This window comes from Myiozetetes cayanensis, unplaced genomic scaffold (genome assembly GCF_022539395.1).
Source record: "Myiozetetes cayanensis isolate MyiCay16 unplaced genomic scaffold, myiCay2020 scf18, whole genome shotgun sequence".
NCBI lineage: Eukaryota > Metazoa > Chordata > Aves > Passeriformes > Tyrannidae > Myiozetetes > Myiozetetes cayanensis.
The window spans coordinates 6,617,342-6,745,973 of NW_026087389.1; the positions used below are offsets into that span (position 1 = coordinate 6,617,342).

Genomic DNA, 128,632 nt, shown 5'->3' on the forward strand with positions numbered 1-128,632 from the left:
CTGAAAACCTTGAGTTGGAGGTTTGGTTCTGCAGGAGCCAGGCTGGGGGGTCAGTGTTGGTGTTTAGCATTGTCCTTCCAGTGTGCAGGGAACGGAATGCAGCAATAGAAGGGGAGAGTGGGAAGGCGTGGAGAGGAGCTTGGAGGAGAGGCAATTAATCTTGAGCCTGTGCCACAACCTCGAGCACAGCAGGCTCCTTATCTGGAAGGAAAAGGTGAGAACATGAACACGGCGGGCTGGAGATATCTGGCACAGCCTTGTTGTAGATGTCCTGATACCTGACACAACCAGGTCTTGGGGAGAATAAAGGGGATGACCCTCTCCAATAGCTGCACAGAGCAGGGAAGTGATGACAGGTAGTAGATATCTGTTCGCTGAAAGTTCGTTGGAAATCCTTTCCTCTCAGAATCCAAAAGCTTGGACTGTTTTATGGCCCAGATCTATTAGTCTAGGTTTCCAAATGAAAGCTTCCAAGAAAAACAAAGGCTTGTCCTGAGGTGTTATTTGAAAGCCCTGATTTTGACTTGTGGGGGCGGGAATATACTTGGAAAAAGTTTTGGGTGGTGATTATTGTTCAGGAGGCTGCACTTTTTTTTTGCCCCACCTTTTTTTTTTTGTTTTGTTCTCTTTTGAGCTTCTTAGTTGCTTTTTCCTTCAGTGCAAGGCGATCACTTCTTCAGTCACTGGTGTCATGCTCTTTGGTGACATCTAGAATTTAAGATTGAGAGGGCAAAAAGAATTGTAGGATTTCATGTAATTGTAATATCTGGAAGGAAATGAAAACCCATTCAGAGGATTTGTGTTCACCACCCCAGCAGCTGGTAACCCTGGGAGCCAGCACAGCTTTCAATGTGCCCACTATCCTGTTCTCTCTGGGACAAGTTCCCAGCAGCTGGCTTCACTGAGCATGCAGATTCACTGCTTCTGCCTGTGCTACCTGAACGCAGATGTTTCTGTCACACAGCAGTTGTCTGATGTGGTGTGGGTACAGCAGCACTGCCAAAACAGCTGGATCAGCTTAAGAGTGCTGATGGGACAAGGTAACACTGGGCCTTGTCCCAGATGAGATCACCACAACCATCAGGCTCCATACAAGGAAGCTCTTGATGGCAGTATAATTGTTTTGGCTAAGAACAGTTGTTTGGTTTTGAAGGTATGGGACTTCTAAGCAGGTCTTCTCTTTGTTCTCTGGGTCAGGCTTGTGGTTACAGCTGTGGACATCACATCTGTTCTCATTAGTTACTCAAGCTCCATCACCTCTCTGCTCTGACCTCCAGATTTACCCCTGGGTCAAGCACATGGTGCAATTCAAGTTAATTGGCTTCCAGGGTGCTTTTCCTAGATAGGAATATTGAGACCAGCTTCCTACTCAGTTTTGCTATTTCCTTCTCAAATCCCATTTCACTGCCATCACTGGCATCAGTGGGAAATCCTCCTCCAGGTGTTTGTCAAAACTAGAGCCAAGCCTTCAGCTCTCAAAGCAGCATCCATCTTTTTGGGGGAAGGCAAAGGGATGTTTTCAAGAACATCATATCAGCATCATCTCCAGCACAGAACAGTTCACTCTTACATTGATGGGTTGGTTTCTTTGTGCTCAGAAATGCATGTCGGAGGAGCATTAGCTGGTTTTCCAACAGTATTGATCCTCTAGGGTACTTAAACGTGTGAGCTATGTGGGTACCAATATATAATGAATGAGATAATTGCAGAAGCTTTACCAGAACATAGGTACTGAAGTAATCTTGGTCTGCAAGTGTCGTCTCCTGTGATCATTTTGGTTTGCAGGTTCATCAGGCAGAGCTGTACTGTGGTTGATGGGGAACACAATAAGAGCATTTTATCACCCTTGAAAAGAACTTTTTCCCATTCGTTTTCTTTATTTCTTTGTATTTTTACTCAATCAAAAGCTAGGTCTAAGATGAATGTGTCCTAGGTGTGCAAAAATCTGTGGAGGTGGGAAAATAATTACAAAAAATCTCCACAGTTGCTCTAAAGATTTCTAATTTCAGAAATCCTCCAAGTGTATGTTTTCACTCCTGCTTTGAATAATCCATACATGTCACCCAATTTTGGTTCAATTTTGCTCTCTCTTTGTTAGTAAAAAATAGGGTAAGATCAACAGACCATGTTTTCACTCAGCAGTTTGGTGTATCTCTAGTTTTAAACAACTTTCCAATTATGAGTGAATAATTTCTCATCGTGTTTTTTCTAATCTCATGGGGTCTCTGAATTAGATTGTACCCTCATGCAGCTAAGAATTTAAAAACACTTTACTAAGATCTAAATAGGTGCTTAAAACTAAGGGTGTAAGCAAGTTCTTCTCTCAGATGTAAATGACTGTAAATTCATGCTGCTGTTATTTTCTGAAGGGTCGTGTGTGAGTCACTTTGTTTGAGCACCACAGTGGCCCTGAGGTCTGTGAAATCTCTAGTGCATGTAAAGTCAACCTTGGATAAGTGGTTGTGGCATCTGGACTTTGGTTTTTTTCAAAAATGTATTTTGTAAATGTAAATATTGCCTCTCATTAGTATGCTCCAAGATTTGCTTAGAAACGTTGTTCGTGTGAATTTCCTAGCGGAAAGATTTGCAAACAAATTATACTTGGAGAGCAGCAAAACTGAAGCAAACTCATTTGCACGGTAGAAAAAAAGGCACACAAGGTACTACAGACAGCAGCCATTCAGTTTTCACTGACAGCATTTAAGTTTCAACACACTGGTGATTAAAAAAAGTATTACAGAGCACAATAAGAGCTGGGCTAGAGTCTGTCCTTGTCTCCATAGAGAGAGCAACTATGAAGACTCCCTTGCTGTCATAATTTATTTTTCTGTTTACTACTCATGATACTTTCAGTGGTTACACTACTATCAGGTAGAGTAACAACTGATTAAAGCTATTTCTGAACTACTTCTATTTAGCTGTAGCTAATAGGCATAAATATTTATTCTGTAGTTATCAGTAAAATATATTTTTCTCTAAGTACCAATAACAAACCAATCCCCTAATTACAATATAAAACAGCTGGTGGCATTCACAGAATCATTTCCCTTTGACAGATAACTCAGAGAGCAGAGAACAGAGCTATTTTCATTTGGACCCTTTCAAAGAAACAGGGAAATAGGAAGGGAGTTTTAAAATTGTATTCTTCTTGCACAGTAACTCCCACATTGTTTTCTGTCCAAGATTATAAACAATGTTTATTTAAGAGGCTTTAGATATATTCATATTTCAAATACTGTGGGGAATGATTAAAGATATTGAACATTAATCTTGTGGTGGTACATCAGAGGCACTTCCAGCTTGTGCCCCACAAGCCAAACCCTGTGCAAGCACTGGAGTTTGTAACCTTTCTGCCGCTCCTGGATCATTCGGTAAAATTTTCATCAAATGCCCAGCTCCTCTTGATGTCTGCCTACGTGGTGCCTGTCAAGAGCTGGAAAGATAGATTGGCATTGGATAACTACTGTTTGGATCCAAAGGGCTTTTAATAGCTGTGTAACGATCCCTAGAAACTGCTCAGGGATTCTTTAACGGTAGTTAATGAATGTGCCTTGGTGACGAGAACTAAATAAAGTCAGAGAGGGCTGAACTCTTCCAAATGGTTCGTAAATCCTAAACACGAAATTGATTCTACTCTTAACTTCATCCAGCAGTTTATGAATTGATATGCGAATGAGGGTGATAGGAAGATATGGCTTATGGTCAGCTGTTGTCTCATGCTTTTGAGAACAAGCAGACTCAAATTTAAAGCATCTGTTGCAAAACTAAATGAATTCTAGTTGAAATTTATTTCTAGAAAAGTTGCCCACTGGGACATTCCTGCAGTAAGTTGAATATTTATTTCTGCTGTGAGACATAATTGCATCTGCTGTGTGTTTTTGATTTCTGAATGTTTGCGGGCCAAATCTCAGTTGCTCTCAGTGGGTATAGCTGTTCTCCCTTCTTTTGTTATGGAAATTTTGCTTGAGATCTCAAACTGTGGGAAAGATTTTTTTTTTTTCTTTCTTTGGTGAGGAACAAACTTTGGATGGGTTCATCTTTTGGTGGCTTTTGGTTTTCTTCCTCATGGAGACAGGTCAAGCTGCAAGTAGAATACATGCAGAAGTGATGTTCTCATATGTCTGGTAAAAAGCCTAATTTAAATATTTTCCTTAATAGAAAAGGAAATTGGACTGTTCTAGTAAAAGTTATTCTTTTGTTTTGCTCAAGCTTCTGTCTCCTATGGGCACAATAACATTTCATTAACAACCTAAACATTTTTCATTCAAAATGGTGCCACTGTTTCTTGCTGGGAGTGTGAGAGCTTCATCCTCTGAACCTTCCCTGTGGGCCACGTTCCCTGGCTGAACTGACAATCCATTATGGGGAGGAACATAAACTCTTCCTCTGGCTGGTTTCAAATGACAGAGATTTGGGGTCTGGGAGGTCTTTTGAGGGTATTGTTGGAGTTTTTGTGTTGCTGGGTTTTCATGGGGGTTTTTTGGTTTTGTTTTTTTAAGGAAGAAAATATTTTGGGTTTTACATTTCTAGCTTTGATGTAATTTTTATCAAAGTTCACAGAAGGCTCTTTTGCTCAGTAATCATTTTGCCCTTGAGAAAAGGGTTATGTATAGGGCTACTTCCATGATCTCCCAAAACACCTCCACCAAGCTTCTCCAGTGTCATTTATTGCATGTTGGAGAAGGTTTTTATGGACACAGGGGCATGCAGGAAGAGTAGGTACATATCCCTTTACACACCTCATTGCTGGTGCCCCATGCTCTGTGGATCTCAGTGTGAGTGGTGAGGTACCTTTATAATGTTATCATTTCTATGCAGAGGGTTTTGTTGTTTTCAGGATTTTCAGCTGTTGTTTCTTAGCTCTTTGTCTAGCTACTTCATGCATGAAATAATTCATGTGGTTTGGACATCTATTCAGGAGGAGGCTTTAAGTTCAACTTCTAAACTGTTTAGTTTGTGTATGAGAAATTTTTTCCCACTAGCTTTACTTTGGGCTATTAGCCATAGCTGTATCTGAGCCAGGCTTTTTCATGAAGGATCAAGAATTTACTGAGTACATATGTTCATTTTCTTTCCCTTGAGACTACCTTTCTCCTGCAATCCAGCCTGGAAAAGAAACTTACCACTGAAATGGCCTTGACACTATGCACAACACTTCCTATCCTCCCTGTACTCATCCTCTTGGGTTTTTCAGGAAACCAGCACCAGTGGGGCAGAGTACAAAACTGCAAGTAAGATGCAGCTTTACAGTTATACAACTCATGGATAAAAATCACAACTTAAATTAATAAATATAAATGTTGGACATGTGCCAGAAGGCAGAATAGAACTGGTTAACAACTTAGTTGATATGCAGAAATCTTTCCTGCTTCATTAGCATTGATACTGTGTGCTAGTCCAAGCTTTAGAAACTCGGAAACAAATTTCTGTTCGTGGAGGGTCAAAACTGGAAAACTCAACCAAGACCTCTGCCAGCTGCCTGCTTATTCCAGGCCCTTAATAGCCAGTAGATCTAACCAGGCTGCAGAGCTGGATGTCTCTTACTTGCCAGGATTTATCTATCACCAGATTTTATTATGGGTTATAGTTGTCATTTTTTCAGAATAGATGGGAACCACAGTTGAACAAATGTTGGAAAGGGTGGGAGAGGCTGAGAGGTGATTCAGCTCACAGGGTGGTTACAGGGATGCATTTGGGGGAGCTACATACAAGATTTTCCTTGGTAAATCCACAGTCAGGGGTGCTCTCAGTTGCAGGGATGAGTCCTAAAACCTGTGCTGTGGAGTTGGAGAAGTTGGTTTCTACTGGATGACGTTGTACAGCAAATGTTTTGTGGAACTGCTTACCTTGTTTCCCAAGCCCAATTTCTTCTAACATTTCCCTTTCAGTTTTTCATGAATACTTGTCCTGACACAGGATGCTGGATTTGCTGTTGGGTTTGACTTGATATAGTGATTTATCAGCATAAGATGTTTGTCCTGCTTCTTGAGAAGGTGAAAGTGCCAGCCAAGTGAGAATAAGATGAAACCTGATGCATTTTTAATGAGGTGTTTCTTGGACACTGATGTCTGTATGCAGGGTGCTCAAATCTCTTGCTCTGAGCTGTGGACCCACATCATGCTGATTTTTTTTATTATTATTATTTTTTGTTTTTAAACCAGACAAACTGAGCATGCTTTGACTTTCCAGAGAAGAACACAGGGTTCCAAGGAAGAACAAAATGGTCCTCAGCCCACTGATTTTTCTAACTTCATCCTCCAAAATCCTGTCCTTTGCCACTAGAATTTCCCAGGAAATGTAGCCTTACAACAGACCCAGTTAGAGTCTGTGAATTATTTACACCATTTAAGATCGCCCAGCTTGAACGGGTGGAAAGCTCCAGCTGCTTAGGGCTTTTAAGAAGTCTTGAACTTGACAACCAAAAATCATGTAAGCAGCTTACTCATAACACCTGAAGCTCTGGGTTGTTGTTTAGTCACTGGAATTTGGGACTTCCCTGTTTCTGTTCAGGCTGTGCATGGCTACAGCAGAGGGACACAAACTCTATACTCCTGCATAGCCCTTCTTGGTGTACCTTCTGGATCCTCACACTGTGGTGTTTGCAGAGCTCTCGAGTGCAGCTGATTCTCATCTGCCTTCTCTCTTTCCTAAGCAAAAACTGCACAGGTTTCTGTGCCGGTTTTAATAGGGTACTATGTTAGTGTTAGCAAAAAGGAAGTTGATGAAAAATAGGGATGTGAAGCCAAAGTTTTCATAGGTTTAGGTTTTACCATAGTTGGCTAGACATCTTGGACTGAAAGCTTGGTAGAAATGAATTTTACCTTTAAAAGAAACAGTATCACTTTTCCTATAGCTGTTGACTGTGTACTCTGTGCCCTGGATCTCCAGGGGCTTCTGTGTTTTGATTCCCATTTGTGTTGTGATTGGCCAAGGACTGAGATCTACAGGTCAGAATCACCGTAGTAATTCTACCTTCTCCTCTGACTGATTGCCAGGCAGGATGCAGATGTTTTCAGGTTTCCCTACTTGTTGATGTCAGGACATCAGTTTGTAGTTTATTGCTTGTGGCAAATTCTCCAAGCGTGTTCCAAGTTACTGGTTTAATTTTTTAGGAATCTCAGTGTAGTATCACTGGAGTTTGAAATCAGTAACCTTCCTTTTTTTTGTTCTGGGGGGCAGAGGAGTAAAATCCTATCTATAGATTAAGAAACAAACAAAATCACCCAAAACTGCTTCGATTGCAAATGCTACATAAATATTCTGTATAAGAATGTGACAGGCAAAGCAGAATAAGTCACTGTAATTTGGAGAGTTCGTATTTGGTATTCAGCTTGCAGGAAGAATAAGAAATTCGATGGTTTTGTCCACTATTTTGTTGAGGACTGTCACTAAAAATGATAAAAATGACAAGATGACAAGACCACATGTGCACTTAAGGGAGGAAAAAGAAAAGTGCAGGATAATTCAATCCGTAGATTTAATTTTCATGCTCTCACGGTCTCTAAGGACTTGCATGACTGACAACTCTAATAGCAAAAATCTGGATCCGAGGGTCTTCCTTCACTGACCCAGTAAACCTTTGCCAAGTCATGATGGCTGCCTGATGCACAGCCTGAGTGTCAGCTGAAGAAAGAGAAACACCTGGGATCCAAGAGCTGAAAAGGACATTTAAAAAGGAAATACAAGATGAAGTGGAAGAAGGTCACAGGCAAAGAGCAATGACTGGGGTAGCTAAAGCTAGTAAGTAGTATGGAGAAACAGACATTGTTAGAAGTGACTGTTCCTGCCTCATGGATCATACAGGTTTCCAGCCTGGGTTTTCACAGAATCACAGACTATTTTGAGTTGGAGAGGACTCACAAGAGTCCAACTCTTAAGTGAATGGGCCCATACAGGGATCAAACCCACAACCTGGGTGTTATTAGCACCATGCTCTAACCAACTGAGCTAATCTCAGGGGTTTGTCACTGTTGATACCATGCTGTTGTGATATTACTAGTTCAAGACTGGATCTCCTCTAAATGTCAATCACGTACTGATGCTCTGGGCAACGGGCAGTTCTCTAACTCTGAAAGGAGTACCAGCCTCACCTGGGTGTAAGTGCCAGGTGAAGGATGCACCAGGGAGCAGTGGGCTGCAAGGAGAAAGGCTCTGTTGCCAACTGGGAATGCCACAGAGCTCATCTGAAGTTTTGAGCTCCTATTTAATGTGATTTCCAGCAAATCTTTTAATGGAGTTCATGATTATGGCTGACTAGCATTCTTACGTCGCTTTTATCTGGACCTTTCTCGTCTCACCCCATAAAAAGTGTTTTTTATGAAGATGTGGAGTAGCCTACTGCACAAGTGACACATCACCTCCTGAAATCTAATAGAGCTGTCATCCTCGTGTTGCCGTTGTATCTGTTAAAGCGATCAGCTGAACATCTGTCCCTCCGTATTTTATACATTACAAACCACTCTGCCAACTCCCTCCGCCCAGCCAGGTTCCCGGAAATGCTGCATTTTAAATGCTTTTAGAGTGGGAGGAAAGAGGGAGTGTTTTTTTCATTTTTCAGTCAGCTGCATCTGATAAAACAACAATTTGTAGCGCTGGGTAACCCCAAACATGTAAAAGCTGGTTTGCAAGCCATGCTGCAGTATTATAAAAAGGGCTGGAGCTCTTCAAACTCATTCGATTGGAATCACGTTGGGCCCAAATTTGGCAAGAAAACTGCCTAATTTCAGTGCTGAAATCTGTAACAAACTGGAAGTAATTCTCCATTAGCATGGAGTTCATATAAATCAAGGCTTCTGCTTCCAAAACTGAATTACCCACAACAGCACAAGCTATTGTTGCTTTTAGGAGCAGACATCCAAACACAGGCATGTCCAGTTCCAGGTGTTCAATGCTGTAATGGAGACCAGGTTTTTTTCAGACATTTGGATAAGTTAAACAGCATGTTAAGCCTTCCTGAAAAAATTTAGTCCTCTCTTGAAAAGGATTTTAACTCTTTTTGTTTGTTTGTTTCTTTGTTTTGTTTGTTTGGTTTTTTAAAAAGAAGAAGAAATCTGATCTGTTTTTTTCTGATTCTGCATATTTTTGGGAAGTCCATTTTCTGATAGGATCCTTGTATTTGGCTTGATGATGGCCACAGGAAAGAGTTGCAAAGAGCTCAGAAGGCTGGAGAAATCAGTGATGTAACAGGGAGCAGGAAGGGGAGCAGACTGTAGGGCATGGCCAGAAGAGCTTCCCTGGCAAGTCCCTCTTTCCCTCTTCACACTTGGGTGACACAACTTCATCACATTCCCCTCAAACAGAATTTCATCTTTTTTTAAAATGAAGAGCTGAGTAGATTGCTATTAAAATCAATCAGATTTCATAGAATTAGCTGTAAGCTGGCAAACACAAAATAAGTAACTGCTTTTTTTACCCTTGTTTTAATGGTTTTTTTGCCTAAACGTTAGCAGGTGTTCTGGGCTGCCCTGTCAGAGTTTCTATATGGTTCAGAAACTCAATCAGCTACCAAATACTGAAATGAAGTAATTAATTACTGCTGGAGTACTTCTCTCTCTTTGGTGTTATTGCATTTTTCTCATTTTTGGGCTGTACCTGCCTGTGAGGCAGTTTCCAGGTTAGTGTCCCTGACTTTCTGTTTACAAACTGGTGTGAAAAGTGAACATTCTTTCCTATTCCTAATTCTAAATATTACTAGTGCAAATATACTGTAAGTTTAGTACACTGTGATTGGGATCAACATGGCATATGGTGTATTTGAAAGTTCATCTTGAGGGAAAGTTCATCTTGAAAGTTCATCTGGAGGCAGCTAGTTTGTTAGCTGTGATGGCTCTTGATATCTTGAGAAGCTCACCCTGTTACACCTGCCAGGAAAAGATCGTCTCCTGGAAAAGCTAAGGCAGCGTATCTCAATAAATACCTGGATACAGCATAAGGTACACTTGCTGGCTGTGTACCTGTAATCAAAATGGGATAAGACTAAATTGTGTGTGTCTGCAACCTGATTATGTGCTACTGATAAACTCATAATCAAAGAAGTAAAACCCTTTTGAAGATCAAAGGAACTGTTGTTCATGTGTACAATGTATCTGATTACGAGCAATGGTCTATAGTGTCTTGCAGCAGCAAATACAATCAGTGAAGAAACAGGAGTGGTTGGGATGGATTGATGGATGGAAAGATGGGGCTGTAGCACTCCCTTCTCTGGCCTTGGGTACTCTGACCCACTGTTAGGAGTAAAATACATGTTGTTGCAGCCAGCATACCTCCAGTTCTTCTTCCAAACTGAGTTCTCAGACAACTGGAGAGACCTAGGAGGAGCAGTGAAACTGTCAGACATGTTTTGTTATGTGAAGCTATCCTGACTTCTAGAGAGAAAAGAAAGCTGTTCTTTCTCCCCCTGCTTCTCGTTTTCCATTGTAGACATGGCCAAGAACCAGGAAAAACCATACCATCACAGCTATGATATGTCTCATACTTACATTTTCCAGTGTTATTCATGTTGCATGGTTTAGGCTTTGTTCTAGTCCTAACATACTTTCTAGTGTAGTAATACTAAGCATCAAGAGTTCTCACTGCTCACTCCTCCTCAGAGGACATACTGTCAGCATTCCCCCCACCAGGACATAACCCTGTCTGTCTCCTGAGGTTTGGGAGAAAGGGAAGTTTTTTATAAACTAAGGGCACACAGTTCAGGAAATCCGTGAGACAAAAGTAGCTGTGTGCCAAGATCAGCGCTGATGGGGTGTGGAGGAGTTTGATTAATATGCTGAAATGTAAGCTGTGTCTGCCAGAGACTGGTACTAAAATACCAAAAAAAAGAGTTTAACAAGATAGATGTTTGAGAAATGCTATAGATGGCCTCATGTTGTCTGGGGCATAGGGAGGAGAATACTTCTGTACAGGCAAGATAGTATGTTGCTGGTAGATTTTGAAAAGCATGAGAAAAAGGATAATTTGAATATCTGGCGACAGGGATTTCCACCAGAGCCACCTCAATGGCGACCAGAGAGCAGGTTTTTCAATCTGAAGCAGGTCAGATGGATTAACATGGGCCATAACTATTCCTTCCCTCCCACATGCTCCATTCTAGGCGAAATCATCTGTGCCTGTCAACACCTGCAGGATTCATGGTGTAAAGGGTCTGTACAGTGATTCCAGTCTCATCCAGGGTATAAAGTGATCATGCTCTCTTCCTCTCACCTCCTTCTTCTTCCATATATTCCAGCAATGGATTTCCCAGAGCACTTCTGTCCTTGTAATAAGACATGCTGTCACTCATTTGCCTGCCAGAAAAAAGTGTGTAACACCTGAAAATCTGAAGGGGAAGAAAATAATTATTTCATTATAAGTCATTTCTAAACTAACAATTTTTAGAACAAGTGAGTCAAAAGTATATGTTGAGGAGGAGGGAGGTTCAGTAGGGCACTGTATGTTGCAAGTTTTGGCTGCTCTAAGACTTTTTTGTTGTTCATGAGAAATACTTCATAGAATCATAGCACAGCTCAGGTTGGAAGGGATCTTGAAAGACCATCTGTTCCAACCTTGTCATGAAGAAAAGATGTAATTATAAGAATGTCCTGGTCTTGCTATTTCCTGGGCACGTTGGACTGTGCCTTGCTTTTGCTGAGGTCAGATGGCGTCGTTCTGATAAGGCAGAGTGGGAAATAGGGCTAGCAGACCACTTCTCCCCTGTTAGTTTTCACATGCTCCATGTAACCAAAAACTGAGGCGTAATCTGTTGGCACGAGATAAACTGAACTGAGGATATGCAGAGAACTTTTTTTAAATACTTGACATTTCAGTCTCAACCACGGTTTATATCTGAAGTAATTTGAAGGTTTATTTTGATTAGAATCTGAATAGTCATTTTTGATTAGCAGTCTGCACAGATCAGAAATGATATTGCAAATCTGAAGCCATGCTGATTGCCAAAGGTAACACACGATCTTTGCTTACTCAGGTTTTCAGTGCTGAACTTATTTGAAGTTGAGCTGAACCATGGAATATTTGTTTGCTTTGCAACTGTTGTCTACCCATCTGCTTTAGGTTTTGCTTGATTTCAAGAAGGGTTGGATTGTTTTGGCTTTTTGTTTTTTATTAAAGACGTTGGGTGCATTAATCCTCTGAAAAATCAAAACGCCCTCAAGATTAATTACAGATATGGGTCAGCTATTCGTTGCATTCTACCCATATGAAACAGGTGTTTGGGTTGGCAAGTCACCCAGAGACAAAGGAAAGACTTAGTAGATGAGAAGCAGCCCTGTGACTTTTTTTTTTTTTTTTAGTTTATGGTGAAACTGAGCTTTACACATTCTCCAGGAGTCAATTACTTCAAATGTCGTGTTCTGCAAACAATTCTTACTGGAATGGTTTCATAGAATCATGGAACAATTGAGGCTGGAAAGAAAATTTTCAGGTCATTTAGACCAATCCCTGCACAAAGCGCGACCATCTGCCTTTGTTTTCATAACAGCCACCCATGAGGTAGCTGGAGAGAGCAATTAGGTGTACCTATCCTCCTTTTCAGGCTGAAAAAATGCCATTCTCAGTCTGTCCTGTCCTCCAGCCCTTATCTGCTTTGGTCAGACCATATCCGTGTCCTTCTTGACTGTGAGGGACTTCAGAGGCACGTTCCTATGGGAATACAGAGTAATCTCTGCCCCTGAACTGCTGGCCAAGTTCTCACCAGTTCAGAGCAGTAGGTGTTTGACCTTTGGTGTACTACTGGCTCACACTCAGTTCTTGTCCACCTCATCCCCAAATGCTCTGCAAAGTTTTTTTCTGTTTAGAGAATCTGCAGCACATGTGGGGATTACTCATTCAGGTGCAGGAGTTTGCGTTGGGCTTTGTGGAATTGCATGAGGTTTCTGTCAGTTGACTTCACCTTCGAGTCAAGATGTAGCTGAATAGAGCCCTCTCCTCTGGCATATCAGCCATTCCTACTAACTTAGTCCCTTGTGTGAGGCTGCTGAAGGTGCAGTCCATCCCACTGGACAGGTTAATGTGGCCAAACACTGACAGCCCCGGTACCAAACTGAGAGGAGCCCCACTGTCAGGTCACTCCCCAATACTCTCTAAGCGTGGCAGCCCAGCTGTTTGTTCCATGCATCTCCACATGTCCCCTGAAAGGTTGGCTTGGGTTACAGGACAGTGCAGGCAAATTCTGGGGGATAAAATGGAAAGGTAGTAAATTCACAACTAGGGCAGGCACCTTTCGCTAATGGCTTTCAATGAGAGGTGGTGAGCTCAGTGTTTTCCCTGGGGGAATTCTCCAGTAGCATATTTCAGTGTTTCTGAGACTTGGAACCCAGGTTTGTTTTCCTAAGATCTGTTTGGCAAATGAATAATGCTTCCAGCAGCCAACAGTGCTGCAAATTTGATCCAGCAGGGAGCCCTCTCATTAGGTGGAAGGGATTCAGACTGCAGAGGTTAAACCCAAGCACTGGAGTCCCAGTCCAGAACCACAGGCCACTCTTAAGAAGCGCTTGTTAGCCATATGCTGACAGATGACTGTCTTTTCCTCAACAACTAAACTCTTGTTTAGCTTTATTTCAAATGTTTACTTCTCTGCTGGGATTTCAATAAAAGCCCCTTTTCTTGCAGCAGCAGCAAGTCATCCAGGACAAGAATAGGGTCTGTAAAACTGTCCTTATTCTGTTCTTGTAAAGCTCTTTGAGAGAGAGCACACTACCCATCCTGTGTTTTGCTTTTGGAAGGAAGTTAAACATACATTATTTAAGTTATTTGTGTTGTTGTTAGATCAGGGGGACAAAGGGGGCTGACTGGTAGCAAGCACAAAATAGTTGAAATATATGCCCCTATGATTCTTTTTCTGAAAAACTAAACAAAACAAACTCCCAAAACAGGAAAGGAGGTGGGGGAAAATGTGAGGATCAGTTGGTGTGTTTTGAGTTGCTTTGGTTTATGGGTTGTCTTTTTCCTTTTAAACTCCTGTTAGACTACTGCATCTCAGGCTACCTCTTGTCCCCAGAAATAAGGCCACTTATTCCATTTCTCTGACAGAACGGTTGCCTTTGAAAATTAAGTTCTGTAAATAGATGACTAGTTTTTTGTTCCCCTGAGGAGGAGTGCTCCTGCACAATAGTGTGCAATCACTCCTGTTTCCTGGTGGCTTTTCCCTCTGTTACTGCACAGTCACCATCTCTCTATCACTGAGCAAGTGCTACAGCAACTCTGGACAGGAGCAGAAATCTGTATTTTAAATTTCTATTTACCTTTTCTGTTTCAAGATTTAAATGGTTCTGAGTAGTGAAAAAAGCAAGGCTCAAGACTAGAGCAGGAGCAGCTCTTGAGCCCGTGAGTGCTGCAGATGCAGCCTCCGGTACCTTTGGGTGCACTCCGTGTTCTGCAACTTCCACAACTTCCACAGCTCCCACAGCATCCAGCCCAAGTGCACTGCTGAATTCATCCCTTCTCCCTGACTTCTGAAGAGCAGGGAGCCACCGAGGCAAAACCTGCAGGTCCTTCTCCCCCACTGGTGTTGACTAAATCATGTGAGAGGGATTAAGGAGACCAGTGAAGCATTTTAACCCTGCTCTCACCGCAAGAGCAGTGGGGACCTGGCATGTTTGCTTAACAACCGGGCATGTGTATCAAAGAGTCTGCTACATGAGAGGGGGAGCGAGGCGGAGTTTAACAAACAGCACTTAATCCAGTTAGCTCTTGATGCTGATGATGGGGCCACAACATGGAACTAAGGAGTGTTTGCTCCAGGATTTCCTTTACACGATGTGTTCCCTCTGGACGGCGAGCACTAAGGACCTTTTGGTGTTTTAGGAAGGCAGCAGTGCTGCGGCAGATTTGTGTGGTGCTCCCACAGCCGTTCCCACTCCTCCCTGGAGCTTTCTGAAACCCCTCTGCCTTTTGATAGTGGCCCAGCTCCCCAGTTCAGTGCCTCCTCTTTGTGCGGGCACCATGGAGTCCAGGCTGGAGGGAGATAATACTTCCTGAAGTGCTCATTTATCCCAGCGGGAGAGAGGCAGCTCGCAGCATCCACACGGGTTATTAAGCTGCACTGGAAAGAAAGAGCAAACTGCAGAGTTGTATTAGTTTATGTATTATCAGCATTTGTAAGGTACCTGTTGCCTTAGTAACGAGGAACAATGTATATAGCTTTGACCAGGCAAAATTTGACCTGGTCAGGGAAATATAAAATTCATGGCCTGCCCTCCAGAGCCACTCCTCCAGTGCTTGGGGAGGGGGCTTAGGAGACAGAAGAAACTGAGCTGGTTGTTATGATCATACAATCCCGGTTTCTGTTCATTCACTGCTCCCGGGAACCCTGCAGAGCTGCTAACAAGCTGTGTGTATATTGAGAGCACGTAGGGATATGCTGGAGGCAGGGGGGACAGAGGGGTGAGCGAGCTCACGTAATCCAAAACCTGCTCAGAGCCTTTCAGTGCTGTGGGCTTGGGGGTTATCCTGAGCTGTCCTTTAGGTGTCCCTCCTGCCCTCTTCTCCAAAGGACTGTCTGGGGAGCACACCGGTGGTGCTTCACCTGACCCTATTCACCTTGGGAACTAGGCTGTTTGGGCATGAGAGGAGCGACAGGCTCTGCTGTCTGCGTGGCAATTGCATGCACTGCCCTGTTCTCACTTCTGAGGGCTTAGTGTTTTATCATTAAATGGGAATCATAGCACTGCCCTACCTGAGAAGCTACCACAGGTCTCACAGTAGCAATTGCTTTTTTAATGTGGGGCTGAATGAGTGAATGAATAGGGTGCTGCTGCTGTTGGTATCATGGGAAGGTCCAAGGGCCGTCGTGCTGGGAGCATTGGTTACCCCATGTGTGGAGCAGGGAGCCTGGCCAAATGTATGGTCCTCTGGACTTTCAGATGCTTGACTTGATACTTTCCTTATGGAAAAATAGTCTGCTCTATGTAAATAGTATAACAAGATAAACATTGCTCTCAGCATGACAACCAAGAAAAGTACTGCGAGGTCACCTTACAGGCCGAGATGGGTTCAGAAGACAATGCTGACTTTGTGTCAAAGTCAGAGGAGAGTCACTGCTCAGGTCCTGGCAATTGTAGGAGATAAAGCAGCACTTTCTATCACTCTTGGGTCAGCTAGTATGGGCTTGTTCCTTGTATTTATTCTATATGCTGGCTAATGACAATACAGTTATTGTTCTTACACCTGTTTGCAAAGGGAAATGAACTGATGACAGAATTTTAGAGCCTCTCCATGAGGCAAATGGGTCAGGTTTCTTTATTTTTGCCATTTAGTGCAGTACATCTGGTCTCACAAATCTGAGCTGAAACCAAAGATATATATAGGCAATTCAGACCCTTGTTTTATCATCTTCTAAAAGACAATAAATTAAATCATTACGATCTCCACCAGAGTGAAGAATGAGGTGAGATTCTGTTGTAAACCAGGCTGCCAGCTAAGGAGAATCCAATTATTTGTGGCACTGCAGGGTTTTACTGCAGGATCACATCACAAATGGTAGCCAGCAGTACAAAACTTACTCCACTTCGGCTTGACACTTGTCACAATTGCTATACAAACAGTAAAAACTCATCATCTACTGCTGTTCAGTGCTCCTGTCACTCTCTTTTCATTGCATCAGAAGAGATTTATCTTCACTCTCTATCAGCCACCACGACTGCTGGCACTGTTACTTTGACTATAATTTTAATTGTCTGTAGATGCTGCACTGATCTTTCTGACACTGAAAGATTTAACAGTGGAGTTAAGCTCCAGAATCGATGTTAACAAGCCTTTATTTGGGACTTTTTTATTAAATAAACTCTCATAGCTCCTAGGAGTGATTTACAAAATTGACCTTCACTGACTGTGGAAAAAAGAGAAAATCAGGGAATATGTTTCTTCAGAAAGTAATGGGATCCCTCCTTACTGGGAACCACCACGGCACCTAAGTCATGGCCACAACTTTACCTGCCCCAAAGCATCATTGCTCTAATTTTTGAGTAGATGATTTAGTGCCCTGTGAAGAACAGAATAAAACCCAGCTTCTTGTTCAATACACATTAAGATGTGGCAGCAGAGATGAAAGTAGCTGATTACTTACAGTGCAGAGCCTCTTCCCACGTCTAGCTAAACTGACAGTGTGGTTTTAAATGTTCCAAGTAATAGGAGTCTAAACCAAATGTTGTAAAAGATATGGTCTGGAACAGCCAGGCTTTGATGAAGACATGGCTGGCTAACCTAACCGGGATTCCTTGGCTTAACAACCCTCCAACAATGTGCAATGAGTTGTGTGGCTTTGAGTTCAATATGAAGGTTTCTGCTTTAAAAAGTAAAGGCAAAAAGAAGTAATTGCATTGGCATTCTGTTCCAGCAGTCAGCCTGCCATTGGGACTGTGCTCCCCAGTGGAAATGCCATAGAGACAATCTGTCTGCTCCTACCCATCACATCTCTTTCCATGCCAGTGGCTGACAGGGCACTTCATCCATACACAAAATCCAGGCTGCTGGCTGCGGTGGTATTTGCAAAGGTGAAATCATGCAGCTGTTACAAAAGCTTGCTCGCTCCCGATCAGAAAAGTCGATGAGCATTTTACAGATGATGGGTTCGGGCAGCAGTTCTGAAGTGACTCTGCTCTGCTTCCTTTTGCCCTCTGATTTGACTGCTGGAGAGGCAGTGTGTGCTTCATAGTAAATGGTGTAATAAAGGGTTATTAAGTGATACGAGTGTGTTAAGAAGTGCTATCCACAAATCAGTATAAAATATTCCAGGCTATTATAAGACCCTATTACAAGAAAATGGAAGGATTTTGCATCAGTTGATTAACCAGTTATGAAACTGTGCCACTTATTAAGCTTTCATATGACATATGAAACGTACAGTTGTAAATGAAAGGTGACTAGGCCATTTGTTGCAAAACAAATGGATTGATATGATAAAAAAGGGGCTGTGCTTTTGTGTGAGGATACTGCCAAGAGGAATAGGAAGAGCAGTCCCAAAAATGAGAATGCCACGATGTGCTTTTACTTCAAAACACAGTCCTGAATCTCCCCTGTTAGAAAAATCTATCGCTGGGACTTGAGTGAAGTATTATCTAACCATCTGAGACACAGCCCTATAATTCATGGGTCATTGACACAGTAGAGAAGATCAGTTCTGGCTATTGTAGCAGCAGAGGGACTCTTAATCCATGGATTATTAACGTGGAAAATTGAAGGGGCTGTTACAGGCTTGTGGTTTATTAGACTATTGTGGATTTAGGGAGCTTTAATTTGAAGATTATGGACACAATGGAGTGCAACAGATCCCTTGACAATGTCAGTGGCAAGGCTTTTGTACAGGAGAAAGCTTCTGCCTGAATTCTGGCCTTCCCCATCCCACAGGATACTGCTTAGAAAAACACTTATGGGGCTGTAATCACCTTTGAAACTCATTTGATCAAAGCAACTGAGAAACCCACTTCTCTGAAGATAACGTTCCCTGAGTTTCCAGTCTGGAAATTATTTCGTCCTTGCCAGCACTTGTTTTGCATCCCCTGTTGCTGTTTTGTCTTGCAAAAATTTGATACTGCATCATGTGTGACATCATTAGGTCCATGGGATATTTTGCAGTACCAGTGAGCTGAATGTACATTACATGTTAGAGAAAGATCAGGGAGTGAAACCTTGGACCTCCACTAGCAATAGCTTTAAGAAACACCCTCCTGCTGCTGATCACCACCTCAGAGGCACTGAGTGAGCTTATCTCTGCTTCCCATCCGCCCTGAAAGACTAATAGAGATGTGATGACGTTGTGGGTATGGAGAGCCACAGTGAGGCTTGAGTGCAATCATAGTTCCAAGGACAACCAGCCTGCTCTGAAAGCTCACAGGGAGAGTTTCTCCCCTGCCCAAGCATCTTGCATGTTGCATTGTCTCCTTTTATCCTCTTCCGTCCCAGAAACAGGGAAGGGAAAAGGAAATCATTACAGGAAACGTTGCAGGAAGGGTTGCAGTTAAAGAGTGGTGAGGGAGACTCTGATCTGGCATTGGGGTAAACTCTGTAACTGGAAATGATTTGTCTCTGTAGGGCACGAGCCTCCATTACTGGCAGGGTCTGAGGGCAGGTAAAACACCTGCTGAGAAGGTCTCAGCAGTAACATGCTCCACTGCAGAGCACAGGCATGAATGAGACAGTCTTCCCGCTTGACTCTCTGATTTATGTTTGCAATAAAAGAGGAGGAGCTGGGAACAGGCGAGCAGAGAGTGGCTGGTTGGATCAAGGGCCTTGGCACATCTTCTGTGCACATGCTCAGCTTGGTGTGCCTGTGCTTGCACAGGTCAGAGTTGTGTCCCTGCCATCAACGTGTCCCTGCAGCTGTGGGTGGACTGACACGAGCAGGGAGGAAAGCCAAAACGCCATCTGTCCCAGGCATTGTTTGGTTTGCTGTGCTCTTGTCCAGAATAAGCATGATTTGGTCATGGAGCTTCTTGCTGCTGGAAGCTGAGGAAGCCAAAGCATGAATGGGATCAAAAGGAACTATGCAAACCCATGGCCAGCGGCTCATGAATGGCTTTTGAATGATATCTCAGACACAACATTGAGACCAAGATTTTCAGAAACAGCAACAGTGAGAAAGCAGTAAGAACAGCCACGCTTGTCCTCTTGTCAAGGCTATTTCCCAAAGGTGGGTCCTGCCTACTCTTTCTGTTCCGTTTCATTTTTAGGGCCAGGCAAAACCTTTCAAACTTTCCCAACAGGGAAAGGAAGAAGACAACTATACAAAATAAACTACAGTGCATGTGGATTGGGGAATGGGAAGATAAAAGGAGGTGGGGAGCTCTCCCAGGCCAAGGCAGGTGAACTGAAGGCTCTGGTTTCCTTGCCCAGTGTCAGTGGAATAGAGTCACAGGCAGGCAGTATGTGATGGAGTTCACAGCATGACTAGGCATAAGTAAGCAAAACTCTGTTTCTCCTATTTGTCTCTGCATTGCAAAAGGGGGTGCTAGAGAAGAAAGCATGTGCAGGACTACAGAAATCAAAAATTTCTAGGATCAGCCTTGGGCACTGGGACTGTCTCCATCTTCTGATATTCCAGTGTGTACCAAAACCTTGCTATATACAAAAAACCCCAGCAGTCACACAGGGCCTTGATTAATTTGTAAAATTGCTTGAAATATGTCACTAGCTTGAGTGATTATTTTAATTGAAAAATATATATTTACTTGAAGTAAACTCCTGTTTCTCAACTATGCTTATGTTACACAGATAGTTTGGTTTATATTTAAATAGAAAATGTTTAATATTCGGCCTGGGAATACTTATTTAGCACAAATAACTATTTCTTCGATATTAATTTCCACTTCAAGTATTTACATTTTCTTAGTTTCTCTCCCTTGCCCTCTTCCATTCCTTTCCCCATCAAAATTTACTTATATCTCCCAGGGAATATATGTGGTTTAGAGTAATGCAAAACAAATGATGGATTGAGTGTATTTGCAATGCCCTTTGAAAACTGTCCCAGTGTCCAAATACTGCTCAGTTTTATTCCTCTAAGTGTTCTGTGCTTACTGCTGCAACATGTCAACTACACAGCCAGGAAGTTGTACAAGATATACAAGATTCAAGCCAACAGGATAAAATCCAACTGATCTTTTAGCCAGCTTTTGAAATGAATAAAATTTTGTGACCCAGAACTCCAGAAATTAATATTATCTGAGTGGCCAAACACAGATGGTCCACATGAAGTTTTCCGTATAACTTCTAATTTGACACATGAAACATTTTCTATAATTTTAAAATATACTGTGATTCTGAGCCCTATGCTATTTAAGAAAGCACATATGGTTGTAAAGGAACAAAGACCTGTAAAGTGCTTGGTTAAGGAACATAGCTGGGTGTAAGCAGCTTTCTGAATCTATGTAGCCAGAGATGCCCAATTTTTGGCAAGCACTGTTCGTGCAACTCCATGAAATGGGATGCACCCTTTAATGGGGATGTGCTGGACACCTGCAAGGAGTTCTGAAAACTTTGGTTGCTCTGACACTCTGAAATTTAAAGTAATGGGAACCTTTCTTTTGATTTCAGCAGATATCTCCCACAAGAACACAAGAAAATGTTCATCTCAATATTAGCAGGAGTTTTTAGGTTATGAAATAGTCGAAGGTCAGAGCTTCATTTTCTCTTGGGCATGGTGCTGAATGAACAATAGCTGAATAACTTTATTTTGATTTGCAGTCACTGATTACGCTTCCCTCAAGATATTCTCACTATCACTTATTCTTCCAGTCTCTGCCCAATAAAGTGGCTGGAGTTTGGTAAACAGCTGGAGTGAAAGGGATGTGGGAGGTAAAAACACTGTAAAACTGAGGTAGGTGAGAGGTTCTTCTGGTGAAAATATGAAGGAAGGAAAGACACTGTGTTCCTGGAGCTCCAGGCATCACCCTCCCTATGAGATGATTGGGAAACAATGCATATTTTGGTTATTTGGTTGCTAACATTCAGAGCAGAGTTATATCCTAATTTTAAAAGTTTTACCAGCAGATGAAGCTTTCCTACCAAACTCTACAAAACAGAGTGCTCCTGACTGACATTCACTTCAGAGAGAATACCTGGGGCCAGTATGAAAGACTCCCCACTGTGTGTGGTGAATAGGGGCTCCCATTACCATTGTCATGTAAAACACTGAAACTTGTCTCCATGGGTGCAGGGGAATAACACTGCCTGGACAAGGTCACCAAATTACTCCTGCTCAGGATACTGCTCTCCTCTGTCTTATGGCTTTCCTGTACAGCAAGGTCAGATGGGAGCCATCAGGAGACAGCTGACACTGACCCAGAGCAAGCCTGGCCATTTCTTCTCCTCAGCTTTGCCAAAGTGACCATCTTTGCTGTGAAAAGCCAAGGTGGGTATTTCTTTCTTCACTTGATCAAAGCAGTCCAATTACATCCTTTTGGAGCTTTATGTATTAGCATCACATAACATCTCTTTTCATTTAACTACTCCAGCTATTCATTAGCTATCCAAATGGAACCTGGCAGTGCTCTCTGTATTCAAGTTTTTTTGGATCAGTAGTAATATTTGTTGTCGGTCCAGGAAACATCAGCTTTCATCTGAACTCTCCCTCGCACAGAGCTTTTCTTTTCAAATCAAAATTTTTGTTTGAATATTTAAACATTTATTTATTTAAGTAGCAAACCCTTGCATCCTCTACTCTTGTCAAATTTCACGAGACTGCATTTCTCTGGCTTTGCTTGTTGTCTTATGGCCCAGCAGATAATATACTAATGGCCTGTACAAAAACCCAGCAGGATGTATCCTAGCAAGAAAATGGACTATATCTGGATTTCTCAGTGGTCCTTCATTTGGAAATGTTACTCACAAAGATGTTATGGCTCCAATGGAACAGATACAGCTGCTTCTTTGCAGGTAATACATCCACAAGGAAAGATCTTCCATGTTCCCTTGTCTTGTATCAAAAGTTACTGGCGTTTCCTATAGGAACACTAAGCTCTGTGTTTATTAGTCCAATAAATGGCTGTCATTTAGTGCTCCAACCAATCCTGCTAGTAATTACAATCAGCAGGGTTCCCATGCTGTGCATCAGTGATGGTTCGTGAACTTGCTTCAGTAACTTCCCATGAGTCATCAGTCGAGTGGACGCAGCTGAAGTAGACAAGTCAAAGTACAATTACTTAGTTTTGTTGGGGGATTTTTAATCCCAGTTTCCTAAAGAGATTTCCACCATCGTGCTGTAAGTCAGACTCTACACCTGAATACATTGTTAAGTTTCATCCAAATTTGACAGACAGCTAGATCTGTCAGCAACAGCAAGATAAGCAGCTGAGGAGAGATTAAGTTCATGCTCCCCAAATCAGGAACAAAAGTTGTTCTGTAATCTCAAGTAAACCCCTAAATCCCACAAGCTACTCATAGGAAAAGTATTCCTGCTATAGATGTTCTGATTTGATTTTGTGTGTTACTACCCAGAGACTGGCCCAACCCTGAGCCAGGGAGCCAAAGGAAACAAGGCTTTGCAGCTTCTGTTGCTCACAGATTGGCTTCTTGTTAAACTCTTTCCTAACTTCACCGTTAGAGATGCGTGTCGGCTTTTGGGCTTTTGTTTTAAGTACACAAAGGTGGTTTTTCCATTAAGTGTTGTGTAACTGTGCAGGGAGGTGCATTTCCAGTACTTACTTTAGTAATAATTCCTGAGTGTGATCAGGAAACGGAACCTGAGGGCAGGGGGCACAGAAAGCTTTATTGCATTAGGGAGGGTGGCAGCCTGAGAACATCCCTGTGTGGGACCATGGCTTTGTATAAGATCAAACCCCAAATGTGCCAGATTCATGTGACATGGTGCAATGACTCCATGATCCCAGAACTCTGCCTGGGACATTGACATTTGGACCATAATGGTGAGTTTCTCACAGATCTCAGGCCTGTTGTGTGGCGGGGAACAGAGTGGGGCTGGTTTTCATCTCTGAGGGTTTCATCTCTCTCATGACCAACGGCACAGCCCATCATTGCTGAGAAAAGGTGCTGGAGCTGAATCCCCTTTCAGGTGTGAAGCTTCCCTCTCCTCCAAGTCTGCACAAGCATTTCCTGCTCAGTACAAAAAAGAGAAACCCAGGGCATGCATGGCTTCACTGCTAGCATTACCTACATGAGGTCAGTGATTCTGATGATAAATATTTCATAGGTCATTCATGTCTGGCAAAGGTGAGCAGCAATACATTAAACTTTTCAGATTCCTTCATCTATCTCGTTTTTTTTCAGCTGACTTGTTTGCTGGAGCGCTTCACTCTTCTGATCCTTCCCGATGAGGGAGGAAATCACTGGGTTTGACATTTTCTAAATGAGAAGAGCCAAGGCAGAGGAAACAACATCTGTTGAAGCAAATTAGGAGAGAAAGACACATGCAGAGCAATCCTCAAAAGTCTCCTGAGATGTCCAGCTCCCTTGGCATCCAGCATTAAAGAAATTCCTGTAAGTTTTCTATTCACATCTTTGCAAACCTAAATCCCTCTGAATGTCTGTTACTAAATCATCTGCCCATGGTTACAGAAGGAATTTGAAGTATCACAGGAAACTCATCCTGCTCCAGCAGCAAAACTGGTGTTCAGTTGCTGCCCTTTCCATCTCGTGTGCTACATTCTAGCGAGTTTGCCAGCTGGACACCTTTCAGCTGCCAAATTATCTGTGCAGGGAAGCTCTCAAACTGCTTTGCATCAGAAACAAGTACATATATATGTATATTAGTATATATGTGTGTGTGTATATATATATACACACATAGTGTGTGTATGCATATGTGTCTGTAAAAAATCTATTTACAGTACTAAGAAAATAAGAAATGAGAGAGAGCTTCCAAGATTGTAAATTCTCATGCAGAGGAGAATTATGCCTGTTGCTAGTGGCTCATGAAAACCTTTGAAGTGCAAGTGCTAGGTTGCACTACATTTCTACCAAAACTTAAGGATAGTAAAGGAACACTAGTAAATTCTGAGTAGCTCTTTTCTAACTTGTTTAATTTTGTCAGTAAATTCCCTCCCACCAGAAGCTCAGCTGGGACTGCTTACTTAAATTTATTTTGCTTAAAACAGGAACTGAGCTTTAAAACCATTATTAATAAACAGTTATTTTTGACTGTGAGGCATCCAATATAAGTCATAAATTATTGTCCATTTAATTAAAGACACTCACCTTTCCAGCTGTTGCTCTAATCAGATCAATCTAAAGCAAATAAATTCAGTGTTTTGCCAGTACTGTCAGAGGCTTTGGTGCAGGCACAAGAAGTGTCAGGGCTCCTTCCTTCATCACCTCAGGTGTTACTGGGTCTTGCTGGAGTTGATTTCCAGAGGCCCTGAGACATCCTTGAACTTCTTGGGACTTGAACTTCTGCCTCTTCACCAGCAGGTTATCCAAGGTGGGGACTGCTCAATACAGTGAGTCCACCTCGTCTTTATTTTTTTTCTTATTCTCCTTCCATCCAAAAGTGGACCTGTGAGCAATTAAAGTAACTTAGCCACAGCTATCCTGGAAGAGCAAGTGTGCCATTGATGTAGCCAGCAACTTGCTCAATGACCCTTCAAGCTAACCCATATACAAGATCATTTTCTGTGAAATAGAGTGGGATGTTTCAGGCAGCTGATTGGAGAGAGGAGCCTGTCTGTGACTATTATCCACAGCAAAAAAAAAATAAAAAAAATTTCCATCTTCAGTTCTTTCTACAGCTGACTGTCTGTGAACTTCATCAGTTCAGGAGTAACCAAACTAGTTTATGGAAAACATTTCTACTGAGAGCTATGATACATAAATAGAAAGATACCACCCTGACCCAAGAAATCACCCATGAAGTTTGTTAGAGAGGCTTCAGGAGAAATGAGATGGGAAACAGAAGATACAGGCAGCTGGAAATGTCTGGGTCAGTAAAATTCACCCCACTTTTAGAGTGGCTTGCAAAAGAGGGGACGGTGGGTTAACCTTTGTTTATAGAGATGTGTCAAAGGTGTTCATTCTTCTTCACTTCATCTCACCTTCAGTTGACTTCTGTTCCCAATCCTGGCATGCTCCAGTGGCATCTGATGAGATTCAGAGAGGGGTAAGGGAGAGCCTGTTATGTCTGCAGACAGGAGAAGCCAAAACAGGACAATAATTACAGGTAGCTACGTATTATTCTGAAACAATAAATAATTTGACTGGCCAACTGTCTCTGTCATCTGCTCTAACTTTGTTAGGCCCCAGAAAGTTGCCTTGATCCCTCAGTGTTTGTGTGTGAGGGCAGACAGAAAGAGGATTAAATGCTCTTTCTGCAATGTGTTTCCAAGCATCTGAGCCATCTCTGCTGCACTTCAGTGACTGTATCATCTGCCCAGTGACATCATCACTGGTTTGCCATTAGATATCACTTCTCAGAAAGGGAAATTTAATCTATTGGATTACTTGTTCTGCGTAATTTGGGGAAAAACTACAAACAGGGAAGTTTTGCAAGGCCAGAGTTTGTTTTCACTTATGACATCCTTCAAAACAAAGGCTGACCTTCTGCTCAGAGAACTCCTTGTAGGGCTAAGGTTCAAAATTGAAAGTTGCAGCCCAGCAGAAATGTGTAGTAGTAGTTGTGACTTGGAGTTTTATAGCAGGCTGGGGGCTGTGATAAATCTGAATTGTTATGAGAATATATGAGGGCTTGGGTGCTGGCTGTTTTGGATTAGTTTCTCACTTTATGAATTTTTAATGTTACTTACTATCACAGTTGAATGCTTTGTTGCTTATTCTTTATGAAAGAAAACCTTTTTAGGTTGGAGAGAGGTGGAAGAGAAGGATGAAGGCAGCCTGGGAGGGTGTCCTCAGCTCCTCCCCTGTAGAGGTCGATGTCCTCAGAGCCACTTGAGGCTGGACCACCAACTCTAAAGCCTGAGGGACCATGTTAGACCAGGGACATTCTCTGCAGAACAGCCCCTTCACGCACTGCAGCAAAACTGGAGCTGGTGCCACTTGACTGCATTGGGTTCTGTGTTTGTGGATTTAACCTCATTTTCTGCTACAGGCCTCCTGGTATGTAAGAAAGCAAATTCAAGCATGTCACTGTGTTCACTGAGGCAGCAAAACTTGGGTGGGGGGGGGAAATTCCCCTTCTTCTGCAGTTCATGGTGTTCTTCTAAACTATTTATAAATAGGTCTGCTGCAGCCAGTGTTTGCGTTTGGACGGCTTCACTGTTCTCGTTTTCAAGGCTTCTCTCAGATCTGAAAGTAAAGGTCGGGTTGACTCCCCTCATTTGAAATAAAGAGGGGAAGAAAGTTAACCCTGTAAGCAGGTGGCTCTAACACAGTAATTCCCAGGAAAATGAGTGTGCTCTCCTTTCCCTTTGGCTCCATTTTCATTTCCCTACCCTCTTCATTAGCTGATGATAGTTCTAACTTCCCACACCCTTTTAAAGAGATCCCCCTGCACATCATCTGGGATTCATGAAATGCAGAGATCTGGTAAGCAGCACAAATCACAGGCTTCTGGCCCGCACTTGCCAGAAGCCGTGGATAAGTTTTCAGCTGAGTTTATGCTTCACCTCCCTCCACTCTACAGAACAATAACATATGGCTCCATTTTCTCCAAAAAATTTGCACCAAAACCCAACAATCTATTTCATGAAGGATTATTTTTTGCTGATTGAGAGGCTTTTGGAGATGACAGGCATCTGATCTCATCTTAAGCCTTAAATTGCAGTAAATCCTGTATTTGTTTACTTTTTACTTCAACCAAATAGGATATTATCCTGCCTGTGAGTTAACACTTTCTGTGCTTGCCTCACTGAGTATTGCATGCCAAAGGCATTATTCTTTGCCATCACTGGACAAGGAACTGCACAGAGCCACCAATTCATGTATGACACAGCTAAAACACTAAGTAGGATTATGGGGCTCATAAGGCAGAGAAAATGAGAACCAGCCTGTTAATCAGCCCTTAAGTTGTATTACATATGTGAACCAACCCTTTTGCTTCTGCATGGGGCATTTGAAGGACAGGTAAAACACTGAAACAGCCTGAGATACTGGGGGGGTGGGGCACAGGATGCGGTATCTCCTCGTCTTCCAAATGTTGGCATCCAAAGGCTGGCAGTAAGAAAGGTCTCAGTGGATATTTGTTTGAGGTCACAACCTATATCTGAATGAAGAAAGCATGAATCTGAATAAAAATGTGGAAAAAATCACTTCTGAAATGGAAAACACTTGATTTTTCTTTTGGTTTGTTTGTTTGTTTCTTTTAAATAATCATGTGCACCTTACCCTCCTATATCACCAAGACCTGTCTAGCAGCCTTCTTCAAAATAGATTATCTTTTACTCAAATAGTACACTTATTTTGGGCTGAGTTACTAACAAATAGAGGTTTCTTGGTGTTCTGAATGTCAGGAATTTAACTGGTAGGTAAGTACATTATGAACCTAACCAAAGAAGACTTAGGAGACTGAATGTTGTTTTATTGCCTATGTAAGAGTTCGAGATGAAATGTTTGTATAAAACAAGGTGCATTATCCCAAGACAGTGGTTTTATTTCTGCTATTACTTAACACAGTGTTACAAAGACTCAAGAGGTTTCTATAAACTCTCTGCTCTGACTGAGCTACAAATTAAGGCCAAGATAAACTTCTCCCAGTACGTCCCAATCATTGGGAAAAGGCTCTCCTCTTCAAGGAGGTGTTCTGGGTGAATAGGTTAGAAGTGGTCTGAGCAATACAGAACTACTTCATATGTAGTTTTACTGATGTATGTCTTTTTTTACCCCACAGTAACATGTGCAGGTGTAATTTCTTCTAGCACAGAAGCACAAAATAATTAAGCACTGCTGTTCTTCTTGGATGTGTTCAGCTGCTGCTTGTTCTGAACTTCCCATGGGCTCTGAGGGGTGTTTTCTGTGCAGGCAGTGGCTGTTATCCTGGCAAGTAAGTGTTCATCCTCTGCTTAGAAATCTAATTTTCTTCGCTGTTGTGTGAAAAATTGCGTAGCATTCTTGTCACATAATTCCTTTTCTGGTTTTCCTGTGTTTTGCGCTCTCACAATTATCTTTGGCACAGCAATTATTATTGTACCAGCTGTAATGCTTGCAATAGGTGATCCTAATGAAACCTTGGTAGGTGTCTTGTGAAATTCCAGCACTGGTGAATATGGAGTTTTTATTATGGAGTTTGCCAATTTGTTTGGGTATGCATGTGAAGGCTTTGGTGTGATTTACCTCACATGCTCTAGCCAAGCAAATTGCCATAATTATTTACCTCTGGATCATGGTCTTTTATCTAGAAAAGTGCAGTTTATGGTTGGTGTTAGGGATGAGTTTCTTCATAGTGTGTTTTCTTAACTGCTTGGCACCTCAGTTAATGACACAGGTTCCAGTTTTATACATCACTGAAAAAAAAGTAAACTAATAAAACCCTGTTAATGAGAACTAGCTCTATATTTCAACAACTGTTTTAATTATTACTAAATAATTTATTTTAATATATTATCATTTCAAATATTTTTTAGCTATTTTTCAAGTATAGAGACTAGTCACAATTATATACATATATATATATTTTAATGGAGACCTTAATAGTTGAAATTGCTTTTGTATTTCTTCCATTTACATTGATAAAATGGCATACACTAAGCAATTCCCATACCCATTAACATATGATTTGCCCACTAGTAATTACTTTGTCATCCTTACTTCCTCAGGCTATTTTCAACTTTAAGCCATGGCTAATCCATGACCTTAGTGCTTTTGTCTCCAGGTCTGAATAATATAAGTATTATGGAACAAGGATTGAAATGAACTACTCTTGGCTTTATTGTACAATAATAGTCAGCTGATTGGCTTTTCTGTTCCCACTAACTAGAATAATAAAGCAAATTTAATTCCTTTATGGAAGGATCATATGAATTTCTTTTTGCCTTTTTTTTTTTTTCAGTGTGGCAAGGCTATACAGGAAATATTTCTAAGGGAAAGTGAAAATGGAGGAAAATACCAACTGTCTGCTTTGCTGAGTGTTCAGAAATGCTGCCAAGTGGACACAAAGATGACTGAAGCAGGAATGTACCCTGCACTCCACAGTGGCCACTGAAATGGTAATTGAATAAAATCCACTAAGAGAAAAAAGAGAAAGAAAACAACAAAAAGCACTTCGGTCATGGAGCTGAAATGGCAAAGTAGAAGCCTTATAAGGACCTTTTTGTAGTGAGTCTCCTCAAACTCCTTCTCCTTCCATGAGACTACCCAAGAAGCAGAACACCTGTAGAATGTCAGGTTTCCTTTTGGATGCAAGAGAGCAGCATCACATGGCATGGTCACATCTCCAACAGTCTGGGCAGTTTGCACTGCTCCTGTTCCAGGCAAGCTGTCTGATTCTCATTTGAAATGCTATCTCTAAGCTGCTTTTGTTCATTTGCTTACTTTCCTGAAAGGTTATAATCAAAAGGCCAGACTTTAGGAAGAATTTGGCTTGCATCCCTTACGTGATACTGGTTTCCAAGCGGCATGTAAATCAGGGGTCACACTTTCCAGAGGGAGTACTGCCCCACCATCAGTGCTGTGAGAAATCTGCTTTGCAGCTCCATGGCTGTATTTAGGGGGAAACATTGCTGACAGACTGAGTCAGTGGCCCAAATTCTCCTCCCTTTATCCATATAACCACATGAAAGCTTGTGCCTCCTATCCACAGAGTGTGCATGAATAATTTGCTTGGCATGGGACTGGAGCTAGCTAGCACAATAGCTATGCTTTTGTAGGCTCCATATGTCCCTTGCCTTGGAGCTTTTCAGATGATACAAAACTCTGGTACTGTGACTAAAATGAGAAAAGCCTGGGCAATGACTTCAGAAGAAATTGGGAGTGACCTAAAGCTCATGAAAGGACTCTTGGCTTCAATGGTGTTGACCCAAGTCCATCAAACTTACAAGTTGCATCCAGATCCTATGGAGATCCTGGAATGACCCCTGCAGTCTGCACAGAGATGGGTTTTTAAACCCCACAAGGGAGTCCCAATTTCCCAACGCTTCAGAAACACTGGACTCTTTAACTGTACTTTTAGAAGTATGCTCAAGAAATCAGTGCACACACTTTGCCTATCCCTCTCCTCCTCTTTGCACTGAACATTTTTGGTGTAGGAGAGTTCAGTAACGGAAGCGTAAACCTTCTGTTTACATCTATAAACAAGATAAGGTACAAATTGCTGCAATACAAACTTCCTTGCTCTGGCCCTCCGCTGACCTCAGCTATAAACGACAAGGAGCCTCCTTTCTCACAGTTGTAGGAGCCTCTAGTCTCTAGGACAAAGTTTAAACCAGCAAATGGGCTTGCAAAATCTTCTGTGTGAATTTTTCCAACTGCTGTGCTATTCACAGACCGCCCGGGGCCAGGGGGCTCATGCCTGTGACACGAGGGACAGATGTAGCTGTGCCCACACTTGCAGGGTGCTCCAGACACCTCCAGCTGCAGGGTGAGCCTTGGGTGCATTTGCACCCGTTTTCTGAAATCAGGAAATGAACTAGATACGCTTTTGCTGAAGGGCTTGGATGGAGAAGGGCACATTTGTGCCACGTTTCAGACTGACAGGAGACATCCATGGCACTGTATCACCCGCTCGTGCCTTCTCCTGGAAGCTCTTTGCTGGGTCAAATAAATCAGTTGCAAAATATCTAAGATTCTGCCAAGTAAACATAAGTATAATTAGATTAGAAGGCTGCTCATGCATTGTCTCATTTTTATAGATTTCAATGGGTGCAGAAAGAAGAAGAGCTGCCAATAAGACAAGAACTGGTTCCAGGCACGGGAACCCAATCCCTTGGTGACCTGGACAGATGACACATGGCCTGAGGGAAGGACACAAGGAGAGGGCTGGGGCATGAGAAAAATCTTAAGGAATGGGGCAGAGAAGTAAAAAGGGACTTCTGTCCTTGACAGCTGTAATTGTATCTCCGTGCCCTGAGAGATCTCACAGCCACTGGCAGTTCTACACACACATGCCACTGAGACTGTGGTGAGTGTTTTCAATTTGAATTTGTAAATCTGGGATTTCCACGGCCTTATCTGTCCTGGGTGATCAGTGGAAGTTAAACCATCCTGTTTGGTATTAAGTCAGACCATAGGGTGGTGCAAGGTTGAGCTTCTGAACACCTGCACGGCATTTGCACAAGGGTGAGAGTTACAGTGGTGTTTCTGTCTCTCCAGGCAGGACTTGTGTCCCTCTCCCCCTGGAGCAGCTCAGCAGAGGTGCACAAGGACATCCCCTCTGGTGCAGGTCACCCAACTGCAGATCCCTGAAGGATGGACTGGTGCTCAGGTATGGCCCTGCTGTAATTTTCCTTGTTCTTACCCATCACCATTGAACAGTCACTATTGGCATGCCCTGGAGATAACATGAAATAGCCCTAACAGGGCTACAGGGCAGTAGTTCTTATGTGTTTAAGCAATGCAGAATCTCCTCTTTTGTTTCTTGTGCTGTAAAATGGGCTGCAGGAAAGTGGCTCAGGGATGGTTCTTGGTCAGAAATGTTAATGATGCTGCTGAACTGAAGCAGCAGAGAGGTGGTGACACCAGATCCCTCCTGATGCTCTCAGTAGAAGCAGGTCAGATCCTCAAAAACTGCCAGTTCCTGGCCCAGAGGCCTATTTTCTATACATAATGGTGTTCAAAGAAATTTCATGCAGTCAATTAGACTCTGCCATCCTAAACCAGATGGTTTTATATAGACACATAGCCAGGGCTACAAAGTTACATCCTCCCTGTTCAGAGGGGTTAATTAATTCACTGAATGAAGCAGGATAACACACGTATTTTTAAATGAGCCCAGTGCTACACATCTGTTTGAGAGGGGTTCTCTTTTGGCTCTTGTGGTGCTTGGTTGACCTGTGGGTGCTGGGAGATGCCAGCGTGGCTCACAAGGTGTGACAGCTCTAGGAGTCTCAGCCATGGGCCAACATCTCCTTGTCCTGCTGTTGTACAGATGCAAACATCCAATTTGTTGGTAGATGAAATGGCTCCGATTTGGACAATTCTGTTTGACTATGGGCTTGACTTACAAAGAGCCATGGGCAGGAACTTGCTATGAAAATAGTAGAGAGAAAGAATGCTGCTGCTGTGTATGAGTTTTCCCTCTCCCTGTAACAAATGCTACTCTTAGCTGGCTGGCTGGTGTGGAGTAATGCATTAACTGAGTGTGATAAGGCAGGGGAACTCTGATACCAGCTCTGTTCTCAGTCCTGTGTTTGCTCTGCAGTTAGCACAAAAGGGTCTTGGTCCCTTGGTAGGCCCTGTCATGTCAAAACAATGTCAGTTAAGTCAACAAATCTCCTCATGTTATAGTAATTTCCAAGTCATGCTTCCTCCCTTTAAAAATTCAGGATGGAAGTGTTAGGGATATTTAAGAATTAGGCTGATAAAACATGGGGAGAAAACATGGAAACAGCTGGCTCACAAACATGAGCCCGATTCCCATCACCAGCATTCGGTAATGTTATTTATGTCGTAATAAATACAGAAAGTAGAGAGGTCTGAAAAATATGACACAGATATCCCAACATCCCTGTGTTGCAGGGCAGGAAATCATCTCCTCAGCAGAGCTACCACATCTCCAGGCCTACAAGATGTGCTGTCCAACATGCACATCTCCTCAGGTCTACCATGCACCTGCAGGTGATGAGGAGCTCTGGCAGGGTCATGGTTGTCAGGAAGACCCAAATGGTCCAAATCCTCTAAATAAGTTTGGGTAACACTTCTGGCTGGGAAAGAAATGTCAGGCTGGGTATAAGGGAACTCAATTCCTAGTGCCATCAAATTCAGCTTGATATTATAGGTAGTAGTGCTATAGTTCTTACTGCAGACTGATCACACTTGGTTTTAGAAGTAGGTTGGGTGTATGAAAGCAACATCTGAGATTACTGGTAGGCTGCTTATTCCTACTGGCATCCTGATGGATCCTGTCCCAGCTCATCCCTCTTTGCAACCAAAAGACAAAGTAAGGCTTGGTTGAAAAGTCTTGGGAATTTTGATGACTGACCCATGTTTTTGTGCTCTTTGAGCTGACAAAATTAGCTGCTTGCTTCACTGAATGAAGACAGATAAAAAGAAATACCTACTTGTGCAATGAATAATTCATCAGAGAAAGAACATGCTGCAGGATAGTATTTGGGATGAAAACTGCATAAGGTTAGTCTGAACAAGCCAATCTGCTACCTATAAAGGAAGGGATTTCTGCGGCTATTCTCTCTTCAAGAAAAAAAACTAAGAAAAAACCCTCCTCTTATCACTGTCTGCATTTGGAAACAGCCTACATTTTAAGTAATTAAAACTGATGTTCCTGACAAACATTTGCCTCCAAAGAAATAGTCTATTGTAAACGTAAACTCTCATGATCCTTCCAGGCATACCAGCACGACTGTCTCCTAAAAATTCTTCCCAAGCCATCTGGTGCCTTATCTTTGTAGCCAAGCCATACAATAACTTTAAAAGAGGATTGTTGCTAGCAGGGTTTAGTCTCAGGACTAGAGATTCCCTTGGAAGTATCACAGCTCACTCTGAACCCGTCAGCCAGGCAGGTCTGGCTGTGTGAATTCTCCCCTACTTTCTAAAATGACCCAAAATGTCCAGCTGTGGTTCTTTGGGGAGGTCCCTTCCTCATGTGTTTGAAAAGGGAGTGAAGGAGTTACAGGGAGAAGCTGGAGACTTCCAAACAGGGATTTACACTCCATTAATTCTCTCTCCGGAGTCCCAGCCTGAGTGGCATGACATGACTGTGGTTAGGAAGGCTGCAGCCAATTCACATCATTCCTGCTCTCTCCACACCTGCGAGGGAATGTATGGATTCCAGGTTTGCTCCTGCATAGCCTCAGCCATCAGAAAAAAAAGGTATTTAGTGAGTGAGAAGGCAGGAAGGCATAGAGCAAGAGGTGGATGATGGAAACAACTGGGAGGGAAAGGACAACTCTGTTTCAGCTTTGCAGATCATCCAGTTTGCTCTCCCTTGGTTGCATCCCACTACTTCTGTGGCTGCTCCTTAACATCTCATCTACACTCCATCTAAGAAATGCTGAATTCTTACTGTTAAATGCCTTATTTTGCTTGCAAAAGCAGGGCTTGATAGTGTAGCTAAGTAGCAAAGACAAGGCTGTGGGCACCTGACAGCAAAGCAGTAATCTGGGCACAAAGCAGAGCGAGGGATCCTGTGTTAGGTGTGCTCAGGCGAGTGACAGCCATCGTGAGAAACAGGCAGGTTGTTGCAGAGTGTGCAGCCGAAAATAGAACTTGTTCACCACTCACTCATCCAGGGCAAACATACCGTAGTTGGGGAGATACCAAATCCCTTTTTAGAGTTTTGTCAAGCCCAAGTCTTCACCACTAAGCATCCTTAGTCTGCTCCTTATCAATGCTGCTTTCAGAGGATATGAGGAAGCTGAGTGCACATGTAGGAGGAGAGCTGCCTCCTCAGCACATCCTGCACAGGACAAGTTGGAGACTGCAGACAAGTCTGCAGCATCACATTTAAGCAGCATCTCTCACTCCTTTAGCATGGAGGGAGCAATCCCACATGGCTGCTCTGGTCTGGTGCACCTTCTGGCTGTGGTAATGATATGATGCCAGCAGCGGTACCAAGTGATGGAGAGGCCATTAGATTATCTTCTCCCTCCCTGTGCCCATCTGTTCTGGCAACCCTCAGATACCTGGGCAGCATTTTAAAATGCTCTGACTTCAGGTACTGCAACTTATTGAGCAGAGACATTTTTCAAAGTCAGAAAGAAATGGGTTTTTTGCTGTTGCATCTTGGTAACATGTATAACTGGGTGTTATATATGCTTGTCAGGTGGATATTAATGAACATGATGTGATGCTGTAAAAGCTTCTGGAACTGACAGATTCTGCACTTCTCCAAGTCAGTGGAAGTTTTTGATGATGAGTTTTGACAGGAGCTGGATTAGGCCTAAAACATTCCCACTTTTTAGCTATTGACAATTTTTTTGATGGTTTTATAACCAATAGAGACTTCCTACCACTATACAAATACAACAACATCGCAAAGACGTCCCCCAGGGAGATGTCTTTGCTTTTAGCTGCATACCTTGTGACACCCCAAGGGAAATCAAACAGTGCAGGGAAAAAGAACTTGATATCTGTAAAGTTGCTTAGCTTCTTCCCTACTCTAATGGATATTTGTATTTTGTTATCTCTGGAGACAATCTACTATTTGGGGAAAGAATGAAAACAACCCTCCTAAAATAGAGTTTTACAGTTTAATGATCCCTGCACTGAAATATTACACTGTACACTTAGGCTGCATGGAAGCTTGAGAGGGAGGGTGGAACTATCACAGGATCAGAGCTCCACAACCCCGTGTCCTTTGCCATCTCTGTCTCCTCTTCGTAAGGTGATGGTGACCCCTCACAGAGCTGTTACAATAATTAGTTTGTATAATACAAGTACATGGCTCGAGGGGTAAAGCTTTTTGTACCTGCAGAGCTTCCAGCACTCCCAGGTTGCCTTTTGGTGTGGGATTACAGAACATCTGCTCTGTTTAGTCCTCGTAGTATTACTGTTAATGTTTTGGCAAAGGCACCTGGAACACAGCATAGATGCACATGTACGTAATATCAAAAGTCAAAAGGGGTGTGTTCAGGTCCTGTTTGATTTATAGCGTGTCAAACACAAAAGATAAACTGATATAATGTTTAGCTTGATGGCTTAATTTGCACAAAAATGGGAAGATCCAGAAATAAATGCTTCTCAGCTACTTTAGGATCTATCTCAGATTTGCTACCTGTAGTAAAAAGGGGGATGGGATCTATAAATGCCTGTCAGGCCAAAGGAACTGACAGGCTGCAGTGAGACCCAGAAGCGAGGCTACTCTGAGCATTTTTCCCGTGGCAGATAAGAGGTGTAAGGAAAAGGAGCAGTGTGTGAACGGTCAGCAGTAATGCTGGGAGCAGGGGAGGGGTAAGCTGGAGCCAGCAGCTTTAAGTGGAGTGCCTCAAGGGATCATTATGTCCATCCGTGCTGACCTGAAGAAGAAAATCCCACACATTTGCAGCGGCTACGTGGGCTTTGCTGTTCCTCCCACCCAGTCCCTAGTTCCTACTCATGTATCTGTTTTCCAGGGTCAGAGTTGTTTCTGAGGCAATCTGAGAGCCAGTTTCCTTGCATATTTGCTTTCTCTCCTTCACCTTCTGTTCCCAAATGGTGGTTTCCCACCCAGGCAAGCAGCAGGGATAAGGTCTGCAAGAACTGGGCTGTACTTGAATTTCCACTGTGTCCCCACCTTGCATCTCTTTTGCAGAGCAATGGATGGTTCCTACAGGACACAGCTCCTGCTGCAATGCCCTGGCTGGGAAGGCACCAGAGCTGCAGTCTGACATAGGACCAAGTTGACTTTGGGTCTTATTTGCCCCTGTGACCTTGGATTAGTCACTTCAATGTGCACATCTCAGTGTTCAGGGTAGCAGGATGGCACTGATGGCACTGCAGCATCCTGGCACATCCTTTCACGTCTCCCTCAGCCACTGGCTCTAAAGAGGGGACCAGAATATGGGCCCATAGAGGGCAAGCTGTGACAGCAGTGCTATGCTGGTAGTGCTGGGAATGACCTGTTAACACTTTCCAGCCTCCTAGAAGGAAGGAGACTTCAAACAACCCAGTGATTCAGCTCTTGATGGCAGCAGCACGCTACCTGGGGGAAGGACAGAACCCCACAGAGGAAGCAAGAGCTTAAATGGCTACTGTAGATGTGTTAAACTGTATATTTGAATCCTTTTAACAAGGATCAAAAAGAGTTGGCTTGGCACAGATAAGTCTGAAAATTGAGTATACACCAAGAACTTGCAAATCTCAGCCCCTCCAAACAAATGTGAAAGGCTAAAAATGTCTTTAAAATGAAGCCATAACACAATGTCCTTTGAAAATGTCCTTTAAAGAGAAGCCTCTCTGTGAGCAGAACAGCTTCCCCAACAGAGGGAAAGGCAGCCCAGAGTGGTATCCTTGTTACCAGCATCAGCAGATGAGAGAGGCAGTCAGCTGTTTGAAGGGAATGAAATCTTTCAGTTTCTGACCACGCAGATTAGACATGGGGAGAAAATGTTGGCTGTTTTCAGTTATCTTGTGGTACTGAGGAGCAACCATCAAAGGGAAACCGTTTGCTTTCTGGGATAATCGTTGAGCAAGCAAGAGGATGCTGCAGATAAAGGAAGATGAGGCTTACCCAGAAAGGCTGAGCCGCAAAGAACAAAGATCAGTATTGGAGATGGCCTCACCTATGGGGAAAAGGAAATGGTAATGTGGGGGGAAAGAAGTGCAAAAATTTCAAGAAATTTGAGTTCCTCGAGTGTGTTCTGGCAGCAGCATGCATTGCCTTAAATTTCTTACTGAAGTTTTGCTGTTGTGATCAAGTTCTCATTTTGTAGTTTATAGAAGCATCATCTGCAGCTCAACTTTTGCAGTATTTATGTAGGCAATATTCCCAGTGTTTTAAGGGGATTTTTCCATTGGTAGGTACGGACTCTTAGGGCTTACTTTTGACTGGGTGAGGACTTGGAGTCTGCACAATTACCATACCATAAGTATTAATAGATCCTTCCTAATAGGAAAGTTATTTGAATTTAAGATTGTAGCTTAACTTCTCTAAACTCCACATAATCTATTTACTTACGCTACAGCTTTCCTTCTGCACTTCTAATCTGCAGCTGTAAAGATTCAAAATGCTTCACAACCTACAACTTGTGTATATTGATGGAAATGGCTCTGGAAGTCATGCCATGCTGCTAGAGCATGTCCAGTGACATTGCAAAGCCAGGATTTCGTCCTGGAAGCCTTCAGTCTGCTCCCAACTCTGCCCTATAATTGACTTCCAATTAGTCCCATGGGTCAGCTCCCCTCTTTTGAGTGATGGAGTTCTTCTGTTTCATGCCTTCCCTTGTGTTGATAGTTTCAGAGCAGTGGGTGAGCCCGTGAGGATGCTGCACAAGACAACCTTGCTCCATTCAGCTCAGTGCCAAAAGGAGTCCTACCCAAACAAGTCACAGGTATGTGCTGCCACTTCTCACCTCATGCCAGCTCCCGAGCTCCTCTGAACCTCACTCCAGAGCCAAATTAACTGGTTATCTTAACTTCATATAAGGAGAAAAAAACCCCAAGGCTTTGATAGGTTTTTCTGTGACAGTGAGCAGGACAGAAGCAAGGCAGCTCCCGCCAGCACCCAACGTGGCACAGGGGCATGCTGAGGCTCCGTGGTGGGACAAGGGGTGTTTGTGAAATGGGGATGCCCTGGAGCACTCTGCAGCCCAGATAAACCAGCAGCAGACCTGTTTCCCAACACTATCCCGATCCAAGGATGAGGAGATGAGTGAAGGCTGCACCCCTCTCCCCCAGGACACTGGCAGGACTAGCTCCACGTAAGCCGCCTCCCCTCCCCTCTGACTCAGCTCTAATGCTATGCTCAGCTTCTCACTCTCTCTCCTTCCTCAGGCAACTTGGTTGTTCTTCACTCCCCCTTTGCTGACCGGCTGCTTGACACCGCTCAACACGCCCGACTGGCAGCACCGGCTCCCCCCAGCACTGCCGGGATACATCCCCACACCCACCTGAGCACGGGACTCAGCCTCCCCTTCCCCTGCCATGGTTTCTGGGGCCATATCCCAAGCACCCTGTAGTCCTGTGAAGTTTGAAAGCTTTGGGGCACATGTAGAAGTTGTAGGAAGGTGTTGGAAGAGGGTCAGGGTTCAGGGTGCTCCTGCAAGCCTCGTGGAGCAGCACCGCAGCTCAGGGAGCAGATGTTACTCCAGCTATGAGTCAAGTCATTTATTTGATGAGACAAAGAAAGAAAGAAAAAAGAATCAGGGTGAGAAAATACACCTGGAAGGAAGCCTGGGCTGCTATGGGATGGCGTTATGAGATTCCCCTTTTTTGTTCATCCAGCAGCCTAAAGACCTCGGTGGCTTTTCTGACTCAGTTGGGACACAGAATGGTGTGGGATAGATGGGAATTCCACATGCTTTCATGCTGGGCCAGGAAAGGCTACACAAGTCAGAGGTGTGTGGCAGGCTTTGCAGTTTGAAGTTATTTTAGAATAGTTTGGTCTTGCTCCTCTTCTGAGGATTGATTTCTTTCTTAATGTGTGTGGATGAGCAATCAGCTGCAAGGACAGGAAAATGTTACTGTGCAGGCCCTTTGCAGCATGAGAAACAAATCTGGTCCAGGTTCACTCACAAATAGGTGAGTGCATGGAGACACAACCATGTTTGGTTTTGGGAAAACTGCTACTGGTAGTAGGTAACACATACCAGAATGGGCACGTCGCTGCTCCTACACACTCACAGTGGAAAGCAGGGAGACAACCCTGTCCCCCAAACTTTGGGGACCATCAGGCTGCTCTCACCAACCCTAAGGCTGGAGATGGTAAGAAGACCCAACACTGCTGTCAGAGTGGTCTGCACACAAGGCAAGTTCACTCTGGAAGCACCTGAGCTTTGTCAACACCCCCCCCCCAGCCAATATGGGTGAGTTATCTTATTGTAAACATCCGAGACTTTAATTAAACCATGCTTTATAAGTGTGGGCACAATGCCACACGGGGAAGGTTATGTGCCATTACGCCTTGCCCTGAGGGTGTCCTGACTTGGGTCTCCACAATCCTGGAGATTCTGCACTGCTGAGGGTCTGCCTCCAGCCCTCCGACCCCAGAGAGTCAACTGTAGGGTTTGAAGATGCACAGCTTTACAGGTGGTGCTTTGCTTACTCTGACTTTTATATTCATCATACAAAATTAATAATTTACTGCTAACAGTTGAGGTTTCTAGGAATTCACCAGTTGCTTTGAAGAGCCAGGAGGTGCTATTTTGCCCAGAGGTAGATTCCTAATTGATTTTTATTTTTATTTTAAAGCTTTCCCTTTCCGCAGCAAATATTGGCATTTCTGTTTTTTGTCCCAAAGTTGAGTGAAGAAAGTACAGAACTTGGAAATTTTCTATGGAAGTGCAAACCAAACTTCCAGATATCTATTTTCCTTTGCCCTGCCTACAGGCTTTCAAGGTTTAAAAACCTTTTAAACCAAGGTTTGGGGGTTTGGTTTGAGGAAGGGGTAGAAGACAATGCTTAGTTACATTTAGTTCTAAAGGATGTCTTTTTACAGAAAACTTTCAAATTGTAAACCAAAACAAAATAAACTCAGATAAGGAAATACTTTTTCTTTTCCCTCAGGGTGCCTGAAAAATGTACAACATAAATATGACCCTAAACAAAACTTGCTTGAATTGCCTCTTATCTGAGAAATGCAGAAGAAACAACTGCTGAAAGAAGTGTCACACAGGGGATTCTTCGATTACTGGTCCACTTCTTCGAGCTGCCTTAAAAAAAAAAAAAAGGAAAACCATCAATTATGCAAGAAAACTCAGCTCTCCTCCCGGTGAGTGACAAAGTGGCTCTTCCCCGCAGGACCTGGCAGACCAGGCAGCTGCCGGTGCCGCTCTGCCCGGGCCACTTGGCGATTTTAAAGCCTCTTGGAAGGAGCCGGCGGGGAGCGGCTCCCCCCGGCCCGCCCCGTCCAGCCACAGCGATGGCTTGTCTTGGCCAAACCCCGCGACTTCGGCGTTAGTCGGGAATGAAAGAAAGTGACATGTTGGAAGGAGGGGAGTGGGGGAGAGGAGGAAGGGCTGTCCCTGCTCCTGCAAGGGCGGGATCTTTTCTCCTGCTTGATCTATGGAGCCCGCCCCCTTAAATTGACTCCCGGGAGCGCCCCGTCCACCAGCCCGACGGGGGGAGAAGCGGAAAGCGAGGGAGAGCAGGCAAGGCAGGCGGGCGGGCGGGCGGCTCCCCCGTCCCGGCCCGTCGGTCCCGACCCCGGCCCGTCCGCCCCCGCGCACCATGCGCGGCCCCGGCGCCCCGCGCCCCGCCGGCCCGCCCGCCCCTAACACCGCCCGGCTCCGGCGCCTTCCCCCGGCAGCGCTCCGGGGGCGGGGAGGGGGGAGAGAGGGGCGAAAGGAAGGGGAAAAAGAAGAAGACGACGAAGAAGAAGAAAAAGAGGGAAAGGGAGGAAGAAGAAGGAGGAGGAGGAGAAGCGGAGCGCGGGGAAGGCTGCTCCTCCGAGGACAGCGCGCAGCACCATGCAGCTGGCGCCGCTGGCGCTGGCACTCACCACGCTCTTCATCGACGGCTTGAGGACAGGAGCGAGGAGGCAGAAGCTGCACCCCAGGCAAGGTAAGGGGGTGCTCGGGGAGGGGCGGGGCGCGGGTGGGGGGATGCTGGGCTGCCGCCCCCCCCGGGGGGGCGCGGGGCTCGGCCACCCCGCTCAGCGACATGTGCATCTCTGTCCCCTCGCAGCCCAGCTGCTGGAGAAGCTCAGCGAGTACGAGATCGTGACTCCTACCCGGGTGAATGAGTTCGGCGAGCCCTTCCCCACCGATGTCCACTTCAGGCGGCGCCGGCGGAGCACCAGCGCTGCCCCCGACGCCTGGACGGCGGCCGCCGCCGCCTCCCCCAAGGCGCACTACAGGCTGTCCGCCTTCGGGCAGCAGTTCCTCTTCAACCTGACGGCCAGCTCGGCCTTCATCGCCCCGCTCTTCACCGTCAGCCTCCTGGGAGAGCCCGCCGCCGAGCAGCGGCGCCTGTACGCCGAGGCGGCCGACGCCGACGTGAAGCACTGCTTCTACCGGGGGCACGTCAATGCCCGCCCGCGGCTCACCGCCGTCATCAGCCTCTGCTCCGGGATGGTGAGACCCGCACCCCGCTCCCGCTCCCGGCCGGGCCCCGCCGGGCGCCCAGGGGCGGCGCGCCGGGGCGGAAGCGAGGAGGAGGAGGAGGAGGAGGAGCAGGGCGATGGAGGGTGGGCAGAGCTTTGGGACCGGCCCATTCCCCCGCCCTCGGCCGCCGCTGGCGGCTCTGGCTCGCCCCGCTCGGGGATTTCTCCTACCCCCGTTCATTATTCCGTCGGGTTCCGGGGTGAGCCCCTCCTGCTCGGCCGTTTTTGGGGGAAAAACTGCCACCCAGCGGCACCCCGGGGGGGCGATCCGCGGGACAGAGCCGGGCACGGACACCCGCCTGTCCCCGCAGTGCCAGGGGGAGGGACGGGGGGCTCCCCGGCAGCGCTGACCCCGGAGCCACCCGGTACACCAGCCCGGTGCTCTTCAGACCAGGGATGTTAGCAAGATGAGCAGAAGCTCCCAGCAGGGCTGACTCTTATGTCTGCCCTGGTAACTTTCAGCCCCCCGGACTGCCACTCCCAGGAGTCCCCAGAAGTTTCTGCTGGCTCTGTCTGGTCCAGCAGTTCCCATGGGTGAATGTGTGTGTGGCTGGGCAGGCCTCCCTCCCAGTTACTGGTCCAGCATCCCAGTCTAGGATGGTTGTAGGATGGTTTTTTCCCTTGGATATCTTTTATTTGCCCACCAAATCCCTACATTCATAGTCGGGTGAAACTAGGCGTGTTGGTGTCTTCTCATAAGCAGGGATTTCACTGGCTGTGACACTGCCATCTGGTCCTTACATGTGGGTTTAAAGCCTGTCCCAGAGAGAACTGCTGTGTGAAATCAACACTTGATGGGGTTGTACTGGGCCCTTCAGCACGTTGCAGCACCATTGCCCCTCAGGCAGGGGTGGCTTGGAATCACTGACATAGGGATGGGGTCTGGCAGATGTGCCTCTCTCATGCTCCCTGCCTATGATCAGTAATTAGCTGTCTGTGAGCTCCAGTGGGATGACTGCAGGGAGCAGTGCAGCCCAGTGTGGGTGCAAGCAAAGCTGGTGCTCCAGCCTGTGCCTTCGCAGGGGTCGCTGTAGAACTGGGCAGGCACGCACCTCCCTCGTTAACTGCTCACTTTGTGGGGTAGTGCTGCTCGGTGGCTTGTTATCGCCCAAAGCTGACCGCCTGTTCCTCTCTCTGGTCCCTCTCAGCTAGGCACATTCAAGTCTGATGATGGGGACTATTTTGTAGAGCCGCTGCTATCACTTGAAGAACAGGAGTATGAAGAAGAGCACAATAAACCACACCTTGTCTACCGACACCGGACACCTCCAACCAACTCTTCAGGGGACAGGCAGACTTGCGATACTCCAGGTACTCGTTTTGTTACTGCCCTTGATGATTTGGCACTTACAAGTGCTGTTTGCAGCTAAAAGGCAGTAGGTTTATGTGGGACAGAAGGGATGTGGAGTTGAGGGACCCCTCTGGAAATGGTGTTGTGTGTGCTAGGACTGGGCTCGTGATAGTAGTGCTGTCCTGGAGAGATGTGGTGCGCCTGTGCTTTCTAATAATTGGTTATAAGGAAGTTGCGGTCAGGAAAAATGTTCCGGTTTCCCTTTCATCCCTGCTGTAAGGCTGGCAAGAGATCCTTTGGGCTGTCTTGCCTTAAATATCCCATGAGCCTCTAAACTTGTTTTCTGTTTTCTCCTACATGTAATTCCTAACCATCTTAGTCTTATTTGCTCTCTGTCTGACGTTCTGTTCCTGTCCTTTAAATGACATCCTTCAGTCTTGGTCTTGCTGTGCTCCTGGTCTTACCTCCCCAAATCTGGCTATTGCATGTCTTCCTTCCAGTGGAAATGAGAAGGTCCTAACACCAACCCTAACGGTTCATCCCTTATTAATCACTTTTCCATGGTTCATTTTTAAAGGCTTTTTTGTTTTTCCCTTGTGGCCCTTCCTCCACCAGCACCATCTCCATGACCTCCTCGCTCCCTCTTTCTAGTCCTTGCACATGTAAAAGAGCACAGGCCTTTTTATCTCTCCTTCACGTGCCTTCATGGGCAATAGCCTTGCTCCTACTGTCCCTGTTATCTGCAGTGGCCTCCTGCTGCTCTCTGCTTTGTTGACTTCCTGATGTTCACAACTAATCCTCTCCTTTGGCAGCAAATACCTAAATTTTCTCTGAAGAAGCTTATTTCTTCAGTCTCCTGTTTCACCTGCTGTTTTGCCCTCCTCTTTTGGCCTGCAGCTAGATCTACAAGAGCTTTAAAAGCCTAAACAGAGTAGACCTTGACTGGGTCCCCTTGCACGGGCTGCAAGCTGCTCATATTCTGCAAATAGGTGGAGTTGCTCAGGGAGTGAAGGTATCACTGGAGGAGAAGTGTGGTGCCAAAATTAGGCTGCCTTTACCACATGTGACTTGTTTGGCACCCATGACTGTGGATCATGGCCGTGCTGTTGAGCTGTTGGTCTGTTCAGCTTGCACTGATCGTGCTAAGTCAGAAGATGCTCTGATGCTCTGTGACCAGCCAGAGCAGTAGCAACACGTGTTTCTTCTAGGAGACATGTGGATACAAGTCCACATGCAAGCATATGTGCAGGGGTACAATGGTACCTCTCACAAGGCTGTCATTGTTTGTTCTTCCAAGGGTTGCTGCTGGACTATGCCATTCTGGTTTCTCTCTTCCAGCTGTTTCTGCTCCCTTCTTTGAGATCAGATGCAGGAGACTCAGAACAGTTGGAAAGAAACACGGAATCTGGCACATTGCATCAGTAGCCCTTGGAGGAACGGAGCAGCAGATCACAGGACTCATTGAATCAAAGGTAGCTGGGAGGGCTCTGACTTTGGCTTGTGGACTTGACTGTGCTGCTGTAACAGTGTGCTGTATTTCACCCCCCTGTATCATAGCTTCCTTTTAGGGTATTATTCTTCTGGATCGTGATGCACAAGAATAATACTCCATCTATTGTATTATCTACATGGTGTATATGTCTTCCTCCTCTCTTCCAACATGCTTTCCTTCTCACCTTTGTTTTCTTGCTCTTCTCAGTTGCTTTATGCAGTGGAGGGAAGAGGTCTCACCTCTCAAATACAAGCTTAAATGTTCCTGTCCTCTTTCACTCCATCTCTGCCTCTCCTTTTTACCATTGTCCAAGCTTTTGAAAGGGAATGATGCTATGGTCAGGCATCTATGGTGAACAAGTCTTGGTCATTTCATTTAAGGAGAAAGTTCAGGGCAGCCTGGGCAATGCTGCACCTTGGTGTCCTCCCTGGGGTTATGTCTGGTGAGAAAAGGCGTCTTAATATCTTTGGAGTGGTGGTGAACATGCAAAATCTAGCAGCACTCACTGTTTTGGACAGGGTGCATCTCTCGCTCCTATCAGAGAAGAGTGGTTTCATGAGAGTTTAGGATTAGTCATAGCCATAGGATGTTGTGTGAATCCAATCTTTTGTCAGAAGAACGTGTGAAACAGTGCGTTTGCACTGCAGGTTTCTGGCAGGGGTGGAAATTTGCTCAAAGAGGAAATTTATGCGCGGGAAATCTGAGGTATCCACCCTGCAGCGAGCAAGGGAGCCCACGTTGCTGGGCAGTGGTACTATTAAAAGTGACTTTCTGATAGTCTTCTTCCTGCTTCCTGGAAATGATTAATAAGCAACATGCTGGTGTGCCCTTGCCATGATGATGTAATTCTAGACTTCTTGTAGTATTCCAGGAAAGTTTCCCTTGTGAATTCATTGACAGATTGAGTAAAAGCTTTCATTTCCAGCAGTCTCTCTGGTCTTACTTTTAGTTTTCAGCGTCCTCGGGTCAGCTTAGAAAAACAGGTATTTGCTTTTGTTAAGTTTTAATTAGCAGTTTCTGATAACAGCTTTAGGTCCTCTGACACACAAGATACTCTGCAGATGTTCTGAAAAAAGATCCTTTTCCTCTGAACGCTGATGGATATCGAATGCAAACTGTGCTCTGCAGATGAACTTTCATAGCGCAGCACTGAGGTCTCTGGCAATGCACTTCAGCCGTCTGGCGTATAGCTCAGCCACCGCAATAAAAACTTTTGACGAAGTTTTCCTTGGGGTAACAGGTTAATGTAGTTTCAGTCATAGGAAATGGTGCAATTTCTTCTCCTTCCCTTCTTTTAGTTAGTGCCGTGAATCAATTTGTCATCTGGCCGAGGATCTGGCAGAGTAATTAGTTTGTGTTTCACTGAATAGCCCTGACGGGATGAAGGCTTGGCGGGGCTGACAGCGTGATGTCACTAGGTGCAGCGCCGCTACCACCCATCGCTTCACGATAGCAGGCTCTTCCGATCCCAGTTATTAAATATCCGCCTTTTTGAGGTGGAGGAGGAAGGGAAAAGAAATTGCGATCCTATAAAAAGAAAAAAAAGGAAGTGGCTCATTGCGAAGCTGGAGCGCGGAGCTTTCCTGCGCCCCGCAGAGGAACAGCCTGACTCCAGTGATAAAAGGCGCGGAGCTGCATCCTGTGGTGCGGAGGGAGATGTGTCCATGTGCCGGCCGCCTTCAGGGGCTGGCAGCAGCTCTCCAAGCCTCCCATCCAGTATGACCCTCTGCCAGGAGCAGGCCAGTGAGCCTTACCCACTGGTTTCCACGTGAAGCACTGAAGGTTGGGTCTTGCAGAGAGATGTCCAGCTCCAGGTGCCAACAGGACACTGCCTCTGGTCGTCATCTGAATAAACCATTCAGGCCACCACTTCCTCTATATCTTGTGTCTTTCTGCTGCTTCTCCTTTCTCTCATATTTTCCATGTTTTCTGTTGTTGATGTATTTGTAGTATGTTTTGGTTGTTGGCTTCTCTGGAGGTCTTCTGTTCCAGTTTTGTTGGGTTTTATCGTAGTTTTAGCCTTTTACTGAATCTTGCCCAATCATGCTGCCTGTGGGCCACCCCTTGTTCTGAGACAGCTGTGACCTCCACTAAGACACAATTCCCCCATGTCCATGACTATAATTGTGAGAACTTGGCTTTTTTGTTGCCCCACTTCTGCTGCCTGCACAGCTATTGCTCCAGACTTCGCAAATTCTTTGCAGCATTTACTGTGACCCTGGTGCAGAACTCCTGAATGAACTTTATTGGGCAGCTCTTTCTTTTTAGCCACTGCCTTCGTTTTCCTGATCTGTGCGTCCCATTTCCTTCCCAGCTTCATTAGTTAAATACCTCCCTGTTCTTTCCTCATTTTTCATAATTCTTTTATATTCAAGACTCACATCAGGCTGAGATGAATAAACCAAGGACTGAATGTATAGTGGGTACCTTCTGCTCTCATGACTTGCTGCTGGTCAGCTATGTCTGTCCCGAGGCTGGAGTTAGATGCGGACTCTGGGGCTGCATGTGAGGATCTTGAACAAAGTCCTTGCTCCTTAATGAGAGCGTTTAAAGCAGGAATATCCACCATGGGCAAAACTCCTCAGGCAGAAGCAGCAATAACACTGATGGTGCCAAACTAGTAGGAAGATGATTAGAGCTGTTTCTGTTTCTGGAGGGGAGCCAAGGAACTGTAGCCAGCAAAGAGGCCTTGCAGCAATTTGTGCTGAGGTGGTGAGGTTTTGGAATTGGGCTCATTGGAGTGCAGGACAGAGCAGGTCCTACCTGCACTGCGCTGGCTGTGCCCCCACCGCTGCCGGCAGAGGTGGGAAAGCCCAGTGACTCACCTGCTGAGGCTGCTCTCCAAAAACCACCAAGTACTACCAGCACAGATGGCTGCAAGGCACAGACTCCAGGCTTAGCACAGTACCTGCCAGAAACGGAGGCCAAAGGGTCTCAGATTTGCAGCTGGGCGTTTAGTTGTGGTGTTAAAGCAGTTCAGCTACTGGAGAGGCAGTACATGTGTGGCAAGGCACAGAAGATCCACAAAGGGAAACCCCATGTACCCATCCAGGTGAGGAGGAGAGAAGCTTAAGTCATGCTGAGAAGGTTCCTCTAAAAGGCACTAGAGAAACCAGCAGCGTGAACCAAGTCTTGCCATTGAGCTAGCGTGACACTGGCATAATCAGTAATATGTCACTGAGTTTTCAGTTTAATTAATGAGTAATTTGTAATAGATTACCCTTTCATAGTAACTTTAACAACCTTTCCCACTGAACGTGACACTGGGGAACCACCAGAGCAGAGGAGTGCTGTCCTGTGTCTTGAGCAACCAAATGCCTGATGCTGCAAGCTCAATGACCGTGATCCTGTTTCGCTTGATAATTAGCACCAGCCTGCTCAGCTCATACAGATGGTTGTCATCTCTCTCCTAATGCCACCCAGCTGCATGGGAAGTCACTGGTGAACCCATGGCACGAGGAAGAGATGGTCCTGTCAATGTGTTTGTTCCCTTGTGCTTGGAAAGGGGTGGCTTGGACAGGTTGAGGTTGTGAGGATATGGGTTTGTTAAGAGTGTTATCAGGAGACTCAGGGGAGGATGTGTTGGAGATCTGGCACCATGGTTAGAGCCTTTCCATGTAGCATGGTCTGTCATTGGTGCAGGAAGGGCATGAGCTCTTGCTGTGGTTCAAGATGTGTGTACCCAGTGTTAGAATGGGCAATGGAGCAGAATGGGGCCAGGGGTGGAAAATTTCCTACTCTTTCTACAAACCCTTTATATGTGTTACATTTTTGTTTTATAGCAATTTTGAGGCAGAAACTTTGAATTAGCTTTCCACAGGGTTCAATGTTTGTACTTGTGAGTAGTCTATGGTGAAATCACGGATCCTTTGCAGTCTGGCTGTTGGTCTAGAGCCCTTTTGTATTTTTGCTGTTTCTTTTGGACTGTTTGTCTTGGTTCCAACTGTGTTCCTTTTTTTTGTTTTCAACTCCTTCATCCAGCAGAATTTCACATTCTAGGTGTCTGGTTTCCAGGCAGGTCTTCAGGCAAATTCTGTACTGCTGGGTGTCACGTAACCCCAAGGTTACAGAAGATCTGCAGGGAGGTTTTCCTAAGCCTTTGCTTCCAGGTTGAGCAATCCTTGAGCTCTTTCAAAAGTCTGTTTAAGCTGTCAGCTTTGCTTTTAGCCTCAGGGTAAAACACTGACTTCGTTCTTTCCCTCAGAAGAGTTTCTCATCTTAAGGAAGTGAATTGTAATTTTTAGTCAGATAGTAATTATTTCAGATTTCCTTCCCTCCCAAAAACAGCAAAGGAGAGAGTTATGTCACAAGTCCCATATGCCAATGTAATTAATTCTATTTCTGGCATCCTACTGAGGTAAAAGCACAGTAAGAGCCAACTAGTACTTGGTCAAATGTGCCTGGGATGTCAAGCACAAGCTTTTCCCATGCTGAGCTGGGGAAGAGATCACTCTGTAATGTTCGTGGTATATTGTGATGTTGGCAAGTGAAATAAGGTAATAGACTGACTTTAGTTAAAAAAATTGATCACAGTCAAGGATACAGCTCCCATAACTGGTTTTGGTTTAAAATTCCTTAATGTGAGTTATAAGCAAGGTGCATGCATTTTGTTGTTACTCTTAGTATTGAAAATGTATTAAGCATCCATCTGGTACCCTAAAGGTGTAAGACTGAGATTGTGACTAAACAAATTATTATTGATTGATTATTGTTTTGCAACTTAAACATTTTAAGTGAACAGAGTTATATTATTCTCCTGGAATCAAAATGGATAAACTTGCAGTTTTGCATCTACTTTTACCTCATCTGTGTGGACATCCACTGAAGAAGGGCAGGTGGGAGAAGCAGGGAGGAATCACTTTGATACTTTCTGCCTGCTGCCTTTGGCATATACTACTGAAAATAAACAGGCTGACTATTCTGTGACTTCTTTTCCCACGTGCCTGTATTGTCATTGTCAGCATTCCTGTGGCCAATTGCTGGGCAATTTCTGTCCTTCTAATGGAATGTTTTTCTTACCTTTTACTGAGTGACCATACAACGTTGTGGTGATCTCAGTGTTGTTCTTGTTGGCATGGTACCTCATAGGTATCTCTAGACACAAGTGTGGTTAACATGCTGGTGTACTTGTGACTGTTATGTGCTGAAAGTTGCCTTAAAAGCAAGCAAGTGTGGGAGCTTGGGTGCTCAGGCAGCTGACAAGGCAGAAATTAAGCTCAGCAAGTGTCACCTCTAGAGATCTGTAGACAAATAGGTCCCATTAGCCCAGGCAGTGCCAAAGGCAGCAGCTCTGGCTGTTTTCCTGATGTGCTGAAAAGCCACCAGAGTAGGTCAGTGTGCCTGTGTTCGTACCAAGTTGGCCCACAGCCTGGCTCAGGTATGTGTCTGCTCACAGGTGAAAACACTGGGATGTACTTCAGAAAACAGTCCCTTGTGGGGTCAGGGTGAATTTCAAGGGCATTTTGACATGTGTTTTTTTAGCCATTCCACAAGGCTGTTGGTTTTTTCCTAAACCAGTAGATTACAGAATTGGTTGCAGTAATTTTCAGCACTGTGTGTTGTACCAATTCAGTGGTGAGGTGCACTTATTTGATTATCTGGCCTATAAGGTGATCCTTAACCGTTTTCTGCCACATGCTTAGCTTATCTGTAAGAATTTCCTTTCTTAAAGAGACAATTTATTGTTTCGTTCATTAATCTAGTTTCTGTCTACTGTGCAAAATTTTTAGCTTTCCCATACAACTTTTTATTCTAGGCAGAAAAAAGGTCTTTTAGGCTGGAATGCATTATGATATTCATCATCAGGAAAGGAAGTGTCTTGAGTATGTGTGGCCTTTGGCGTTTACATGGTACAAACCAGAGAATATTTTATCACTGAGAGAAGTTGATTGGTGCAAACTGCAAGTTCATGGTTCTCAAGTGTTCTGGTTCAAGTAAGAAGAAATGCAGGGTCACCCTGACAGACATCAGGGTTCAGCATCACCTTGAGCTTTGGCACCTCCAAGGCTGAGGTGTCTATAGCCAAAGCCACCACAGGTTGCAGTGGGTGAATAGGGGTGGAACTGTTGAGTTTTGCATCAGTGATGCTTCATGCCGGTCTGAACTGCTCATAGCTACATTAGCCGTGCTTTCTGGCCTTAATATTTTTACATATTGCAAACACAATTTCCAGGCTTGACATGTGGGACTGACTTCAGCAGCAGGTGCTCCTAGACATGGACCTGTCTGAGAATCTGAACGTTGCTGCAGCTGGGCACTCAGGAAACAAACCACTTACTAAAGTGTATGTGCGAAGTTCAAAGTGGAGGAAGGGCAAGAAAGTTAACAAGCAGGAGTGCCTGCTTCAGGAGGGCTTATGACCCATCCGTGCAAGTATTTCTCTTAGTAGCAAAGAGTTCTTTGTAGAAGCCCAAGATTTTGATCCTCCTCTAACAGTTTGGGAGGGAACTCTTCTGAGACCAGACTGCTTCCTAATTCAAAGGAAAGTGTGAACAAAATGGAGAAATCACAGCTTCCCTCCTTTGTATTGCTCTAAGAGTGGCACTTGTGAAAGAGCATATATTTTATTGCATTGCCAGTAATTCTAACCATTAAAGCTTAATCTGGGCAGTTTTGTGCAGTTCTTCTTGACGAAGGTTGAAACTCCAGTTGATCTCTGTTGAGTGTGTGTTCAGATTAATTTGCACTTGAACATTTTCTGGTTTGCAGATTAGAAAAATTGAGCAAACTTTCATTTACACCCTTAGTGCAGAATATCTCTCTTTGGATCCCAGCTGGCCTGGATCCTTCATTTCCCTCCTGATGTAGGCCATTATCTCACCTCTGTCAGTAAAATCCGTTTTCCCTTTCCATCTATAGGAACAGGTCTGATTGCACAGTCGAGGAGCTATCCAGAGGGAAGGCAGGATTAGTCCTGCTCATAGAACTAGTCATATCAGTGTGATACAGAGTAAGGCAGGGGCTGGTCCCCTGTTATGTTTCCATCCCTGGCTGTTGTCTGAGAAGCTGCTGTCAGAAGGTGTGTTCAGCTCTGGATTATGCTTGCTGCAACAGCACCCCCACAGAAACAGAGGTGAGAATTTGGCCTCGTGCAAATCCATCTGAGATATATCTGAAGATATATTTTAAGGTAGATAGAGATATAAAACATACTGATAGAGAACTAAAAAAAGAACCAGGGCTAGAAAAATCCTTTGGTCCAGCTTAGGACCTGTTTTTGTCCTAAAGAGGAGCCAGTTTCCATCCCATTTCCTGGCAAGAAGAGCCTAAAAATCTGGCTTGATTTCAGCCAGTCTGATCTCTGCATGAAGGAAAATCCATTTTGCCTCTCCCCTCTGTTTTCCAAGTGATGGCAGCCACTTTGACAGCTGCTGTTGTACCAGCTACAGGCAGTAAATTCCAGCCAGCCACTGTAGCTGGAACTTGTACCGATGCATTTGGGCAGGGTTTGCTGCTGGGGCTCCCGCTCAAGTCGAGGGAGATGGGTCACATGCTGACTGATTGCCCTGAGGGAGCTCAGCTGAATTTTGATCTGCTTTATGGAGGTGTGCAATAAATAATTAACTTCCAAATGATAGTTTTCTCATATGCACAACTGGATCAGAGCAGGTCTGGGAGTGTTGTGGGCAAACCAATGAGCAGCAAACTTTGTTAAAAATCTTAAGTCACACATTCAGAAAAGTTATTATCATAAGTTGGTTTGAAAGAATCATGCTCCTTTTCTAGCAGGGAGATGATGTTAATGTTGTTAGCTCAAGAAACAGACTTTTTTGCCCCTCTCCTGCTTACTCTCTTTCTCTCTTTCATATTTTTTTTTCCCTGCTATGTGCAGCTGTTACGAAGTTGGAGCTGAACTGGAATTGCTTGAATTGTTACATGTCTTATTTAATTGAGCAAATTGCTTTCTATTCCAAGGACAAGTTAACGTAGAAATGCAGAGGATTAGAACTGTTGGGATAAGCTATTGTTCCTTCTTTTAATCTTTGATTTTAATGTAACAATAGCTACTATTTCAACAGCAGTTCCTGACTCTGCTCTGTCACCCTTTCATGCAGGCGAAGTACTCATATAGGGCCAGAGTCTTCCCTGCCCTCGTTCTTGTGATAGATCCAAAGTACATTAACCAACAGGAATCATCCATAAATCAGCTGGATGAGTTCTGGGCTGGGGCTTCCTCTGCAAGCAAAAATAAATAGCAGGAGTGGGAAGATGCCATCAGGAGGGAATATCCCAGTCACAGAATTTGGTCTCCATTGTAAGTCCCACATTACAAAGAAGAAACCAGGCAGAAAAAGAATTAAGATACACTTCCAGGTCTGTTTAAAGATAGCGGAAATAGCATAGATTGTCTTAGTAAAGCATGCAGTAAAATGGACATTATGCCAGCAGCTTTTATCTACCTCTCAAACGAATATGAACTGTAGAATCAGTGCATGGGCTCATCTGATACTTGAATTATTGATCTGTAGTTTGTGTGGTTTAAAGTGTTTGGTTTTTCTGCAAATTAAAAAAATAATGTTTTGTTGCTTAAACCCGTCCAGTTACTGCCATGTGTAGGTAGATGTTTTTCAGGTCATTACAGGAATTGAGAGCCTGCCAAGCAAACCATTTTTCTTCTTGATTTCTGTTAATATGTTAACACAATAGAAAAAAAAAGGAAAACAAGTTGGTAAAAGTATCACACCCTTTTTTTTTGGTGGTGTGTGCGGCAGTAGGAAGCTGTAGCTGTAAAATTGCAGTTTTCTTGTGTAACGTGAGAGATTTTCACTTCTGCCTGATCAGAGGACAGCAAGTTGCACCATTCAGTGAGAGCATTGGTGTTGTGGCCATCGTAATGGAGCGGGATATCACCAGCATCAGGCACAGGGAGTACTGGCAGTGCCTGTGCGCAGCTCCCATTAATGTGGGGGTTTTATGGATGGGCTGAGAGCAGTGCACAGCCATTAGCATTCAGTTTTTTACAGGTGAATGTGCACCATCTCGGAGTGTAGTTATATGCAAGAAAGATGGGTGAAGATAACATCTCACCACTATCGAAGTCCGGGAGTGGCTTTGTGTGCAATGCGTCCCCATCACTGCTGCCGGGTTTTCCAGTAACCAGGCTGGCAAACACACAATACATGACCTGTCCAAATAACACGCTCCAAGTGCTGGAGTGGCTTCATGCCTGGAAAAAAATACGATGTTTTTGAAGGGATGATTTGTCTGATTTGTGTGCTGGATGGGGGAAGAACACTGATACTGTACTGACACTTGGCAGCATTAGGTTAATGATTGGACTTGATGATCTTAAGGGTCTTTTCCAGCCTAAATGACTCTGTGACAGTGTGCCAGACCTCTGCAACAAAAAGGAAGGTAGTTTTTTCTCTGTGCTGAGTATATCTGGCTGTGTTGGGCTCTGATTCTTCTGCATGGTGGGACAGGTCAGGGCTCTTGGAACCAGACATGGCATTTCACGTGGGCCTCTCTGGGTTATGGGTGGATTTGTTGCGGTTTTTTTCGTGTGCAATACCAGCTGCAGGATTTCATTGCAAGCCCAGTGAATATCAATTAATTTCTTTTATACGCCTTCTGTGTAATAGGTGTCTGCAAAGAATCTTTGCATTTCCCTCTTCTTTTGCCATCTAACCTCCCTCTGCTAGGCAGACTGGAGAAGAAGGCACCTGAGCCCTCATGGTCCCATCTGGGGTTCTGTGGAGCCATGGTAGAGGAGGGTGCAGAGCTCTGGCTTGGCACCATAGTCCTTCTCAGAGCCTCGCTGAGCATCTCCTCATCCTTAACACATTTTTCCTTGAGCACCTGCTCCTTTTGGAAGTTAGCTATTTAAAAGGGAAATTTAAGTGGCTGGCTGAGGGCACAGAGAGGAGGGGAACTGGCTGAAGGACTGGGGTTAGTGCTTTCTCCTCAGTCTGGTCCTCTTCTCACCTTTAAGTTATTTGTATGCATAGTTGGCTTCCCACACTGTTTGGCACTGAATGAGTCAGGATAATGTCATGGTTGCCCACGAAGCTGTGCCAGCATGAGAGCACAACCTTGCCAACACAAGGGCATTGATTAGAGCAGAGGAACTAGGGCAATCCAATTATAACCACAAATGCCATTGGCTTTCTCGAATTCTTACTCAAATAACTGCGGACTCTCTGCTGCATTAAGGTGGTCTGGACCATATCAAGAAAGAGGAATTTATAGGACTTCGGTAGTTCACAGTAAACAGGATTTAATTCTTAAATACTCTGTTGCCTGTTTACACATAGGGCAGAAGGATAGAGTTTTTCACGTAGGTAGAAGCTGGTTGATCTGCTTTGCCTGCCGTGATATTAGAGAATGTATTTCTTTTTGGAAATTATTACAACTGTTCCTAAAAGGAAAGTACCCAGGAAAAATAACTAAGAAGTTTCCTATCATTTCAATCTTGTTTGAGCATTGAATATTCCTTTGTTCCCTAATATTATGCTTCCTCTAACCTACTCAGTGGGTCAGATAAGGAAATGTGATATTTTTCACCACCATGAAGAAATTAAACTAAAGCTACAAAGAGCATGAGGGTTGTAGCCTGGAGTTGTAGATAAGTAGTTCAGATCTGGCTTTATATTAAATGCAGAAACGAACAGTCTCTCATGGATGAATCACATTCAATTAGCTACTTCCTATGATGAACTGATTAAAAATTAAGTGGCATCAAATAAGACTGATTTTGCTCTTACATTTAAATAATACTATAATTACATACTAATCAGATGGTAAATCTTAATTGTACATGTTCCATATGTTTTATTTGCCTGTTCTCCATCTTCACTTTGTCGTCTTTGTATCAGCATGGAGTATATTTTCAGGCTGCTTTTATGTTTGGCCTAATTGAATATCAAAAGCAGTATATGTGAAACTTCCTGAATTCTATTCTTTCACCAGTGGCAGCTGTGCTATTAGATGACCTTTACCATTCCTGTAGCACAGAATAATAAAGGGAGGGGGGGAACTGAAGCCCAGCCGTGTTATTGTTAGAGACAGAAATAAATCATATATAATTGCTTCACTATGAAGGCCAAATCCTGCCGTCCTTCATGCCTGAGTTAGAAATACAGGATTTGGACCTTTGTTTCCTGTGGTTTCCTGGCCACCTTGGACGTGCCCAGAATCCTCACGCTGCCGCTGCGGTGGCTAATTACCATTGCCAGGCTCCGTCCCTCCTGCACGGGCAAGGAGGGAAGCCTTGACGGGAACGTCCACCTCTAAGTGCCACTGGCTTCCCCAAGATGATTTTAAAAATTAAGCCTTGGGTGTTGGACTACGTGGTGGGCTTCCACAGAATGCTTCTCTTTCAGTTAGCTGCTAACTCCTTGTTGAACTAATAATAGGTATTTTGACATAACGTGCATGTGGTATTACTTTTATTCACTCCGGAACGTGCTTTGTTTTTATCTGCTTTTCAACCGTAGATCATGAGCACAGTCACAAAAAGAACAAGCGGAAACACTGGAGAAGGCAGTGGGCAGAAAGCAGCATATTATCTGACGTGGAGATGTTGAAACACAGCCTGGAAGTGAATTCTTTTTCTGGCGACAGCAACAAGACTGGGACCGTCGGTGACAAGAAGAGCCACAAGCGAACGAAGCGGTTTCTCTCCTACCCGCGGTTTGTGGAGGTGATGGTGGTGGCTGACAGCAGGATGGTCGCCTACCATGGGGCCAACCTCCAGCACTACGTCTTAACACTGATGTCAATAGTGAGTATTCAACCAGGGGGAGCAGATCCACCCGCAGATCGTTCTCCAGTGGTCACAGAGCCCATTTCTTCTGCATTCATGTGCAACACCATTAGTTTGCCTTGGCTAGGCATGGAGATAATGCTGTGATTGCAGTAAAAATTGGTAAAACTTGGCTGGGAAATATTGGTTGTAGTCTTCTTTCCCAGAGCCATCGCGTTTCCCAATCCTTCCCGCACCTCTTCCATCTTTCTGAATGCCAGGCAGCATGAGAAATATCACTGGCCCTTTAGTCCACACACTGTACTCTTCTTTTTATTAAAACTCATGTGAAATAGCTGAATTTAAAAAGGTTCTTTGGGCCCTGTGCCTTTTAGGGGACTGATGCTCATAGGTTATGGAGTTGCCTCATCTCCCTTGCTTTTGCAAGGAGAAAGAGCCTGTGGTCACCTTGATCCTTGGCATAATTGTAGAGTTGGCTTTCCAGGCTGAGGACAAGCATTTTCATAGCTGCTGGTACTAGGATGCAGTAGTGTAGTCCCCAGATAAGCAGCTCTGTAGATGCAGAGTGACTGGAAGGGAGTACCCTGCACAGTTGTGTCATTGGAGCGATGTTCATTCTGTTTGAGGGTAGAAATGCAGTGAATATGTGGTCTAAAACTGTCCATGTCAAAATCAGGCACTCGAGAGAGGGAGTTGCCTTTGATGGTCTTGGTTGGTGGTCTTTGAATGTCAGAGCAGAATGATCCTGTAATTTGGTGAAATGTGTGATAAAGCAAAAGGAAATGCTGGGTTTCTGTGATACCAGCAGGTTTGTTTCATTCTAAAATTGTGCTTCTGGCAGGAGGTCTCTCCAAGCAGCATCAGAGCACTGAGTGGGGCACAAGAGCAGCTCAGGAGAAAAACAGTTGCAAAATGGAAGACATGCTTGTGTTCTCTTAATTGTTTGTTTCCTTGAATGTTAGCAATAATTACAAATATTGCTTTTTGCAACAGGTGGCTTCTATCTACAAAGATCCAAGCATTGGAAATTTAATTAATATTGTTATTGTGAAATTGGTCGTGATACATAATGAGCAGGTAATGGCAGTGATTTTCTTCACCTTCTGTTTGGCAATGGCATTTGTAGTGAGCATTGTGATGCATAATTAAAATACCTGTTTTCTGTGTGTTGCTTGTCAGGATGGTCCTGCAATATCTTACAATGCCCAGACTACATTAAAAAACTTCTGCCAGTGGCAGCAATCCCAGAACCACCCAGAAGGAAGTCACCTTCGACATGATACAGCTGTGCTTGTTACCAGGTGTGGTGAATATTCTCATAACAACTGTAGCCAGTCGTGTGTCAGGGACTGTGAGTGTGTAATACATCCAGCCATGGGAAAGGTTCAGGTTTTGATGTGGGTGTAAGCACATTTGCAGTTGTGGAAGTGGTGTAACTGTGAGCAGAATTGGGATGATGTGTCCACCATAGCAATAGATGACTTTGAGAGGTTCAGGACTGTCTAAGGTTTGCCCATGGGTTCAGCATAAGATGAAAAAACTCTGACTGTGGTAGGGAGTTAGTTTGGATGATGTGGCAAACCCGCATGAGAAGGTCCCTTGAAGGACCAAGAGCTGGTTTTGGCTGCTGTTGTTATTGTACTTGTACCTTAACTCACTGCTGCATTGAAAATTAATGTGTCAGGTCTGTTCTGCTTTCAGACAGGATATTTGTAGAGCGCACAACAAATGTGATACTCTGGGTAAGAAAAACCTTTTCTTTGTCTTTTAGCAACTTTTTTTGTAGTGACAATGTTAGTTGCCTGTGCTGAACCATGGGTGACATTTCTTTTTCTTTTGTAATCCTCTTTGTTCTCTCCTAGGTCTGGCAGAGCTGGGCACGGTCTGTGACCCATACAGGAGCTGTTCAATTAGTGAAGATAACGGACTGAGCACTGCTTTCACAATAGCACATGAACTTGGCCATGTGTATGTTTTATGTAAATACATTTACATTTAAATAGCCCAAGATTCGTGCTAAATAGGTCTTGCCAGCCAGGCTGGGAATTGGTACCTGCTGAGCCTAATTATTTGAGAGGAGATAAATGTACCTGGGTAGAAGGTGCACCACCGAGAAAGATGAAACTGTGGGGTACTCTGAAGCCTATCTGAGAGCAGCAAAACCAACAGGGCCATGTTTTGGGGAGGATGAACGAAAGAGTACCCTAAGCAGCACCTAAGCAAGGGAGGAGAGCTGACAAAATGTCCCTTATTACTGTGTCTTCTCACATCTACGTGTGGATGTCAGCAGAATCTGCCCCAGCACAAATGGTGTCCTGGCCAGTTGACTGGGACTAGCCAGGATTTGGCTGGAGCTGGGAGGTGCTGGATGCCTTGGGGAGGACCAGGGCGAGTGACACAGGCACATTTTGACTACTTTTTGAGACTGAAGTTTCTGCTGAGGGCAGGTCCTCAGCCTGCCACAGCTCATCCCACAGCCACATGTGCTATTGAAGGCAGTGCAGCAGCTGCGTGTGAGGAGGAATTTACCCAGGGCATCTAGGAAGGAGGTGATGGGGCTGGCCCACCTCCTGAACTGTTTCACCAGGGAAAGTCTTGTGCTGCTGGACATCCCCAGCAGAGGTGGTGTCATTCAAGATACACCTCCTTCAGTGGAAATTTCTTTTGATCGCTTTTGACTCTCACTACTCTCACAGGTAGTGAGAAAAATCATCTTAGATAACATAGTCCTTTACCCTGTGGCTACAACCCTTGGGCAACTGGTTCAGTCCCAAGCCATCTCACGCCTGGTTTGCAGTGGGGGTCTGTAGGTATGGGATGGATGAGTACTTGGGAACAGATCTCTCATTGTTTTAAACTCTGTTTTTCTTTACGGAGAGCTGGCTGAGACACTCTATTTTTAACCACAGTAGTATTTGTTTAAATGAGACTTCCTGACAGAAAATCCCCAATGGTTTGGCATTCCCCCCACCTAACCTGTGGTTAATTCCTTCACTAATGCTGCCCCAGAGCTGCAGGGCAGCTGCAGGAGGGGTTAGCGGTGCTCCAAAGCAGGAAACGCCTCCGTGCCCTTTTATAGAGCGTAAAGGTGGTTTGTTGGAAGTAATGTTAATGGAATATAAACTCCCCAGCCTTGGAATACAGGATCACACCAGGTCATTTCCCCTTCTCCACTTCAAACAGCACAGTGCTTTAAGCCATTCTGTCTCCGTTCGTGTATTTACCACATTCTTCAAGATGTCATGTGCTGCAAACTTTGCTTGGGTTTCTGCTGATATCGATGCTCGATGGCATTTTGTAAACCTGCCACATAAATGTAAGGGCCAAGTCTATCCCTGGTGCAGGGCTATTTAGGCAACAGCGTGGCCCAAGGCATTCAACTGCACTGGAAAACATTTCGCATCCCACACAGGGGTATTGCTGCTGTGCCCAAGAGTCTTCAACCAGCAGTGGTTGGTGGGCTCAAGTCATTCATTTCCTTCAAAAACATATTCCCTCAGATCAACTCCTGGCTCTATGGCTCCATTCCAGAGTGTTTGCCATTCTTATGAAGGTGGAGCCAGACTCCAGCCTGTCTGCATGATAGCAACCATCAGCTGAACAGGAAACTGCAGCTGGAATTGCGTCTTGCTCCAGGCTCCCTTGAGGATTTGTGTGGCTAAATATATGCAGTCACGGTGTGGAGAGCTTAGCAGGGTGCTGCACAGCTTTTTGCAGATGAGCACTGGGAACCCTGTTTGAGCAATGTTTGTTGACACTTGTGAATATGTGCATATTAATACTTTTATTCTGTAGTATCTGTCAGCAGCATATGTAGGAAAAATTCTTGGGTTTGCTGGCATTTAGTTCACAGTGTTGCTCTTGCTACGCTAAATACTTGACATTTGCCTCTTAAGTGACTCTACTTTTCGCTGCTCTTTTTCTCTTAGTTTTAACATGCCACACGACGACAATCATAAGTGCAAGGAAGATGGGGGTAAAAATCAACAGCACGTCATGGCGCCAACACTGAATTTCTACACCAATCCCTGGATGTGGTCAAAATGCAGTAGGAAATACATCACTGAATTTCTGGAGTAAGGGCCTTGCATATGCATGTGTTGGGCTGTTTTTACGTGTGCATGTGTCCTGTGGAGTCCTTCAGTAATGCTGAAGTCCTAGTGTGCAGCATTTGGAGGAAATCAGAGGGATTTGTGTGTGCACACATCCTTTACATAGAGCAGGAATGCACCCCTGGCATCCAGTCCCTGCCAGTTCAGCCTCATGATAAGCTGGCAGGGACCAGCCTCTCGATGGGGAAGAATAAGTCTTCCCCCATGGATATTGCTTTTAAGGAATGTGTGCGCTCCTCAAACCTGAAGAGTGACTTTTCCAAGCCCCGTGGCCCAGATACAGAGCTGTGTTTTAGAAGGCAGATTGAATCTGCCTTTCTGCTCCACAGGTCAAGATAAAGCCCTGGCACTAATCCATGGTGGGAACACCGTTCCAGGAGCCCACGGGTCAGTTTGATGCACAGTGATCACCCATTTTGCTGTGATGTCTTCCTGTGTGTGCTGATGTGGAACAGAACAAGAGCCACGATGGTGTTTTGGCAAATCCAGGAGCTCAGTCCCTTGAGCAGTTCCGCTAATCAATGATTTTTCTTTCTGAGTTGTGTATAAAAATGTACCAGTGCTTGCTCAGCCACTAAATGCAGGTTGTGCACATTCAGAAATGCTTTTGCCAGGGTAGTTGACTGTGCTGTGGTGGATGGTTGCTGGGTGGTGGTGGATGGGTAACATACCCTCCTGTGCTTGAGTTTGCAGTAGTTCTTGTAGTGCTTGTCAAATATGGCAAATGTGGTGCGCAGCTGCCCTGAGGCTAATGTGGGCAAACACCAATGGGATTTAATCTCATCGCCTCCTGTTTTAACACCATTTTTCTGATTTGTGTTGTAGCACTGGTTATGGGGAGTGTTTGCTTGATGAACCTTCATCAAGAACTTACACGTTGCCTCAGCAGCTCCCGGGGCTGATTTATGATGTCAACAAGCAATGTGAGTTAATTTTTGGACCCGGATCTCAAGTGTGCCCCTATATGGTAAGTGAAATTTCACACCTTGCTTTTCCTGGTTTTGCCAGAGCAAAAATAAGGTCTCTTGGGGTTGGAGGAATGGCAGGCTCACACTCCATCAACTTACTGTCAAGCTTGTGAGTTAGCGATAAATCCTGGGGGGATAGTTTCATAGAGAATCATTTATCTGGGAAGGCCTGTGGCTCATACTTAATACTCTGATCTTTTCAATCACTTAAGCAGATGCAGTGTCGACGACTTTGGTGTATCAACGTCGATGGTGCTCACAAGGGATGTCGAACCCAACACACACCTTGGGCTGATGGGACAGAATGTGAGCCTGGAAAGGTCTGTAGTACTGTGTGATTTGTGCCTTGTAGCTGTGTTTCCTAAGGCTCAGCTAAGCATATCAGTCCAAATCATCCTATCCCAGTGCCAGTTGTGTGGGGCACAGCCCTAACTGCGAGGGTGGAAGCCCAGAGCAGCTCCGTGTGTTCTAAGCCTGGTGTGCCTGGGTCATCTCCAGCCCAGATAATGTGATTAAAATTGCTTGGCATGACATTGTTTAAAGCAGGTATTCCTTCTGGAGTGCTTATCTTTTTAAATTAATGCCCTTGAGTGAACTTTTGAGCAAAAACTTTTGCAAAGCTTCCCTAAGCTTTTGTTAGAAATCTGCTATGTGATGTGAGCAATTAGTAATTTTGTGTAACATAAACTTGTCAGCTGGCTTCTCATCTTGACAACTTCGGAGTAAAATATAGAATTGGTTGACATTTTCTCTATGGAACATTTTGGCAGTAATTCATAGAAACTTTTGATTTCCATGTGCAATGTTAATTTCCAGCTAGCATTGTGGTTTTTAGAGTAAGTATTTAATTTTTAGTTGTTCAGATCTGGAGAAAAGTAGTTAGAGGATTTTTCTTTTATTGAAATGCTGAAGCTTTTGAATAAAAATGCTAACTGTTTCTCATCATTTGTGTCTGAACAAAACTATTCTCCATCTGGTTCTAGTAAAAATAGTGTGATGTTATTCTACATGGTATAGCTTAAAATTTTGCTTTTCTGGCTCTTAAAATCAACAATAATAATAATATTAATGAGTTTTCTTTAGAAAGAGTCAAAGTTTTAAACCATAGTCTTTCAAATGTATTTTAATAAAAAATCTGGAGGCTATTTTAGATATAATTTTCCATACAGGCTGTGGAACTCTTTGGTAATTAATCTTTTGTTACATGTGTCTGAAGACTTGATTGTTCAATGACACTTGGCTGATTTCCTTCAGGACAATGAGCATCATGTATCAATTTGCCTTCCTTTCTTAGGGAAAAGTGCAGTCAACATGTTTGGTTTTATTGTTGAGAATGTGCATTAGATGTGTGGTTGGAATCTCTAATGTTTTTGTGTGAGATCCTCTGTGTTTTGAGACACAGGAGAAAGCTTAGTTATCTGTGGAGTCCCTGCAACTTAAGACCTTGTGTCCTCAATTCCTCTGCTGGTGAGCTTGGGGTCTGCTCACCGCTGGAAGGTCAGAAATTACTGTTTTCTTGAAATTCCAAAAATCTGGGCTGCAATTTTCTTCCAACAAACCTGCAGTTGCCCTTGGATGTGACCAGAGTGATGTGCAAACAACTGCAATTGAGCAGATTAGCACTCCCTCAGTTACCCCATGTCATGCAAGAGGCAGTGTCCAGCTGCATGGCTCTTAATAAAGACCGTGTGAGCAAAAACATTTCAGCCCACAAATTTAGACAATTTGACAAGTTTAGACAAATTAGACAAGTGTGACCTGAACTTCTCAGCTGAGAGCAGATGGGCTCTTAAGAAAAGCTAATGCAGCCTACTTGTGTTCAGGCATTTGAATGTGTTCTCACAAAAGGGCTTTGCAGAGTAATTCTTGTATCTGTGTGTTGGTCTAATTCAATGTTAAAGTTTGGATCATCATAAACTCTCTCCTCTTTGGTGTTTACTTGGGCTTGTAAAGTGCTAAGGTGCAAGTCTGGAGTGCTTTTCCTAGGAATAAATTGCTATTTTGGTACTCTGCTGTGGCCAGGAGCCCCATCAAACTGGTGCTTGCTGACTAATGCTTCAAGTCTGCGTGTTTAAAGCCTGTGATGTATGGTTTGGCAGATGGAGAAAATACCATGCCATTTTTTATGGAGATATCTTTGGAAATGAGGGAGACTGAATAGCTAAAAAAATCGAGCTAAAACTACTGGGATGTAGATTTAACCGGGTTCTAAATTTACTCTTAAATCAAGGACGCTAAAACAACATGGGAGTATTAACTTACACATATTTTGCATGTGAGAACACTGAATCTGATCTTTCTAAACCAAGCCATAAGCCCAGCTCAGCATTTGGCTTTGCTGGGCGAGCACCGTCGTGGTGGTTTTACCATTTCACAGCACCAGCTCATTGTTGGGTGGAGATAAATCACTGAAAGAAAATAAAGAGGGTCGTAAATTTGGGCCTCTCTCTCTCTCTTGTGGTTTTCAGGGCTGCTTAGAGAATGATAGCAGAAGAGTAGAGGAATAGTAATCGTTTGTGTCTCCTGCCGTATGGCAGCAGGTAGCGCATCTGTTATGCATGCATGGAGCTTCACAGCCCTTGTCTGCCCCCTGCTACTCTATTCAAGCCAGTCAGCCCAAGGATGGGAGCTGGATTTGGTGAATTATCTGGGACTCCAGTGGCAAGACAAAGGAAAGGAAAGTCTGTTGTAGTGTCTCCCATCCCTGCCAGTGCTCTCTTGCTCAACTGTGCGCCTTAAGATATTTTGAATTTGCTCCAGACAAAACACCTTTTATTCTCTTCGTTCTGTGATCTGTAAGCTCATAGGAAAGAGAATCCTGGCAAGCTTTTTAGTTTTTCTGTTGTATCTCAACACAGAAATTATTTTTAAAATGCGAAAGGCACGGAGGTTGCGCAGCCACACTGTTCACAGTGTGGTTCCAAGAAACACCATTGCGTTTCCATAAGCTAATCTTGCTGTTTGTTTAAAACAGCTGCTCTTTTCCCCACCCTTGAGTTACCATCACCTCCAGCCCCCCACTTTTTAATAAAATCAACGGATGCAGGTGATTTCCTGGTTAATTCTCAACCATGGGATGGGAAACATATAGGTCATGTCACGGTCTGTTAGCTGTGTTCATTCACTAGTTAGCTATTCAGTCATCTTCTCTGGGTCAGTGGTGCCAAGCATGACTCTGGTTATATATTTAGCTGTGAGCATCAACGTTGCTGTGAGAAGTTCTCCTCTGGGACAGGCTCTGTTGGATTGGTGTCATGCGTTTTTGTACTTTGATGATAGTTGTGGGACCTCTTTGTCCCTGTACAGGGCTGGCCTAGGGGTCCCCAACCTTCAGGTTTTCAACCCCTAGTGCCAGGAGGAGTCATTCATCATAAGGGTTTGTCCTGCAGCAAAGAAAGAGGCATTACAGCTGATTTTATTGCTGTCCTTTCCTGTAGCAGATGATTTTTAGCCAGTTTTTGTCTGGGGAATCAAATCTTCAGATGGAAGCAAATCTGGGGCATGTTGCAGCCCAAAGACCGTGCTCATCTCTGAGCAAACATCACATGTAGGACTCAAGCTATGAGTTCTTCAGCTGTCCTGCAAACCATGCCTGTGGGCAAATACACCAAGATCAGCTTTCTTCATCAGCAAAGCGATGCAACAGGTCGGCCATTATGGGCAAAAGGTGTTCAGTGTGCTGCATAAACCATCAGGTGTTTTGCTACTTGATGCAGAGAAATATTGCAAGGGAATATTTTAATGACTCTCTACTTGTATTCTTCTGTAAGTCTGTAGCCTCTTCTAATCCATGAGCAATCAGCTATGTTTGGGTTTCCTGTAATTGCAAAGATTTAGGTATCTGCATGTCTCTGGCTTTAAATCCACTTTAGCCAGTGCTGTTCAGTGAGAGGGAAGTCCTGCCCTCACAGGTCTTGGGGACATTTTTCCATCCACTCTGGTGGGGCCAGAAGGTGACTCTCCCCTAGACCTCACCTCTCCAGAAGTCTGTGTTGTCAATCTAGCAAACATATCCCAAAGGACACAATTTATATCATGAGAACGGGGATGGGGGCTTGCCATGATAACTATCCAGTTTTCCATACAGAAGAAAACAAGAGTCATAGCTAGAAAACAAAAGTGTAGACCAGGTCTTGGCAAGTCCCATGTTATGACTGAGTAAAAAAAAACAAAAACAAAAAAAAACCTTTGGATTAAGGAATTCATTTTTCTATTTTAATTGCCTTTTAGATTTGGAAGTTTCCTTTCCTGCTTTGGATAGCTGTGGGGAGGTTTGAGTTTTCCTGGTGTTTCTCCTCATTGCCTGTCTCCTCCCCTGACACGGCACAGTTCCTGCAGCTCTCCAGGAAATCAGATAAGCAGCTTTTTGAAAAGCCAGTGCCATGAGCTTTGCTGTGCTGTTCAGCACCAGTAAACAGGGAATATTCAGTGGTTGCTGTTGTCCTCAGTCTTCATCCCATAAATCATTCCATGGACTCAGCACCTTGCCTTCGCTTTGCCATTTAAGGGTGCAGAGAAACTAAAATATGGGGGTGACACAAAAGATATGAAGAAGTTCAGCTGTATTTGATTGCAAAATCACTGTGTGTGGTTGAGAAATAAGCCAGCCTGAGTCGTCACCCAGGCTGGTCACTGTTGGTCGGCTCACGATGCCAAAGCAATGCAAACCCACCTTTCCCATGTTTCCCTGCCCACAGCACTGCAGGTTTGGGATGTGTGTGCCCAAAGAGCGAGAGGCACCGGTGATAGACGGAGCGTGGGGGACATGGAGCCCTTTTGGGACCTGCTCGAGGACCTGCGGTGGCGGCATAAAGACGGCGATACGGGAATGCAACAGGCCCGAGTAAGTGCCAGAGGGGGAAACCCTTGTGTGCCCCAGGGACAAGTGACTCTGCCCTGGGGGTGGGTGGCTTTGCCTGGCATGGATGAGCTAAGATGGGAACCAAGGAGGAGCCGGGCACAGGTTTGATTTGTGGGTAAAGTGCTCTAAAATGGGGAAAGTGCTCATTCAACAATGAGCGAAGGAAAAATCTAATAACTGCATGGGTTTATTGCCTTCTGTGTTCCTGTGGAGGCACAGCTGGGATCCCACTTCCAGAGGTGTTTTTCTTCCTCCAAAGTTGTGATTCAGAAAGGAGGGAGAAAGAAAGGAGACATGTTTTTATCCTTTTTCACCATTGTATCCCTGCTTTGGCTGCTTTTGCAGCTGTTCCTGCAGGCTTTTATGCAGTTTCCTACCATTTTATTCCTGCTTTGGCTGGTTTTGCAGCTTTTGGCTCCTTTTGCATCTGATCCTTTATACGGTTACACTTCAGCTGGTGCAGACTAGCCAAACCTCAGCAGAAATCTGTGCCCCATTAAAAAGTGGACCTCAAAAATGTTTGCTGTCAGACTGGAATGCAAAATCCTGCACTCTTTGAAATGGCAGGGAATTTTGCCGTGGGCTTCAAGTAGACAACTATGTGGCTGGCAAAATATTAGTAATAGCTTGAGCAACTTGTATGAAAACAGCTTGTTTACATAAATTGTGAATTGTGCTGGTTTCTGTTTAACTACCTTCTTTTAGAAGAAGGTAGGTGGGCAGGAGGTTTTCTGGGCTTCCATTTGGCACTGAGGCACAGAGGAGAGGAGTCTGCAGGGCTGGTTGCACTGAGGGGTCTTTAAAAGATTGAGCACCTCTTTCTCATCGTTGGTGTTGGATGGCTTGCTGCCAAGGAAGTTGCCAGTAGGGATGTGCCAGTGACAGTTTCATCACTGCTAGTAGGAGAAGGGAGAGATTGTAGCTGTGACAGCAGTGGTGTAGTGACAGGAGAGGCTGCTCAGTGCAGCTGGGCAAGTGTCAAGAGAGCAGGGTCAAAGCTTAGGGAGTAGGACACCAGCACGTTAATTAAAATGATGCTAAGAAACACACAAGTGCAAAGGGGTTCTCCTCTGGTTGTGTTGAGTCAGCACACACCATATGGTCTTCCAATAGCCATGGAGAGACAAAAATAAAGTATCTTTCCATGTGCAAAAATAGCTCTGCTGCCGAAACTTGGATGCTGTCAGTGAGATGTATTCCCATCTTATGAAGGGGCATCTGTTTGGACTGATAGCTTTTTGTGATAGAAAATCTCCTTTATCCTGAAGGCTAGCCAAGGGATTTTAAATTCCATCTTCTCTCATAGCTTGTGTTTTGTATCTTGGTGCTTTGGGAGGCGTATTGCTTTGGCTGGGATTTGCAAGAGCACCTAAATACGCTCAGCACCAACCTGCCCGAGAAATCCTCTGTGCTTATCATCAATAGGGGTTCTTTCCAGGCCCCTTTTCATGAGCCATGTGCTGGGCATGGCCTCTCTTCTCCAGCTCCTCCCAGGGTTTCCACAAGGAGGTGTCTGTCCCAGCACCATCCACACAACTTTACACTGGCTGTTGTTTTGTGCCGGTAATTTGTGTGAGCTCCCACCATCCATGTCCCTGTTGTCATGCATGTTGGCATGCACTGCTTTCCCTTCTGTCTCTGTGGTACATTGTTGATTACCCGTAAAATTCTTACGCAGAGGGAAGTATGCCGTATTTCTTCCCAACACTGAAAATCAATGTCACATAAGGCTGACTTATTTTTCAGGTTCAACTCCTTCTGTTTCCTCACACACTATGAAAAGCAATGTTGGTTTATAAACATCCTAAAACTGTCAGGGTGTTTTGGAGCTGTTTTGAAATGTCAGAAGTGTGAGTGTGCTTCGACTCCCAGCTCTGTCTGAGGGGAGATTTAATGCCACAGTTACGAAGCTGACAGTTTGCAACACAATGGCAAGTTTTAGCATCCTTCAGTTCATGGTGTGTCAACGTTATCTCAGTCTCAGGGGTCATGTCTACAGAAGAGGAAATTAAACAGAAGCTTGGGATCTTTGGATTTTGTTAGACATACCCTTTAAAAAGAAAATGCTCCTCCAAGTTCTTCGTAGCTAACTTAATATTTAAAAGTTTCATTTTAATTAAATTGATTTATATTGGAAGCAACGTGATTACCATAAAAAAGTTATAACTGCAACTTTTTTTAAAGAAATGCCCTCTTATAGGTTTGTGTAACTTAGAGCCTCTGTCAAACTGCAACAGTCCTACTGTGGTTTAAATGCTTTGGAAGTGAAAATGAATCCCCCACGGACGACACAGACTCACCAAGGTCTAGAGTGTGCTGCTGCCACAGCTAAGTTTCCCTTAGTGCTGTGTAGTGAGATTGTTGAGATGTCCCTTTGTAGCTGGAGGTAGCTAATGTGCCTACATGGGAATACTCTACAGGATGGGCTCTGGGAATTGTCCACAGGATAGCCTCCAGTGGTGGGAAAACGCCAGCAATTACAGGGGCCGCTGCACTGGGTTATCTCTGGAGTGGTCCCAGGTGTAATCAAGTTATTTCAAGTTGTTTGACACAACAGGGTGGAGAATAGACTAAATCAGTAGAAACCAGGCTTAGACTTGCTCCACTAGGACCTGGTGTAAAATCAGTCTGTAATTAGGAATCTGCACTGGGCACTGTGTGGCTGCATGGGCTTTTTATCACTGGCACTTGCTTTAATTGCAAGCACCATAAACCTTTGCAAGTGGCACACATTTAATTTCCCGATGGCCCATGAGAGCTGCCCTTAGAGCAGGTAGAGCTGATGTTACCAGCTATGTCTCCAGGCTGTGCCTGAAGACAAATCATACCCCTTGACATTTGGGACAGGACCAGAGGGGTCTGCATCACAGCAGTGTGGACCTCAGCAAGCAGAGGATGCTGGCAGGAAAAATTCCCACATTTGTAGCTGGTAGTTCTCAGCATCTCATCTGGAGCTGCTTAAGGAGGCAACTCCTGCCAAACCTGTGAGCATCCCTAGGGTGGTGCTGATGGATAGGTGGGAAATCTGCCTGCCTCTCCCTGCTTTGCAGGCAATCTTTCAGCAAGGGCAAGATGTTCTGTGTTATTTGTGGGAGAAAAGGCACTGCCGGGCTTCCTAGGTGGTGGATATGTAGAGATGCTAAAAAATTCTGTTCAGCTTCTGTTCAGGAACTTGTTTCACTGTGTGTAGAGACCCTCTTGCAAGGTCAGGGGCATGCTGTCCCTTTTGTTAGAGATGCTGGATGCTCACGGTGAGCATCTCCCTGCTAGGGGCGGGGGTAATTCCCATTTATCACTCATTCATTTGCATCTTGAAGGGTCTCCAAGTGTGCAAACCAGCTTCCCTCCCTAAGGGGGCTCCAAGGGAAAATGCACTCTGACAGCATCCCTGGGCCACTGATGGGTGTCTGGTCCCAAGGTAAGGCAGAGCTGATCCTGAAGAACAGCCTTGGAAGGCAGGAGGTGTGGGTGCCAGGACAGCAAAGCCCAGTGAGTCGCTCTCCTAATCTGCACTTCTTGCTAGTGCTGGCACTCGTTTTGTTGGGGGGTGGGTAGAAGATGTAGGTTTGGTGGTTGTTTTGATGTGCAGCTCGCTCCTGCACCACTGCTGACAGCAGCTGGAATGGGAGAGGCTTTTTCAGTCCCCAAAGTGATCTGTTTTCTGGCAAAGGCTCCATCTACATACGAGGACAAAAATAGTTTTATGACTACAGTCCTGAATCTGGGAGTCAGGAAATTCAAAATGACAGTTTCTCCTAGGCTTATCCACTGGCTTTTATGTGGCTTGGATGGTATCTCTCTCCCCAGTTTATACCACTGTCATCTTGCTATAAAATGGAGGTAAAGTATTTATTGGCCATGTTTGGTGCTTTCTAGAATACATGGAGATAAGTTGTTTTGAAGTGTCCAACATTACCATTTCTAACATTTGGGACTGGAAATCCTGAAGGACTAAGTGCTGCCTGGCCTTTCAGCTTCTGCAGGGACAGAAGCCCTTTCTTCTTTCTCATGTGGTGTTTAGTTATTTGCAATCCCCTAGATCACATGCAAACTCTGAGCCACCAAATTTATAGGACCAAAGGGGTTGTGGAAGTATGGTCCTGGACCACATCAGTCTCTTGGTGTGACAATAAATCCTCACATGAGGAGGAAGATGTTGCTCTTCATCTCTTGCTTCTCTCACTACCTTGTCATTCAGCAGAAAGCAATTATTCCCTTTTTCATCCCTTTTTAGTATCACATATATGGCCTCTTTTTGTTAGACACCTGCATAACCTTTCCTGCTCATCAGTCTAGGCTATTAATTAAAGGTATGCATTAAGAACAGAGCCCATAAAATGGTGTTGCAAATCCTGACTGTGTTGAGCAGGTGCAGAACTGCAATTTCATCTCATGTCTAGGCTGGTCTTGTCTCTGCAGGCCCAAAAATGGTGGGAAGTACTGTGTGGGTCGCCGCATGAAGTTCAAATCCTGCAACACCGAACCGTGCTCAAAGCTGAAGAAGGATTTCCGGGACGAGCAGTGTGCTGACTTCGATGGGAAGCACTTCAACATCAACGGGCTGCCCACGAACGTGCGCTGGGTTCCCAAATACAGCGGCAGTAAGTGGTGGTGGTGGTGGGGGGGATACAGATCCTGCCTCCTGCGTCGCCACCTCGGGGTGATGACATTCAGATAACATGCTTCTGGTTTTCCTCCCTCCCACGCCCAGTCCTGATGAAGGATCGGTGCAAGTTGTTCTGCCGGGTGGCGGGGAACACGGCGTATTACCAGCTGCGGGACCGCGTCATCGACGGGACGCCCTGCGGCCCCGACACCAACGACATCTGCGTGCAGGGCCTCTGCCGGGTAATGGTCTCCCACCCTCTCCACCCAAGGGGGATTGCAGTTTCGCATGGTAGGATGGCACTTCTGCGCTGTGCTCCACGCAGTTCTTGGCGGGCCCTCTTTGCCCGGGGGTTGCCAACGTTATCTCTGGGCTCTGCCAACCCCAACTGGTCTGAAACTTGTGCCAGCCACCAGATTTACAGGAGAGCCACACATGGCTCATTTCGGTTGGAAAAGATCTCTAAGTTATCATCAAGTCCAACCTTTAATGTAGCAGTGCCAAGTCCACCACTAAAACATGTCCCTACATGCCACATCCACACATCTTTTAAATACCTCAAAGGATGGTGACTCCATCACAGCTCTGGGCAGCCTGTTCCAATGTTTGACAACTCATTTTGGTGAGGAATTATTTCCTAATATCCAATCTAAACCTCTCATGGTGCAACATGAGGCTATTTCCTCTTGTCCTGTCACTTGTTACCTGGGAGAAGAGGCTGACCCCCACCTGGCTACAACGTCCTTTCAGGGAGCTGTAGAGAGCAGTGAGGTCTCCCCTTGAGCCTCCTTTTCTCCAGGCTGAGCTCCCCCAACTCCCTTGGCCATTTTTCATCAGACTTGTACTCTAGACCACTCACCAGCTCTTCTTGGGACACACTCGAGTGGAGGTTGTTTACACGTCTGCCCTAAGTTACTGAGGGCTGTGGTGGTCTGAGCCTAAATCCAAATTATGCTTCCTTCTGTGCTCTGCCACAGTTCTTCCTGTTCAGGCCCCAGATCCCTTTACATTTCCATTCACAATTATTTTTCACACTTTTCTCTATGGGAACAATTGATGCAAGAATTTTTCTCTAGTGGAGGCATTGCCTGGTGCAAACAGCAGTTCTGATCCTCGCTTTGTGAAAAAGCCTTTTTGTTGGAAAACCTTGTGGGATGGCCACACTGTAAATCAGTGGAAAAATGTGGGGAAGCAAAACAATTTGTCTCATGGCAGCCTTTTGCATACACAGCTTTTGTGTGCCTTAATTAGGAGGTTTGTAAATTCTGTTCTAGTCTGTATTTGCTCAATCTAGTTTTTTTCAATTTTTCTCTTAAAGCAAGCTGGATGTGATCATGTGCTGAATTCAAAAGCAAGAAGAGATAAATGTGGCGTTTGTGGTGGGGATAATTCTTCATGTAAAACTGTTGCAGGCACATTTAACACGGTGCATTATGGTAAGAATCTGTTGCTAAAAACTTTATAGTGAAAAATGTGGGTCTATAAAAGCCATTACCACACTTGATCTACAAAAACATTGATGTAAAACACAAAATCCTTCTAGCTATACTATATTCCATTTTATAACTATTTATGCTATCCCTAAATGAAAACTATTGGCTTGTGTAATGTGAGGTAATTTTGCTCATTTCCCTTCCCCCTAGAAAGCAAATGAAATGTCTGTGTAATGGCCTTGACTTTCTGTTAAATCTTTCCTAGGCTATAACGTTGTGGTTCGCATCCCAGCTGGTGCAACTAATATTGATGTGCGTCAGCACAGTTACTCAGGGAAACCAGAGGATGACAACTACCTGGGTGAGTTGTAGGCCTTATTTCAGTCCAGAAATCTGCCTCGTTTTCTGGTTGTGGTGATACATCTACTGACTGCTCTTTGCTTGGGAGGATGAAGAATTCATTTAAGGAAAATGTTTTCTTGGCGAGAATTTATCTACGGCTGCCAAACATTCAGCTTTATTTTCTTCCTTCTTTTTTGTGCATGCCATTCTAGATGTGAAGTTTGGGAGGTTCACAGATTGTAAGAAATACCCCCTTAGGGTGTGTGTAGGGCTGAGAAAGACTGTTGAGCTTGGGCTGTGGATGGGAGCTGAGGCACAAAACTGGGAACCAAACAGACTTCTGATCTCTGCTGTCACCATTCTTTGGCTGGAGAGTAAATATGCCCTGCCCTGAAAGATGTGTGTACAAACACATAGAGAAATTATTTTCTGTTCTTCTGAGAATAATAATTCTGATGTCACTTAGGTTGAGCCCTTCTTGTCCCTGACAGTGATATGTACCCATAAAGAAATACCCTGCACCAAAAATACCAGTTTTGATGTAAACCTAACAATAACTTGGCCTTTAGCTGTTGAACTCTTGTAGTCACTGTTTTCTCTAACCTATGGGTATGCCTCTAGAGGCAGATGAACATGCCTGTGGTGCTCTGTCAGACCACTCTGCTGCACATACACATACTTTAGCATGGCCTTGAGTCTCTCTTCCACCATGCTGATCAGTAATTCACCCCATAGTTCTGTTTGGGCTCAATAGCAGAGATAACACAAGTGCACATTACGGCTGATGTTACACCTGCCAGCTGAAGGCTGTTTTTGCCATTAAGTCCTGTTTGGGGTCCCTCAGAGTCTCTGGTCCTCCTCTTTTACATGCCCTGTGCCTGGCACCACCAGCTGTGCTCCAGTAGTGCCTGGTCCTGTATTTACATCTCTGAACAGGGCACTTCATCTTGTTTTATACTGCAAAATTCCTGTAACTGGGTATGTTGAAAACATGACTAGGCTGGTGGTCCCCATCAAAGGTAAAAGGACTCACTTGAGAAGCAAGTAGAGGAGACTACCATGCACCAAAGGGAAACAGTGGTGACAGCTTTGGCTATTGCTCTGTAATACCATCCTATTTCTGGACCCTTTATTGAGACAAAAAGCTAAGTGGGTGTTCCCTGTCCCCATTCGCAGGTGGGCACGCTGCAGGGCTCTCTGTGCATTTACAGCTGCGTCACATCATCTTTGCACATTCACATCAGTGAAATGAGATGGTGCAACATGAATGCACATCAGCACCAAAAAAAAACATACTGTGGTGTAATAGCTTTCCCTCTTGTGGAAGGGATTTTTTTTTATTCCTCTTTCCTGGAAAAAGCAATCCTCCCCATGTTGTGCCTATTAAAACTGGTTCACCCCAGAAGGAGCCCCAAACTTCCCAGCTCTTCTTGGAGGGCCTTTAATCTTCTTGGGAAGCAATGAAGTCAAATCTTCTTTAATGTTGCTTTAATATTGCTGGGAAAGCATCTCTTCACATTAGGCCTGACTAGAAGTAAATGAGAAGTGTGCATGTGTCCACTTATTTTGCAGCTCACTGAGTGTGAAATCTTGGGCCCTTGGTACTGTGAACCTTGTAGTTGCTTAACAGTTTAGGAGGAATTTGATGTTGTCACCAAGTCCAAGACATGTACCTACTCTTGTAGGAGATACAGTAAACAGGAAGGAACCCTTTAGTGAGTTTTACTACTGCCTAATAACAGCAAAGCCTCCAAAGTGTGGGGTTTGGTTGAGTATAGCCTTTGCTTTGTGAGTTTTTCTCCATCTATGTCTGTTTGCTATCGAGCAGTGTTTTGCTTCATTATCTCTCTTTATTCGATGGAAAAACCTTGCCTTTGGTGTTTTGGTGTTAAGTTTAGATTTTTCAGTACAGGGGCTTTGTAGTAACGTAGCTGTGATGGGTGAAATGGTGGGGAAACTAACTTAGGAAATTAGCTACATAATCGCATTAGTGTGAAGTTGTGCAGCAGACTGCTGTTTTCAGGAAACTGTTCCTTTTATAAAGCATTTAGGCTTTAAGCCTTCAGTGCTTTCACATACCTTAAGATTTGAAATAATAAAAAGTGTGGGGGGAGGAGGGAGATGGAGAGAGAGGGGGAGATGCTGACCAAACTCCCTGAAATTATCTACTAGAAAATGATGTTTAGGCAATTAGGGCACAAACATTTACCCTAAGAACACACCTAGAAACAACAAGGGAGCCACCCTATCCACACAAACCTTATGAAAAGGTTTGGACAGGATTATTTTTGTGGTATATGAGGGGATACAGCCTGTGTGTGCTCCGTACAGCAGCCTTTTGGATATCTCTGCCCTGGGTTATGGGTGAACTGTTCAGCCACAACTTCAGGCATTCAGCCTTCATTTTAATGAGGTTTTCCAGTGGAAAAAGGAGAAGGAACAATGTCTGCAAGAGCTCTGCTGCTCTCTTTACATCCTTTCTGTTTGAGAGTGCTAGTGGGCTTTTCCTCCCAGCCCCAAAGGAAAGCAGCACTGAGAGCGCATGACCCTCGTTATTATGTACGTATGAGTTAATTCTGCTTCTTTAGTTCTTGTTTTTTGCACCTATGCAGCCTTATCTAACAGTCAAGGAGACTTTATATTAAATGGAGACTTTGTCGTCAGTATGTTTAAAAGGGAAATCAAAGTTGGGAATGCTGTGATCGAATACAGTGGATCGGATAATACTGTTGAAAGGATTAATTCTACAGATCGGATTGAGCAAGAAATAACGCTCCAGGTGAAGTATATGTTGTGTGTATGGAAAAGTCTGCCCAGCATAACTGGACTGAAAATAGCGGCCAGTGATTTCTGTTGGTTTACTCTGCATCATTTTTCTTCCTCTCAGGTTTTATCAGTTGGCAATTTGTACAATCCTGACGTTCGTTACACATTTAATATCCCCATTGAGGACAAACCTCAGCAGTTTTACTGGAACGAGCATGGCCCGTGGCAGTCCTGCAGTAAGCTCTGCCAAGGTGGGTGTTTGGGAAGGCTAAGTTTTGTCCTGGATTCGTTTGGGATTTGGGCAGGGCTATGAGATCCCTCTCTGATTTCTTTGAATTCCAATATTACGGGTGTGATTGTTTCACGGGGCTTCAGTAGTAGATAACATTTTACAAGATGCTTATGGGTTTCAGAGCAGGGCACTTTACAGCCCCTCTGAGCAAGGTGAGCCTCACAACCTGGTCTGCAGTGAGGAAGCTGAAGCACAGAAAAAGTTACATACATTTGCTAAGGCTGCAGAAGTCATCAGTGTCTGGGTTTGGGTCTGATATCCAATCATTGCCACCTGCCAGTGCCCACCTGCAGCTCTCTTCCTGTGTCCATTCCTTCAGCAATAAACCCCTTCTGCTCTGCTTAGTTGTAACCCCCTCCCTCTTTCTGAAAGAGATGGAGAAGCACAACTGAACACCTCTTAAATGCTCCTATAAAAGGTGTAAGGGAAATAACTGAATTGATCACTCCTGCATGACAAACAACGTGATGGTTTTCTCTGTGCAGGAGAAAGAAAAAGGAAACCTGTGTGTAAGAGAGAGTCAGATCAGCTCACGGTGTCAGACCAGCGATGCGATCGAATTCCACAGCCTGATCCCGCCACCGAGCCTTGTAACACAGAATGTGAATTAAGGTACACTCTGCTCAGCTGTGTATATACATTACGTTGTGTATTTATTGTTTACTCTTTCCTTTCACCTCTCACCACAATTCCTTTTCTCACCAGCCTGTATTAGATTTTAAAAACGAAAAGGATTAGTAGTTGCCTCTTTGTCAACCAAGAGGGATTGTCATCCACCAGCAGTGTTTTGAGAGGCACAGCTGTGCATTTTCACATTTCTCTTGTTGGATTAAATTAGGACTAACTATAACAAAAATGCTCCTGATGTTGAAAAATCTCCCGGTGCAGTACAGCGCCTAAAATCTGTGTCTGCCCCTGTCAGAAATGCTCAGCACCGTCTTACAAACAGCCTGCAAAGATGGAAAAACATATACTTAAAGCAAAGAAGTAACTAATACTTGAATTTATCATCATTTATTTAAAGCAAAGAACAGGCTTTAGTGTAGAGTGGGGTTGTGGATGTCCCCAGACAATTTCTGGCGTGCTGGAATGATGGAGCACGGCCTAAATCATCACAACCCATTTTCCTTTAAAAAGCAATGTGTTTTCCTTTCTGGGGCTTAAATACGGTGGCATTAAGCGGCTGCTGGTGAAGCAATTCAGATGGCCGAGTTTCCCGAGGGGTTTCTCTGGCTCTGTTAAACCGGGACCGTGCAGGGGCTGTGCAGGGTCGGGTTGTCGCGGTAACAGCTGTTGCCATTGCAACAGGTTGGAAACTTGAGAAGGGCAAACGCAGGAGTCTGAAAAGCAGGCAGGGATGTGAGGCTCCCACCAGTCAGGAGCTATTGACTCCAAATCCCCTTGATCTTATTCTTCTCTGGGCTGTGCTCGGGTTTGCTCTCTTGGCTTGGGAGTGGGGCTCTGCACGTCCCATACAGGCACTGGCAACAGCCTGAGGGTCTCCAGGTCCCCAAGGGGACACCCCTGCCAGGTCTGAGGGGCAACAGGCTCCTGTTGGCTTCAGGGTCTCCAGCACCTCCCTGGATCAGACCTCGTGTCCAGCATCTCTTGCCAGGGCTGGGCTGATATGAAGCAGGACTGTATCCCCAGGTGGGTCCTTGAGGGCCACCAGCACCAACCCTTGTTGTCCATCCCAGGAAGGAGGCAGCAGGGTGGAAATCTGTCTGTCGAGAGGGAACACCTCTAAATCCCCACTGACACCACTGGGGCTCAAGTGTCTCGTAGCAAGTCATTTGTTTGTCCTTTGTGCTGAGACTGTTTTGCAGGTGTCCTGCCATGTGGAACACAGTTCAAGAGTGTGCAGGTCATTTTCTGATGCTGTATTTTCCAGCTTTTAGTTTTAGAGGCTGAGGTGGCACTCCTGCAGGGGAGCGTGGAGTGGAAAGCATTCAAAGCACTGCGCCTTGCTTGGCCACAGATACCCCTCACCACCTTGGCTGGTCCCACAGGGTCACAGTGTGACTTCACTGTCTGCAAGAGGGACCTGGCGACAGCTCCTTCCCTTCAAGGAGCAATGCCAGGATTAATTGCCTCCGATTTTTGGAAGTCGCAAAGCATTGGGAAGTGTTACAAAGAGCAAAAACTTCCAGTTCAAGAGCATATATTCCCTATTTATGTCAAACACCCTCAAGCACCTTACCTGCAGAGTGCTGGAACCCCAGAGCTGATGTTTGCTCTCCTCGGTGCAGGTGGCACATCGCGAGGAAGAGCGAGTGCACGGCGCAGTGCGGGCTGGGCTACCGCGTCCTGGAGATCTACTGCTCCAAGTACAGCAGGCTGGAGGGCAAGATAGAGAAGGTGGACGACCGCTTCTGCAGCAGCCAGCCCAAGCCCAGCACGAGGGAGAAGTGCACTGGAGACTGTAACGTGGGAGGGTGGCGGTACTCGGCCTGGACAGAGGTGAGGGATGCTCACTGGCACGGCGAGCGCTGCCTCCCCCTTGCACAGGGGTGCGTCGGGCTGTTTAGGTTGCAAACAGCGCGTATGTAAAAGTTGGCCATGATTCTTCTTCCAGTCCTTTTTCTGGAGGACACCGTAGTCTAAATCAGCCTGGTACTCCTTATTTTCCCCTGCAATTAATTTATGCTTTTTAAGCATCCCAAGGTCTGCCCTCATTACACTAAGCGCTGCTAGCTGTCTTCTCCAGTCAAAGCCATCACCACTGCCAGGAGCTGGGGAGGACAGGGTGCCATCAGCAGAGGACTTCAGAAATTTGTTTCCTTAACACATTTTAGTTTTTGTGTGAACAAGAAAATTCATGAATGCAGGCCTGGCACTGAGAGATTGACGAGCCTGGGGCTTTCCAGGGAGGTCATGGCGAGGGGGGGCTGGCTGGTCAGAGAGTTAATCTCTCCTAAAATGAGAGCGAGCAGCAGCCATTTAGGAGAACTGAAAGGCAACACTTGTAAAAGTAATAATGGGGTTATAACCTGAAATAAATTTGTGAAACGCATTGCCGCGACATTATATTAAGCTTTAGCAAGATTGGCTTTTTAAAGGAATACATAAAGTAAAAGCCTTTTACTTAGAGTACAAATTGTTCTTCCGGAGGTTTTCTGCAGTCACTCCGCAGTCCTGGCTGTGAAGAGGGGAGAAAGGCAACAGCAGTAGAGGGGCAAAAAACTACTTACCTGTTGTCTGTCCTTGGCAGTGCTCCAAGAGCTGCGGCGGGGGCACGCGGCGGCGCCGAGCCATGTGCGTGAACACCTACAACGACGTCCTGGACGACAGCAAGTGCAGCCAGCAGGAGAAGCTGACGGTGCAGCGGTGCAGCGACTTCTCCTGCCCCCAGTGGAAAACTGGAGACTGGTCCGAGGTGGGTGCCAGCCCTCTACCCTGAGGGGCTGGTGTCTGCAAAGGGATATCCCTGTCCCTGCTCGTCCCCTGTGATTTGTTTGTGCCACTTGCAGAAGGTCTCTCCGAGCCTGTGCACAGTGAGGCTTCAGACAGGCAGCAGAGTCACTGGCCTTGTCACCACTGGTCAAGTGGCCACTTCCCTCTCTGCAAAGCCACCAGGGGCTTAATTCCTCTCCAGTCCTGCAGTAATTTCTCCCTAGTTTTTCTGCAGTTCCTCTGTAACGTTCGGAAGAAAAATACCTTCTGCCCTTGTTTTCCCTTGAGATTGTCCTCAGAAGCCCTGGCAGCTCTGGCTGTCGCTGGAGGGCAGGATTTCACCCTATTGATGTCCTGCTCAGCCTCTCCCTGTCATTTATTACCTCTTCTGCTGCTGCTGGTGTCCTTTGCAATGCAACAAAATCGTATCTTGATAGACCTTTTCCTGCAGTAGGACTGGGGATGCTGGAGAACAGTCTTCAAAGGCTGCTCGTCACCTTTGTGGCCAAATAGCTCGTTTCTGTGAGATGTATTCTTTTAGGATGTAATGAAACCAATTAAGTGGAACAGGGATTGTTCTCTGCAAAACATCTGTCTTCTGAGTCAAGCTGCTGCCAGGCCAAGCCACTCCAGGGCAGTTGCAGCCCACAGAAGCCAAGACCCTTAACATGCACTCCCAGAGCTGAGCAAGTTTTTCAGAAGCCTTTGGCACCCCATTGTGCACAGCTAAAACCCCGCAGGACAGTGCTGTGCCATTGCCCTATGTCTTACAGCTGCTGGAAGACATGAGCCTTTGTGGGCTCACTCTGCCTGTGCTGAAGAGTCTCAGCCTGGCTGTGCTCTCCATGCTCCAGCCTCTGCTCCGGACCAGCTCCTGAGAGCATTCCTGTCTAATTGCAAGGCACTTACCTGTCTTCCAGGACACGTTATTGTTAGCTAAAGAACTGCCTCTTGGCACCACTTTTTTTTTTTTTTTTTTTTTAAGCAGTGGTTGCAGTGGGTCTCCAGGTTTATTTTTCAGTGCCACTGCAGGTGCTGAGCTGGCAGCGCAGCCCCGGCGCTGCCTGAGCTTGCTCTTTTCTCCTCTCAGTGCTTGGTCACCTGTGGAAAAGGGCACAAGCACCGCCAGACCTGGTGCCAGTTTGGAGAAGATCGATTAAATGACAGGTTTTGCGATCCCGAGACGAAGCCGGAGTCGGTGCAGACGTGCCAGCAGCAGGAGTGTGCTTCGTGGCAAGTGGGGCCGTGGGGCCAGGTACTGCAGAGCCCCGTGGGGCTCCGAGCCAGTGGGACCTGGGCGAGGGTGGCTGGGCCTGGGCGCTGCCCTTTCATCCAAATTCAGCAGCATAACTGTGCTAATTGATTTGCACACCAAAGCAGCCCTCTGGTCGCTTGGGTTCAGCGGATAGGCAGCAATAACAGTACCTGCCCTTTGTGCTAAATTTAATCTCTGTCATACTAAATTGGCCGTGATTTTCAAAAAAAAAAAAAGGGGTTTCCAAGGTTACGTTCCTAAATCCATTTTTAGGCATATAAATACATGGCCTGATTTTCACAGAAAAGCTGCCCCCATTGAATAACTTTTGTTGCTTTTAATGTTTTCCAGTTTCTGGGTTGGTAAGGGGTTTTTTTCCTGTTAAAAACACAAGTTGCTCATTTCTCCCAGAGTGTTCTGGCATCTGCTTTTCCACAAAGCTGTTAGCTCTTGACTTAAAAAAACAGCAACAAACCCAGACCAGTTGCCCCAGTCAGGCATATTTCCCATCAGCAAAATTATTCATTAGCTGCTCATGCTACCATGGGGCTGAACAACCAGGTTTAAAGAAGGATATCATGCAGGTTCTACCAGACTCTGATTCTAATGTGTGCAACAAAGTAAATCATTTCAATGCTCACACCTTCATTCCCGAGGAAGCAAGTGAAGCGTGTGAGGCACTGGTGGGCGCACTGAGTTAAAACTTTGACCTAATTTAAAGCTGAAATGCATGAAGTGGAGAGAAACCAGAAGGGAAGCTGTGTTTTATTTTTGCTGCTCTTGCTGCGTGCCTAAATACAGTCTGGACTGATTAATACTTTCTAACCGAAGCAGCTACTCAGACCCAGCACTCTTTTCTCCCTTCTCTCCTCTCCCAGTGCACAGTGACTTGTGGCCAAGGCTATCAGATGAGAGCAGTGAAGTGTGTTGTGGGCACCTATGTGTCAGTGGTGGATGACAACGAGTGTAACGCTGCAACCAGGCCAACAGATACCCAGGTAAATCCTGCTGCCCTGGCTCCATCTTTTGCCAGCATGCCTATGGAGGCATCCAGGCTGTAGCATCAGGGGGACACCTTTCTGCAGCAAAGCTGTGTTTCCCATGTATGGAGACCAATTGCACTACAGTCAAGGGGTAACAAACCCACTTGTCATCAGCCATCATTTGGCATGCATGTCTCCAGTGTCAGTGAAATCACAGAAATCATGTATGCCCTTTGTCAGGAGCCGCGCTCTCCCTCGCGGGGACAATCAGTATTAATTTCCTTTTTGGCAAGGACTACTCATGGAGTAAAGTCATGGCTATCCATCATTTCTGTCGCCAGACCTCCCAGGAGGTCCAGACAGGACCAGAGCCCTCCTGTGAGGCGCTGTACCAGGACTGAGCGGAATGACATGCCTGTCCCCAAAGCCTCACATGCTTGGTGTGTGGTGAAGATCAGCACATGGATATAGGCGGTCTGGTGGGCTGCAGGGAATCAAAGGGCTGCAATCAGCAGCATAACCTTTATTGTGTGGGCTGCAGGTCTCGTGCTGAAGGAAGGGAGCTTTGAAGGGAGATAAAGTTGCTGATTTGCAGATGTGTGTTCATACCAGAACTCTTAATGAACTTTCGTCTTTTGCCTCAAAAACATCTGGTTTTAATGCGTGGAGATGGCACATGGTTATGGGGATCCCTGTTGTAGCATTCCTAATAAGTCAAAAGTCCACGGAGGGTTCTGCATATGAAGGCCTTGGGATGTTGATACCGGATTTCCTGATTCACCAAAAGGATGCAAGGAGAAAACCTCCCTCCAAACAGGCATGCAGGTCCCAGAGTTTCAAGATGTTGCGTGTTGTTCATAATTAAATTGAAGAGGAGGTGGTTTAAGCAAAACATCTGCAAATTCTTTATTTACCACTTTTCCCTCATGTATTTCCTGCACAGGACTGTGAAATAGCTGTATGTCCTCCCCATCCAAATAGTCCCGAAGCCAAGAGATCCATATCAGGCATTCACAGGACACAGTGGAGATTTGGATCCTGGACACCGGTAAGCACGTGTTATAATACGTTCGGGATTATTTTACAGTAGACAATATGATTTTTTTTTTAAGTGTATTTAAGCAACTTTTCATTCCAAAGTCCTTGCACTGTATATCAGGAAACAGCCTAGCAGAGTGCTCATTGCTCTTCCCTAGTGCTCTGCTACGTGTGGGAAGGGTACCCGGATGAGATACGTCAGCTGTCGGGATGACCAGGGCTCCGTGGCCGATGAGGCAGCTTGTTTTCACCTTCCAAAGCCATCAGCTACAGAAATGTGCACCGTGACACCATGTGGGCAATGGAAAGCCTTGGAGTGGAGCTCTGTAAGCATCACGCTGTCTCTTGCAGGACAGCCTTAAAGACCTCACTGCTGGAAATGTGCTTCATTAATCTGTCACACTTGCCCTTCTATAAGTGAGGACATTAAGGTTTTCTGCTGATTGTTGTTAGCAATAGCTGTCTTTCTGGTTTTCAAAGCTGGAAATGTGACTGTCTCCTTTTCCCACTGTAACGCAGTGCTCGGTGACTTGTGGTCAAGGTAAGGCAACGCGACAAGTGATCTGCGTCAATTACAGTGACCAGCTGGTGGATAGGAGTGAGTGTGACCCAGACGACCTCCCTGCCACCGAGCAAGACTGCTCCATGTCTCCTTGTCATCCAAACAGCCATGACTACGGCAGGCCCATCCACCCTTTCCTCTATCCGGATCATCGCCTGAAGCTGCACCCCGGGGGCAGCCCGAACCGAAACCGAGCTCATATACCTGGAGGCAATCAGTGGAGGATTGGCCCCTGGGGTGCTGTAAGTGCCCTGGTTTTCTTACTGCTGGGTTTTGCTGTTTGGTTTTGGTTTTCTTTCTGGACTAGTCTGGTCTTTCCTTATAGTCACCGTGCAGGGAAAAGAGGAACCCTTCTCCCCATTCTCTGCTCACAGAAGCGAGTGTTGCAGTAGCGCTCAGGCTTCACCTCTCAGCCTCTCACACCTCATATCTCCGAGGCTCTCTGGGCAGAAAACTGAAAGCATCATTTTCCATGAGGCAAAGGCCAAGCTCTGCTTCTTGGCTGTCTCCCGGGATGTTTACAGCTGTGCAGAGTTGTTGCCAAAGCACAGCGGAGCCTCAATGCCAGCTCCTCTCACTCCAAACCAGTATGCAGTGCTTTAGCATGCAAGTCCCTAAAGAGAATTAAGCACAAATGGGATGTCAAACACTGCATTAAAGTCGGTGGGGATTACTCACCTGCTTAAAACTGAGGCTGGTGTTTACTTTCTTTGCTTAGTCAGCACCTAAGTCATTGCGCTGCTATTAATAATAGCTGGGGTTTGAAGTTCAGTTATGCCTGTTAGCTGTATTAAATTTCTAGCGGTGCATTCCCACGGTGCAAAGGCACTGGGAAGGAGCTGGGAATGCAGACTTATTCCTGGACTCAACGAAGCTGTGGGCAATTGTGTCTTCCAGTGCTCTAGCACGTGTGCGGGGGGGTTCCAGCGGCGGGTCGTGGTGTGCCAGGATGAAAACGGATATACCGCAAATAACTGCGATGAGAAAAGCAAACCCATGGAGCAGAGATCGTGCGAATCTGGCCCCTGTCCTCAGTGGGCTTATGGCAACTGGGGAGAGGTGAGTGCTCCATCCATCCTGAGCTCCCAGCACAGGGGATGACTTTCATTAGCGGGTGGCTGAAAAATGGGAGAAGAGAGGGATATTGTGGTGACATTTATTAGAAAGATTGGAACTTGAAAGGCAGCCTCTGATAAATGAGCAAGCCCTAGCAACTGCTTGGTGTTGTTCTCCTTTCCATTTGTCATGGGAAAATTTTCTTCCTGAGCAAAAGCAAATTCTACAAAAAGGAAGACTTTTTTTTTTTTTTTTTTAAGAAAAGCCTAGTTTAACATAAGGCCTCTTTTTTAATAAAAACACTGCTCCCTTCTGAAAATTCATCTGAGATGAGCAATTGGAGGTTTTAAGCCTCCAGTATCATGTTGGGTCTGGCGGGATCACGGTGGAGCAGCGTGAACAGCTTCAGGAAGAGAGAAGCTGAAGCAGCTGATGCCCCTTCTGAGTCTCACAAAGCATTTGGGGGGGTATTTGGCTGGAGTGGGTTGGTTGGGAACAGAAACAACCACTGGGTCTTCTGAGGTGCTAGTGCTCCAAGCAGCTGGTCAGCAGTATTTTTGCTGCCCCGGTGGTGACTGCTGTGTCCTCTGCTGACTTCCAGTGCACGAAGCCATGCGGGGGAGGGACAAGAACGCGGCTGGTGGTGTGCCAGCGCCCCAACGGAGAAAGGTTTACGGATCTGAGCTGTGAAATCCTTGACAAGCCACCGGACAGAGAGCAGTGCAATGTGCAGGACTGTCCTAGAGATGCTGCCTGGAGCGCTGGTCCTTGGAGCTCGGTACGACCATAAACTCTTTCTCTTTGTGAACGCTTTTGTGGATATCCCATAACAACAGATTTAATTTGCTTCGAACCAAGGTGCTAATGCTTCATGTCTTAAAACTGCACTTAAAGAGGATTATTGACAATTTATTCAGAATAACACCTGTTCAGGAAGGGCTTACATTAGAGGAGCTCAAGTCTTTTAATTTAAAAGGCACTTTCTGCTAAGTAGCCACCTTTGTCCATTTTATTACACTGTGCGAGCGCTGTGCATTGTGAATCTTGGTTCTGACTGAGTTCTTTGCATATGAATTTAAACCTGGCATTCAAGCAGCACATTACCATTGAAGTTAAATTGTTCTGCTCTTTAATGGTAATACTGCACTGTGCACCTACTGGTTTACCAGTCGTGTGTTCTCTGCAAAAGCAAGATGACTGGGTAGAATGTACTAAATTGCATCAATTCCCAATCATGTGCAAGTGTGTACAGATGTGTGTGCATGTCCCTACCTGCCCACACATAGACCTATACAGAAACGTGTGCATTCACACCCATGCTCTATTTTCTGTTCCTGTGTATGTAATACGAGTGTGATGTACAGTGCAAAGGCACCTCTAAGCTATCCTTGTGCATCTCTCTGGTTCTGGAGAGTGATTGCCTAGCCTGATCTCCAGCTGCTGCTCTATCATTAAGTCAACAAAGGATCAGCAAGGTGCTAGAAGGCTTAAAACCCTTGGAGTTTTCCAATAACAAAATAGCGTTTGCAGCAGAGGTGTCTTACACTGCTCCTTTGCTGCTGGAGGACTCTGCTACAGAGATGCTCTTGTGAGGGCAGAGCAGCCCTGAACTGCAGGGTTGGGGTGCTATTTTGGATACCACAGCTTTGAAATTCCCCTGCCCAGAGCAGCACCCCCTGCTCTGAGCCCTGCACCAAGGCAAGTGCCATCTGGGGTGCTTCTGGAGCGCTGGAAACCACAGACCTGTCTGTTTTGGAGTGGCCTTTAAACAAGTGTCAATCTTTATTGTGTATTTTGTTACAAAAGCATTTGAAGAAGTTTAAAAAAAAAAAAAACAGTCTGACTCAAAAGCACTTTATAGGAAAATCAAAAAGAGGCCTGTTTGTAATGTATTGGACTTCCTTAATTGTCACAGTTTGAAAAGCTGTCTTGCCAAAACCACCTCTCATTCTGCGGATGCTTTCAGTGATGTGGATGCCTCAGTAGCACTCCTCTATATTTTTATCATACCTCAGTGAGTTCTGCAATAGCCATAAAACTGCTGAACTGGTGTTTATCCGGTGCTTCACCAGTACAAGCAACCGTGCTATGAAATATTTCATTTGAGGTGCTAAAATATGTCCCTTGTCCGCCGATCTGGCTGGTGCTAACAAGAAGCGGGGGAGGTAAGCAGAGCTGGCTACCTGTGCACTGGCTGCCCTGCAGGATTTACCAGCTGGGAGGTGCTGCCAACCTTGGCCACCTGTGCTGGACCATTTGCAAGAACCAAAGGTGTGGGCAGAGTTGTGTGGCATTCCGGTGTCACTCAGCCTCTTCACAGCTGTTTCAGGAGCAGGCTCCAGGTCTGTGCCTGCTCCTCGCTGTTGGAAAGGCAGGGTGCAGTCCTCTAGTTTGGTTTTGAGTTGTCTTCTCTTCACCCAGGAAAAATTTCCCTTGACTCGACTCAGTCGTATTAACCTCGGTGGGTTGTCCTTGCTCGCTCTCCTGGGAGCGGGTGGGGTGTCAGGCAGACAGGTGGAGGGCAGGGACATGCTGTCCTGCCTGTGGTACCTCTTCCAGCCACCCACAGGGCTCCCAGCCCTGGGCCTCCACAGGGGAAGGGTCTGAGCCCCGATTGCTGCCACAAAGTGACTTGATTTTCCAGTCTTATTTACCGAGGTGTCCTTGGGCTCTGACCTAGGGGACCCCAGAGCTGTCTGAAGACTGAGAAGCATCTATGGGGTCCACAGGGCTTCGTGTCCCTCCAGCAGAACACTCCATGTGTATGTCTACCTCGTGCTACTACTGTAGGTAGTAACGGCCAAATTTTTTTCCTTTAGTGTGGTGTCACCTGGATTTGCTTTAGCTCTGCCATTGGTTGCAAACATCATCCTGTAGCTGTGTACATACTTCATCTGTTGAGATGGAGTGTCACTACCATATTTTCTTGGTCACTTTTGAAACAAGAGTATAGTATTAGCTGAAACTTTTCAGCAGTATGGATTTATGTATTTATGTAAAAGTGTATTTATTTTTCCAATATTGTTATTTAATTTTATATAAATGTTGCATACCTTTACGATGTCTGATGTTAATGTTGAACAGTGAAAATTAAAGACAAGTAGAATGTAATGAACAATGAATTTGTATAATGATTTCTTGAGTCATTTGCTAAATAAGGATCAGATACTTAGTTTTGGTAACTTTTGCTAAATTTTCTCAAATGGTACTGCAACGTTCCATTTTTTACTGGCTTTTCTTTTACTTGCTTTGTTCTCCAACAGAATTTGTTATTTTCAACAATTAAACACAGTTAAAAGCGTATGAATTACGAAGTTTGGATAACTAATTTCTCACAAGCATCTGACTGGCTTAGCTTTACTCAAGTTTCAGTGAAATTAGTACTATAAAATACATACAAATTAAAGCAGAGAGAGTGTGAAGAGTCCGACCCACAGTCCTTGGGCAGAATTCCACTGGGATTTTATACCGTGAGCAAGTAATTTTTATCTGGCTGGCTAAATCCAGGTTTGGAAGAGATAATTAAATGGATAACCAGACTGTGTGTTTAAATGATGATTTTATAACAGGAGAGTGGTGAGATGTCATTATAATGTATGTTCAAAGAGGACTAAGAGGAGGTGACACTTTTATTTCCTTGCTTATTTAAGAACATGTATTTACACACTACAGAATTGTACACCATGTGATAGAACTGACCTTTCTATTAAAACCATGCTTTAGAAAACATGCACAGATTGTCACCAGAACAGAGTGTTTTTTCTCCTCTGAATGCCTTATGGTATGAATGCAGATCTCCATACATGCTCTCGAATACCGAGAGGAAATCTTGCCATGTTCTCCAGAATGAGGGAGATGTTCACAGACAGAGTTGACCATTGCTTCACTTAAAACCCAAGTCTGGTTTTTAATATATATATATACACATTTATATATATATATATACACACACCCATATATATATCACATATGTAAAATATACCCATAACCTCACTTAAAACACTTCGCTTGGAGCAGATTTGCTCCTTGCATTAATCTCTGAAATTTTGAGTTTACCTTAATATCCAAGTATATCCTGATACAATTTATGAATAGTGCTGAATTAAGTTGGTGTCGGTTTCTCATTCTTTCTGAGTTAGGAAATGGACACAGATAAGGTAAAACAATTATATCTCACAGCACCCTGATTCTTCAGTTGGATGATTCATTTGGGCTTCACCATGCTGGGACAGTGATCATTTGACTTTGAACTGTGTAAATCAGGTGGGTGGGGTTTTAGATTGCTTTTTTCCTAAAAAGTATTATAATTTTAAGAGTAGTCGGATTTGTCAAGTACTTGTCACTCTTGGGTATCTAAAGTTTGAGCTGCTGATGCAATGGTTGTGTGGCTCTTTGTGCCTGCAGAACAGCAGTGTGTCCTTCCCAGCTTCTGCCATAGGCAGAGGTGCTGGTATCATCATAGTCTTTGAGGGCCTTTTGCTCTAATGAAGAATTGGAAGCTTAGTGTAAAATAATTAGAATATTAGCTGGCTGAGCTCCAAACTCTGTTGTGGATGTCAATTCAGGTTTGGGCTAGGACAGCATTGCTGTATCCCCTTGGCAGCAAGCTGGTGGCATTGATGGCTTTGCAGGGCTCTTAGGCTGCACTCAGAGACATGGTAGCAGCAAAGGAGCTCTGAGCTGGGTGGGAAGTAGGAGAACTGCCTGGCCAACATCTGTGTCAGGCAGCTGGCACTCAGGAATTTTAATCTTAACATTGGTGTCAGTGGAAACTTCAGGTTATTTGTGTTTAATTCTGTCAACGCCCAAACACGTTGTTTACAAAATGCCTTCCCCATGCAGCTGGCTGAAAATAGGCTGTTCAACAGCAATATTCTCCGTGTCGTTATTCTGATAATGTTCTTAGCAGGCAGGATGTCAGCTCTTGCTGAGACAGAAGTGATAACCAGGGACAGATTTGGTTGCAAGTGTATATAACTCTGCTGTTCTCTTCCTCTCTTCTGCAGAAAATGAATTTGCTGTGACAGCAGCACTACTGAGCTGCTGTGTGATTCTTTACACATGTTTTGCAATAACAAAGCCATCCTTGAAAATGAAGTGATAGGCACACTAAACTCTCCAGTCACTCAGTGATTCATATTGGTTTCTCTGTCCTTCATTCATACGATGAAGGTTTGGTCTCCAAGACTGTGACAGCAAGTCAGTATTTCCCTGTAGTGCCAGGTATTATCAGAAAACTAATAAAAACTCTCCTACCCTTGTAGCCTGTGGGGAAAGGACAAATGTTGCTGCAGCAGAGGAAGGCTGCACATATAGCCCCAGCACCCATAACCCAGGCAGAGGGATGCAGTGGGTGACTTGCATGCCTTCAGAAGGCAAGTAGAAACAGATTTAATAAAGCTGATCCTGACCAAAATGAGAGGTTGGTAGCCCATGGACATCCCCAGACATCTGTCTGAAGCTGTCTCTGTCTCAGAGTTGTTTACTCTGTGCTTAGGCTGGCCCACCAAGGCTGTTGTCCCTCTTGGGTTCCTGGCTGCCTCCCTCTAGGATCTCGCAGACCGACTGACTCCAGGGACTGCCGGTTCGCTGTGCTGATAAAAGGCAAGAAGTTGTCTGCTTTGGTTCCCTGGTCAAAAATAGGCCTTTGACAGTGCAGCCCTCTCTGGTTTTGTTTATAAAAGCAAACCAGAGCCTTTCCTGTACTCCCTGCAGTGTGACACTCATCCAGAGCATCCCACCACCAGTGCCCAGCTTCAGCCAACCTCCAAAACTGCACATCCCTGGGCCATAAATGGGAATTCACCAATTTGCTGCATTGTGCCCTTCTCAGAGCTTGTTCCAGAGGGTAAATGCAGTTGGGGTTTTTGTGTGAAGTGTTTGGCTGTTGCTCCTCTGAGACTCATGCATCTCTTTCCTCATCTCAGTGCCTGCTGTTCCTGTTAAGGCTCAGACCCAGAGCTCATGGCTCCAACCCAGTCACAGGTGGGTGAAGCCAGTGATACACAGCTGCCTAGTAGAGGAACATCACTTTATTCCTCTCTTGCTGGCCTAAAATCTCCCATTTTTATTTTCCTTTCCATTTTTATTTTCCTGCCTTCACCATCTTTCGTTGATACTTTCATTGATCTCCTTAAAAAGAACTGTATAGGTGTACTTTTGCTATCAGTTCTCTGTCTCCTGTTTGCAAATTTTGATGCTCCATGAGCAGGAAAACAACCATGGAATCCTGTCTGCTAACCTGCAGGTGAGGGACCACCCTGGGACACCGGGTGCTTAACACTGAGCCAGCCCTGTGGTGATTTTCTGGATCCACCCTTCACAGGACTGATTTCCTGCAACTTAAAGCTCAGCTGTTGCAATCCAAACTCCTCCCTTGAAAGCCCCTATTGGCCCTTGCACCCCTTGTCATCTGACCTGGTGATTAAATCCAGGGTCTTTTAGTCTGATGGAGAAGTAAAAGGACTGGGCAGCAGTGTCCTCTCTAACTGACTAAATGCTGGGAAATGAGCTGCAGAGAATCTCATCTGCTCTCCTTCATTAGCCTCTCCTGTTGCTACTGCCAGGATAGACGTGAGCTGGGCCAGTGGTCAGAAGCAGGAAGGTTATTTTCTTGAAAATCTTCTCTTCCCTCCGCCCCCAGATGGTGCATCTTTTGCCTAAGTTCCTCAGTGCACATTCCCACTTGGAACAGGTAACTCCATTAGTATTCACTGATCTTTCTTACCATGTATAGTCCAACCCATGCTTCTGTCCTAACACTGTAAAATGCTTCTCTCCTCCCAGAGAAGTGCAGTGGCTGTTTGGCTGCACTCAGTGTGCCTCTGTGCCTTTTTACACCTCCTCTTACGCGTTTTCTCACTCAATGGTCATTTTCTAGGCTGTGCATGGCTGGCCTGAACTCAAGCAAGCGGTGGGGCTGCTGTTCAGCAATGACTGGCTTCAGTCTCTATGTCATGGGTGGCCCATCTGTGGCTGCTGGCTCCATAAAGCCTGCGGACCTCTACCTGCACATCTGCACACGCTCACACACAGGAGAAATATGTAAAGTGGCAATTGCTGGGAATATTTGTCTCCCAAAGCCCTGGCTCTGAGTGCAGGAATCGCAGTGTGTTAGACTGCAGGGGACACTTTGGAGCAGTAACACTCTTTCAAGGATGAGCTGTGAAGTTGAGCGTCTTCAGGCAGATCCCTGAGCTGGGCGTTGAGAAATCTGTGTGCAGTGCTACCCATTTTCCAGAGTCATGCTGCATACCCCTCACTGCAATAATTGTTGTTGCTCAGATGCTAGGGATTTAGAAACAAGGATGTGTAATGACGGGGGACACCAAGCACAAAGAGATTTACTGTTTCTAACTTTCCTTGTGACTGATTTGTGCAGTTATTAAGGGAAAAAATGGTGTAGTCAGTCCTGTTCCAAAGGCACCTAATTTTCTATTCATGTTTTAATTTTACTAGCTCACAGGGGAGGTGAGTGAGCCAGCAGCATGGATGAAAATCTGTCTGATGCCCAAGACTGTATGCAGGCTGACAGTATCCCTGGTGCATTAAGCCAAGATTTTTCCTTATAAAACTGGGGAGCAAGCAGCAGCCCCGTGCTCCTGCAACCCCCCCGGTGTGATGCACACCTGTGAAATAGGGATAATGATCCTTGGAGAGCTCTTTGCTTTGTGTTTCACTCCATCCGACATGGAGAAATCCTATTCCTGAATGGAACACCTAAATGGCATTTTAATACAACTGTTCACTAAAAATATGAAGTGTCAGTTAGCCGAGGCACCTTGCTGCTTCAATTGGTACTATCCTAAAAGCGCCACAGCATGGAAAATAGGCTTCATCAGTGCCTTCCACATCCCATTATACTGATGTCCTTGGGTAGCTCACACATCTAATTTGAGGAAATGCCATCTAACACCTCCCTCCCTGGAGAGACCTGCAGTGGCAGTAAGGGAGCTTTTGGTTTTTTTGTTGTCCAAGATGAATAGTGTGGAGCAGGGCAGGGATGCAGCTTTTAGGGCAGCTCTGTGTGCTCACAGCGCTGATGATTTCTGTACCTGGTGAAGTCTGTGTGTATGGTGTAGCAACAGGGCAGGGGGAGAAGGTGCTACTTACTAGGTGGATGCTGCAGAAGAGGAGATGCATGGCACCTCCTGCTGCAGTTACCTCTTTTTTCCCCATATATCTCGTGAGGTTTCCCAGCTCAGGGAAATTATGGTATTGACTTCGGCGCTCAGGGCTTTAAATCTTGCAGGAGTTAAAGAGGCCAAGAGCATCCTTTCTGCTGGGCAATCTGTGCTGGAGGAATGGGCTCCAAGCACTCCAGCCTCTTCCCTCTGCTGCAGCAACACATCAAGTTGGACCCCTTTCTTTGAGAAATTTTTCTTTTTCTTCCTTTTTTTTTTTTTTTAACATGTTAAGAGCCATCATCCAAGGTCACGCACCAGTCCCTGCAGCTGAGTTTGGCAGTGGGAAGGTGAAGATTTAGTGGACTGTTTCATTTCTCCCTTTGCAAATAATCACTTGGGAAGGTCTGTGCCTCTGTTCAGAGCCAAGAACAGAGCTGTGGAGGATGGAGACCCTGAGTGCACTGCAAGGATAGGTATCCAGCCTGGATGTTCCCTCTCACCTGTGCCTGGGGCAAGGAGTGATCCTCGGGGAAACTGGGGCATACCCTGCTCTTGTGCACTCCAAGGGCTGTCCTGCAGCTCCTCAAGACACTTCCATAGGGGTTCTGGACAATGCTTACAAGCATACTCTGACTACACATTCCAAAATCCCTAATGTTCATGTCTTTTTTTTTTTTTTTTTCCTTTAGTCATCCCATTTCTCTGGGTAGTCAGCATGGATTAAACATTCCCAAAGCCTCCTTCAAACTGAGGTGCGGTGCTTTAGTGTGTTCTGCTCAGGTCTCTGGTCCATTTTCCCTCCTTTGAATGTAGAGGCCCTCTCCCTTCCCTTTTAAATATACAAAAATCACATGTATTTTCTGGCCATGTACCAGCTAAAATCATGACCATACGCTCTTGGGTGTTTTAAGGTGGGGCTCCACAGTTTGTCAGGGCAGGAAAGCCAAGTTGGGTGATTCTGCACACTTGTTCCCACCCCGTGGACACGGAGTTCTCACCTTGCTGATGCAGCCCAGGTGTGAGACCACGCTACAGTGGATCGGTGGAAGGAACAGGGCTTCAAAGTAGCAATAAATATTTCCTAAACATCAAGTGCTGCACCCTTGCTTTCAGGCTGTTGCTTCTCTCACTGAAGCCAAGGGAGTTACCTGCTAAAATATGTTCCTGCTGTGAAGGTAATTTGGTTTGGATGCCACAATGCCTCTGTTGCTAGAAAGGTTCAGGCATATTAAGACTTCTAGTAAAGGTTCAGCTGGTGAGGAAGGGTCCAGGCTTTCCTTGGTGGTGTGTCTGCTGATGTCACGGGGCAGTAGTTTCTGCATCTGACAGCAGCAGTGTAAGTTGTGGTAAGAGCTGACAAGACTAATATGATGCTGAAAGGTAACTATGAGGGTGCATAGTTGGGCTCTGCTCATAGTTGGAGAAGTTTGCTGAGATCCAGGAGCACAGCCCTCATGGAAAGGGGGTGTAAAGCATTGTAGGGTGCTGTTCCTTTTCTGCTTTATCTCAGCCAGCACATGTTTTGTCTTAGATTGTTGGAAAGGATGAACCATGGCTTACTTATGAGTGCTTGCTTTCCATATAATCCTTAATGTGGGGAAATCTAAATCTACAAGGATTGATTTTAATTTCCTCCAAGAAGTTGCTCCTGGCAGAATCTGATAAAGGCATTTTTAGTCTTAATTCTTCCCAGCCCCCAGACCTGCTGTTGGTGAGCTATCGGAGCATACCTATCTTTGGGAATTCATTTGGTGATCACCACAGCTTGCATTCATTATCTCAAATACCTCCCAAATCGTCGGCTGATGCAAGGTGGGCCTGAAAAGTGGTCTGACGGCATTTTCTGAAACTTTTTACTTCTGGGGGAGAGTGTTCCCAGGTTCTTGCTGGGGATATGCCTTTCTGCCCTCTGTTGAGCTGTCCCTTCAGTGCACAGCTTACAAGGAGCAGAGTCATTCCATTTCTTCTTGATTGCTCTGTGCTGCCTCTTTCTTCTCGCCCAGGTTTTCTCATCTGTGCACAGAGCTGTGGAGTCCTTTCAGTGCTGGACTGACCTCATTCCCAGCCCTCAGCCTGGCAGTAGCACGGCCACAGCATGAGCTCCCAGTGCAGAAGAGCAGGTCATGGTCTCCTACAAGAGGCTCAGAAAGTGGCCTCAACCAACCTGAAATTTTGTACAAATTTTTAAGAGCTTTTGGGCTACATACTCTGTCTTTTTCCTGCTACCAGCCCGGTGAATCAAACAGCAGCTTTTCTATCTTAGAGAGGTCTTAATGAACAAGATGTACCCTCATCTTCCAAACGATCAGAGAAGGAAATGCAGCAAGGGTTGTTTTAAGGCAATTTGCACGTACTTGGTAAAACAGAGTAAGCGTTGTCATTCCTGAACTCTGAAACAGAAAACAAATTTTTTGTGGAAACAAAAACACAAGCTTTTCGGTGTGCTGGAGCAGAGCAAGGCATTGCAGGAGACATTTAGCATCGTGTTCTGACCTTTATGGAAACAGTTGATAGGGAAATATTTTTGTCGTATTTATTTAAACTATTTTCTTTCATTTATTTAAACTAGGCAGTATACTTATTTGAAAAAATCAGCAGCATGCCAATCTCTAGTTCTTGGCATGTTAACAACAGTAATCATGCAATAAATATAAACCCCTCAAATCTGTGCTGAATGCTTTGATCCTAATGCTCTTAGAAAAGTCCTTTTGTTTTTGTTCTCCGCGGAAAGTACCAGGTGTGACTGTGGTGGGTTTAGGAGATAATAAAGATAATAACAGGAGGAAGGTTTGGTAGAGTTTTAGTGTGATGGCTATAGTTGATTTTTTGAAATAGTATTTTCCTGTTATTTTATGTGCCACAAACATTTTGGTGGATTTTTTTATAGAAACACCACAATGTGTTGTTTTCACACCCTCCTCCACGCCTGGCTGCCCTCCCAGGTTCACCCAGGGGTGCTGTTTGCTGTTGTGCCTCAATCACAGGCTGCAAACAGCCTTTCAGAGAAACGTTTTCCCACAGGGGTGGAGGAAGAGGTGGGTGACCCATGAGTATGCCCAAGTGCACGTGATCCTTGACTCTGGGAAGCTGCTTAGTGAAAAAAATCGATACAGTACCTGACTACACCTTCAGTGCTGCATCAGAGGTGCTTCAAACCAGTAGAAGTTTTCCTGTTGACTGCAGAGAGCCTTGGATGAGGCTGGTATTCCACCTGTCTGTCCCCCGCACGTGGAAGCATTTTACATAGGGGGTGAGCGCCAGGAATCAAGAAAAAGAAAGAGAAATATGAAGGGAGTGATTTTGTCTGTTCTAGTCAAACATTTTAGGGAAATTAATGGTCCAAGCTTACCTTGCTATGGCACTGCTAATGATGGATACCTTAAGCAGCAGCAGCATCTGCAGTGATGAAGAGTCCTGATAATGAAACGAAAAGCTCCTCCAGGGTCCCAAATAGATGAGGTTGATGGTGGTATTTAGGTGTAGCACTTCTCAGACTCACATGGCACTGAGATGAAGCCCCCTATTAAATTATTCTTTGCATTTGGCTCACATATGCTTAAAATTTGCGTGCCAGATAAAGGTTGAAAATACCTGAGACGAATTAGATGGCAGTTATGAGGTAGACTCTTTGCAAAGGAATTTTCTGTCTCTGATACTTGTTACATTAGATTATCCAACCTTTCTTTTCTGTCAGTGCAAATGAGATCATAACTCAAATGTGCATGAAAGCAAACGGGGGGTTTAGATCTGAAAATGCACAGCTGCCTAACTTTGATTTATATTAAAGGCAGACATAGAAATGATTAATTCCAGCATCTTGGGAATTACATTTAAGTATTAACAAAATTAGGTAAATTATGCCTCAGCCTCTGAGTGCACCAAGGTGTTCATGCAGACTTGTTTGATCATGGGATCACAAGATAAATGTCAGAATCAGGCTCCATGCCACAGCTGAGCATTTTATAGATGGGGAATAATGATTTTGGAAATGACTAGCACCATACTATTTGTGATATCAAATATTTATCAGCCAGCTTCAGGTCCCCAGAGATGTGCTTGGATTGTTGCACAGTGTGGTTAGTCTTCCTTTAGGATAAGTAGTGGATCCAATGTATTCTTTAAATTAAGGAATGCTCTGGACTGTACCAGGTCGGGATGTGGGGCAAGACAGAGTCCTGATCAAGGCTGTAAATTTAGTCTTTAGCATTGGCTGTCATAGCAGAGTGGCACCAACCTGCAAGAAGAGCACTTACAGAGTAGCACTTGAATTTTTGCATAAGTATCAGTATTGGTGTTTAGACCAAGGACGGTAAATGCATGAAAGTATTAGAAGTTTACAACTGGGTTTGGTAAGATTTGACATTTCCTTCTTACTGACATTGACTGCCTGGGAAGAGAATAAAAAATGAACTTCAGATGAAATTTGAAGACTTATAAAAATAAGTTAACATCAGCTCGATCTTTTTTTTCTGTTGACACTAAAGGAAAAAAAAGGAAACTTATGGGTATGGGTAACTCGTGGAAGTTTTATTTTAATACAAGGGACAGCATTTCCTCTGTTTCTCAGTGCAAGATTGAATGTTCCTCGTTGGGTTTTTTGGCCTATCTTGAAATTGGATCTGGGCTCAGGAGAACTCAGTCAGCGATCCCTGCCTCTCAGAGGAGCACCATTCATGGCTCTTAACCCCTACTGATCACAAGGGAACTCAGTGATCTTTCCTTAATCTGTAACACTCTTGCAGCAGGAAAACAACCTTTTTCAGGGCATTGTTTGTACAAGCTTTTAAGCAGCAATGTCTGATTTTAGGAGTTATATCCATTTCTCTCCATGCTGGTCTGACCTTTTCCATTTAGGAGCAAGTTACTGCTCTCGCTGGTTTTTTGTGGGCTGAATGAATGGTAAGTAGGGCTGTAATATAAAATATTTACAGGTGTCAATGTATGTGCTAATTTCTATTCTAGTGGATCTTCCAGAGCTGCTACATGTATAAATTTTTTAGGTTTCAAATGTATTCATAGGCTGGGAAGAGCTTGAGCTGTAATATGTTTCTTGGGAAATATGCTGATGGAGTGGCTCTGTGTGTTTCCTCCATTTTGAAAAGAAAACAGAACATTTTATGTGGAGAGATGGTTAAAACAGTGTGTCTGCACTCGAGGACTTAACCAGTATGCTTATGACATAGCATGTAATGAAGAAATTGAAGCTGAGTCTCTGGGTGCATCATGCTGAGTAAGAGGCTTGTTCTACACGAAACTGTCATATTAAATTCTTGTCGTGATTCCAGACCCCTTTGATTCCTAAATCTTTTGGAGGAGACTAATCTGAAATCAAAGTGAAGTTGCTTGGGGTTTGCATGCCAGAAGTGGTCACATTTGAAAAAGTTCAGTGAACCTGCAGAGGGAGGTTGAAATTAGTTGCTTCACTACAAAGCTTACAGCTAACATACCTGCTGGTTTGCTTTTTGCTTTGATTCTGCAGGCTCTGCCTTCTTGCCACTTTCTGAATTGTTTTCAAAATGCATAAATCTTAAGGATGAGCATGTCCTGGTTTCGGTCTGTTTAGTTAAAAAAAAAAAATCAGTCTACAATGGTAAAACAAACACAAGCTTTAGTACCAAGGACATGGAAAGGCTGCACTTTTCTCTTCTGCCTTGTCTTTTGTGCAGCTATTTCCCTCTATGAAGGTGCAGTATCACACTTTAGCCTCCTGATTTACCAACATTTGACATCCCTTTGTACCAAGGTAAATGGAAATGGTTCCTTTTAAGTTCTTCTAAGTAGATACTGAGAGCTCCTGCCTTGATCCCTGTAAGATGACTCTGCTCCTTTGAAACCACTGGAGCAATGCCAGGAATCCAGCCTGTTAGCCCTGCTGAAATGTCAGCTGCTTTCTCTTGTTTTGATATTGGCATTTTTGGGGGCTCTGACCAAGAATACCGTGGAATATTAAGTGTAATTGGTAGCATTTCCAGTGGATAAATGCTGCCCTTCTGTCCCCACCTCAAGCTTTGTGTAGGCTGCCTGGGACCTGGGAAAGTGCTTTTTGGTCCAGTTGAAAGAAAGTGCCCTGGGTAACCATGGCCCCTGCATGACTGTGTAGACAGCCCTGTGAGAAAGCTGATGTGTTGTTACTTTATATTTACAGTGTTCTGTCTCCTGTGGAAGGGGCCAAAAGCACCGCAGTGTGTACTGTTTGTCAAAGGAAGGGAGACATGTAGAAGAAGAGTATTGCAAACACCTTGCTAAGCCCAACGTGCAAAAGAAATGCAGAGGGGGCAGATGTCCGAAGTGGAAAGCAGGAGACTGGGGACAGGTGAGACACATTGTGTACCCTTTTGCACCCTTTGATATTCTTCCTCCCTCAAATTGGTTAGAATTTGGTCTTCTGATCACTTCTATCCTCTTGAATTATTAAAGGATAAAAGTTTTGGCCTGGATCCTGGTGTAAAATAGTGTAGCTTCATGGACAGCAGTGGAGTAGCTCTGATTTGTACCAGCTGAAAACATGGAAACTTGCTTTTGGTGTCTACCTGAAAGTAAATTCCTTATTGTATATTTTAAGTTTCTGCTAGAAACATCATTAGTATATAATATGAAAGAGAACCTACTATTTATTCATGGTTTTAATATCATTATGCAAATATCACATCTCGAGCAAAATCTTCCTTAGTTTTGAGAAATCTGAAACTAGTTTATTGTCAGCTTCCTGAGAAAGCTTAAAGAATAATCAGAGCTGTTCATTAAAACTGCTTTTCACTCCCTTTGTTTCTTAACAAACTCATCACTTGATTTTCCTCATTAAAAAGTCAGACAGTGATGTATAGAGCAGAGTCTGCTGGAAATGAGTAAGTGCTTGGAGTTATTAAGCATCTTGCTTGCTGAAAGCACACCTTGAGTCCTTGTTTTCGTGAAAATAATGTCTTTGTCATCACCTTGAATCTGCTGCATCACATTTTTATCTCTGAACCTTGCTTTTCCCTCTACCTCATTAGTGTGCTAATCAGCGGAATTATTGAAAATCCCAGACTAAATGAACTGTTAACTTGTAAAACATCGTGTTCCCTTGCACTCTGTCTTCCAAATTAAGGTAGAAAACACCAGTTCTTGCTATATGCAAGTTCCCTCAAAGACAAACCATTAACATTGCTGCAGACACACATGCAAATGTTAGGACTGGGACAGCGTGCTGTTATTTAATGTACACTATTAAAAAAGACAATAAACACATTGAAGTTTTCAGACTCCTATATTTTTTCTCATGCTTACCTTTGAATTCGTAGGATAAGAGTTATTTGCTGTTAAGTGGATAAAGTCCTAAGTAAGCGTTCATTCAGAATGGAGGTTTAGTTACTGAGGTCTGGGTTCTTTACCTGAGGAATGGCTGGGAGCATCCAGCCTGTGAAATCCACAGTGCTGCTCCCATATTGGAAATTAAGTCAATATTATTGCTGTTATTACCTGCAGGACTGAAACCTTAATTTTATACAGGAGCTGGACTGAAATGAAAGGACATTAGATAGTCTTGTCATATCTGATTTGCACCTTATTTAAAGTGACTGCTCCTGAAAGCAGTTTTTTACAGCTAATAATTGTAAACATAATAACATGATGGTCGGTCGATTGCATTAAAATACACTAATATTAATTGATAACAGTGTTTTAAAATTCCCAGCATTCCACTGCGTGATAGTAGTTAATTTTATGCAAGTGGAGAAAGAAACTCAAATTAATAGGAGAAGGTGATTTATGGCCTGAGGTAATCTCTCATGACTGGGCAATTAAGGAATATTTGTATGCTAATGATAAGGCTAAGAATAGGCATTTCCAGGAGTAGCACCTCAGCCCGGGTCCCTGATGCTGGATGTGCTCAGCCAGCCAGCATCTTGCTTGGGGAAAAAAATGAAGGGATAGAAAATACTTATTCTACAGTATCAAACTGGGCTTTTTAAAGCCACATGAAATGCTGTGACACGGATCTCTGAGCCTCACTGGCGCTGGCAGCATTTCTTTGTATGTGACAGATGAAGAGTTGGGGCTGTCAGAGGTTTGGAGCACTGGCTGTGGGTCCCTGGCTATTGCAAGGCTTTGCCAAAGATTTAATGCCTTAGACCCGAGCTGGATTTAGGTGCTGAATTTCTCATTAAGACTATAAAACAGATAGGGGTTCAACGCTCTGAATATCCAGGAGATCAGGGTATAAATGGACAAAGAAACTCCCTGTCACCTTCCCTGTCACCAGTGCCACTGTCGCAAATAGGAGCCGTGATCAGTTTGCACTTAGATATTATCAAAAAATATAAAGCTTTCTGAAGGTCTAATTGCCTCAGAAAGATAATCCCTAGGCTGAGCTGCTGTGAGCTGGCTGCCTTTTCTCCTCGGTGTATCAGCGAAATTCTGCATGAGAACTAAGCCAAGGTTTTCCCATAAAAATGCATCTTTGTTTTGCCATGTATGCACAGGACCTGTTGCATTGTACCTTTAGGATCTTTTTTCCTTTGCCTTTTGGGAAAAGGAATTATTCAGAAAATCAGGATTAAAAGATACAGGAAGGGCTAAAAATTAATCCCAGTCAGACACCGACTATGCTGATGCTCTGCTCTCAGATTTTTTTTCTCTTTGCATGTTTTGTATTCAGAGCGTAGTTAATTCTTTTCTAGATTGTTATGGACTCACCTCCCTGCAGCAAAGGATTTTTAATATATCCATAATAATCAGAAGGGAAGGAAAAAGGCTTTTCCTCCAAGTTTTAAATGTGCCTGTGTCTGCACTGAAATGTCAGATTTAATGTGTTTGCTTCTCCTAAGTGATATCAATTATGGCCATTTACCTTTCAGTTAGCAAAAATACCAATATTTATTCTGCTCTCTGGTATTTACATATTTCAGTTACACGCTGAAATCCAGCCTTGTCTAAAAACACCTTGTCTAAGAACACCAGGTAATGATTCTGTCACAGCACAGGGACCAACCTCCCTCTCTCCAAACCCGAGTGTCACACACAGCACAGGCCACAGTAGAAGAGCCACAGTGTCACTTGTGCTCCTCTATCCTAACGTACCCAGGCATGTGCTTTTTAGGTTGATGATAAATGCAAGCTAAAAGGCATTTTGGAGCGTGGTAGGCATCCTGGTGTATATGTTTCTCCAAGTTTATGGCCATTATTCAGTTTAGTGTCCCCTATGGAATGCGTAGGACAAACAGCGCTGTTAATCCCAGCACAGCATATGGGAAGCGTTTGCATCACCGGTGACAAGAAATCCCACTGCTGCTTTCAAAAAGCTACACAAGGATACTCCCACCTTCTTAGAAATGTCAGAAACCAGAGGAATATTCACAGTCAGCTTTTCTTTGGTCCTCTTGGCTTTATGGGGCATTAGGATAGTAAAGCAAACAGCATTATGGAGGAACACTCTGCAGAAGAGGGAATTGCTTCCCCATTAGGCACCGATTAATTCCCTGCTTTAAGAGGAGGTTTTATTGGTATTGCAATAACAGGCTGGGAACTTGTTTTCTTAGTTCCTGATATATTAATAAGGTTGCTTATATTAGTTGTTAATTCAGCTGTGTTTTAAATGCATACCTTTGATTATTACATGCTTTCTTCTGTAAATGCAAATTCTCTTTATTTCAAATCTACATTATATAGTGCTCTAACCAGAAAGAATCTGTGTCAGAGGGATGTTAAGTACTGCTAAACATATTAGTGTGCAGTCACAACACTAAGAAATGTTGTGTGGAAGAAAAAATAAGCTGTTAAAAAGGATTGTAGTATAGATACTAATTTGAAGATGTCTGAGAAACAGAATAATTCAGGCATTTCTTGCTGTGCCTGGAAGTTGGGAGTTGAGAAAAACTCCACAGTGTAATGGAGGAAATATGAAATGCAGTTAATTTCAAAAAGACATTTATTTTCACAAACTAACATTATTCCCTGCCTTGTGTGCATGTTCATGTTTAGATGCTTGCTGGAAGAAATCCGAGCTATATCACAACTTTCCCATTCTATTGCTACAGACTTTCTTCTATACAATCCAAGTTTGCTTTCCATTAAAGTCCAGTCTGTTTGTGGCATTTGATGTATTTTGAACTATTACTTTTTTGAGCGAGTGCCTGAGCTGCCTCTGGCGTGTCGTGATGGTTTAGCAGTGCCGCTGTCTCCAGAGGATTTTGCAATAAAAATCCTGGCCGGGGAAGTCCTGACCCCAATGAAGCCAGCAGCGAAAAATTCCCGCTGGCTTCAGCGGAGCAGGGATTTCAGCCTGCCTGCAATAATTTCCCCCTCGTGCAATGAAAAAAGCCTCACCTGGAAGTGTGACAGAGCATCGCTGCTGTCGAGCCCAGAGCAGAGGGGTGAACCCCACGAAGTTACCGTGACGGGTGTGAAGGGCACCGACACTCACCTCCTGTCCTTCCCTCCAGTGCTCCGTGTCCTGTGGCCGGGGTGTCCAGCGCCGCGCCGTGCACTGCCACAGCGGCACCCCGAAGGCAGCCGAGGATGCCGAGTGTGACCCAGCCAGCCGTCCCCCTCCACAGCGGGACTGTCACCTCCCCGAGTGCCCCACGCACCGCTGGGCAGCTGGCGAGTGGCAGCCGGTAAGCAGGGACCCCCCTTCACCCATCCCTGGGGTCACGGCACTTGTGCTCTCAAGCGTGGGGTGATGCTGGTCGAGGAGGCCGGGGATCGCTGCTGGAGGGCCAGGGTGTTGGGGGGTGCAAGCTGGGCTTGCCAAAACAAAAAAAGAAAAAAAAAAAGAGCAGAGGGAACGCTCATGCGTGCTGGCTGGAAGGGGGAGAGGAGAAATACCTCGGTGGGGTTAATTTATTGCTTCATGCTGCCCTGTGTTTGGCTGGGACCTATGCAAATATTGAGCAGGTTTTGGGTAGGGCGGATTTGGGTCTGTTCCCAGAGGCAGAGCCCTGCCGTGCTGCTGCAGCTTGAGCTCCCTGCCTGTAGGTTTGGAGGAAACAGGGAACAGTGGTAATTCCCATTTTCCTGTCCCATCACCCCATCTTTTTCTGATGTCCCTCTCCTTTCACTGAGCTCCCAGTCCATGCACTTTTGTCAAGCCATGAGCAGTGCTGAGATGGGGTCTCCCAAGGGACACAGTGCTTTCCTGAGTGACCAGGATCAGTCCCCAGGAAAAACAACCCTTTAGGCTGGATCAGGGGAGCAGCGGGGGCTCAACCCTTCACCCTTGGAACAGCAAAGGTCTCACTGACTTTGGAGGTGGATGATCAGATCCTGGTCACCTGGAATCCTGCAGTGCACAATTCCAGGGAGCAGGAGATGTATTAATCAACCAGGGACCCAGCATTCCTTGTCAGTTATAGTGCTTTTATAGTGCTCCTGCATGGGCCAGAGAGGTCTTGAAGGGGGATAAAATTGTTTCAGATCCCTTTGCCATCAGGATGGTGTAAAGAGGCCATGGTGTGAAGGAAAGCAGAGCCCCCTACTCCAGTAACAAGGGATGGAGAGGAGCCATCGGCTTCCTGCTCAGAGCTTTGGTGTTTGCAGACACTTCCAGAGCCTTTATGGTGTCAATAAAAAGAAGAAAGAAAAAAGGGAAGACTTTAGAAAAAGCAAATTTGATGAGAGAAAAAGCAGCTCACACATGCAGAGGCTGTGCAACTTTTCCTCTACAGCAAGAAAAAATTCCAGGCTAAGGCAGTGTTTGCTTTACTCTCATCTCTCCTTCCCCACAAGCTTCAAGTTTAGCTTCATTTCCCCAGTCTCAGCAGTGCTGGGAAGTTGGGTTTATAATCCTGTGTAACCTGGCCACAAGTACAGGAGGCCAGAGGGGACTGTGCCCTTTCCCAGCTGCCAGGGAGCCAAGGTGTGATGGGAAGCAGCAGGAGGCAAAGCTGAGCTGGCCACGCAGTGGTACCCAATGGAAACATCCCAGCCTGAAGAAGAAATGTAGGAATGACTGAGGAGGCTCCAGCAAATTCCTTGCAATGAACTTTTGGTTTTACAGAGCCCACTAATTTCTTCAACTAATAAATTTACAGGCAGCAAAGTAGGTCACCAAACAGCATGCAGTGCTAGTCCTTGCCTAGTGGTGCAATTAGCCCTGAAGAGCCACGGCTCCTGCCCCAGGCTTTCATAGGATCATAGGATCATTAAGGTTTCAAAACACCTCCAGGATCATCAAGTCCAACTTTCAACCACATTTTTCCCTCTCTCCCTTATTTTTGCAACTTTTCAAACCAGTGGTGAGAGGCCCCTGTCTGCTTCCACCCTGCCAAGCCCTTGGTGAGAGGTGAATGTTGATGTTTTCCTAAGTTTTCCAGGGCTCCCCCAGTTGCACTGGGGAAATTTTTAACATATTATGGAGATATTTTTTTCCCCAGAAGAGCTTTACTAGGGGGATGGGCTGAAAGTTTCCTCACCCATAAGTAACCATTAATAGGAAAACACCGGAGATGCCCAATGTGAGCTCACCCCTTTGGCTGACTCCAGGCAGTTCTTCTTTAGAGCTCTTCTTATTTTGTTCTGATGTACCCAGTGAAAAAAAGGAATAGCCCCTTCTTCCCAGCCTAAGTACTGTCTGTGTGTTATTTACAGTGAGGAGGCACAGATTGCATTAGTATTCCCTGAGCAGGGAGCAGCAATGAAATCCCTAATTGACATGAAAGCTAGGATGTAAAATAACATCCCAGTGCTGTCTTGTTCTTGATTTCTTATCTTTAAAGAGAATCTGTCAAGAGGTTTTGGTGGTGTTGTGTTATTTTGTTCCTTTTTGTTGTTATTTAGAAAAAAGTTGGTCTTGGGAATGTGAAGGAATAGGGAACGTATTGGAAACCCTTTATGGATCTGTTGCTATATCACCATTAATTACCTGTTCTCAGTGCCCACACTGGGGAAAAGAAAGTCAATAGAAAGAGCCTTGCTAATGTCAAAGTGAAACTCAGACCAGAGTCATGAAAGGAAAGAGAAAATTGGGAGAGAGAAGGGTTTTTTCTTCGAGATGAGCCTCTGTGGAAGGACAATGCATGGTTCTCGAAGCTGCAATGCAATTCTTGAATCTTTGACATTTGCCATTTGGGGTGAAATTATGCCATCCTTGCCTGATCTGAATTGCAGAGTTACCCAAGGCATGTTCCAAGTGTTCATGGCATGGGGATTTCATTTCTTCTCTGTGTCAGATGGTGATTTAAAAAAAAAAGAAGAAAACAATGAATGCTTTTGCAAAGCAATGCCTCTGGGGTTATTTTAATTATTGTTATTACTCTTCTAAAACAGTTGCAGAAGTGCTTGAAACGGTCCTTAATTTGGACTGCCAGGAAAATAGTTCAGAATTTGGGAAATGAGGCGCAAGAGACAAATATTGTCAAATGCCTGACCTGTTTTTTAGCTTTTGCTATCAATAGCTGTTATACCCTGGCCCCACTGTTTTTATGTGAGATTTAAATCAGTCTTGAACATGAGATTTCATACAAAATCTATCACTGTATTGAAAGGAATAATAGCCTTTCCATGCTAGCTGGACTGTCTGCTTTCTACATGAATAGTGTTTTATAACCTTGGGGTGGCTGATTGGAACCTCTGCAGTGTTTCTCTTTGATTTAGTTTACGACAGCCTCACTGTCTTTGAGCCACATTTAGTATTTCAGTGGGATTATTTTAATTGCTAGTTACCCCTAAAAAATACAAATAATCAAACTTTAATTTACTGATTATGACAAAATGCACAGAGCTGGCTCAGGTTTATTTGGCCACACAACTGTTATTTGCAGAGAAACCCAAAGCAGGCTGGCATGTGCTTGAGAGTGTCAATCTCTCATCAGCAAGTAATGACTTTAAACGAGGAGAGGATGGGCTTTTGATGTGCTGTAAACAAGGATGGGCTTTGATGTGATAGCTCTTCAAGGCCAAAGTCAGAAGATGCATAGAGATTGTTCACTCCCTTAAAATTAAGCCTGAGCCAATGAACTTTGCAAATTTAGCCCTAAATATACATTAAGGAGAGGAGACAAAATCAGCCTTTCTTCCCACTCCTTGCCAGGTGCCTCCTTTGGCCATCAGCAGCCGAGGGCTGGAACCGTTCACCCTGTGCTGGTGACCCCTTGCTGAGCTGGCAAATGCAAATCAAAGCCGAGGGGAGCTTTGAGCATCCCGTGGCCCCACTCCCACTGTGCTAGAGAGTCCCTCACTAGGGAGGAGCAGGAAGGTCGGGGTTCAGGCTGCTCCAAAAGGTGCCTGGAGAGCGCTCAGGGAAGCTGCACCTTCCAGATGGAGCGCGAGTGATGCCACACGCAATGACCCCCTTTCAGTTTTTAGTTATGTAATAGAGACATGATCAGAGATGGGCAAATACAGCACAGTTTGTTTGCTTTCTGGGGAAATCACACTCCAGCAGATTCCTCCACCCCCTGTAGGATCGCCATGTTTCAGCAAAGACCTAAAAGGAGCTTCCACTCCAAGGACTCAAAGCAAGAGAGTAAATAAGGTTGAAAGCACACAGAGCCCTTGGGGTCTTTTGGCAGACTGTGGATTTTGCAATGTTGACTGTTGCCTAAGAGCTCCTAAGTTATTCTTTTGGAATAAATGCTTCTTTGTGGGGCTGCCTTTCCTTCCCCATTGCTCTCCGCTTTGCCCCAGTGCTAAATATTTACACCCAACATGATGTTGCGACTCTCCTGGTTTGCTGCTCCTGCCATGGACTGATCTGATTTTTCAGATGTTCTCATGTAATTTACAATCTTGGTTCTGACAGCTAATTACAGAAACAGGGCTCTGACAATGCCTGCATTTTGCAATTAGCTGAACCCACTAAGATCTCGCTAATTGTGGGCCAGCCAGGAGAGCAGGAGCTGCTTCAGGGAGGCTGGAGACCATGTTTAGAGGGTGAAACTCTAAATAGATTAAACTGGCACAGTCCTCCAAGCCTAGGTGACTTCAAACAAGGCTTCTGTACAGATAGGGATGGTCTGATTGAATGTTTTATCCTTTTCCTTAGGGGAAGACATTTCCTACATGTTCTATAAAATGATTATTTTCATGCGTTGTTCTCCTTGTTAATCCAGTTAGTTGAAAGTGTTAGAAGTCCATTACAGGCAATAACTTTAAGAAAATAGGTTTTTATCCAGACAGCTGCTCCTACGCTGATTTATTTTGTTTTATGTGTATTTTTTTTAAGATGCTCTCCAAGCACAGCCTCACAGCTGGGCTGGTTTTTCCAAGATGAGGAAGAACTGAGTCCTTAAAGACTCCAGAAGGCCCTGGGGAGCAGTTGTGCTTGGCTGGCATGGGTTGCTCTTAATATCAGGCAGGGCAATGTTTAAAAGCAAATAAACCCACAGGTCTGCCTCCACTGCAGTGGCTGCAGAGTTGTGTTCAAGGCCAGGCTGGATGAAGCTCTGAGCAACCTGATCTAGTGGAAGGTGTCCCTGCCCATGGCAGTATCTTCCAACCCAAAAGACTCCAGGATGATTCTTTGTGCCCCCACTCCATGCCAGGGCAGGGCATTGCTGCTCGCCTGCTGATGGGGACTGGGGAAGGGGCTGACCCAACACCAGCCACTGCCAAAGGTGTAGCAGTGTGTCTTTTGGAAGGGGGATGGTTGAGTTATCATTCTTCATACCTCAGTTTCTTCTCTCTCCTTACATCTTTGGTTTGGGTTAGTACCTCCAGAAGTCAGGACCAGTTTGTCACTGGATGATCCTGCAGCACCTGGCACAGCAGGGCCCTCATAGAAAATTTGCCCCCAAGTGATACGAGTGGCAGACGCCAACACGAGGCACAGAGCCACCACTCAGGCAGGCTGCTGGGAGGAGGGATCCCTCCAGATGGCTGCTCATTTTCTGAAGTCCCTCATGGGTTGCATGAGCCGTTGTTTCTTGCACACAGTGCATGAAGACGTGCGGGGAGACGTCCCGGTACCGCAAGGTGGTCTGTGTGGATGAGAACAACAAGCAGCTGCAGAACAGCGGCTACTGCGACGCCAGCAAACGCCCCCCCGAAATGGAGAGCTGTGGGCTGCCACCCTGCGAGTACATCTGGATCACGGGGGAGTGGTCAGAGGTGAGTCCCCATCCCTGTCCCTGCACAGAGACTGTGCCACTCAGCACCGGGCCGCACTCTCCTCTCAACACTGCCCTTGCTGAGGTATTGCAACCCAAATCAACACTGGCAGGGCCAGTGCTGCGTGCTTTAATCATTTTTTTGGGTGTTGTTTCTCTGTGCAATCTCCTTGTTGGAGAGAAAGGAACAAGGCTGTGGGAGATGACCAGGATATTAAAGACTAAAAGCAGCATGCTCAGGGTCCTAGCTAATATCTGGAGGCAATTTTCTTCCAAGGCACATCGTGTTCAGCAGGCACCCTCTTTGTTTTTTTGCTGGTTTATTTCATTCATTAATTTATTTATGTGGTTTTATTTCCATCCCCTCCTGGACAGCTCCACGGCCCCATGGGCTGCGCAAGGGTCCAGGCGAGCATCGTGGGGGAAAGGCGAGCCTGGATGTGACCATGGGGACACATCCTTCCTCAGTGCTGTCTTTGGCAGGAGCAAGGACCCAGAGCGAGCAAAGGCAGGAGATTCAGCCTCACAGCTGGGCAAGGGCTCAGCAAGGAAAATAGATGAGTTTTCCTTGCGGCAGGCACCGCATGCGGGAAGACCTGGGCTAATCTCAACCTGTTTCTTCCTGCAGCCAGTGAAGGATTACTTTCAGTTGGAGGAACAGCAGAGGGAAATGACAAGGCAGCTGCTGACACGGCACTGATTAAAAAGAAAGAACAAGAAAAGAGAAAAAAGAAAACATGCCAGGACTAAGGGGGAGGAGAGACAAGCCACCCAAGATAGAGCAGGAGGGGGAAATGCAGCAACATGATAATATCTCAGAGCAGCCTGGTCTTCTGAGTGGTTTCCTAAGAGAAATATTGAGCTGCCTGTGAGGCTGAAGCCCTGGCTGCCCCTTGCCCAGACACCATCTACCAACTCCCAGCATCTCTGACCCCTGGGAGCACTCAGGCCCATGAAGACAGAGAGGTGGGAGAGGGCTCTCAGAGCCAGAGCTTGTCTCTCCCCAGCTCCCACTCAACCTTTTGATGAGGAAGGCAGAACACTGTTTATCCTCTAATTACAAGGAAAAAATTCTCATTCTTCCATTTGCTGCCTAATACCTGCAATTCAGGGTCAGTGTTAACCATTTTCTATCTCTGTGTATCCCACGAAAAAAAAACCCAACAAACCAAACCAACTAAATAATAGAGGCATTTCTGAGTCCCAAAGGATCTTCTGCTCCTTTCTTTGCACCTGGGAAGAAATAACATGTGTCCAGGAGCCAGCCTGGCTAGAGAGTCCTGGAGCAGCTGTAGATCCATCCCAGAGAGGAACTGGGTGCTCAAAGACAGCGTCAGGCACCAGCTCACTTGTAGCAATCACTCATGATACTCATGACTGGCTTAAGTAGATACCAGTGGTCCCTTGGAGCAGCTTGCTGTATTACAAGTTGACAACCCTGCTTTTCCTCCCCATTTTGGGTGGCCTTACTGACGCATGTGGTGCTCACTGGTGCTTCCTCTGCCCCCAGTGCTCCGTCACGTGTGGGAAGGGATACAGGCAGCGCCTCGTGTCCTGCAGTGAGATTTACACCGGGAAGGACCACTATGAGTACGGGTACCAGAACATGGTCAACTGTCCTGGCACTCAGCCACCCAACATCCAGCCCTGCTACCTCGGGGAATGCCCTGTCTCGGCGTCCTGGCGCGTCGGCAACTGGGGAAGCGTAAGTTTGGAAAACTTCTTTTTTTAACTGAAAACATTGGAACAAATTGAATTTTTTTTTTTTTTTTTTACATCAGGGACATAAACTGAAGGTTCGGAGGGGGATGTTTAAAAGCTGCATAAATTAATGCACTGAATGCTCTGGTGGAGCAGCAGCCCCACTGTGTGTAGGGTTCCGTGCTCCAGACTGAACTCCATTGTATGGCTGAGTCCCAGTAGCTACAATTAGAGTCACGATCTCCATGAAAATTTGGATGTAGCCAAAATTTGTGGCAGTGTTGATGGTCGAGCTGAGTGCTCAGTCAAAGAGGGGGATCGTTGCAGAAAACAAGAGTTTGGAAGTCTTATGCTGGAAGGATTGATGGATCTCTGGCAACTGCAGTTGATCCCACTTTACCACGTGTATGAACAAGATTTTGGAGCCACCAATAAGCCAAAACACTGGTCATTTGAGCCTTAAAATGATTTTTTTTCTTTTTTTTTCTCCTGCTTTCTTCTTACAAATGCTGGGACAGGGGAGGGGAAAGAACTTGGCCCTTCTGCTAAAGTTATTTGTGTTGAGCCTCTTCTGGGGCCTGAACTACAAGATCAAATTTTAGTTAAGGTGATAACATTTCACTTCTTTGGGCTTCTGACATTCTTTGAAATGTGATGTTTCTCCCATAAACTTGATTTATTAACCTAGCTCAGGCATTTGTAGGAATTTGTCAAACTTTTACAAGGCAGTGAGGGTCAAGCCAAGCAATATGTAGTGGAAGTTGTCACAGTAACTGGCAAAGCTGTTTGAAACCAAAGTTCCTCCTGCCCCATAGGAAGCTTCAGATCCTCCCTGCGAATCAGTGCAGAGGATGGGCTGTTGTTTGGCAGCTCCAGTAACTTGTGCAGCTTCAGCCTTAAGATTGCCCTTGGTTTGGGCTGTTTGAGGATGAGCCATTATTTACACAGATTTATCCATTTTTTCCAGCGGGTGAGAGGAAAGAAAATTGAGGCTCCATTTTTTTGGTGCAATTTGGATAGAAAACAGCCATGTTTGTTCAGAGGCCCATGGCAATGACCCAAGCAATGTCTTGCAGCCACCAGGAGACAATTTCTATCATGCAGGCCTTCTGGTGAACATTTCTCTCTTGTATGACCTTCCTAATGTGAAAAATAAACTATTTCAGTTGAGCACATGGTTCACCTTAACCAACTGCCTCATCCAGCAAAGTGTGCAAATGCTAAGCAAAGTATGGTAGTCCTCTTGAAGTAATCAATGATGATGATAATAATGAAGGGATTAATAATCAAAGGGACTACTCATTTGATTAAAATTAAACTTATGTTTGAACACTTTGCAGGATTGGAGTCTTTCTCTTGATACAAGGGAAAAACCTCCTGTCTCTGGTCTTCTGGAACACAGAAACCTTTGAGATAAACCTCAAATCTCTGTCTTGTGTCCTGCAGTGCTCTGTCACCTGTGGAGTTGGGGTCATGCACCGGTCGGTGCAGTGTTTGACGAATGATGACCAGGTCAGCAACTTGTGCCATGTGGATCTGAAACCTGAGGAGAGGAGGACATGCCACAATGTCCATGACTGTAAGTCTGCAGATTTTCACCTTCCTTTGCCTTTCTCATGGCTGCAGCATCTTTTCCCATCAAACTCCTAGAGATCTGCAGTATTTCCAAGCATTGGGAGCCATCCAACTAAGCACTAAGGCACACCAGGGAAACCTCTGAAAAATAAACAAGATGTTTTGATGTTTTGGATGCCTCACAGTGTTCCAAAAGAAATTTTGATGTACAGTTGCTCAGTAACTACAAGTATTTCTGTTTTGTTTCAGGTGAACTACCAAGGAGTTGCGAAGACGTTAAAAATCTCAAAGGTGTCACTGAAGATGGTGAATATTTCCTGCAAGTCAAAGGAAAGACGTTAAAGGTGCATTTCAGCAACAGAATGATAGTTAATGCATTTTCCAAAGGCGCAAGAGGACCTTGCATGTGCTCTTCACTTCCACCCTTGGATTTTTTGCCTTTGTTTTTCTCAGCCATGCCTTTGCCTTTGTGACAAAATTCTGGCTTCTCTCTCTCTCAGGTGTATTGCTCTGGGATGCAGACTGACAGCCCAAAGGAGTACGTGACCCTTGTAAATGGGGACGCAGAGAATTTTTCAGAGGTGTATGGATACAGGTAAGAAATCCTGTAATGGTGAGCTTCACGGTGTTTTTGTTTTCCATGGCAATATTTTCCGGTCATGAGTAGAAAGGGTTTTCTTTTGATTTAGATTGCATAACCCGACCGAGTGTCCGTATAACGGGAGCAGACGAGAAGACTGCCAGTGTAGGAAAGATTACACAGCAGCTGGGTTTTCCACCTTCAGCAAAGTAAGGCTGGACCTGAACACTATGCAAATAATAAGTGAGTAAAAACAGGGCCTTGCCATTAAAAACAAAATGTTTGTTTGACACAAATATAGCTGTAACTACAAGCGAGCAGTAGTACTCTAGTGAGCAATATTCCTGAGCTTTCCTGTTAGAAGCTTCTTTTAAACTTGGTCACCTGTTTGCTGCTTTACTCCTGGAGACTGCAACTTTCCATCAGAGATGCTCATATTATTTCTCTATAAATAGGAAAATATTAAGACAATTGCTGGTGCATATGCTCTGCAGAATGCATGCACCTGGCAGGCCAGTGTGTTTTTTGAAGGATTTTATTTCATTTGATCTCCTATTTTCAGACTGGACTTAGACACAAAGCTTAACCAGGGAGGAGCTGCCCCCCCATTTTAGACAGAGGGGTGTCAGGAGATCCCAGTGCAGGGGATTCCACCAGGGTGGGGATGCTGCTCGCTATGGTCAGGGCAGAGGAGGCTCTCGGCAGAGCCAGACCCTGGGGAAATAATTTGTGTTGATAGTGATGGAGGTGGGGACATGGATTAGCAGGGGAGGAGAGAGCTGTAGCTGTGCCGTGTAAGTGATACCCTGTCTCTCCTGTAATTCCTGGGAGCTGGGAGCCATCTCACCATCACAGAGCCTGTAGCATCCCATAGGGTTACAGTTTCAGTCTCCCTGACTCCAGAGATGCTATCAGTTTCCAGCAAATGTTTTAAAAATACAACATATTGTTGGGAGTTCATTCAGTAAATAGCCGAGGTTTTTTTAACAAATCAAAATCCTTCCTTGTAAAATGACTCTTTATCTGATAAGTGGTTTTTATCACTTAATTTTCAAGACCTCCCAGTCTATCAATCTGTAAAAAGCTACTAATAATCTGTAAAAGCTTCTAGGTAAAGATCTGAAAGCAACCACCCTCGGGGAATTTGATACCAGCTCCCTTTGAATTTCAAAAGGAGCTGGGCACCTACCTCTGTCGGGCAGGAGCTATCTCACATCCCCATCTAAATGAGTCTCGGTTACTTCAGATCCTTCCAGAGCAAAATACCCCAATTCCCTTTGAAAACCCGACCCCTGGGCTGGGGCAGCCAGGAGAGCAGAGATGGTTGTTTGCCTTTGTTTAAAAAGGAAATTTAGGAGGTCCTGTAGCCTTCTTGAAAGTGGGGGGTTTTCTGATAGAAAAAGAAATCCCAAGTCATGGGCTCTAATTTTGTTGTTATTTATACCTTGTTCTTAAATCACCAGTGGACTTAAACTGAATTGTAAACACCGAGTGTATAAGTTTCCTGTTAAATTCAATGTTTATGTGCTGGGTGTCACATGTGTGATGAATTGGGAGATCAAATATTAAAGATCTAGTAGTCTTCACTCTCAAGATTAATGTGTGAAACCAGGTTTAGCGAATTTAAACATTAGCAAAGAACACGTTTACATTTGTTTTTGTCTCTCTCCCTGCATCTTTCTTTCCATGTTATTCACCAACTCTTCTCCACAGCAACTGACTTACAGTTTGCGAGGACTCATGATGGACGACCTGTTCCTTATGCCACTGCTGGGGACTGCTACAGTGCTGCCAAATGCCCTCAGGTATTTGACAAGAGGATTTCATAGGAATGGGTGCCATTTGTTATGTTCAGGCCCTCTGTTAATTACTGCTGATCACATCAGCCCAGCTTCAGTGAGTGGCACATTCTTATCTCAGTGATCAGAAACTTTTCCCTCTGTGAAGATGGAGAAAGTACTTTCCATTTTCCATATTATCAGGCCTGTGGCTGGCTAAGGGACATTACCTCTGGCCTCAATCAACAGTAGAGGAGAAAAGGAAGAGAATAGGCTGTGGGAGAAGAACTGGGCTTTATGTGGGTAGTTGAAGGCAGGGGGATCAGTCCATGACAGGGATTGGTGGAAATGCTGGGCAGGGAGAGCAGGAGGGTGTCAGGGAACCTGCCTCTGTGCTCTGCAATCTTGTACCCACTGAAACCAGTTCGCAGGGGTGCGAGAAGATGGGTGAGACAGCCCCTCTGGATGGGAAGGCAGCAGACAGACAGCAGGACTCCTGCCATGGCAGCTCTGGGGGAGATGCCTGAGAAGGAGAGGGCATTTGTGGGGCAGGAACAGGTCTGATTTCTGCCACTGGAAAGACAGAGCCTGTCTGTCAGAGACCACAGTGGTACCTGCCAGCTGCAGCCCCAGTGTCCCCACACCCTGCTGTTTATTTTGACAGCAGCCTCATGGGACCATCATTGACCCCACTTTGGGGCTGTGAAAACACTGACAAAATGAAGGTGGTGCCTGTGCATCAGAGCAAATCCAGCCTGTCCCAGCACCACAAACTGCCCAGCCATGAAAGTATGGGGTAGGACACAGGCTAAGTTGCCTCTTCAGTAGCTCTAGAAGGTAATGTAGAACATCTATCCCAGCTATTTGGAAAAAATATGCTCTTTGAAAGTCTTTAGGAGACAACATTGTGTTATAGATGGCTTGCTGCATGTCCCCAGCATGCCTAGCTTTTGTGGGGCTGGGGGATGATAAGTGATAAGTTTGGATAGTCCAAGGTATGGGATGGACCATATTGGCAAATGGCATTATGCAGGGAATTGCACCAGCAGACGGCAGAGGGCAAACCTCTCCATCTCATTTGCTCCCTGCTTTTGGAGCTGACACTTTTCTGCACAGCTCAGCGGCTTAGGGATTGACTTCTTACCTCAGGAATGCTCATGAATGTTAATATCCGTCCACCTGACCCAGACAGTTTGGTCCTCTCAGAAAATCAGCATTCCCAAGGCAGTAAGTGCAAGGAGCAGAGCTAACAGCCATCTGGTACCTCATGGCTGTGATGGGCTGTAGGTCAGCCTGGGGATGTGTCCAAAAGGATTCTTCCGTGGGTCCAGAAATGGGCAGGGCTGGAGTCTGCCATGGGGGGAGGGGGTGAGGGGAGGGCTGGGGGGCCGAGCATTGGATGCCAGCATTCTCCTAAATTTTCCATTTTGAGAAAAGGTGGAATGAAGTGTTTTAAAGAAATAAGCAGTTTTTATTTTACTGAAGTCTGTGGAAAACAAACAAACAAACAAACAAAAAACCCCAAACAACGAAAAACCCAGTGAAAAATAAGGAAAATATGGACAAGTGTGCCCTCTCCAGTTGAGGAGGGAGCAGTGACACTGGCTGCAGCACATCCCTGGAGTCCCTTCCTGTCAGCTGCTGGAGCACCTCAGGCTCCGCAGTTTGCCATGGAAAAGCCAAGAATGCCCTCAGCTGGCAGAGAAAAAGCACTGCAAAACCGGGAAAAAACAGTGCAAAACCTGGGTAAGGCAGTGAAAACCCAGGAATAAAAGGCAGTTCAAAAGCAAGCTGCAGTCCCTCCTTCTCTGCAGCCACCAAGCAGAAGGGAATTCCTAATGTGAGCCATGCTGTGATTTGTACAATGGGCTAATCACGGTCACAGCGATGGAAAACACGGGAAACATTGCTGGCAAAATCCTGTTAGAAAAGTGATACCGTGGCATGTCAAGAGGCCAAAGCACAGTGTTTTGGGATAACCACACTCTTCTTGTTTTTTAGGGTCGCTTCAGCATAGACCTTTATGGGACAGGCCTGTCCCTAATGGGAACAGCCAAGTGGCTCTCACAAGGGAATTACGCAGTGTCGGAAATTCAGAAATCCCCAGTAAGTTGTAACTTAAATTATGGCTATACCTGCTCGTCAGAAGTTTTTAATCACCACATTGTCATTCATGGCAACATCTTCCAATAGAGACTAACAAAAAATGAACATCTGACATTAAAGTGTTGCCTGTGACAGTGGTGGGGGCGGAGAGGCCCTCGCGGGTTTAACTTGATCAGAGCTATTGCAATTAATTAGTGAGCCTGATTAACTGTGAAGCTGAAAACATTGAGTGCTGTGGGGCAGAGATATCCTTAATCAGTTGTCTGAGATGTCCATCATGGAGCGTGCATCACAGGGCTGGGCAGCAGGATGAGGGCATGCGGGGTCAGGGCTGCAGAGCAGGGCTGGACCTGCTGGAGAGGGTCTGGTGCCAGGCAACTGCCCTGAGTAGGAATGGCTCCCAAAACATCGCTGATAAAGTGTGGATGACATGGACCTTCCTGCTGGGCTGGGCTCATCTTCTTGAGGGAGTCTCAAGTCACTCAAGTCCAGGTGGGCTGGGGTGTGCTGCAGGGGCACCATCCCCTGCCACTGCCTGTGGCTCTGCTGACTGGAGGCCTCAGGCTAAGCCAGGCAGCCCTTCAAAATCACTCCACAGCCAAATTTGAACTTGTACTGCTTAATTTGCCTGCCCATTAACACCTCCCTCACTGTGTGCCTTCACTCTGTTGCTTCTGTGTCATGTTCTGAAATGGTAGAAACCCAGGACTGCTTTTTTGGCTGTTGCTTCATGTAAGTCATCCTGATTGCCCCTGTTAAAACTCACCAAAGGAGGTCACTGTAATCATTTAACAAAAAGCAATTTGCAAAATATTCTTTCCTGTACTGCTTTCAGTCTCCCTGGCTCCGAGTAGCCCTGTGAACCCCTAAGCCTCATCTCTGATGGTGCTCTTAGGGGAGAATTAAGTGCTACTGGTCTGACCATGCAGCAGGTCGAGGAGGACCAGCACAGCCCCTGTATGTCAGTTCTGGCAGGTGCTTTGCTGTTCTCCCTCTCAGAAAGGAGAAGCCTGATCAGACAACTTTGGGCTTGCAGAGAACATTATGGCTGGCAGAATTAAAACAAACTTTAAGGGACAGGGTTGCTTAAAGATCCTTCATCACCCGGTAGCATCTGTCAAGTGCTGTTCCAAGGGCGTAATTGCCCGCAGGAGTAGAAGAAAGAATGGCATAGTGAGAAGAGATGATAGCAGCCTGCTGCAGTCCCAGATCAATAATGTCAAGGGCAGGGTGGAGCTCGTTTAAAAATAAATGCTTTGTGCAAGCTTGTTCTGTGCTTAAGTCCAATTTTCTGGTAATTGAGGGTTGAATTCCCCTCAAGGACTATCTGTCCATTGTAATGACCAAGAGGAGAAAGACTCTGCAGAAATGGGATAGGGAAGGCCAGATGGAGGTATTGATCTCCTGACTCAAGCCCAGAGTTGCACTATGCTTGCAGGGCTCACCTGGAGGCCAAGCCAAGCTCAGGACCACTCCACATTTTCCTCTTCTGACTGTGGGAAGGGGAGGAGGGATGGCACCTGAGCAAGTGGCATTGCCTCACTCCATCGCTTTCCCTCCCATCTTGTCTCTGGAGCCACTCCAGGCCTTCTCCTTCCAAATGGATGTTTCTTGGTACTGCCTGCAAATATCCCTCCCATGCCCTTCCCATGTTCAGGCACAGCTGAGGAGTTGTTATTGTCCCAGTGTGGTTTGGCTCTTGCATGAGCCAAGTTTTCCACTCATTACTATTATTCAGTGTGGGGCAAATCAGAGAAAGCAGATACCCTTGAGATTTCCCTCCAAACAGCCTTCTCCTTGGGCAGCTTTCAATGTAATAAATCAAAACTACCCCTTCTTACTTGTGTCCACCATCTGACCTGGTAGCACTGAAAAGAATTACATTTGTGTGTATTTGAATATAGTGGTGATTTCGTAGATTGATTTAGGCATCATTTGTTTTCCTTCCAAGCCATTTTCTATTAAAAACCCTGGCTGGAGTAACCTGGATATGGCCCTTCCAAAGTGTGGAATTCCTGAGCCCTTATTAAGATGTTATTTCTGATTTTGCCTGCAGGATGGTACCAAAGTAGTAGGAAGATGTGGTGGTTACTGTGGGAAGTGCACTCCATCATCTGGAACAGGCCTCGACGTTCAGGTGTTATAGCGATGGTGAGTTCCCAGCAGCTTCTGCATGAAGGGAAATCTCCCCAAAAACATCCTGAAGGAAGGAACAGATCAGGCCATGCTTGCAAAAACTCTTGTGCGTTGAGTGCGCTGGGGACAGCCACACACTCCACAGAGCACCCCGTGGGATCCCCTGCTCCCCCAGTAACCCTAATGGTGTTAATGGAAACACTTCCCACCTCACTGACACCTACTTTGGCTCTGCTCTTGTGTTGATCTCTCTGTTACAGGTTCCAGGGGTGAAGATGATTATCTGACTCTTGTCTGTGTTTTCCAGGTTCTCTGGGAGCAGCCAGCGGAGATGAGATGGATGAAGGATAGCGATGCAATACCTCTGCCTTCCACTTTTGTATCTGTTTATATGTATATAGATTGCATATTCTTAATGTACAGTATAATATTTATGTTTGGGATTATTTATTTTGATTTAATATTTTTGTACGTAAAATCATTATATTAAGGCTGCTTTTACTATTTTTATTTTTTATTGTTAAATTCTGCAGTCAAACCACTGCATTTTGTATACTCTACATTATATGTAGCATTATGACAAGTGATACTTTATTGTCACTGTATTCAGTTGTTTACTTTCAATCAGTAATTTTCCTTCAGTTATGGGCTGCTTTGGCCCTCCACGGTGCTACACAATCTGCATAGGGGTATTTTTGGCATTTCAATCTGTCTTTATGTAAGGAAAATAGACGAGATGTGCTTAAATTTTATTTTTAGGGATTAGGCTGACAGCACTCAAGGAAAACATGACAATGAATACAGTGCTAGTTGCATTAGCAATCTTTATCTTTTAGGTATGTTTTGAATTTCACATGACCTCTGTGGCCGGTGCTAAAAGCACTGGTTTGGTGCTAACATGATATTTATTAACGCTCTGTAGTTTTAGTTAATCCAGTGCCTTTATCAGTGAAAAAGGGGATGAAGCAGAAAAATTGTCAGGCGATTCAAATCCGTTAAGATCTACCCCAGGTTTAGGAAGATTCCTGCAGATGGATCTTCAGCTCAAGCCCCTTTTCCTGTAGGGCTCTGAAGTGAACTCACTTTTTAAAAAAAACATCTTTGTCTCCTAATTGCATGTGCCACTGTGCTTCCTGGCTCCATCTGGAAGCGGGGTATTAACTCATCCCAGACAGGCTGATCAGGCCATATGTTTCCCTGGACTGTGCACTCAGAAGTGATGCAGTTTCTTACAGACTTTGTCACAAAATCCTAGCGTGAAGCCGAGAGCATCCCTGCCGTGTTCCCTCCACGGCAGGGGATGGGGGACAGCACGCCCAGCCAAGCCGCCCCTTCTCTTGGCCAGGGGACTCCACTGCAGGCACCTGCAGCATTTCCCCAGCTTCCTACTCACTCCCAGACCATCTGCAAAGGGAGGCTTCAGCGCTGGCGCTGCCTTGTTTCGACAAGATCACTCTGTACTTACAGATGACTCTGCTCCCCCTTCAAAAACAAGCTGCTTTACGCCTACTTCTGTGTTGCCTCGGATCTTCCTGGTAAGGCATCTGTGCTCCTTGCCTCTCTGCCATCCCATGTACAACCAGACCTTTAGTGCTGGCTTTTTTTTTTTAATATAAATTGAGGAGCCATCTCCCATAGGTGCCATGGCTCCTGCCTGTACATAGCCCTCCACTTGTGGCACGCCACGCTTTCGCAGAGCTTCGTAGCACGTTGAACGGGGGTGATGTGACCAGATTATTTTTGTAGTCTATGACTATGTCCCTTATCTCTTTCTCCACAATTTTACTTAGTGATAGGAAGGTGCTGCCCTCTCACCTTATATGTCAGGGCAGCCAGGAGCACAAAGTACAAGGAAAGGAAGCTTTTCAGCACAAAATTGCCAGCAGTTTGGAAAACCAAAGAGGCTTATCTGCTGCTCCAGATAATTCCTGCCATTTTGGATGCAAAGAGTTAACAAACGCAACCTCGGGATCTTGTGTGAGTCTTTTACAGAGCTCCCCAAAGGGTGTGTAATCGGTCTGCTGCAAAAAAAACAGTTGGATCAATGGTGATAAGCGGTCCGATCCCTGGATTCATAACCCATGTGTGTGCAGGGCTGTGTTCAGCCTTTGGAGTGAAATCTGTCAGCCTGACTGTCAGGGATCGACGTGTTCCTGTCAGCTGGGAGACATCTCACAGGCTCGCAGCTACAGAACTGGTTGAAAGGAAAGGGAAAAAGGGAAAGGGGAAAAGGGAAAGAGAAAGAGGAAAAAGGGAAAGGGGAAAGGAGTAGTAATGGAATAGTGATTTTTTTTTTTTTTAATGATAATTGCTTATGTATAACTTCTGTAGGGGAAAAGGGAAAATTGCACTATGAACTTTAGAAAGAAACAGTGGTGCTTAGAAAGTACAGGCTTATTATATTTTCTCTAATGAAGTGAATGGCTATTTATAAAAAGAAATATTATTTTGACCTGTACACATTCATTTCTACCGTATAGTTTCATAGCAGCTATTAACAGGGCAGAGAAGCCTAAAAAATATTAAACTAAAGGGAAAGAAAATGACAGAGCACTGATCCTGTGGTTCGTTAATGGGCATCATTAAATAGAGCAGATTTTGAGGACCAGAGACAATAGACATTTCTTGTTCAGGAAACAACTCTGGGTTTTGTATATCAATGCCATTATTTTTCTACAAACTGGGGTATTTTTTGCAAGCACTTTCCTGTACAGTGTTTCTTTTCTTTCTGCTTATACTCAAAAGGAAATGAAAGGACCCATAAGACATGTCTGTACGGTCTTGCTGCATTTGCCATCATATTTCAATGGATGTGCTATTATAGAGGCAAAATACTTTGTACACAAGGGAATAATACATTGAATGGTAAACATTCCTTTCTGTGCTGGTGTTTATTTCCAGGCTTTGGGCTCCTTGTTTGATTGTCCCATGCAAAAGGAATGAGGGAGGAGAAGAATGTTGTTTATATACAGCCCTGCCCCAAGCCCACAATGGAGTCTGTGGACCAGGGACCATTTTGGAGAATGGTCCTGACTGTCCATTCGTGTCCTTCTGGTTGGATAGACTGATGATCCCCAATTTCTGCCCAGAGTAGGAGTGCCCCAAGGTGCAAAACATGCACAAGCACATCCCAGAGGTGCCCCAGGAGCTGTTCAGAGATGCCTGGTGACCAGCTGGTGCTGCCTTCATTGACCAGGGACATCTTTTACCATGGGATGATAAGGGAGACAAACAGTTCATTTTACAAACATCTTTGAAGGATGAGCTGGGATACTGGACCTGGTCCACACCACTGGCAATGCTATTGAGAGAAATGTAGGGAAAAAAAACCCCAGCTTTTCTAAGCTGGGAAAAATAGCATCAAATATACAAGAAAATCCAGGTAGAAGAGATTTGGGTTAAAAGGAAGCAAATGTGGGGATCAGCTCCCATGAGGACAACCACATGATAAATTGCAGCCACTCTGACATCACCACAACCCCAGAGACTGCAGGTAAGAGTGAAGAAGTTGCATTTTCTGTCCTCCCTTGTATGTTACTCAGGCTTTGTGTCAGAAAATGCTGCAGATCTGTTACTGCTGGAAACTCTAGCCCTTTCCAGCTTCTGAATTTTCAACCCAAAGGAGAGAGGATTCCTTCCTCCTGCTGTCTGAAACACTGTCAGATGCAGAAAATAGAGCATGCTTTATTTCAAAAGCTCAATTCTTAGTTTCAACGACCAATCTCTTAAAGGTGTCTTTATTTTCTATCATTTGTCCTTAATAAATGATTACAAATATTTTAAACATGGGCTGCTGTGGGATTAAGCCAACAAGGGTGTGTGCACAGTCCCTGAATCATATTTAACCTTCCAACCCTGTATAATGACAGAGTCATTTTAACATTTTTAGTGCTTTAGGTCCTGTTATTCTATGAAAATTGCAGTACTCTTCTTCAGCCTTGTTGTACAGCTTCAGAGACAGAGGTGATTGCTTCATCTCTTCAGCCTTTTCCCCCAATAATGGGCATTTTTCCACTACAGGAAAATAAAATGCATTTTGTTGAAGGCTGTTGGAAAACACACATCTCAAGGAAATAGTGTTAAATCAGGACATGTGCTAGAAAACTTTCTTCTCCACACAGCCACACTTCCTGTATTGAAAAGTGCAGAGGCATAAAGAACCAAAGAAGGGGGAAAAAAAATTTCCACTGAGGCACTTCCAGACCTGGTCCAGTGGGTCTTTCCAAAACAACTCCTCTTCCCAAACAGACGATTGAGGGCTGACTTAGAAGAAAACATTCTGCTGGGGAAGAGCATTGAGGTGAGACACTTCTTTCATTACCAGGCAAAGAAAGGCACAGAAATTCAACCCAACCCAGGAGCCATTAACAGCTGAAGCAGCTCAGCCCATGTGGTAAGTTCTCCCATCGCCTGAACTATTCAAATGGAGAACTCTTCAAATCAGGTCGTTGTAAGAGACACAGTTTGAGTTCATCCAGAAGTCACCAACCTTTGTAGCTGTTGGTCATGCCGTGGGAGGGGATGAGTCCCTTTGCGGTACAAATTCCTGGAGGCAGCTCTCCAGCTTGTATTGAGCAGGAGGAAGGAGCTGATGACCAAAAGTGGTGCCTCTCGGTCTCACTCCAATATTTTCCAAGTATTTTTGCCTGTGGAGTGATCCAGGCAATCGGAATTGTAGCCTTCCAGAAGCAGATTTAGTTGACAAGTTTCTGACCTCTCTTTGCAATAGCGAGATGGAGAACGCTAAGAAGTTATTTTTGGCCTTCACAGAAGAGTCTGAGTTTCCACTTCAAAGTTGGCTTAATTTTTCAGCTATTTTATATTAGCAAACATAAGGCACAGTTTAAAAAAAAAAAAAAATCAAAAGGAGAAAAGAACAGTGTTTTGACCTAACCCAGATGCTTTTTATACTTTGTTTTCTGGGAAGTTTTGTTTGTTTGTTCCGCTTTAAAAAAAACAAACAACAAACCTGTGAAATTTTCCATGAAATTACTTCTGCCTCTCTCTAGTTATAAATATTGCCTCTGAAGTGTTTGGAGATGTGATTTGTTGACTGTAAGCACAGGGAGATCTGTTATAGGTACAATTTTAAGCCAAGGGAAGCAGCTCCAGGTCCTCCAAGGCAGTGGCTGCATATGAAGTGCAGAGGCTGGGACCATGCCCGTCAACCCATTTACACCAAGAAAATCTCAGTTCTGTTGGGAGCAGAATGGTTTCCATGTTACATCTCACAGGCTTCAGCACATGCCTGGCTCTAACACTCAATCTGAGCTGCCAGCAGCAATACCAAGCTGCAGCTACTTAAACATTTGTTGGTATTCAGTGTCTCCATTTCTGAGGAGACAGTATGAGGAGAAGAGCCAGAAGTCTGGAGTAATCTGTGAATACAAACCCCTTTGTATGTGGGGCAGAGGGTGCAGGGGGAGGCAGGGCTCTGCCCATTCTCTCCCTTAAAATCATTACTTGGCTCCATTCATATGCTTATAACTTCTTCATCCTTCTTTTAATCTGCAACTACATTTCAGATGAGCAATTAAATTAATCAGTTCATTGCTGCATTGTCCTTTCCTAATCCACCCTCTCTGGCTTGCTGACCTTCCTCTTTGAAGCTATTCACTGCTCGCTGCCTGCCTTCCCCAGCCCCACGCAGAACAGAAAGCAGCATTTGCTGTGAAATGCTTTCATTGCTCCCGCTCATCGCAGCAGGGAAGTGGGAATGGCTTCCTGCAAACTCACTGGCAAGAGCAGACATGTCCAGGTTAGTTGCTATGACTGGCAAATACGAGTGGTGCCTCTGAACCCCCCCTCCCCTGCCCTGGCAGGTGGGAGCAAAGCCGCCTGCAGCAGAGGACGCAAGCAGGTACCAGATGCTGCCAGGGGCTGGAGCTCTGGTCTCATGCATGGCTTGGGCTCCCCGGATGAAGTTGTCTCAGCTTGCTGTCCCAGGTTTGACTATCCCTTTGCAGCAGGGGCCAGGTGTGTGGTGGTGAGGAGTGTGCAGTTCTGCGCTTGCCCCTGAGGCTGGTGCCCTGCTGGAGCTTAGAACAAGCAGGTACCCACTGGTGCATTCCTGCCCTGCTTCAGGAAACGCAGCACAGCTGAACTGGCAAACAACTGAATAACAAACCAGGTATGGTGCGGGCTGAGCTGCTGGAAGGAGGCACAGAGCAGCAGTGGCCATGCAGGTTTGATTCCTGGCAGCACAGGGGGCAGCACCCTGAGGCTGAGCCTTGTCTAAGGGAGCAGGAGGCTCTGGCCTCTCTTCTCATTTGTGCTGGGGCTCAGCTGCTGAAACAGTTTGCTGTTTTCCTCTCCCCTTCACTGCTCTCTTCCCAGGGGATCCCTGAGCATGCCATGTCTCTTCAAATCCATGTGTCTCAGGGGACAGTCCACCTGGATCAGTGGCACAGGTGATCTAAGGAAACCCCAGAAGATCTCTCCGATGATTCTCACTTGAGCTGCTGCTGCATTCAGGTAGGGCAAAGGGAGAGGTGATGCCCTTCAGATCCACTTTTCAGAGATATTTCTAAATTCTGCTGACTGAATTGCATAAAAAAGTGGGGTGTCCTCGAGTCCTTTCAACAGCTCTTGTCAACACCGACAGCTTCATCCCGCTCTATGTGGAAAACACAGTGGGTGTGCCTTGTGCTGGTGCTCACCTGGAATAACCCTTGGGAGCTGTTCTGGGAGAGGCTGACACCCAAGACAACCTGAGTATATCCTCCTCTTTGTCGGCTTTCCTCCACATTGTGCAAGTGGTATGTGAAGCTTTCCAGGTATGACTTGCATTCAGAGTTCACTAATGGCATTTCCCCACTTGATCATTCCCAACGGCTTGGGCCTTTCAAGAGCCTAAATGTATGGAAGCATTTAACTTGTGAGAATCAGAAGATTTTGACAGCAGGTAGATCCTGGGCTCTTTGCCCTGGGTAAAGAACCGGCATCTCCAGTAGGTAAAACCAATGTAAAACCTGACAACGTTGGTGGCCATAAAAGAAACAATTTCTGTTATCTCAGGGACCATAGACAAAGTTTTGTAACTTTTCCCTTTGACCAGCTACCTAGTGTCTGGTGATCTGAGCTACTACCAGCAGCCTGGCTTTTCCAGGTATTCCACTCCCCTATTTATCAGCAGGTTTCAATCCTATGAAACTGTAGGAAAAAGGCTGTTTTCTTTTTCTCCCAAAAAGAAAAGACAGTAAAGCAGCTTTAAAAATATGAGTAGAAGGACCTTTCCACCTGCAGGGTGGCAAATGAATGATTAATGTGAGGGTCTGAAGGACATCTGTGACACTTCCAGCACTGTGGCAAGGGAAGGGCAGGATGGTTCACTCCTGCCAGCTTACCTCCTGCCAGGGCTGCTGACACCTGCTTCTGCACCACCTACCCCAAACTGGTTTGTTTTTTCTCATTTTCAGGAATGGTCCTGAAAAATAAAAGTAGCATGTCAGGAATGTGAATTTACAGCTTAAGGCAAATAATTCTGCCAGACCAAAAGAGAGCTCGAGGGAGCGAGGGGGAATAGTAGAAAATTACTTGTTGCTATAGCACAAGGATGTTGTGTGTAAATTGGCAGAGCCCCACTTGATTGCTTTGTTTAGCCTCAAATTGAGAAGCATTAAGGAACTGCATGAACCGGGGCCATCCACCACCCACCCCTTGTCAGACAGACAGGGAGAGCTGTGCCGGGGGACTTCTGAGCTCGACAGCAAAGAAATTCAGTTCTGGGAAAAGCTGCAGTGCTGTCATCTCATTTCAGGGAGTGAGTAACAGCCTGAAGGACGAGGAGGGGGTTGGAAGAGGAGCAGGAGGGAGGGAAGCGGGATGCACAGCCTGCTGATGCTTTGTCACGCCAACATCAGAGGCCGGGGTGCCTGGGGTCCCTCCAGCATCCCAGCAGAGCCCAACCTACTCGGTTTGAGAGGGCAGGGCCCTTTTTGTGGGGGTAAGTTTAATGTATCCACTTGGCTTCGCATTTCATAGCAGGTGCTCCTCTCCACAGAGTGGGTCTCGGCTCCAAGTTTTTATTGGTGTGGACTCCAACTCCCAAATGCTATTTACAGGGAAATTGAAGACCGCCTTCAAAATTAACAATAGATGGCTATAAATCTTACTCAGTTACCTAGCAACTAACACAATAAAATCCTAAGGTTAAAAGGAGAAGGGTTATTTGGAGATACCTTGGGGAGCACATAATGGCCATTTGCATTCCTGGGTGGGAGGACAGAAAAAAAATTCCTGGGATATTTACAAATGAGTGTATTTATTAAGGAAAAAAGGTGAAATTACTCAGTATGGTTTTAATCAAAATATCTCAGAACCAACAAGCCTAACAAAAAATAGTAGTCAAATGCTGTGATAAAGAGAACTCAGAAAATGTATGGCAATCTACAGAACTGATGGAAGGGTTTGTAAGGTGCTAAGCTCACTTTGTTACCTATTCTGACATCTGAAGTGTGTGTACCACAGACTAACCGTGTAATAAACATTCAGAGTGAATTTGACCATTATGTGCCTGATGGAATATGCCCCAGAAAAACCTACGCAATGCAAAAAAAAATTAAAAACTGAAGTAACATAGCATGATTCATCCCGGCCTGGGTTCCTGTTATGCACAGCACAGATTGAAATTCCATATCCCCACCTCAAACTGGGGTTTATGCACAGCCTTTTCTCTCTGCAGTAATTGCAAATCTTGGAGCCGGAATGAGCGGAAACACTGAAATGTTTTGCTCCTGAAAGACCCTCATGGGGGCACGTTTACCCAGGAAGAGGGAGGCTTGGTGAAGGAACGATGCAGTAAAATAGATGCCTGTTCCCTAGCACACTCCTTCAGCAGCTGTGGCACTTAGAGGTATTTTTAAGTCCTCCTTTTGCTGTTTGAAAGGCTTCAGACAATAACTGCCTAATAACAGTCAGACATTTATAACCTTCAGGGTACTAGATGGAGACAGGATTCGCGTTGAGCTGTAATTCACCTGCACAGGCTGCTGGCAGGAGGAAACACAAGGGGACTGACTCGGTCCGTAACAGCCAAATTCACCTTGACATCACAGAGGGGAGAAATGGATGGGCCCAGCATCAAAATGAGAGCTGTTTTCTGCCTTACTCCACTGCTTTCTGTTAGTGGTACTGCTGCCTCAGTGCTGATGGTCAGGGCTGGACTGTAGGAGGCCCAGGAGTGTCAGAGTTGATGGAGGGATGCTGAGAGCTTTCTGCATGTGAATATTTTAGCGGTGATTTCCTGACATGAGGCACGGTTTGCAGGACAGAAGAGCTGGGGGCACTTTCCTAGAAAGAATTTCCTGAAAGCAAATTTTCCTGGCTTCATACACCAATGTGTTGAGTCTGCCAGCTAACTCCCATCCAGAACTGCTGGACCAGAGCTGGAGGCAGACTTTCCATGGGCTTTGGTGGCACAAGTTGTCTCCATATTTCCCATACCCTTGTTGCAGCTACTGCTGTGGACCTGCAGCTCCTCTTCCTGGGTGGTAAGGGTTGCCCACTGGGCTTGGACACAAGTCACTTCATTGCTGCTATTGCACAAGCTGCTGTCCCACAGGGAATGGAGGTCAGCAGGAGAGCAGAGCCCCAGTGGGAGCTCCTTTCCTCCATGTGCAGTGGTCGGACATGCTACAAGAGGAGTCTTGGCAGAGGTGCAAGGTTGGGCACATAGGCTGGGACTAGGCAAGCAGAACAGCTCTGCAGCAACATAGGTTTTTCCTTTTCACCTTCCATTGCCAGAGGCTGAATTTGCTTCTAGAAGTGCATTCATCTGACCAGAAGGAATAGCATGTTGGATCAAGATGCTCTGCAGGGCTTGTGAGCAGACCCACTGAGCCATGAGGCCTCACAGAGCCTGGACACCCTGTGGCCACTACCCTACATCCCAGACTGCTCTCCTACACAGATCCCTCCCATGCCAGTCTCTGCTCCACCTACCCTGTTGCCAAAAGCTAACACAGGAGCTGCATTTCACCTTTTCCTGAGCTCTTTGATTTTAATTATAGTTATTTCTGTAGTATCAGGTACAACAGGGAGCAGGAAAAGAAGAGCATCCCTGTCATTTCCCTCCTCTTGGCCATCCACAACTTCAAAGGAAAATGGGTCCATCTCATAGTGCATGAATGGAGCAAACTGGGTTTTAAAGTGGTTTAGTCACTAGAAGGGCTGGAAGAAGTGTCATCCCTAGGCAGGTTTGATCGAAACAGAAATGGGAGGGGAAGATGACGTATGGAACAATTTAAGTGACAGCAGAAACAATAATTTGTCAGACAAA

The 128,632-nt window shown here is 45.1% G+C and overlaps 1 protein-coding gene and 1 long non-coding RNA gene across 5 annotated transcripts; one reads left to right on the plus strand and one right to left on the minus strand.

The window, feature by feature from the left end:
* Nucleotides 1-24,642: 24,642 nt before the first annotated feature.
* LOC126638740 (uncharacterized) lies at nucleotides 24,643-41,949 on the minus strand. The gene is made up of 4 exons (XR_007628679.1): nucleotides 41,804-41,949; nucleotides 39,024-40,780; nucleotides 25,470-25,555; nucleotides 24,643-24,934 (listed from the first exon to the last, which is right to left on the minus strand). It is a non-coding gene; the product is annotated as an uncharacterized LOC126638740 (long non-coding RNA).
* ADAMTS9 (ADAM metallopeptidase with thrombospondin type 1 motif 9) lies at nucleotides 41,055-121,213 on the plus strand. Of its 4 annotated transcripts, none has more exons than XM_050312868.1 (40): nucleotides 41,055-41,634; nucleotides 41,758-42,146; nucleotides 43,324-43,486; nucleotides 56,394-56,680; nucleotides 57,656-57,739; nucleotides 57,842-57,963; nucleotides 58,364-58,404; nucleotides 58,525-58,630; nucleotides 60,592-60,738; nucleotides 61,600-61,741; nucleotides 61,955-62,062; nucleotides 66,440-66,585; nucleotides 71,023-71,204; nucleotides 71,315-71,451; nucleotides 72,528-72,645; nucleotides 72,908-73,003; nucleotides 75,597-75,763; nucleotides 75,872-76,001; nucleotides 76,528-76,654; nucleotides 78,292-78,502; nucleotides 79,254-79,418; nucleotides 80,526-80,690; nucleotides 81,569-81,688; nucleotides 82,617-82,721; nucleotides 82,870-83,037; nucleotides 83,231-83,515; nucleotides 84,171-84,332; nucleotides 84,931-85,107; nucleotides 98,601-98,768; nucleotides 102,874-103,047; nucleotides 108,305-108,478; nucleotides 109,988-110,182; nucleotides 111,625-111,757; nucleotides 112,003-112,097; nucleotides 112,254-112,348; nucleotides 112,443-112,576; nucleotides 114,047-114,138; nucleotides 116,113-116,217; nucleotides 118,274-118,368; nucleotides 118,661-121,213. In XM_050312868.1, the coding sequence occupies exons 1-39, from the start codon at nucleotides 41,541-41,543 to the stop codon at nucleotides 118,361-118,363; spliced, it is 5,799 nt and encodes a 1,932-aa protein (XP_050168825.1). In that variant the 5' UTR covers nucleotides 41,055-41,540; the 3' UTR covers nucleotides 118,364-118,368; nucleotides 118,661-121,213. The 4 variants fall into 4 exon arrangements, 3 of the variants coding, with proteins under 3 accessions (XP_050168825.1, XP_050168827.1, XP_050168828.1); XM_050312870.1 differs by having other exon boundaries at nucleotides 61,958-62,062; XR_007628678.1 differs by lacking the exon at nucleotides 118,661-121,213 and having other exon boundaries at nucleotides 112,443-112,542.
* The last annotated feature ends 7,419 nt before the right edge of the window (nucleotides 121,214-128,632 follow it).

Bases quoted from the DNA above. Each gene is read 5' to 3' on its own strand.
- ADAMTS9 (XM_050312868.1), top strand. From the start codon at position 41,541: ATGCAGCTGGCGCCGCTGGCGCTGGCACTCACCACGCTCTTCATCGAC. The intron at 42,147-43,323 runs GTGAGACCCGCA...GGTCCCTCTCAG, and splicing joins TCAGCCTCTGCTCCGGGATG to CTAGGCACATTCAAGTCTGA. The intron at 73,004-75,596 runs GTGAGTTGTAGG...GCACCTATGCAG, and splicing joins AGAGGATGACAACTACCTGG to CCTTATCTAACAGTCAAGGA.